At 39.6% G+C, this 127,501-nt stretch overlaps 1 protein-coding gene and 1 long non-coding RNA gene across 13 annotated transcripts; both read left to right on the top strand.

The window, feature by feature from the left end:
- Window positions 1-10,805: 10,805 nt before the first annotated feature.
- KCNC2 (potassium voltage-gated channel subfamily C member 2) lies at window positions 10,806-112,893 on the top strand. 12 transcript variants are annotated; one of them, XM_083823265.1, is made up of 6 exons: window positions 10,806-11,147; window positions 11,676-12,401; window positions 102,327-103,257; window positions 103,584-103,715; window positions 105,684-105,851; window positions 109,781-112,893. In XM_083823265.1, exons 2-6 carry the CDS (start codon window positions 11,745-11,747, stop codon window positions 109,915-109,917), a joined length of 2,025 nt encoding a protein of 674 aa, XP_083679391.1. In that variant the 5' UTR covers window positions 10,806-11,147; window positions 11,676-11,744; the 3' UTR covers window positions 109,918-112,893. The 12 variants fall into 12 exon arrangements, 11 of the variants coding, with proteins under 11 accessions (XP_083679391.1, XP_083679392.1, XP_083679396.1 ...); XR_014579344.1 differs by lacking the exon at window positions 103,584-103,715 and having other exon boundaries at window positions 10,811-11,147; window positions 109,781-110,725; window positions 111,768-111,821; XM_083823269.1 differs by lacking the exon at window positions 103,584-103,715 and having other exon boundaries at window positions 10,813-11,147; window positions 110,631-110,725; window positions 111,768-112,893.
- LOC310893877 lies at window positions 47,218-51,957 on the top strand. Its single transcript, XR_014579386.1, has 3 exons — window positions 47,218-50,619; window positions 51,186-51,337; window positions 51,406-51,957. It is a non-coding gene; the product is annotated as an uncharacterized lncRNA (long non-coding RNA).
- Window positions 112,894-127,501: the final 14,608 nt, after the last annotated feature.

Genomic DNA, 127,501 nt, shown 5'->3' with positions numbered 1-127,501 from the left:
TTAATACAACTAGGGGTCTTCATGACAGCCCTAATTTAAACTTATGCTAAGAAGTCTGAGCAATTTGCTGTAATTGAGGAAAGCAGAAGTGCATTATGCTGCCAATATTTTGCCCTGATAAATGAATGTACTCCCAGAAGACAAGTGGAAATGAATGAAGTGGTGCAACTCCTCATTTTTGAGGTCTATGGCCACTTCATCAAATGAACGTGCACTGGCAATGCTAGCTGGAATGTTTAAGAACGTTTTTGAGAAGCAAAACACAAGTACGGGTACAAACATTCAAAAGCTTCACTTTGTCACAATGGAAATATGACATCTGATGTCCTCACCTGGGACGGTTTTGGTGGCAAGAGGAGGTATTGCTACTGATTCAGATGCACAAATTCATTTTTCTTCCATAAAAGTCACTGCCACCTGCTCAAATTTTATGGGTCTTAAGGGACAGGAAAAAATAAATAATGTGTGCATAGAGAGGTGCTGTTTAGTTTTTGTTTGTTTTTAAGCATGCTATATCTAGTGTAAAAGAGAGAGCCTAGAGCTGATTTCTTGTGGGTTGGTCTAGTTAAGTCCATAGAAAAACAAGACAAGTATCCTTCTGTGGCAGAAAAAAGAAGGATAGTAGAAAATACTTTTTTCTGCATATTACTCTAGCACCTTATACTCTATCCTTCCTCTCCTGTATAGTAACGAATTTAGAGACTGAGACAGTTCTGTGCGTGCTTCTCATGTTGTTAATGTTCTTGTCTTTGAGTAGCTGAGTCGGGTTTGATTTTTTTCTACAGAAACCTTTTCAAAATATTACCTGACCTGCAAAGTACTTAGGAAGGAAATGTGGCAAGAAGGTGCCAGTTGATGACCCCAGTTGTTTTGTTGTGTGGCTCTTCTGTTACATACCTTTGTGACTGTGGAGAAGCAGAGGCTTAGAGAGGGATCTTAGAGGAAAAATACCCTTTGGGGGGCGGGAGGTGGGGCAGACAGGACACAAAAAAAGCCATCTTTTTATTACAGATTTCTTATTGTTATACTATCTGTTGTATTGGAATTTGCAGTATCTGGTACATGTTTTATGACCTCTTTTTCTCCTCACTCATGTTATAGTTGGATGGGATTAGTTGGATTCTCATGAAAGAGGTTTAGTATTTTTGAATCTTTTGTTGGCTCATGTTTTTTGACCTCTTGCTGTCATTCCCCTCCACCCCTGGTTTGGGGAGAAGAAAGGAACCTGGAAAAGAGTGTGTTTTATTTATTTATTTATTTATGTCTAGGTTCTCCTCTTGGACAGCTGAGGCCAGCAGGCAGAGCCTCCCTAGGGCTGGGAGAAGGGCTGACCTGGTGGCTGGGAGATGTGCAGTGCAGGGCAGTTGTCTGCCTACCTTTCTGCTCGGTTCCTTTCGTAAGGCTTGTCAGATGGGGATGACTTCCAGACAGTTAAATACCTACCAGTTTGCCTTGGCCAGGCTGGAACAGAAGGAATGACCATCTCAAGGCAAGGCTGCTCTTTGCTGTAATCTTTCAAAATATCAGCCACTTACTATGGTCTGGCTGCAGTCAGGTATAATGGAAAGGGTAGAAACTGGACAGAGATGAAAAAGAGAAGACAAAAAAAAAAAAGGTAAAGAACATATAATGTTAGCACTTTTAGGGACAATGGGGTAGATGAAACAGCAGGGAATTACAAAGAGCTCCTTGCAGGAAGGCAGCAGGGATGTGTAGGGCTTCTTCCCTTCGGTTGTAAGCTGGGAGTGAAACTCAGCAGGAACAGATTAATTTAGGTTCCAAATGTCTCTGTTCCAAGGATACCTCTTGCTGTTCTGGTGTCTTTTTTTTTTTTTTTAAATCAATCCAATTTTGATAATTCTGCTTATGCTCTTATTTTGAGCTTTGGCTAAGGCCCTCACAGGATTTGCTTTGGAAGCAGAATGCTGTGAGTGATACCCGTTTTACCCTGAGTTACACTTCACGTGGGGAAATCCCAGGCCATTATCGGAATGTGCAAGTTAAAATCAGGGGGAGCTAAAATAGCAGGTTTGGTGATCTATCTTAAGCAATACTCCCTTTTCTTACAACCTGTGTTAAGTAAGTGAACGTTTAATGACTCCTATGACTAATTCTGAGATCCTATGATTTGTCTTGGCATGAATTAGATCCTGTACTCACGCTGGTAAAATTACTCCCCCGAAGTCATTTCCTTTGACAATAGTATTTGCCTTGCAGATGTTAGTGATTAACCACGAGTTTCATTTGTGAGTATTGCCGTTGTTTTTGTGTAATAGATGTTCTTGAATTCTTCTCCTTTTTCAGTATTTCAAGACCAAAAGGAACAGTAGCAGAGGTCAAACCAATGCTACAATTTCACTCTTTTTTTTTTTAATTTTTTTAAATCAGCATTTTGGAAGTGTCTTATACAGCAGCATGGTTCAAACCAAGTTATAATATTCTGCTTTTTGTGGGTGTAATGTGCTTTTAAGAAATATGCTTCTAGATATTACTGTTGCATAGTTTCAGGTAACCATAGGGAAATTGGCTGTCTTAATTGCTAATTCTTAATATCCTGATACGAAATGTTGAGAAGCATCAAACAAAAATCATTATAAATTAACAAAAATGCAAGGGGAGGCTGGTGACATGCATCTGGAAGTGTGCTCTGTCAGTTCTGTACTGTGAAGCTGAATGTGCTTTTGATGAATCAGGGCACAATGATGCTCTTCCTTTAAGAAAGCCTATGACTGTAGACTTTTTCATGCGTCTGAGTTCTTGAACACATTTTGCATAGAGAAGGGGCTGGGTGGCTGTAGGATGGGAGCTGACACAGGAAACATCCTAAGCAATTTCCAAAATTAACATTAAAATTAATTAACGTTAAAAGTCAAAGAGTTATTAAAAATGTAAATGAGCCTGATAACTGGTGGCAATTTTTTTTTTTTTTTTTTCCCCCAGATGAGCATAATATTCACTTTTTCTGATTCTCCTAGCTTTTAAACTAGAGCTGCCCTTTCTGGAGCAGGGTTAGCAATCTTTCAGTCACAGCATTGGAGGAGCTTAAAGGTACACTCAGGATGTCAGCTCTGCTCTCAGAGCATCTCTTTGTATTTTGGCTTCCAACATACTTCTCCTTTTGATCAAGAAGCTTATTGAGCTGGGTTGTATGTCAGTTACTATTTCTTTAATTTTTTTTTTTTGTAGCTTTGAAGCCCCTAAAACCAAACTGAGCCACAAGCTGAGCTGGGCACTATGCAAACAATTACTTTGGGATACAATCCTTGCCTCAGAAAGTGTAACATCTGTATTGGAAAATGGGAGAAGGGGAAAAGAGAGGGAGAAAGATAGGAGACAGGGAATATTATCTTAATGATGTAAGCAGCTGAAGTGTAATGTAAGCACAAACATCTCATCTTGCCTCTTGCTTAACAAATACCAATGATAATTTGTAGAATGAAAAGATAATTTAAAAGTCAGAGCAAATCTTCTCTGCGTAGGTTAGCAGGAACTCTAAACTAAATAGCTAGGCAGCTAGGGTTTTAAAATACGATGATGATGATTTTCTTTGTTTAGGCAACTCCCAAAGAGATGATCTTTAGAATTTATATATATATATATATATATATTTAGTAGGGTACTTTTAATCTTCTTCCATGTGACATTTCTGACTTTTAAAAGGGGAATTATTACATGATATGTGAGCACTTCTTCCATTTTTGATAGTAAATATTTACTAATAAGTATAGTAGGGAAGATGCTGATTGTGTGTGTGTGTTTGTTTTTGTCAGCCTCCATCTTGAGGGAGAAGAAAGCAGATGAGAACATGAGCGGAACAAAGTGGCAGTAAGGGACTTCCTCATGCATGCCTTGCCATTAGCTGTCTTGCATACCTAAACAGCTTTCCTCGGTACTGCAATGGCAGACTGACTTCTGTCTCTTTGCCAGTGTTGCTGGCTGTCAAATTGCAAGCTAAGTCAAATGGTGCAGGTTGTAAACCTGACACCTTGGGTCTCAGCCGGAGACTGCCAGGGAGCCAGTGCCGATGCTGCAGTGGGCCTTGTGTCCTTGAAGGGAAATTATACTAACCAAGAGGGGTATAACACTCAGCTCAGTTTTGCTTGTATGTGTTAAAGGTTGGGGGTGGGGTGGGGTGGGGTGGGGGGGAAGAAGGCACTGCAGCAAAGGTATTCCTACCTTTGAAAGCACTGCTACCTGTACTTTGGCAGGTCACATCAGTCCAGGGCCCAGCAACTGTCTCTGTTCTTGGTTTGTACTGCAAGAGGTACTCGGGGCTTCAGGCAAGGATGCTGATGCCCCTGCTGCTCCCTTTCCTCTGGTTTGGAGATGTCTCATCTGTGCTCCACTCACACCACGTGTGCACAGGACAGGTTCATGGCAAGGGGCTGGTGTCCTGTTGACTTCGTTGTGACAGTTTTGCCCTACTCAGGTGTGGAGAGCCACTTTATGCCAATGTCTGCAGCAGCCCCTGGCCATACAACTTCCTCCTGTGGCTCCAGGTCAATCCCTTTTTCCTGTAAGGAAAGCACAGAGCAAAGAGAGCACTGCAGGTCAAAACAGATTGGGAAAAGCTGTCAAGGATATCAAATGTTGCCGTAACACTTGCAAGATTAGCACGGATGGGGCATGTTCTTTGGCAACCAGGTATAACAGCCAATGTACCGATCTGCCCTCCACTTAAGTATGTAAGGCAACTTCTTCAAAGACAGGCAGAGACCAAGAAAACCTGCAGCTTCACAACTTCCTCATACTGGGATGGGCTACTAACTGAGAGCTAGCTAGGCTCTTTCTGCCAGGACTTCTCTGCCCAAGCATGACCTCCTGCATGGCTCTTCAGGGCTCACTGGCACCTTGCCTCTGAGGAGGAAGCGCTGCTGATGCTGCCCATGATGGATGTGGCATTTCCCAACTGGTTCCCCCCTGCCAGGTAGGGTAATGGCCGAGCTTACAGGTTGCAGCAGAAATCTCTGTCGGCACCTCTAACTTTTGTGAGCATGGCTGAAGCACTAGAGGAGGAGATGCAGTGTTTATCTCTTGAGAATACTGTTCTGTTTCCATGGCAGTAGACAGCTCAGTCCAGATTTGGGCAATCCTGTCTGCAAAGTGGTATGGAGAAAAAAAATCAGAGAGAAAAACTTGACTGCAACTGAATGAAGGCAGTCATAATTAATCAAGCTTGCATACACTGAGGTTGTGTCTGCTCTATGAGACTGCAGACACTATGAAGAAACCTCTTTTCTTCCTGCATAGCTAAGGTTTATTAAATTTATTTATTTATTTAAAATCAGTCCCAGTGAGATTCTGCATAAGACTCCTGCCACTTGCACTCTAGGGGGTTGTCTTCTGACAGATAAACTATAACTACCTGCAATGAGAAGAAAAAAAACACGTTGCAAAACATAATTATTAATTCTTGAATCAACAGTAGAGAATGAGCTAGCTATTGTTACAAAATCTCTACAGTGACAGAATGGTCAATGAAATGGCTATTTCTTCAGGGATGCCTCAAAGATCATCAGTGCACACACCTTTGGAAGATAACTCGTCAAAGTGGATCACTTGCCTTGTTGGGGCAGATATACTATGATCTCTTACTACAAATTGATGAAAGTAATGGAGTTTGTTAGTCACAGAAAGGAGGAAAATGATATGAGGTAGGTTTCCAGTTGAGCTGTGATGGAACTCAAAAACCAGGTGAAGCAATACTGGCCTCATCTGAAAATGGTGGTAGTCCTTTAGTGTGTTTCCACTGATTTTGATGGCATCTGAAGGAGAGTTGTTTGACTTCCTCAGATAAATCATCATCATATGCAGTTTATATATTAGATTTGAACTAATTTTAGAAGATCCCTCAAAGCTAACTTCCAGTGAAACAAAACTGCTCCTAGAGAATTTTAGTAATTGTTTCTATTCTTTTAAAAATATAGAATAGCTGTTCTGTATTGGTAGATGGTAAGCAAGTGTGAGTGCTGGATGATAGATGTATGTTTATTTTTGTAAATTATGTTAAAGTGTTCAGGGTGTGTGTGTTCGAGTCAAATTATATTCAACTCAGACTTAAAAACGAAAGATTGCTCTAAGTTTCTTTATTAGGTTGCTTGATGGTCCTTCTGGATATCCCTGCAAATAGGCTATTTCTTCATACAGTCTTTGCCAATGAAACAAAAATGACAGATGTTTCACAGCAAACTATGTTATAGATTTTTTTTTCTTTTCCTTCCTGTGGAGGCTGTACTAAAATAGATAATAAGGTATCTCTTCTGTTTAGACAGATTTAGATCTTTCAGGCCATGCTTTTCTGTAGCTGAAGAAAGCTCTCTGGCCTGTATGTTCTAGGGGACTGTGATTTTATTATTTATATCATAGCACTGCTTAAAATGTGCAACAAGATGAGTCCATCATTATGCTGAATACAAGCGTAATAACAAAGTTTTATTAGTGATCTGTTCTTCAAAAGCTTCAGTCAAGAAGAATGAGATGGGTAAAGAACAGAAAATTGCAGAAATGCTTGCATTTCCCAAAATTTTCATGATGCTTGCATTCATGCCAGAAAACAAAAGTGAGACCCAGTGGAGGTCAGCATATTTCTGTTGGCTCATATAGCAATACTGCAGAAGAAGATGCATGGCTTGGGCATTTCCCTGTCTCTCTGGGCTTTCTGGTTACAGATGGAAAGATCATCAACCCCCTTTGAATGATGGAAGCTTGTATCCAAGAGCTGAAACTAGTTTGGAGATGCTGTATTCATTTCCCTGTCCCTCTGGACTCTACATGTTTGACTAGATCATTCTAAGACCTTTTTTTTTCCTGTCTCTGTGAATACATAGAGCATGTGGCAGAAGCTCAGTATGTGTATTTACATTCTACATGAAGTAAAGAGTAAATGCCTGTTGAGGAGCAACACTTGTGAAAGCACTGCTGTCATTGTTTAACTGGTCTTTAGAAAACCACTATTTTGTTGGCAGGTGACAGTCCCTCAGAAGTAGCACTGTGTTCTGACAGGTTATGGTTGAGAGAAATCACTGACCGTTAGCTAGAACTGAAGCAAAATTTCAGGATAGATCAAAAATTTATTCTTGCTATTTTGGCTTTTGGTCAACGAAAGATGTAAATATGGAGAGAGCCTCAGGCAATGCCTCCTTCATGAGCAGAATGTAATATCCCATGTTGCCAGAGAAAAACGTGCATCCCACAAATATGAATCAGCACTGACAAAGCTACTTGAGTTACAGCAGAAACAGGTGACTAATATTTCTTTTCCACCATCTTGCATTACTAATACCTCTGACATTTGTAATCAAGGGGAGCCAAAGGGCATGAATGAAAAAGCCAGTGGGTTGAAAAGGATTCTGGCACGAGTGACATTTGGGCAAAGGGCATGTGGGATCCACTTCTGCTTTGGAGGAATGGTGCCCACTCTGCCATCAAAAGTGAAGGGTCACGGTTTCTAAGGGTCAAAGAAATGGTGCAGCTTGTGGTATCACTTGCTTACAAAGAGGGATGTTGCTTTGAAATCCTTGGAACACCTGTGGAAGGACTGGAGAAGAGGATGAGGATGTGCAAGTTGGGGTGCTCCAGGGTCTCAATCTGCAGCAGAAGGGAAGAGGAGCACTTTTGAGGGACAGCACGTGAGGCTATGACTAACGTGTGGCTGGAGCTGCACAAGGCAGAATGGGCCACATCGCTTCCCAACACCCCTTTCTTCTGACAGGAGAAATCTGAAGCCTACCTTAACGTATGGAAAACTGCAGACTTTACTCCCCCACCTCCAGGGAGCATAGGCTGTGCATTGCCAATTAGGTGATGCAATTAGTGCCCACCTGTTTTTCCAATGTGTCGTGTGGCTTCTCAGCAGACCCCAATCCGGATCCTCTAGCTTTTTCTTTCCTTAATAAACATAATGCAAAAATGATGACAACTTCCTGTTGGCTTTGTTTCCTTGTGGACTTTAATTACCCCATGGCTTTCTAATTGTCGTTTCACAGACATTTACTTAACCTAAGCTTGTCCCCCTTACTCCCCCCTAAATTCTGAGCAGTGATTCTGACTTATCAGCAGTATATTTGAGTATAACGTGGCTGTCACATTCTGCAAGATCTGGAATGAATTAGTATGTGTAATTGTAAATAATAGGGATGATTATAAATAATAAGAGAAAATAGAAAAATAAGTAAAAGAAGCAAGGAGAAGCTTAATAAAAAGTTAATGATGGTGAATATTTAAAATAATTAGTTCATTTACTTAATCATCAACTAAACTGATATAAATTGATTGTATTTTGGCTGTGTTGCACTGTCTTCATTATAATTCTCAATTATAAAATTGATTTCTTTGTTTCTCAATTACAACATCATATGAAAAATAGGAAGTGGTGGCTTCTGCCTCATGTCCTCCTCCAGCAGGTAGCTGGGCAGGCTGACTTTCCTGGGCACCTCCTAGTCAACAGAGCTCCTCCAGAAGGTGGTTCAGAGCATGGCTGTCACTGGGGTACGCTCCATTTGCCCTCAAATCTATTTTTCTTTTCCATGTGTCTTTTTTTTTTTTTTTTCCCTGCCTTTGCCTTCCTTCCATTTACTCTTTTATTGTTAGACAGCTGGTAATTCAATGACTTTGCTTTGCAGCACTCAGGCTTGCATGAATGACGATCGCTACTAGTAACTAAAATGCTCATTTGGCTTGGGTTTCTGATAGCAGTCTTCACAGCTAATTTTATTGCTTTGTCAGTTAAAACAATAACATAGGACCTTTCCTTTCATAACACCTATCAAGCAGGGAAAATTGGTTGTATATTGCTCAGTGTCACTCTGTTCTTCAAATAAAGTTCCGAATTTGGAGCTACAGAAACGTTTCCACTAAACTTTTACATAAAAATGTTTGAGAGTTTGCTAATACATGCGCTTATTGTCCCTCCATTTGTAGATATATTTCATGGTAATCCTAACTGAGGAGGCACATTTCTTTCTTACATATGTTTCATACATTTCCACTTTTATTGGAAACTGAGGGGTGCCAAAATTCAGGTCAGTGTCTTGTGGGGTGTGAAATTAATTTGTAAATGTTACTGTTATTGCTGATGTAGAATATTATCTTCTTATTCCATTATATCACTCAAGAAAATTTTGGCTCTGAAAAGTCAATGTCTGACATAATTTCATCCTTCATTGAGAAATCTGCCACATGCTGAAAATACAAGGAAGAGCGACAAAGAGAAATTAATAGTGTTATGTTTAGAAACAGACATGTTGTAGAATATGGTGAACATTTTGACTTGACTGAAGGACTATTACATTACCAGAGAGACCACTCTTTTTCTTACCAATCAGAAAAATGATTTTTGTAGCTTTTCCTTCTCCATTGAATAACAATAATATAATAAAAACACTAAAACAAAAAATCAACAAAACCACCCTGTGTTTAAGAAGTCTGAAGCATAAACTACATACAGGGCTTTTCATGCCATATGCATTATGGGGTATGACTGTAAAGTTTTGATTATGAGATGCCATCCTTGCTAGTCTTTGGTTTGTGGTGGTTGGTTGTTTTTTTGTGGAGGGGAGTGCGTGTCCTATAACGTGACCGTGGATGTGGGATTTGGGCAGACAGTGGCAGTTCAGGGGGAAGTCCTGGCACTGTGATGATACAGTTTGCCTGGTGTTTTGGCAGCTACTGCCACCCCATGGTTTTCCATAATGGATGAATGCTGCAGAGCTGTAGTTGGTTGCATTTCTCCAGAAACCTCTTGTAGGTCAGAGAGACAATGATGCATATTCATTTTGCTTTGCTCTCTCCTTCTGCACGTCCCCTTTTCTCCAGAATCCTCTCTGCAAAGAAAAGCAAGTATGGCATGAGCAGTGCTACTTTGGCTCAGGGCGGGTGAGTCCTTTCCACTGGATTTACAGCTATGTAATTGAATATTAATTTTGGCTCCCAGGAGTTTTCACTAACTGATTATATTTGCCTTGGCAGGAAATATTCCAGCTTTTTTTTTTTTTTTTTTCCAAGGAACTTCAAAATGTACATCTGGAGCAAGCTTCTGAAACTCATCTCAGAAAGTTGCTGCTGCTTTGGGAGCCTGCATTTACATCATGGATGCCACAGACCGACAGATCTGGGTTAAAGGAAGCTGGTCGAAGCGTGGTGGTGTCCTCTGAGCATTGCTTCCAGCATGGCTCTGACATGGAAGGGGGTGTTTCCATACCATTATTCCCCTCGTTACCCTGCTTCATGCCAGGGAATACCCTTGGTATGGAGGAAAAATGTTGGTTTTGTTGCTGTTTTTTGAGGAAGGAGCAAGAGGAATCATGTCTCCTCTTGCATATCTTCTGGGGCTGGACACTTCTTTCCCCTTCTAACTCAGCTGAACCCAGACATCAATAAAATAGGCTGTAGAAAATAACTCAGATGGCTTAGAGTCAGAGATTTCGGCATGGGTGTTTACAGTACCTTGTACAGTATTGGGATCTCTCACCTTTAATCCAGTCTACGGTGGCCGGAGCCTACTGAGGGTGGAGAGCACCCGCTGTCTGTGCTTTCAGGCTGCCCTGCAAGCTGGATCCCCCCTCCTGGAGCCCCCTGCCCACCATCTGCCCATGGTGCCTGAGGACCCTGGTGGCTGCGAGGTGCCAGGACCCTCTGCGGGCATCTCCTCCCTGCCCTCACCTGTAGCTGGGCGCCGCTTTTCCTCACGAAAATAAAATAAAATCAATAAAACAAAATACCGCTCGCAGCCCCCATCCCTTCCCGGCTGATCCCCTCAAGCGAACCACAGTGTGCGGGAGGAGGGGGGGGGGGGGGGGGGCTGCCTATTTTTTGGGGCGGCCGAGATTTGTTAGCGCTGCCGCCTCCCCCCGCCCCGGGGAGGAGCCTGGGCCCCGCGTGGGGGCTGCGGGAGGGTTGCGGGGGGGGCTCCCGGGGCTCGCAGCTCCCGGGGAGGCGCCGCTCGCTGCCCGTGTCCCCGCCGGCCGCCCGCGATGCTCTGCCGGCCGTGCCGGGGCGGCGGCGCCCCGGGGAAGGGACGGAGGCGGGGGCTCGGGGGGGGCCGCTGGTATTCCCCTCGGAGTTGAGCCCGGAGGGAAGGCAGGAGGAAAACAACAAGTAGTTGGCGCCGCGGGAGGAGGAGGGGAGCCGCTTTCTGCCCCCTGGCTCAGGTACCGGGGGCGGCAGGGGCTGGGGGGGGGGGGGGTCGGGAAGGATGCCCTGCGTTCCCCGGCTCGTCCCCGAGATGCGTGGTTTCCCTGGGAAAGTGGCAGCCCCGGCTCCACACGAACGGCTTTTCCAAGGGTGTGCCTGCTGCCCGAGCTGCTTCATCCCACAAAGCAATCCCTCATTCCCTCCCAAAATAGATGGGGAGGGGGGAACAAGCCTCCCACCCCTCTTTATCTCCGTAGGAAGCTGCTCGGCTACCGCAAGGCAGGTGCCCGCTCTCTGTTCCCCCAGCCCCGCGTGGAGCCGGGGGTGGTGGTGGTGGTGGTGGGCTGGGCGGCTGATCCTGCTGGGGGGGCGCGCTGCCAGCTCGCAGCCCGCTTTAGGGGGGACCGGGGGGGCCGCCCGGAGCCGTGCCTGGGGCGGCGGGAGCCGGGCTGGGCGGGGAGCGGCGCGGTGCTGCCGGGGGGGCTTCTCCCTCATCCCTCTCCCTCACCTCTCTCCCTCATCTCTCTCCCCCGTCCGCGTTGAAGGCGCAGAAGCTCGCCCCCCCCCGGACCCGCCCGCTCTGCCCCCTCCCCAGTCATGTCCCACCCGGAGCGATGGGGAAGCTCGAGGACAACGAGAGGGTGATCCTCAACGTGGGGGGCACGCGGCACGAGACCTACCGCAGCACCCTGAAGACCCTGCCGGGGACCCGCCTGGCCCTGCTCGCCTGCGAGTCCCGCGGCGAGTCCCCCGGCGCCGAGGAGCCGTCGCCGCCGCCCCCGCCGCCCCCCAACCCGCCGCCCCTGGCCGGGGGCTGCCCGGAGCCCGGCAGCGGCTGCGGCCCCCGGGTCGGGGGCGGCGGCGGGGCCAGCGAGTTCTTCTTCGACCGCCACCCGGGGGTCTTCGCCTATGTGCTCAACTACTACCGCACCGGCAAGCTGCACTGCCCCGCCGACGTCTGCGGGCCGCTCTTCGAGGAGGAGCTGGCCTTCTGGGGCATCGACGAGACCGACGTGGAGCCCTGCTGCTGGATGACCTACCGCCAGCACCGCGACGCCGAGGAGGCGCTCGACATCTTCGAGGCGCCCGACCTGCTGACGGGCGAGCCGCCGCCCGACGGCGACGACGACGACCTGGCGGCCAAGAGGCTGGGCATCGAGGACGTGGGGGCTGCCGCCGGGGCCGCCGACGGCAAGGGGGGCCGCTGGAAGCGGCTGCAGCCCCGCGTCTGGGCGCTCTTCGAGGACCCCTACTCCTCGCGGGCCGCCAGGGTAAGCGCCCTCGGACGGCGCTGCCGACCCCGGGGGGCCCAGGGGAGACTCTGCCCCTGCCTCTGTCCATGCCTCGGGGTGCTGGGGTGGATGGTGGGGGCACAGGGTGTCGCGGGGAAACGTGGCCGGCTTGGGGTGGGCGTGTGGAGGTGAGGCTCGGGTGGGTCACCACCATGGGGTGATGCTGGTGGCCCCCTTTGCGTCTGCCGACAACAAGGTGCTCCTTTCCGAGGGACCCCAGGGTGGTGTGTGGGGTGTGTGAGAGCCATCAGCCCACCCCAGTGCTCAGGGTGGCCTTGGGTTTGGGGTGAGGTGCTGGCAGCTGTGCAAGGCCACCTTGGCCCTTCAGCATCCCTCTGTCAGCGCTGGGGGAGGGTCCGAGTTACATGGAGCGTGTGTGACGGAGGGTCACCCTGACTGCCTGTGCTGATTTCTCAGGGTCACCCTCACCGATCTGAGGCTGGCGGGTTGGGGAACAGAGGATCTTAGTAAGTTTTCATCATTTAGATAGGGATTTTAGCTTTTGACGCTACTTTCTGCTCTGGAGCACAATCTGGATTTTAGTTCTGCCTGGTAGCTGCTGCTATCAGTGGTGACGCGGGCTTGCTTTCTTAACCGTGGCTTCGGAGCAAACAAATAGTTGTAACTCCTTTGGGAGAAATACACAGCCGTGCCTTGAACGTAGCTGTGACAAAAGCAACCAGCAACAAATCCTCCCTGCGACACGTGAAGAGAACTTGTGATGGGAAACACGCTCAAATTAAGAATAGCAGTAAGTGTTTTGCAGGGTATTCACTGGGATTCCCTGTGAAGCCTTCAGACCTGAGCCTCATCCTGCAAAAAGTGCAGTCACAGCCGGAGCCATCCCCCGGTCAGCCATACCGATTTCATGGCAAGCCCACAGATGCGAGCGTAAGCGTGTGGCTCACCGACTTCTTGAGTTGCACCTCATGGCCTGATGCAGGCTCTGGGAAACTTGGCAGCCCCTGTGAACTTAGTGGGATATGCAAAACAGAAAGCAATGTCCTTGTAGTTATTACCGTCGTTTGCAGAGTGCCAGCACTGTTAATGTTTTCAAAGTGTCCAACAATTTGTTTTCCTTCGGCAGCTGGCTCCAGCTGATAGTTGAAGTACGTTTTTAATACGGGATTAGTTCTGTAGATGCTTCTGGGAGTTTTTTCTGGTTTTGCTCGTTAACACACGCACGCGTTGCTCACATCCTCGCTGCCGGAACTCCACAGCTCCTTTTGCTGTCAGTTACCTGACAAAACAGCAGCGTGCAGCGATCCTGCTGCAGCCTGTCTGTCACCACTGCTTCTGTCAAAGTTGCTGACGGCAGCGAGCCCGCAGCTGTTACGCTATGGAGCCTTCCCCGTGGACTTTGCTGGGGCACTGATGAGCCTGAAGTAAATGTTACGTGGAAGGTAGCAGGAGAAATACGAGGGTAGGGTGCTGGTTGCCATTACACCCCAAAATCAGAGCTGTCACTTGTGTTTGCAGCACGCTTCGGTCCACTCTGACAGAACCTGTAGGCAAGGTTTGCCCAATTTCCCCATCTGTGCTAGACCATCAGTGGGTCGGGTAAAGACATCTCAAATTTGGAAAATGAGCACTAATTAAGTTAATGTCATAGTGTAAGACTAGCAATACTGATCTCCTAAAAATCGTTTTTAAACGTTGTATTCTGGTTTCTACCATAGGCAGCGTCAGAGCTGTAGCAACAGCGTCTAAATTGGTGTTCTAATTTTCTTCTTCAGTGCTGCTACTCTGTACAGTGATCTTTCCAGTAGGAAGACAACTTGCAGAATCCTGGCAAGTTTTAAAGCATAATGCACCTTTGCACTTAAAGGACTGGCATACACCTGGTGCTCACACCCGAACACGTAGCAGTTGAGGTGATGGGAAGCTCAGCGTGGAACTGAGATGTTATTGTCAGGTCAACATTTTCCCACACCTGAGAGAGAGAGAAAGAGAGAGAGAGAGAGAGAGACACGTTGTTTTCTGAGCATTCTGGCAAATGCCAGCATATTGTTGTGTGTCAGCTGAAATGATGACTAACTCTAAAAATATTTGGGTGAAATCCTGGCCTTACTGAAAGCAAGAAAAACTCCGTGCACATCAATCTTGTCTCATAGTGTTAGCTACTGACTCATGCACTGCTGGGATTATGGTGAGACTGCTTAGTGGTAAACTTTCTTAGTAACTGTGGTAATTATTTATTTTTTTAAAAGCGTTGCTGCCTGATTTAACTTCCACGATATCCATTCTGGGAAATATTAAGTTGATTAAAAACTGGATATTTGTTATTAATGAAATGGTACTTAATTCTTCTGATTTTCTTTATCCTAAACTGTGATCTCTAAAAATAGAAATTTATAGAAATTCAAATATAAGTTGCCATGGTAACCTATTGGGGGATAGTGCACACACAAGATTATTCTAGCAAGACCATCCAATGGTGTTATATAAATAGAGAAACTAGTTTGTTGACAAAAAGGTTTGCTTCATTGGAGATTAAAAAAAAAATCAACTTTAATGTGTGCAGTTTGTTAATCAGTTAGTGACATCTACTAGCCATGTTTTTTGTAAATATAAAATGTATTACACATATATACAATTGCTGTGAAACCTGCAACTCTTTACTTTGTATCTCAAGTTCAGGAGTTATTTTTGAATATTATTTCTGTTTTCATTTTAGCGTTTTGGGTTTCATAGTCTGGGAAGTGTAATTAAAGGGTATAGTGGCACTCCTTTCACTCCAGGCTTAATAGAGCTATCATTCACAAACTTCTGTTTGACAGAATGCTGTTATGTAGGTGCAGAGGTGCTGGCGTAAGATACTGTCACGGAAGAAAATGAATTGGGCAAAGAAATCTTCCCGTGTGTTGGTTTAAGCAGATCTGAAGCAGATCCTTATCCGATTCTTACCTCAGTCGTGTGAACTGAGTGTGACTAGTTAACGCCTGTAAACTGTTTTGGTATCCTTTAGCATCTCCTGCTACATAAGTACAAAGTATTCATTATGCTTTAGTGCAAAGGAATGTCTAAATAGTTTGTAAGAAAGTACAAGAGGCATAATTAAGCACTGAGTTTGAAAGAGCGTCTGCAGATGCCCAGAGGGACCTAGAATGTCACTGCCAGTCTCAGATACCATATTTCAAATTAATTAAGCTTTTAAGGCCTTTTACTGTTGAATAATAGTTGAAATATGGCGCTGCTTAAAGAAATAATTATCATTTGTCATTGATTTTTCCTAAAGATTATGGATTATTCATGTACTTAGCGCAGGAACTCTCAGATGCTCCGGGGAATCTCAGTGCTCACAGTTGTCTGTCCGTCCCTCTGAGAAGCCTGTCTGTCTGTGTGTGGACGGGGAAGCCAGGGTGGGTAGGGTGGTGGTGGCCTCTGGCACACGGGCAGGTGCTTCCTGCTTGTCCTATGTCATGTTTGGTGGCTGAAGGGACCTGACATAACCCCTGCGCTGCACCTTTCTTATCTGTCAGAAAGATCATCATTATTTGTTTTACAAGGGAAGGATAAATGCTAATTAGCATTCATATTTGTAAAGTTATCTTGAGTATTCACAGAAATGCAAATAAAACCACGGAGAGCCTTGCAGTTTGGGAGTTATGCTCACACCTTGCAGGTGTTCTTAAAAACACCGATCCTACAGCACTTCGTCGTGGTACGGGGAGCGGGATGCGAGCAGTAAGCAGCATTGCTGACTGGAAATGCAAAGTTCCTGTATGCTGCTCTACGTGGTGCAGTCACATCAGCAGAGGCTTATTGTAATATCTCTGCTAGCCTCGAGCATTTGGTGATGAGGTTAGCTGTAGGAAGGGCCAGCTGAGATAAGGCAGGTGGGAGAGTGGGGAGAATATGATTTTATGGATCCCCTCAACAGCCTAAAGCCCCAGAAATCATATTGGAGAGCATTCTTAGTAAAGGTAACATATATTTATTTGGTGGCTTGTGCACATTTTTTTCCAGGAAACCAGATACCTGTCACGTACCAGGGTGGCCGAATTGTGTGGGTTATATTTAGGACTTCGGCTATTCATAATGCAAAACAGCTTTTATTTCTGGTGGAAGCAATGCTGCTGGGACAGTCTGATGGAGACACTGTAAATGGAGTGGGGAGAATATGCTTAGCTCAGAATGTACATTTGTAGGTTAATAGTGAAGAGCGGAGTTCATTTGCTTTCTTAAAAATAGAAAAGCCATTTAATTTGTAAGTGCAAGCCTTTACTCTCTATCTTTTATGCAAGAAGGAAAGCAAGTATGCTTTAGATCTTACTCTAGTAATTCTTTAATTATGAAGACTTTTTATATCTGAAAATGATTATAGAAGTGTACAAAGAAAATAGTGAAGAACGGCAAAGAAACTGAAAGAGGGATTTCCTCTTGCCATCTTGATAATCAAAGTGTTGAATTTATTTCTAAGGGGGAAAGGAGAGTCCATTATCTTAAATTGGCTAAAACCAGTGGTTCTGCTTAAAGCATTCAGCCTATGGGAGCTGTAGTTGCTTTTAAAGCCACAGCGAGATTTGTACCTAGTGACAAACATCGTGAGGAATCACTGTTATGGGTATTTGTATGCTCCACAGTGTGCACAGGATGACTAAATCGCATTATAAGTCATTTTTATTAATTTATTTCTGGAATGCTGGCTGTTGAAAGACTTAATTGTAAATTGTTGCTTAATGAGTTACCTGTTCAACATGGCCAAGTTTGATCTACATTAAATTTAGTTGGTGTCTGATGGCACTGATGTATCGGTGAGGTAAAATCAGAAAGATTTCTGCCTCCCTAACTTCTGCCTTTTTCCTCTACAGCTGTTCTGCCTGCTGCTGCTACTGTTTCCATGGAAACAAGCCAGCTCTTGGCTTCCTTTTTCCATTGAAAACAGCCTTCTCTCTGTCACTTATTAATCTCGGGGAAGCATTTTGTCATGGCTCTGACATGAACGCCACAGAGATGATCTGCCCTATCATTTCAGAAATAGATGCTGTCACAAATGTGCCCATGCACATAGCCAGATTCGTTTTCTGACTGAAATAATTTGGTTAATGGACTTATTCAGAATCTGCTTTGGTGTAACTGGAAGTGGAAATTAGCCTAACACACATAGCCCAAGATAATAACAGTGTGAGAATTATTCTTGGTTGAGAAATCTAGCAGACAGCATTCTTTTATGCAGTTAAGACATAACGCTCTGCTCTCTGTCATGTTTTGTTTACAGCAGTGAAATGCTAAAATGATTTATTTTGGGGGTGAGAATGTGTTTTCAAACCTACTAAGATGGTGGAGGAGGAGTAGCTCAACTTCTGGTGAATATAAAGTATCACACGGAATAATGCCATCATGTGATGCAGTCAGGGTAAGAAAAAAGTGGATTAAAAATGATATCTTCAGGGACCCTATATTCATAAAGTGTCTGGTACTTAGCCCATGATAGATGTATCAATGCTCTTTGAAGAAGCCAGCATTTTTTTCCTGTTTCTGTGAATTTGTGTTAAATAATAGTGAAAGAAATTCAGAACTCGGACTAATCTCAAATCCTTGATTAGTTTCCCCCATTGCAGAAACTTAAAGATGTTTTAAAGAAACTGTGTAGAACTTACTTTCCCTTTTTGTCTTCGTCAGTCATTGGCAGAAAGTGTCTGTTCTCTTCCTATGAAGTTACCTTGCAATCAGGGAAGAAGCATCAGAGAAGAGGAAAGGCATCTCTATACAATTTTAAAATATTTTTATATTCTAATTGCAAGTGGTGTTTCGGCGTTGTTCAACTCCACAGAGACTCCTGCTCTTGGCTGATCTTGGGGAAACATGGTTTCCTTCAGCCAGAACAGGAAAGAAAGGGTTTATACTCTCCGTATTTAGCACCTGATGGGATGGGATGTTCCCTTTTATTTCTCTTTGCTGAATTCTTCTTCAGAAATTTCTGCTGGCAGTGTGATTTACATAAGCTTACTGATCCCATGTAGGAGCTTGTGGAGATTTCTGCTGTTTACTTTTAACCATGAGTAAAGTATGTAGGCCAATAAAAATACAGATAGGGTAATATATGGAATATCAAGCTGTTGGTTATAATTCTGCTAAGGATATTTCTTATAGTAATACTTTCTTATGTTTGCAGTTGCTTCTAAAGAGCCTTCCTCCTGATGCAAGGGCTGAAGCATGAGGATATTTCTTGCACCAGAAATACTTTGAAGCGGTGAACGCAATATACAACTATGGAAATGTGTACAGACATACTAATATAAACTTAGCATTGGCAATTATCAAATTTAGCATTATCAACATGCTAAAAGGGATTTAAGTTGTTAGTGCTGACCTGGTATATTTACGTATACGTGTATATGTTTCTATAACTGAATGGTAATCTTGTCAAAAAGAGATCCAGAAACAGTTGTAGAGAAAGAACATGAAATCACTTTTTTTTTTAGTTCTACAAATGTGTTTAATTAAGATCATTGTTAGTACTTTATGATGACTAAAGCACTTTTGAAAGAAAAACTCCACTGCCATCTGTTAATCAGTAGTGTTAAAAATAGAATGCCATCTAATCACATAAAACACATTTTCTTGTGATTTGTGATTTGCTTTACAGAATTTTTGAAGTAGTGACATGAAGCTTAAAAACTGAATTATCCAATTATATATTAGAACTGTGTTTTTTTTCCCTGTCTGAAGATTTTGAGATGTTTCTTATACCAGTAGGTTAATTATTGCAGGGGTGTAATATTGTGTGTCTTATTACAGACAGCCTTTTACAGTTTCTTAGCATTTCTAGGTGAACCTTAGGTAGCAGGTCTTTGATATGCTCCTGAAAAAGCATTGTTAATAGAGGAGAACAGTCTTTTATCGTGGTGCTGAATAATATGGTAAAGTTTACTAATATGTGTTGAATAAAGAACATGCTATCATTTAGTCTTATTTCTGAGATAAGTATAGTTTCTTAAATATTTACATTGTCATTAGTATATAGCATACAAATCTGTTTTTTCTTTTTTTTTTTTTTTTTCTTTCAGTTTCTCTACACTCTGAACAAGGTGGAATATCTTGAAGGTTGTGTTTTTGGTTTTGATAATTTGTAGAGTATACAGCTGTATAGCAATAATCTTCTTAAATGTTTAATCCATATCCTAAGAGAAATAATTCTTCTTTAGGAATGACTTTCACAACACTAAAATGCTTTCTTTCATAAAAGCTTAGGGCTACTCTAATGCTAGGGGTCTAGCAGTATGTGGGATTTTGAAGTAACAGAAATCATACACTGAGACTCAGTTTTAATGGCTGAGAAAATTCTCTTTCAGGAAATTGCTTTAGAGAACATGAAGTTCAGTATAGTGACACAAATTGTGACACAGAATGGTGCTGTGAAATGCTGCTTACATGTGGTTGCAAAAATAAGGAGCACGAGATGAGATCTTGATGGTTTTGCCTGGGGGGCACCATTGCTGCCTGTCACGGTGCTGGTTTGGAGTGGTCAGCCTCCCAACAGGCACCCTGCTGCTCAGTGGGTCTTAACCAGGGGGAAGAGTAATGTCTCTAATCATATTTCTGTTGGCTTGCTTAATTTCTCAGAACATAAATGCTCACAAAATATATTACGCTTTTATATGCTGTCTACTGTGAGATCAAGGGTAATCAAGTATGTAGTAATTAGTATTTAATATAAAGACTGTGCAACCACAGAAAGATATATTTTTTAAAGTAGTGGTAAAAATTCTTAAGGAATAATGCAAAGGTTGTTTTTAAAGTACACAAACACATGGTTATAAAATTTCTTTAGTTCTTAGGCAATACCATAGGAGACATCTTCGTTAGTCCTTATTCTTGAACATGTATTCAAAAATTCTAGGTAATTTTAAAGTGAGGTGTCTGTTTTTATGTTATTCATTGGCACCTAGTAATCCTTTACCCATGTGAATGGCAATTATTCATAATAATTGGATTCAGGATTATATTAATTTTTACAGCATTACGTTGGTTAAGAGGTGGAAAAAGCTATATTAGATTTCTTTTTTTTTTCAATATCATCCCAAGAATTCTGCATTTTTTTTTTCAACAGGAACTTTGCAGCATTCTAAATTTAATCCAGTTATGGTTTGGAGAAGAACCTCAATTCTCTTTTTGGTTTTTGAGATTCTAGGTCTAGTATCTACCTTCACTTTTCCATTTTAATTTTAGGAAATGATTCATCTCCAAGCACATATGGGTTTCATCTTGAACATCCTTGCATTGGTCTGGGAAAACATTTAAACACATTAGATGCTCATTTGATTTCTTGTGTGCTTAAGTTTAATCTTGTGTCAAAATATTCTGTTGGACTGGAAACTGAGTTTGGGCCTCTTGCAGAGTTAAGTTCCGATATGCCAAGCCTCTTTTCCCTTACACTGAAAAATGAAGTCCATTTATGTAATAATTATTTTGTGATTCATATTTTCATAGTATAAAAAATAAAGTGTATATACAGTGACTGTTATAAATGACATCAAAAGTTTTTTTTTTTTTTGGTAGAAGTCAAGTGGGGTAGGATTTCAGCCCAAGTATTGAACATAAGCTCTAAAGTATATAACACATTGCCTGCTTGTTATCTGGTAATACCTGATGTTAAATTTATTTTAAAACCTTAGATGTCTCCATCCCTTGGTCAGTAAATCTCATTACTGGATATATGCTAGGCTAGGATAAACTTTTGACGGTAGGCTGGAGTTCTTTTCCAGCTTGCCCAGGATGTATTAATACCTGTGTAGCTTGGAGAAAGAAATGGTCGTGTTTGTCAATTGTCTCCAAAAAAGGCACATAAAGCTGATGTTTCAGTGACCCTTGAATGGTCAACAAAATTGGTTTGATGCATTGCAGCTACAGGGTCTCCTTGGTTAGTCATTGCATGTTCTAAATTGGTGTCTCAATAGCAGGACAAATGAACTGGGGAAATTAAAAAGCAGAGAATATTTGATAAAAAGAAGAAATTACATCTTGGTTGAAAATGAACCATTATAGACTGAAGCAAGGAATGTAGTTTCATTATTTTATTTCATCACAATACAGCCAGCCAAACCTTAAAACTGGGAAAGGCATTTTGTATTATGTCTATTTTTTATGAATGGCGTTCATTGTTTTAAGGATGGAAGATGTCAGTTGCCTTTAAACTGCAGGTTTATCTACCAGATTGATGCTGTTTATTGCAGTTGCCTCTTCCCTAATCTTAAAATGAGAAGGGAGCTTTGATCTTTTCAGAATGACTTCTCTAATGACTAGGTTTATTCAATTTTGGAAACATCCGTTGTAGTAGGTACACTTTTGATGCAGGTCTTCACCTTAATCCAGCTTCTGAGACAACTGCAAGTGTCTCCCCAAACCATCTTTGAAGGCCGTTGGTTCTTACTTATCTGCTTCCTCAATCTTGAGCCTCACCTTGCTGCATTCAATACCTTGCACTACCACCGAGCCAATGACTGACTATTCTAATACTTTTTAATCCGTGCTTTTCCAGTGTTTTTGTAATACAATTAACCATTCTGTTTGAGCTTGAGTTGCAATGATAGTTATATATGCTTCTCTACTCTCAATGCTACCTTTAGTAGCTGTGCTAGCAGCATTTGTTTGAGAGAGTGATGGCATTCATCATGTATTGAAATGAAAAGCCAGCAAGATTTCAGTGATTTTGTATTCTCAACAATTTAAAGACATTTAAATTCAGTATTTGGTAGAAGAAATGTACCCATTAGTCTTTAGAGAAGTGTAGATTTAGTTCATGTTGGGTTTGTATTTCATTACAGGAACCTATCTTGCACTGGAGTTATGACAGATTCATGAGATGAAGGCAATCCTCTTTGAAACAGTGTCTGGTTTTGTTAAAATATCAATACCTAACTTTCTAAAACAGAGTGAGGAAAATTATTGAACTCCTGTCTTCTAGTGCTACTGTTTGTGTACTCCTTGAAATTATAGATCAGGAGGTATGTATTAGTAATTATAATGAACAAACATTGCAAATCTTGTTTGTTTACTGGCAAAGCTTTTTTAAAAATGATGAGGTAATTGTTATGGTTTGTAATTATATGGTGACCATAACCCTTTCTTCATAAACCTAAACCTTGTTTCTGGGTGGGAATGTCTTGGCAATAGCGGGGCCTAAGGGAAAATGCTATATGCTGTAAAAATTTGTGCTATAATATTTTTCTTGCAATTCTGCTGCTCAGACAAGCACCGTGCCAGTGTGACAACCACATGCCCTGCAAGACCAGGTGTGAAGAGTAAGTCTGACACAGAACAATGTTTATGGTTCTCGTGCTTTCAAATTTCAGGTGGAGTTTTTATTCATATATACATAAATAGGGATGCAAATCATAGAATTACAGAAAGATTTGGGTTGGAAGGGACCTTAAAGATCATCTAAGTCCAACCCCCCTGCCATGGGCAAGGACACCTCCCACCAGACCAGGCTGCCGAAAGCCCCATCCAGCCTGGCCTTGAACACCTCCAGGGACGGGGCATCCACAGCTTCTCTGGGCAGCCTGTGCCAGGGCTTCACCACCCTCTAAGTGAAGAATTTCCTCCTAACATCTAATCTAAGTCTACACTCCTTGATTTTAAACCCATTACTCCTTGTCTTATTACTACACCCCCTGACAAAGAGTCCCTCCCCAGCTTTCCTGTAGGACCCCACTGGGTACTGGAAAGCTGCTACAAGGTCTCCCCAGAGCCTCCTCTTCTCCAGGCTGGACAACCTTAACTCCTTCAGCCAGTCTTTGTAAGAGAGGTGCTCCAGCCCTTTGATAATGTTTGTAGCTCTCCTCTGGACTTGCTCCAACAGGTCCACACCCTTCTTAAATAGGGTGCCCTAGAGCTGAAATCAGGGCTCCAGGTGGGGTCTGACGAGCAGAGCAGAGGGGGACAATCCCCTCCCTCGCCCTGCTGGCTACGCTGCTTTTGGTGCAGCCCAGGACACGGTTGGCTTTCTGGGCTGCAAGCTCATCTTGCCAGCTCATGTTGAGCTTCTCATCAACCAGCACCCCCAGGTCCTTCTCCTCAGGGCTGCTCTCAATCCATTCTCCATCCAGCCTGTATCTGTGCTTGGGAGTGCCCCAGCCCAAGTGCAGAACCTTGCACTTGGCCTTGTTGAACCTCATGAGGTTTGCACAGCCCCACCTCTCAGCCTGCCCAGGTCCCTCTGGATGCCATCCCTTCCTTCTTGCGTGTCGACTGCACCACACAGCTTGGTGGCATTGGCAGTTTTGGTATATATTTACACACACGTGCATTTCTAAACATGTACATAACAGTGTTCCTAACATGATTATGATAGACAAGAAGATTTTCTCTGTGCATATATATTTTTCCCCATCTATTTGTCCTTGAAGACTTTAATGAAGAAGGACATATCCCAGGTCTCACGACTTAATTCTTTTAATTGTTTAATGCAGATTCCACCTATTAGTTCAAATACTAATTGCAGCATGTCTGAACACCTTGCAGAAGACATCTTTTCTTAAGAAAGCATTTACATTTCCACTTGTTGCAGCATCAGGAAGTGTAACTCTGCTGCAGTACCTGGAGTGGGCTTGGCTGATGTAGGAAAACCCTTCTGAATTTGAGAGCTCTGCCTTTTGTTCAATAAATCATAAATCAAGTTGGAAATTGTTTTAGTGTTTCATACAGTCACTCCTGCATTATTGAATGTGTGACATTAAAAAAATCTTAATTATTCTGAAGCAAACCAATATTCTGTGGTGTTCATTGTTATGTAAAACATCTACAAACTATAAACAAGAAGACTATTCTTTCCACAGATTTGTTTCCAACATCCTTCAACAGTTAAGAGAATTATATTACTTTTATAGAGTTAAACTGAGTGGCTCAAAAGCCTATAGCAAGTTCTGGTAAATTATACAGTCTTGCATTAGAACTCTACTGATTTTTATATTGTAAAATTCTGTATATTCTTTATTATTAAAAGACATTTTAGGAAAATAATGTCTCCCAGGGATGTAGCTTTCCCTTTTGCAGCTGTTGGTAAAAGGGAAATGCTAAATAACATCAGATTTGGCAATCACCATCATGGGATGAGATTGATAAACACATACCATGATATTTCATCTTTGAAATAATCCAACCTGTTTTATTATTCATTTATCTTTACTTTTTTTTTTTTAGTTTAGTTATTTTTTGTAGAAAGAAGTTCAGCTCAAATCAGATTCACGCATCTCTGCTTCTTGTAAGGCAGAATGGGAATGCCAAATAAAGAGAAGCACAAAAATGCAAACGTAATATTTATGTGGAAGATGCAAAAAATCTTAGTAGAATGCATACTGTGAGTGTTGTAAGGATTGTGTTATGACAAACTTGTTTGGTCAGACTCGGTGGGAGATGGGGAGTAAAGAGGGCTTGGGGACTAATGCACTGGCAGGGAATTCTGGAGATCCAGTTTATGTCTGCTAGGCTGTAACATCTTCCATGGTTCACCACACCACTGTGATTCACCCAGTCTGCTAATTGGGAAGATGCAGCTGTCCTCATGCCCTAGAAGATCACAAGATAACTTTTAAAAAAATGCAGTACTAAAATAATACAGTAACATAAAGTATTTTAGTTGGTGACTGTCAAATGTAGTTCAAAGGAGAGCTTAGGAACTTTTTAAAGAAAGTTGGGGATAGTTTGCTGTTTTCTGTCCCCAAAGGTTTAAGCATATATAATCATCTCATGATCTTCTTCTATTTTTATTTTTTATTTTTGTGACCTCTGTCCCATTCATTTTACAACATGGGTATATTCTGGGAATAAACTGGGACTGTGTCATTGGGATATATGCAGTAATTAGTAGGAGAGGAAATCCCCTAAATATATTGATAATTTGGTTCGCACAACAGAGACAGAAGAGCATATTCAAATAAGAAGGCACATATCCCACACCTGAACAATCTAGAAAGAAGAAAAATTGGAATTCAGTAATAAACTTTATCCATTTTTTGAGCTGACTGAGGCAGGGTCTACATGGGAAGAAACTCTTCAGTCATGTTAATGAAGATTTCTTTGTAGCATATGAATGCAAGGATATCAAATTAAGGTGGGGTTTGGCTCAGATACACAGATTGTCAAAGTTTTTTCCTGGAACTGATGTTAGAACTTATGAAATAAAAGGTTCCTGGAATTTAATACACCAGAAAACAATGTAATTTTTCAATCTTTCTCACCAATTTCTGAATGTTTACAAAGACATTTGGCATTCAGCCTGTGCAGTTGAATTCAGGCACAACCGAGTTGGGAGTCTTAAGATGAGAAATATTGGCCAATCTATACAGTTGGCTCTGCTACCAATTCGATCTGCAGTATATTAGAACAACTGTTCAATATTTTCAATGATCTCGTGTTGATTCTTGGTTGTGTTCTGCTTTTGAAGCGTAGCTACCAGATATGGGGAGGAGTGGTTGAGATTGCAGGCTGTGCTCCTAGGCAATATGTTTTATTAGACTCTTCCTAATTAAAAAAAAAAAAGAAAGAAAAAAAAAGCCAGATCCCATAAGAGTGCCCAGTGTGAGCAATACTGATGGTACCATTTAATTTTGTACTTCAGGGGTGTTTGCATTGTTTAGTGAAAGCTAGTTCCTATCTTTAATGCTTTTAATATGTTAATTAGTTGTGTTCAACTGTTCGGATGTTCAGTATTGGCTAAGCACACTGTGCTGTTGTGACTGAATTACTATAAATATTGGTAAATGATTTTCCCAAAGGAGTAGGTCATACCTGCTCCTTAATTCAGAAGTAACACCCATCTTTCTGTCCTGTTTCACGTACAAGACTGATTTATACAAGAACTCTAGCTGTGAGTTCTTCTTATGAGGGAATTCTTCCTGTATAGGTAAATGTATTTTCATGAAGAAGATGTCATTTAATAGTTTATTGAGAATCGAAGTCAAGCATTTTGTTAACTCGATAGATCTGAATTGTTGTGTAAAAAGTGGAAGCCAAGGACAGCAAAAAAGTTGCCACAGAAAGGGTTGAAGTGTTTTGAAGATCTATCTTTGCCTGTGGTCACTGATGTTGTTGGTTTGATTTCTCCCTTATCCCCAGAAAAACCCTTTTCCATGTCAACAGAGGCATTTATATTACTTTTACATATTATGAAAGCCATACCAAATTACTACAGGAAATTCATTAATAGATTAGCTGCTGTGTTTCTGTGCTGGAAATGACATCTAACTTTATTTGGGCAAGATCTGGGGATATGTTTGAAGCACATGGCATCGTTGGCTGAATTCAGTCCAGAAGACGGCAGAGTGCAAGTATATTAAGTGTGCTCCCACTGCGGAAAGGCAAGCAATTTCTTCACCCTGTTAATAGCTGTGGGACAAGATGCAGGATAAATGAGTGAGCACTGTTCCTTTTTCTACCTGTAATGGTCACTGCCTATAGTCTTGACAGGAGAAAGCGGCATTTTTGGACTTTCTTCTGAGGCCTTTGAAGTTTGAAAAATTCCTCTCTGGAGTGTTGTTAATAGCTGCATAAAACAGGTCTGGGTTTCAGCATGGTTCCTTATGCAGAATAGTATCTGATCTTAAAACAATATCCAAGATTTTATATAGAATTGAATGCACATTTCCAAGCAATAAATCAACCGTAAAGTATTTAGCAACAGAAAATATATAGAGTTATAGCTTTATGAGTCTGCCACATATGCTTTCTCCTCTGTGCATGCGTTGTGCTGATTTTGTGCAAGGTTCTGAATTTGCCTAAGTGAATCAGGAGTACAGCACAGATTTGGTTTCGTATTCACAGTATAAGTTTGAAAAACAAATCTTTCATTACAGGAGTTTAACATGAAAACATGGTTCTATGTATTCCTAGTGGCAATGGCAAATTGTTGGCATGGGTCACTAGTTTGGCTCTAAAAAAGCTATGAGCTTGTAGCCATGCTAACAAGCTGCAGTGCTTTTCAAAGCAAATTTGGCACTAGAGGTTAAGGAGGTCTTCCCTCACTGCCACGATATTAATTAGAGTAAAAACCCGTTTTTTTTTTGTTGTTGTTTTGTTTTTTTTTTAAGATTGGAGTACACTGGACTGTTCTTTCAATTCCAGGACATTTGTATTTAAAAGAATGACACTGGGCTTCTCACATTAGCCTGGCAATCTCTAAATCAGGAAAGGGTCTCCTAGAATATGCAGGGAATCTTGGATAAACTGTGCATTGGCAAACTGATAAGCTAAGTATGCTAGAGGATTTGAGTGCTCCTATAAATACCCAGAAATAGGAAACCAATCAAAAAAAAAAGCACATTAAGATTTTGAGGAGACAGAATCTTAAAGGAAAAATCAAGAGGGAAATCAGGAGGTGCTGAAGAAAAACTATATGTTTGAAATGGCAATTAAGAAAAAAAGGCTAGGAGAGAGAAAAAAAAAAAGACCTGATGATGGGGGTGGGGAGATTTTTTTTTTTTTTTTTGAGGACCACAAAGTGAGCTAGGCTCAGAAAATTAGGGACTGGCATTGCCTTGAAATGGAGGTTGTGTTGGTCTTAGTTGCTTCCAGATTTGTTTTATTCTGCAGCCTAGGGAAGGAAAAATACATGTTAACAGTTTTGTAGGGTGAAAATATTTGCATTTATTACAGTCCTTGGGAATTCTTCAGCTGATTAGAATAAAGTATTGGTGGAGGGGAAGGGAAAAAAGATGGCCAGGGAGAAAGCTCTATGCCTATCTATGCTAAGCTGTGCATCACATCTTAGGTGTAATAATACACATGGTTCTTGAACTTCTGAAAACAATATTTAAATCTTTCAGTTTACTATGAATCTGTTTGAGTTGTATCTGAATGGCAAAAATTCAGTGTACCTCTGTAAGATTTGGAAAATGGTTCTGCCTGTGCACTTATGCTTTATTTTTCTAGTGAGAATCAGTAGCTCACAGTCTTGACACTGCTCATGCATAAACTCTATCAAAACTGGTGCTCATTCTGTAGTATTCGTAGTGGTTTAGATAAGAGATAATAAATAACTGGAAATATGTAACATATGGCATTGAGATGTAACTGTGTTAAACAAAACGCTTTCAGTTGTTAAACATATTTATGTACTAATATTATAAATATTACTATGTGTACTAATATTGTAAATATTATTATATGGTGATTTTTCAAGAAAACAACACTTTTTTAAGTTCATAGAAAAAAGAAAAATAGGTCATGATAAAGAGACAGAAGAGGCTAATAAGATAAATTTTTAATATTTGAAATTCACTAAGTAGCAGAAAGATTTTTTTTTCCTTCATAGAAACTAATGGGCTAGAAATAATAGGCTTGAATAAAATTATCCTAAGTCAGGCTATACTACATCATTCTGAATTGGCCTATTCAAGTCAAGGCTTTTTTTACATCTCAAAACCTTTTTTTTCGGGCTGTTGAAAGAACACTAGTACTGCAATTGTAAGAAAGAATACTAGCAAGGCTTTGAGGAACCTCAAATTCCAGGTGATTCTTCTACTTTTTTAAACAAAGAGCATTTCTGAAGTTATTGGGCACTAAGAAAGATGTGATCTGTAGTCCATCATGGGGTACTCTTCTGTAAATGTTGCATTTATATGGTATGAACTAGCAGCGGCTTTTATTCTTTTGGGAGAGAATCACCAAAGATAGTGTCAAGAATGGGTACTGTCTTGCTCTGAAGAGAAAATGTGAAACCAACTTTAAATGATAGGACAGAACTGTAAATGAGGATGGCAATTATTTTTTTCCTGCATTTTCCAGGACAGGGATCTCCCCCTCTTATTAATAAGGAAAATTATGAGTGAATTAGAAGCTTAATAAGCATGTTTCCTAAACCCCTAATTATTCTTTGATCTTGTCTCATGCTTTTCATTGATCAAAGGTGAAGTTTAGAAGAAACTGTTCAGCAAACATCTCTTTTTATTATTTATTTATTTATTTAATATTTTTACTTTTCTCTATGGAATGAAAAAGTACTAAATTTTCTCTCAGTCATTGTCTTGAATACAGAAATGTGATGGCCCTTGGAGTTCCAGGCTTAAGCTAATACAAAGTGTTTTTTTGTGTGTGTGTGTGTGTGTGTGTGTGTGTGTGTGTGTGTTTAGTGCCTTAAAAGCTATCTGAAGTTTGATGGAGAATATTTTTCCTTAGATTTTTTTTTCATGGTAAATTTATATTATGGCAATATATTTTTGTAGGTGGTGGTGATAGGTGGTGTTTTTGATTTGTAATGTACTTTTATGCTCACAACAATGAAGAATGGGTGATTTGCTTCGTCATTGATCAAAGGTTGGATCTAAGATTGATGGTTGGACCAGATGATCTTGGAGGTCTTTTCCAACCCTAATGATTCAATGATTCTAAGGTGCCTCTCTGTATCTGATACTGGTTAGACAAGTCATGCATGTGTGTAATCCAGAACTGGAAATCTTTTGTTTGGCTGTAGAGTCTTACCTTATTTTCAAGGGGAGTTTCATCATGTGCTGTTTCTGCTATGGGTTAATACCATAAAAAAATAGAATCATTGTCCTTGACTGTGTCATCAATTTTCTGTCTTTAAAGATAACACTGTTAATGCTATTAGCTAATGGTGGATTGATACGAGGAGAGACAACAATGAGCAGAAGACTGAATGACTTGCAATAACATAAAATGCTATGCTGTTTGACCTGTAGGATACATTTTTATTACTGGGTCTAGGAGACTTATTATGCACCTATTCAATTAAGATGAAGGCTCAGAAAAGGATAGAAAGAGCAGTAAAAATTGAAAATGAAGCCTGAATATTTGCAATACTGCTTTTCATGAATTATAAATGATGTAAATTAAAGTGTCAGACAGTATTGAAAAACTGCTTTGTCTGTGACTGTAATCAGACCATTTTATGAAAATTGGAATTATTTTGGAACAAACATGAAGAAATGGACCAAACCAACATATGAAAATCAGTATGCGTGAATGATGATTTTTTAACACCTTTTTTATCAGAGGTTTGATTTGGAATGCCTTACTGATAATGGTGTGGAAAGAATAACTCTTCGTAGATATGCACAACCAGAGATAATTCTAGTTCTGCATTAAACTTAGGTTTTTCTTCACCTTCTTTTATTCAAGTATGCAAATATTACATCATCCTCATTTCACAAATTAGTTAATGTTTGGAACAAATTAATTTTCTTTTGGCCATGTCCTATTTTTTTCTAATTCGCTTATTAGATATCTGATCCTGCTAACAAAATATGTGGGGTGAGTCCAAATGTTTATTTTCCCCTCTTAAAGGAGAAAAAATAAAATAAAATATATAAAAAAAACAAACTCTATAGGCTCACAGTTCAGTGCTGTGAAATATAATGAATAATGTTCTCTTTTCAAAAATAGTTAGACTTGCAATCTTAAAACAACAAGGAAAACTACCTCTTTTTTTTTTTTTAATCTTATCTGCAGACCCATTTTATTTCTATTACAGAATCTTGTACATAATTTTTGTCTGAAAAGTTCTCAAATGTTGTGGTATGTATTTTTTCAGCTGGGTGTTTAGAAGGTGCAATTCAGAACACCTAAAATTAAGTGTCTAAGTTCTCTGGCTTCTTTATAGTTAGAGATACAGGCCTAGATGATCAAAAATAGCCAAGAGAGATGCATATATTCAGAGAACATAAAAACCCTTTTGAGTGTTTTCAATACAATTCTGCTAATATTTAACCAAACCAGGCATTTATGCTCAGTGTATTTTATTGGGATATGCTCGTTTGCACACAAGTTGTACTGTTGAGAAATAGGCATGTGAAAAGTGGAAAAATAGGAAAATTGTTGTCTTTGTGCTCTAAATATAGAATTGGCACTGGCATAACTAAGTTGCTTGCTAAAGCTGATTTACCTAAATCAATATAGTAAGCTTGTATGGCCATGGTTCAATCAAGTTAAGAGTGTCTTGTACTCATTTAGCTTAGTTTGGGTCCAAACTAATTTTCCCACACTTTCTGTAATGCACCAGAGGGTTGCTCTGATGTAAATAAGACAACTTCCAAAGCAGTTTAACTAAATTAGTGCAATTTCTGTGTATACTACTTCATTTATTACGATATTTATACCCTCATCAGGTATTTTAGGAAATCACTAGATTTCAATATGTCGTACCTATCCTGAAATTAAAGTATTTGAGTAAAATCAGATTGAACTGACTCAGCTATTCAAAGACTTACTTCAGAGCCGCTCACTGCCTGCCCTTGTGTAGTACTTTTCTGTTCCTGTTCTTTGCCTTGGTTTCTCTCAGCTCTAAATTCCATGTAAGCACAGGCTTATTTCTATATGTGCATACATATCTGACTTGTGCACATTTTGGATTGTGCATCAGGAGCCCTGGTATCATCTAGGAGCTACCTTGGTGAATGGAGAGAGTGTGATGGGTTCTCAATGCAATTTGCTGTGAAGTTTGTGGTCTCAGAGACAAGTGTAGTTTTAGAGAGCTTGGATTTATATATATATATATGTATATATATATATATATATGTTTAGGAAGTCAGTAAAATCATCTTGATTCCATTCTAGCATGTCTTATTGGTGTTAATGGGAAGGGACTGTGACAGCTGCTAACATAGCTTATTGCAATTTATGACATCACATAACCACCAAAATGTGTGGTCTTTACATTTGTGCTGAATTTTCTCCTTGTTTGTAATGCCTCCCAAGTGTACAACAGGGCTGTTGCCTGCTCTTTCGACATGCTGTGACTTCACGAGCCCTGCTGGGGCACGAGGTCCACCTCTAAAGCTCTTATTTCTATGGTAGTGATTTCTATTGTGTCTCTCTCCTCTTCCCTCCTGAAAAAAGAATAATAAAAGAAAAATCTGCCCTTCCAAGCAAGGTAGCAGATGCTCAGATGGCTGCACCACACAGGAGGACTGACGTGCATCTGGGCTGTGTTCAGAATCAGCAGAGAAATTCTCGTGGTAAATTGTGCCTTGTGTTTTTGTGGTGGGTCACGTGCAGGAGGATCGATCAAAGGATGAGAACTGTTTGTCCTCTGCCATGCGAGGCAATGAGAACAATACTGAAGTGGAGAGCTGCCTGGATGGACCCTTGGAGGTCCATGCAGGTGCAGCCTTGTTTTTCTTCCAGGCATTTTTGGGGAATAGGATAAGAGATGCGTCAGAGCATCATTAACTTTCAAAGCTGTTTTTCTACAGAAAACAATAGACAGCAATCAAAATCAAAACAGAAGCCAACCCTAACCCAGGCACGCTTTCATTTTAAAAGGTATGTAAATAGTAAATACTCCATGTTCAAAGGGAAAGCAAAGCAAGGGCTCAGCAGGAAACCTCATGCTAGACTGCAGTAGGCACACACCTGCTCAGCAGTGGTGTTCAAGTGGAAGGCACTGTGTGCCTGTGCAGCAGCATGGTAGCACTGTTTGGTTTCTTTTTACCTTATGAAGCAGTGCGAACTCCTATTTTGCTATTTTAATTTCTGATAGAAGATATTTGTATTGAATTCTTGTAACTTCGAAAGTTGTTGGGAAGGGTATTATTTTTCATAGTGTGTGTTTTAGAGAAACAGATTCAGAGGTTAAACAAGGTATAATGTGGCAATGCTGTAAAGACCTTCCTGTTTTCATCACTGCATACTAAGCTACCTTCTCAACACTGCTGTAGGCATCACTGGGATTTGCATCTATCCAAGCTGAATTTTGGTTGTGGATGACATACGTGCACTGGTTTGAATGGAGAGTTTACTGCAGTGTGGTGTTCAGTGATGGCAAAGAGGCCAGAAAACAAATACAGACTTTCTGTCAAAGACCATGAACTCTCCTCCAAATATTACCAGAAATAAAGCATTAGGAAAAGCTGTTCTGAAGGGTGGCTGACCATTGCTATTTTGTTTTTTCCAGAAGATTTTCTTTGGAGCTGGAATCTGACTCCATTTGCTTGTCTGAAATTAATGGCTTTACCCATTTCAGAGGAAACTGTCTAGTCATGATCAGAGGGGGATTGATTTATTGACTGAGTGTCACTAGAAATGTCATAAACATGAAAACAACTTGCTTTAAATTTCAAGCAACAGGTCTTGCCAGTGGGAATCCAACCCAGTCATGCAGTAGGTGGCTGCTGGATATCACTCCAACGTGTTGTGTTTCGTACTTGTAGTTTCCAGCAAATGGGAAAGGTTGTGAGAAACAAGTTTCTCTGCTGTAGTGGCTGGTGGATACTCTTATAGGGTGCGTCGCCTTGTGCTGATAGATTTCTTTAATTAAGTCTGTTCCGGAATGTAGTAGGATTTATAACATTTTCAAATATTCATAACCACTGTAGGATCTGACTTAGCAGAGAAATTAATGTTTCATGGTTTTGACCTCAGAGGATGTACAGACTTCACAGGTTGGCTATTGCAGAGCTTAAGTTTGATTCTGGATCCAAAATAAAATTTTGGCTAGTCTGCAGCCAAGCACGGAAAACAATTTGAGCTCCATTAACTTGGAAAACCCATGGCTTAAAGAACAAAACTAAAACTAAATCTTCAAAGACACATATTACAGATGCTGTTTTCATTAATTAGAACTGTGAGATGTTTGGCAACGTTATGAATACAACATTTCTGAGCTTTCTTGATTTCTTTGTTGTGGTTTTTAGGGTTTTGTGGATTTTCTGTGAAACATGGTTTTATTCTTGGGCACAAAAGCTGTATGCCCAACTGCAGTTGAACAGCTGTGTAAATATTTCTAAATGACTCCCTTTCCACCATATCTGGCACATACACAGGAAACACTACGAATGAAAAATACCTGTTCATAACAGTCTGGGTCCTAAACACATCACAGCATCCCTCCCTCCTCAGCTTGCCCAAGCTTCTGCCCCTTCAGCTTTACCTGTGCAGGCTGCCCTCCTCCTCCTCCTCCTGGTGCACCCCTCTGCAGAGGCTCTTCCTCCGGGGCCATCACCCTCAGGAGGAGCTGGTGGCTGTAATCCAGGAATAGTAATAGGGGATGCTGCTTTTCTTCCCAGCGTGACTGTGGGAAAGGGTGGGCCAGGCTCATTGCATCTTCCATTTGCTGCATAAATTCCTACTGAGTGCTATCTCTTCATTGGCTGTATGTGGGTCAAATCCTCGAGTGCTGCTAAACTGCTCTGAACTGATGACTGATAACTATGTGTCTGGGAGATGAGTAAAAACAGGAGGAAAGGTAGGGCTAGGATTTACCGAGATAGAATCTACTGGCTTCAAAGGTGTACCTTTTTTTGTCATAACCCCTTTTCCTGTAAGTGGAAGTTTCTGTTTTCGTTTATTAAAATGCTTATGGAACAACGATAGAAAGATGTGTACTAATGGGAGACAGCCCAGACCACCAAAGTAATCAAAGATTTAGAAATCGTGGCGCACAGGAAAGGATAAGGGACCTAATGTTTGTGCTACGGATTAGGATGCTGTAGAAAGACACAGGGGAGTTCCAATAGGCTGCTGCAAAGAAAAAAAGTGAGCTTTTCCAGTGTCTGTACCAAAGAGACCAAAATGTAATAGGATTAAATTGGAGATGGAGAGATTTAATATAGATTTACACTTCAGTTCAGTGCTTTCGTATGACTAGAATAGATTCTGATGAGGCTGAGTTGAAGCCATAAACAAGAAACATCGAGCCTTAATTTGCTCGTCTCCTTACATTTTTCCAAATTCTGTCATATCGCAAACAGTCTTTAGGATTTAAGTTCAAATTGTACTTGTGTAGCTGAAGAGTTATAAATTAACAAACAATTGCCTTGGATGAAATCATCCATACTTTATTCTCATGCATGCTTATTTTATGTTTTGTTCTTAATTGCAGTGCTACTTTTAAAGTTTTTATAAGTGGAGAAATGGTTAATATTTAGGAGATAATATAGTCACAGAAATTTAGAGAATGTGTATTTACCCATAGATTGTGATCATAGCCTTGTAGAACAAGAGATTGGCCTCAGATTATAGTTTAAAATTTGGTGTACTCCTTATATTTATTATTTATTTATTTTCAGATATTTTTACTTTCTTACTCCACATTGTCATTGTGTGTAGCTGTTAAAAGCACCAAGTAACAAAACGAGTCCCCTATGACAGAAGCGTTGGGAGCTAAGAGAAATGTGCAGTGAGGCAATGTAGATTGAAGCTATTTTGCATTTGTATTACAATTGCTTTGTAGCAATAGTGGGATGGGCACAATTCAGATGGTAAAGAGAGCAGTGGTCCACCAAGAAGAGCTGACTGGGTAGCTGGAACATTTTTAGTGTGCAGCCTTGATTTACAGTCATGAATTTCTGCTCCGCAATCTCTAGTCGGAGTCATGAAGCAAGCTTTACTTTTCTTACAAGTAGACTCTGAAAGGTGATCAAGGGGGTGCCAGATCCTACTGTCCAAATTCAGGGTCATCACTTCCAATTTCTGTGACACAAATCAAGATTTACAAGCCTCTCCTACATAACAGAAGATGCCAGCCAATTTCTACCTCAATATCTACACTCCAAATAAATTTACACTTGTTCATAAATAATCCAGTGATAACCCAATGACGTATTTAAAGAAGTGCAGGGAAAATTTATAGTGTGTGCTTGAGCCAGAAATACTTCATTGTTATTAAGAGGCCTATCTTTTTCTCACGAGAAATGGTAGCAAAATTTTTACCTGAAACAAGATCTGAAAGCAGGTTTAGAAAGACTTGAAAATAATAACAAAAAACATCTGGAATACCATCCAAAACATTGAATTCGACCAGATTTTATTTTCCATATATTTTTATTCATTCAACAGTTTCTTCTTCCAGCTTTGTCAAGCCTTTGATGTTTTGCCTCTTCATGTTTGTGCTTATGCAGATAAGTGCCTGTTTAATGTGCTTACATGCGTTCCTGAATCAGAGCTGTAATTGTATTTCCTGTCGTGTGTGTTTCATACGTGGAAGTGCATTCAAATCTATGAAAAGTAGCTGAAAAGCTTGGCAGTATTTATTTCTGACCAAGTCCTTGGTCAATAATGAATTTGTCCAACTGAAGCTTAAAGGAGACAAACTATTTTTATTTATTTATTTATTTATTTTGATAACGTAGGTATGGAGAAAGAGTAATAGTAGGAAGGGGCAGTATTTTTAAAATGATGAACTATTTTTATCAGTTTTTAATTCTGGAACATCATTTTCAGTAGCAATCTCATTATAAGTTAGAAAGAAAGATAAAAAAGATTTAAATATTTCAATGTCGAACAGAAAATAATATATATTTTTTTTCCCCTGAAAAACAGAAGTATGTCTATTATGGACTCATCCATGTTAACTTCTAGTATTTCTTTGTGTTCCTCAAACTGAGAAGTCCATTATTTTTATTGCTCAAGTGACTGCCCATGGTTAGGCAGCATTAAATGGCAAACGGTGGCAGAGCACCCTGGGCATCAAACACCTGAAGCAAAATTGACAGATAGCTCCAGTCTGAATTGTGTGCCGGTATGTCAAGGCCATGTGCACTTTGCCAGCAGTTTTCTGGTGAAAGTTCACTAATTTTGGAGAAATTGTTGTCCTGTCAGAGGGAAAATGGAGTCTGCAGCTTAGCGTTTCAGCAGAAGTAAGAGGCATGCAAGGGGTTGAAAACAAACACACAAAAAGTAACCTTGGTACATTTGATGGTCACGATAAGTTTACTAAATCTCAGACTCAAGTATAGATAAGTTAAAAAAATGTTTTTAGAGATTTGATATGTAAACTTGAATATCGTTCAGCAAAAGCATGTGTAATTGGAGGTGGTGAGTCTTTATGAACTGTTATTGGCTTTTTAGCAAAGTTCATTATGCAGAAATATGTCTGTTCTGCTCATTTTAAAGTTTGGTCATTAAGCTTACTGATTCATAAGAAGGTGACGTGGGTAATAGGCTGTTATTAATGTGCATAACTACTGAGGTGAGCTTTGTTCTGCTGCGTTAATAAGTGAATTGTAACAGAGATGACCCAATTACCAGCAGAAATGGAATAGAATTTCTTTATAGACAAGGTAAAAATAAATATCATTTTTGATTACTTTTACATTTTATTAAAACAAACAAAAAGAGCAAGTGGAGAAGAGTAATTGAAGTTTCAATGTGGGAAATCACCATGGTTAACTTCTCCATAACAGCAGTAGTGCTGAGCTAATGGAGTATGACTGCATGCTGGCTAGGGAAGGGCTTCTCTCTGAAAGGGTGAAAAAAGTAGCATCCTTTGACACACCCCTGGAAAAAAAAGCAAAAAGCGTTTTAAAAGGTATTTCTGGAAGGGAAATGAGTTGCTTTTACTCACGTATTTAGAATGCCTTCTTAAAATCTCTTCTTATACACTTCTGTAATTTGTGTATGCATGGAAATATTGTTGTCCAGGTGTTTCTGAGCTGTTGTACAAGTGCTTAGGCTTGTCACCGGCACTGTGAATGGAGGCCATGTATCTGCATTGGAACAGGTTGCCCAGGGAGGTGGTGGTGTCACCGTCCCTGGGGGTGTTCAAGGAAAGGTTGGACGTGGTGCTTAGGGACTTGGTTTAATGGGTGACATTGGTGGCAGGGGGATGGTTGGACCAGATGATCTTGAAGGTCTCTTCCAACCTTAATGATTGTATGGTTCTATGATTCTATGTTGAGTCGCACCTTTCTGCAGCATCAGCTTGTGGACTTGCAGGAATATTTCTCCTCTTGTATAGAATATAGCAGAGCTGCTTACCTGCAGAGAGGGGCTTTACTTTCCAGTGCAAGGGAGAGTTGGGCACTGTCTTACATGCTCTCTCTCTGCATGTAATACAAAGCCTTTTACGCAGCACCTGGTTTTGACTTAGTTCAGTTGATGAAGCTAATGAGTTCCATGCCTGTTTTCAAGATTTAAATGACTTTGAAAACTCAAAGCAGTTGAAATGCTATTTCAATGAAATGGAAATTTCTCATCAAGATTGAAAAGTTAGAAACTTGTCAGAAAGTTTGACCGGAACTGTTCTTTGCAAGATTAGTTACTGATCACTGGTTGCAGAAATATACACACACACACATATATATATATATATACTTTTTTTTTTTTTGAGTGAGGGGAAAAAGTTCTGTAAATCTTGTTTTCTTGTTGGTTGCCTTATATATAGTATTGGATTGTTACTGCTGCTGTATGAGTTCCCTGCAGACGTATGAGATTTTGTGTAATTAGGACACAAAGGGTGTGTTGTGTGAAGGAATACCCATCAAACAATCCTTAATTGTCTTGAAATTTTATTCTAGTATTAACAGAAAAAGAATTTGCAGTCTTGTGAGCACTATGCTCAGTGCTGTTTCCCATTCAGTCACCATTGCATAAGTTGAAATATGAGTTAACTCGGTTCAGCAATCTGTTTGATGTTGTAATGAAGACGGAAAGAGTCTGAGGTGAAGGCCTTTTAGACAGGAGCGCCAGCAGACACATATGCCCACAGCACAGGCTGGTTTTGTTAATATTTCTGCTCACAGGACTGTCAAGGTTAACCATGTCTAGCAGATGTTTTACCAGGAGTGCTATGTTCCTGATGCTGCTGGAAGATTTTCATCTGAGAGATGCAGCAGTGTGTTTTTCTGGCACTCACAATGTGAGAGAACAATTTCCTTTTACAGCGATGTTGCTGAAGGGAGAAATACGTGCTAAGTTAATGAAAACACGTATCTTGAATATTTGAGGTTAAAAAGTTCTTTGAATGATTGAAGCAGCAACTAAAACAGTCAAAACAGAGAAAAAAAACACACAACAAAAACAAAACCAAACCCAACCCACACCTGGGAACTCCAGACACTGCCTAGTAACTGGATGTTCTCATTTCTCAAATTGGTCCAGAGCTTGAATAGTGGTCTGCACAGGGACTTAGGGTGCTCCTGAACTGCATTTCCAGAATATGCAGTGTGAGGGGCTTCTCATGGCAACACAAACCTTATGGTTGTGCTCTCTATGTCAAGAAGACCTTTTTTTCAGTGAAATATGGTGAAGAAAGAGGCATGAAAGGTAATTAGAAAATGCATGTATGTGTCTGGAAGGGCAAGAAGGAGCACCTCTACTGTCTCTTCTGTCCCTTGGGAGAAAGAAGCAGTAGTGAACAGGTTTGTTAGGACTGATATACCAACTCTAATTCACAACACTTCTAGTACAGTGAACTAGCTCTGTTTTTGGAAGAGTCTGATTTTGCATCATTGAATAACTGCTGTGGGTACAACCAGTAGCTTTTAGACAATAGACTTTCTGCAGCAGAGCTGGTGTCTTGCTTTCTGTGTAATTTCAACATTTAGCCAACAAGGCCATTATTGTTTGTAACCTTATGGCATTACAACGTTTTTAAAAATACTAAGTAGTAGTCTAATGGGCAAAGGGGAGAAGTGCCCGGGATAACCATGGGAAATGATGGGAAGTGATTTGGAGAAGCCTGCGAAGGTAAAGGTGCCTCCAGCTTCTCTAACTATTTGTGATAGAAAACAGAACTTTAAACTGTATTTTTATGTCCATCTCTCCTACATATAAAATTTGCTCATCATAAAAAACTGGAGACTGAAACAACCTTTTCGTTTTTCTTAATTTACTATCATATCTGGGACAGATAGAGCAAGGTGACAAAAAAATGAGAGACTTAAAATGTATTTTTTGAATTCACAATGTGTTTATATATATTTGGCTTTCTATCAATAAAATGTGTCTATTGATAACAGTTTTCTTACCCAGCTTTTCAACGACTTCAAAACAAATTGGCTACTAATAATGGGAACAGAATTTGGCAAATGACTACCCCAGCTAGGCAGTAACATTTGTTAAATCTGTCTTTTTTATTTTTGCTGTAATATAATAAAGCTAGTAATCTGAATATATTTGCTATTCAATGGAGAGTGATAACTACTATAATTATTAATGCAATGCCAGTCATTTAAACATGTGGTATTCAGTATGAATAATAGTCTTTCTTTTAAAACAATTTTCACTCCTACGGTAATAATTTCATTACTTACTTCATGTCTTGTTATTATTACATGGAGTATACCTAAATGCACTTCAAAAAAGATATTGCTGACACTTTCAATTTGGTTTCAGGTCTAATTAAACTTCTACCATAACAGATCAGGCATTCCGGGCTTTCCATTTTTTTATTTTTATTTTTTAATAGCAGGTGAAATGCCACTGGAACAGATAGAAATAGGAAAGCAAGTTGTTGTGGCATGATTTGATCGGTAATGCTGAGCTTTCCCTCCTTGTGGAAATGCTGAAGGCAGAGGTCCAAGGGTCTCAGGGCACAACTGGACGTCAGAGCTGTGACATTGGAACATGTTGCTGCTCAGATGGGATGCCGCAGATCTTCATGAGGCGAAGTAGGAACATCTGGCATGTTGAAGCCTATGGGAGTATTGGAATCTGCAAAAGAGTAGGAGAAACTCTAACTTGTAATATTAATCACCGTCTTCAAGCCTGTTAAGTTTCTATTAGCAAGCAAGTAGCGAGATTAGATCCAAACACAGGAGTACCAAATGCATCCTGCTGATGGAAAGGCGGATGGTCTGATCCTCCTGATAAGCATTTTAAAAATAGTCTCAAGCCCAAGAAACATGCCAAAGGGGATACCATCCCAGGGAAATTGCAGGAGGGGTCACTTTGATTTGTGTTTTGTTTGCTTGTGTTCTGAATGCAGCATGACTTCCTGATTTGTGGTAGTCGTATTTTTTAGCTCTGGATCAGAACTATATACTGGAGAGAAATTTGCTTTTTTTAACACTAAAATGTTTGTGGAGAACATTTGAGGAGTGAAATTATGCATCTGGCTGCATCACAGCTTTGGAGTTAACAGAAGTATCAACTGATTGTCTTTATCGTACAAGCAATGAATAAAACTGATATCATGTGAGACTTCCTTTATTCCAAATGAAGAACTAAATGGTACTTTGGCTCCCTGTTGCTGAAGTTCTCCATGGCTCATAGCTGCCATTTTCAAAGGAGAAAATCTATGTGCCAATTTGAATTGCATACCAATGTTTCAATGCCTAACTCATTAAAACTGCTTTGCAAATCCCTGCTGACAGATGTCAATAGTCAGATATATCACCCATTGTGCAAACTGCTGTAAAACTGGATTTAAAGCATGCTGGTATAGTTCAGGCAAACAACCCTGGTTTATATCACAATAGAAGCTAACTTTTTTTCTTTAATGGATGCACGAGAAAACTATTACTGATATTTCTTGGTTTATTTCAGGATATATATATATATTTTAATCAATAACACTGTCCTTTATTAAGTAGGAAAAAAGTCTCAGTTTTGTATGTAAAATTTCCATGGCTTTGCTTTTGGTAAGTATTCACTTCCTTAGCTTTCTGCTGTCAGATCAGAAGCTACATTAAAAAAGTAGTTGATTTCTTCAGCTATTCAATGAAAAATTAACCTGGGAGAACAGCTTAATTCTGTGAGGGAAAAGGAAAATATGATTTTATACTAAAATAGGGTGCATAAGAGGCAATTTCTTGACAGTTTGGCATGAGGTACTGATGGGCATATCTGCAAAGCTTTGGAAATTAATTTAATATGGGATGGAAGCCAAAATGCAATATTGTTTTTGGGCCTGTGAACAATTCTAGGTTTACTATCAGCTTACTGCTAAAAATCATTGTCACAGCTGATGGAAGTATTTCCTAGACCTTATTAAGATACTGATTTCATGCTCTTTCTTTTTAGCTTGATATTTCATTGTATAATCTGGTGATACAATATATCTTTTGTTGCCATACTATTAATTTATTTTTCTCCTAATTTTTACTTAGAAGTGCAAGCCACATATCTCCCATGTGACACAGCCCTATTTACAATTCTGGCCCAGTTGAAAACATGAAGGTACTTCTAAGTTAGAGTCAAGCCAAAAGGCTTGCCTCTTTATTAGCTCCATTATTTAGGCTAGAAAAGAGCTGAGCTGATGACACACATACAGAAGATAATAACATGGTATATTAGATCATTAGTGCTCCCAAGAAGTTGTGGAAGATTCAGAGAGTAACTGAGGTAGGAAAGGGCCCCTGAAGATCATCTAGTCCAACTGCCTGCTCAGAATAGGTCACCCAGAGTAGGTTGCTCAGGGTTTTGAATATCTCCAAGGATGGAAGGTCCTCAGCCTCTCTGGGCAGACTGTGCCAACATTTGACCATCCTCACAGTAAATTATGTTTTTCTTATGTTTAAAGTTCATTTCTTGCGTCTGTTCCTCTTGCTTGTCTCTGGGCTCATCTGAGAAGAGTCTGGCTCTGCCTTCTCTGAGAAGAGTCATGTTAGGAGGTTCTTTCATTTCCACTGACGCACAGCTGAGCTGGGTCAGGCCTAAACTTGAATCACCATGATGTACCCGCACCGCGTTGTTTGCATGGAGAGACTCAAAGCCTCTCCATACAGATCTTATAGATTTTTCTAAGGCCATATGAGAAAACAGTATTCTTAGTACTCTATTCAATATCATTTATTAGTGTTACATTTTGATGTGGTTTTGGTGTTTAAAATAAATGATCACTCATTTGATTAAAAGGAAGCTTTGATTTTACTGGAAGAGTAATTCTGCTTAAAATTTGTTTCTGAGAAAACAGCACCTTCTTATTGCACATTCTTTTCTGCTGCCTATTAGAAGTCTTTAAAGCAGTGAATAAAATGAATATTAATTTTTAAAACAATGTACTTTTACAGTGTCACTTCTGCTGGCAGAAAAATTGATAAAAGAGAATGACCCCTTAGTAATGAGGGTCTAAATGATTGTACTGTCATTCATATGAAAATTTACTGGAAATTTAAAATTTTCAAGGCAAGCATCTGTTTTTAATTTTCAGGCAGTGGGGAAGCTTTTGTTTGGGAGAATGGAGTATCTTGCTTTTCAGTAAGGCAGAAATACAGCATGGAAAACATCCAGATACTTGCTTCACAACATGAGGAAGAATCCTATTAACTTAGCCTTCCATGCCAAAGGGCAAGATAGTTTTTCTCAGTTAAAAGTTGTGTAGTCTTCCTGGGTTTATAATTGCGTAGTCTCTGAGAAGCGCATGTGAAATCTCTTGTTTAACAGCAGCAAACATTTCAGTAAACTTCCATGAACAATGGACACAGCACACTAGCAATAGAAACCTGACTTGGATTAACGAGAAGTATCTGTATTTCTTCAGTGTTGAGACATTTCTTTAGTATATAGAAAATTTAAGCAAGGTTCTGGCGGGTAGCATACTCAGAGACTGCACGTGGTTGTTGCCAAAGCTCATGTCAAGGAATCAAAGAATGGTTTGGTTTGGAAGGGACATTAAAGACCATTGTTTGGTCTAACTAAGTCTAATTAAAGACTCTTGTTTGGTGTAGTCTGTCACCTTCAGAAAATAGTGTTGTCTGGCTAGCTCTTTCTGTATATCATTATTAGCTCATAATCACCACTCTTCATGATCATTCCTAAACTACTAAAATGTGCTTGCAAGCATGCTTCTTAAGTATCACAGTATTGTCCCTCAATTTAGAACGCACTTCTAAGTCATGTTTTTCAGAATTTAACTACACTATTTTTTTTCTGCTCTGAAATATGATAGAAGAGGGGTGTTAGCAACAACATTTGACTGTAATTAATTAATTTTAGTGGAAAGCTCTTGAGAGTCAGGGAAATTGTCTTTGGCTTGGGTACCAAACATGCGTGCTTCCCATGGGCTGCTGCGTTGCCTTGCCCCAGCCTTCCCAGCATGGTCTCTTGTGGAAGGCTCTGTATTGTGGTGGAAGGATAAAAGGTTGCCATCAGGCCTTTTCTCCTCTGGATGCTATGGGTAAGAGCAACAGCTTTAGTCTCATCCTTGCTAAATGTCAAATTTGAATCCAGTTTTGTGGAAAATAAACAGATCTGTCATTAAGACAGGTAAACACAAGGTTTGCTGATTTGGCTAATTTATGTTCTCTGTTAAAATAAAAATATTTACTCAGGAAATGGCTCTTCTATACCTCCAACAGCATTATGAATAAAATTCTTGTATTTATGTTTTTATTTTTAAATAAGTAAAAAGCATGGCTTGATTTTTATTTAAAGAGGAAAAAGGAAGACTAGATAGATCAGTTTCCAGTATCATTATTTGCTCATTTGAAGCCTACAGGTTTGTGTAGGGGCATCAGGCTTCGTATAAATAATTTTTTGCTGCTGTAATGAGACATACATGCCTTGAAATGATTACTGCTTGAGATGAATACATATACTCAGACTGTCTAAGACTGACTTTGGCAGTTGTTGGCCTACAAGAAGTCTGCAGACTTTGCCTATGGAGGATAATTACAGTTCTCTTGGGAAGTAAAAATCCCCTCTTTTCAGCAGCCACAGAATATGTGCTTAGACATCATGGAGCATTGCCTTGGATTATAAGCAGCCTGATTGCTGAGCCTGAAAATCTGCCTGCCATTTGATTATACATCTCTATCAGGACTTCATATTCCAGCAAATAAAGGCAGAAGGACCAGAAAGAAATTGAAAGGTACCCTGGGACTTCAAAATATACTTGCCTGTGGCTGGTCAGGACTGTATTTGCATGTCGGTATGCGTATGAAGGGAGAACAAAAATCTTCTCTTTACAAAGAAATGTGAAAAAACTACGCACTCCTTGAGCATCTACACATCTGGGAGTAGCTGGGGATATTCCGTGAAGAGGACAACCATGGGCATGAGTGCTCAGGAAGTGTGGGTGCAAGGCAAAAATGTATCTCACAGCCTTCTTTCATTTGACCAGTGTTTTTATGCACTTCAGCTTTTTTTGTGGGCTCTACTGGCAAATCAAATGTTGATGTAGAACAATTTAGGCTTTCCTGGAACTAGGAAAACTCATGCCATCTAACAACAAAGAGGAAAAACTCATTTCATGTAGAGCTTGGTAAATTCATGGATGAAACTGGGTGACAAGGGTTTTAGAAATTGAAACAACAGTCCATGGTGTGTCCAGCTTGCTAGTATCCTCAAGGTATGACTGGTGTTGACAGCATCCATTTGTACCATTTTTTGTATTAATCCCAGCCGTCAGGTCTTCTGCTGTTTGCTTACTGGGATTATTCCTGACCTTCCATTGTACATCCTCTCTTCTCAGGAGTTTCTCGTTTTTATTTGTAGCAATACAAGAGAGGCTGCAAGTAGGTAGCCAGGAGAAACCGGTGGGATCTGCTGATGCTATGAGAAGTACCAGAGTGTCTTCAGTCCCTGGGGTGGTTTGTCATGCTGACATGCTTAGATCTGTTACCAGGTTTGTGGCTGCAGCAGGATTTCCCACCCAGGTTTGAAAAGCAGGGTCTGGTTGGGTCATTGGTTATCATTTTAATTCCATTGCAGAATGGGGTCTGGTCCACTTTCTCCGAGATTTAGGTCTTTTGTATGACAGAAATGTAAGATGTATTGTGGTTTTGTTTGTTTGTTTGTTTAATGGGTTTGTTTAATGGGTGTAGTAAAGTGCTTGTTGCTTGCAATGTGGGGGCACTTCTTTAAAAAAAAAGAAAAAGCTATTCCCTAGTTGCCTTCAGTTACTAGAGATTAGGGTTCATGACGCTGGCAACATGTTCTGTTCCTGTGAATGAGGGCTGAATGAGTGAGCCTGGCATTTCCAGCTTCTGAGTGTTTGAATTTTATGACCTAATTAACATTTTTAATGTAATTCCTTATGAGTGGAGTGTGTAGTACAGAATATTGCTTTACGCAAATTGGTTTCTGAAAAATACTGAAGAGAAAATGAAAATATTCTTTTCAGAACGACAAAAAAACAAAACAAAACAAAAAAACAAAAAAAAACAAACCAAAAAACACAACAACCTTCTCATGTAGGAAATATCTACAAACATGATATAAAAGGTACTTTTTCCTATCACCGGGAAAGATTTGTATTTTTCCTCTTGCAGTTTTACTTTTTTATTCAACAGGCAGTAATAATTTTGAAAGACAAAGCATTTACAGGTCCTACATTTAAATACAACAAAACAGAAAAGCAACAGGTGCCTGCTTTCGGTAGTTGTTCCATTAGAGTTCCAGTGAGTTGTGAAATTTACCCTTCCCGCAAATATTTTTAGTTTTGAGGTGGATGAATCTCTCTCAAAAAAACTAAATCTCTATAAACTAAATCGATTTAATGTTCAGTCCTTTTTAAACATTTGCAAATTTGCTTTGTGCCAAGATAGTGCACAAATATTTCACCTTATCACGCAATAGGTCTCCTTCAAACAACAGATTTCTGTGTTTATTAAGAAATTTTGAACTTCTGTTTTCACTGAATAGCCTGCAGCTGTTATGAAACATTGACTAATGATTGCGCTTTCATGTACATCAGCGAAAGAATTGCTGACCTGAATGGTATTATCAATTATTTGTGAGCTATGGGAGTGTTTAGCATTAAAAACTGCTTCAAAATCTTCTGAATGGAGCATCGGTCCAGGCTTTGTCATAAGAAATAAAACTGCTGTGTTTGCTTGGACTATTATCTAATTGTTCGGAATGTTATCTAATTATCTAGCACACTCTCTAATTTTTAGCTATAAAACTCCTGGATACCAACATTTTTGAAACTGTCAGATATATAGGAGGCAGCATCGCGTAGCTCTGGGGCTGAAAAAGAAGCGCGCTGTGATCTGACCTGAATTCACATGGGCTGTAGATGTGAATACCTTGAGAATGGTCTAGAGGCTGGTCCTTCCCTGGGGCAGAGATTGGTCTGGACAGTGCTAGGATGACCAGTTTATTAAAAATACGTACCATGTTATTTTTATATGGGTAGATACAGATGGTAAAGTGAGAATTACAGTTTTCTCCTATATATTACTTGTACAATTTAAATTCTCATCAGAGGTGAAATGAAGATATTTAATTCTGCAAGTTTTGCAATCTAAAGAGTTGCTAAACTACTTCTCAGCTAAAATTTCTAAATGACTTTTTTTTTTCTTTAAAATATTTATTCTCTTTTAAAGAGATGCTTTCTTTAGTTGCATTTTTCTCTGCAGTCTGACACAATTTCTACCTTTTTAGTACTGTTCCTGGCTGAATGGAAAAAAAAAAATCTCCAACCTTCTTTGCCAGTTTTCCATGTGATATAATGCCTTTTGTGAGAGGCACTAGCAAGGAACTTAGGTGCATAAAGCTGTGAAATACATGAAAATCCTAAAAGCATCATATAAAAAATTGAATGTCTAAATGTATAAAGCTCACACAGCATATCATCCTACTACATATTTAACAGTTTTTCCTGAGCAGTAGGCAGCTAGTGTTGGAAAGTTCATGAATATTTTATTCTGTGAGATGAAAAATAACCATGTAGCAAACGTGCAAGACCTGCATTTTTTATTTTGTTTATTCCTTTTGGGGAGCTTTGTTTTCAAATTTGTGAATCAGCCTTTCATCTCCCACAAACCTAAAATTATTCCCATTGATTTTGTAGTTCTCATTGCTGAGGGCAGACCTCATCTGCTGGAGGTTCCCTTAGTGAAAAACTGAGCTAAGCAGCAGATCATGAGAGTTTCTTTAGTCTTGGGGCAGTTTATGGAAAAAAAAAAAAAAAGGAAAGAAAAAAAAGAAAAAAAAAGAAAAAAAAAGAAGAAAAAAGGAAGTTCTGAAATGATAATGCTGGATATCAGAATTAAGATACAGTTTGAGCCCTTTTTGGTGCTGTGAACAATAATGTTCTGTAGCCTTCTAAATTGAGGGTACAAGCAGAAACCTGGGATGTTGACAAATGGTTGTGTTTTGTTGTTGTTGTTGTTTATTTTTTATTTTTATTTATTTATTTTTTGACAGAGCAACTAGCTGAAGAGAAACTGGCCATCCTCTGTGGAGATGCTCAGCCTAGTTCTCAAAGTCATGTTGTTGTAGTTCTGCTATACTAAAGATGGAAGGTAAATATGAGTTACAGGTAGAAATAATACCTTTTCTTGGATTAAAAGGCATAAATGGAGGAAATAAACAAGGCTTTGGCTGCGTAAGCCTTTGTTCACCGAAGAAACAAAGAAAGCAGAGCTTATAGATTTAGAAGACAGTCCCTTTGAATTTAAATTAATTATGTAGATCATCTAGGCAATTGAGAGAAAAGGGTTCCTGCCTGTGGAGCAGAGAGAGCTGTTGTGATGGATCATATTTTTTGATCAGGAGGTGGCCAGCCTTAGGCTGGTGAGATTTGCTGGCATCCAGATTTTCCTTCAAGGCTACAGATATGTTAGGGGAACGCATGATCTTTTTTGTCTGGGCAATTATTTTGTTACCACACTGGAATTTCTTTTACTACCTGTTGACAGGCGTCTGTTCAAATTATCCTAATGCAATTTTAAAATACTGTTTTATGACTTTCATTTTTTTTTTCCTGGGGACTCTTGAGAGCTTCTTTTACCCTCTGCCCTAGTTCTTGTTCTTTTTCTAAAGAATGTTTTCTTTTTTCCTATTATAAATCTGCTTAGTTTACATGTTACTGTTATTTTTTATGTTAATCAGAGAGTTCTCTTTTCTGTGGCAAGATGTCAGGAGAGTTAACTGAACATGCCAGCACAAGTTCCCCAGATGTCATGTCACATGCATGGTATCTAGAACAGAAGTAAAGGAGTGATGTGTATGTATTGTAGTTGGAGGCAGTGGACAGGAAAGCCTTCAGCAGCTGCCAACATTTATTTATTACAGATGCTGAAACCAGGCAATCACTCTGCAGCTGTAGTTCAGAGGTGGCCAGGAGATCTTCTGAAGAAGAGCCAGCAGCTGAATAATTGTCTTTTTTTTTTTTTTTAATGGAAATATCAGTAATTGGTAATCAAATTCCAAAATGGACCCTCGAAGCAGAGCATAGATGCACTCAGACAGCAAGAGCACCTGAGCAGCTCATGGGTAGGGGAAGGGGGCAGAAATCCATGGAAAATAGACAGTTCAGATCTTCAGATGAAAATCTGCCATAAATCTTTGTTTTATATCTATAAATCCTAAAATGGACGATAATATTCTAAGTATGTTTACCCTGTAAATCAGAAGAAGGGATAAGCCAAAATCCATACAAAACATGTATGGCATCCATAGCTCCTCTTTTGAAACTGAGGATTGAAAAACACTGTTGTGTACCTGAAAAGAAAACCAGGATAATTTGCGAATTGTTTAATGAAATGTGCACATCTGCGTATACAGCAGTTGGAGGAGGGAACAGAAGGTTTTGTCACAACCTGATGAAGGGATAATGTGTTGTTGAACCTCACGAGAAGCAGAAAAAGCACTGGGCATGCTGCTTTTCTTCCAATTCACACAGCCTAAAGAGAAGACTGTATAAATGGGTCTGGGCTTGTCTCCCATTTAGGGACTTTTGCTTGGCAGATCTATCAACAAAAATGAAGATAGAACTTCTAAGCAGTAAAAAATACTATGTATTCCCATTTGCACCGTTTTTGTTTTGTTTTGTTTTTTTGCATACCTTTCTTGAAAGGGTGGACAGGTGGATGTGAGGATTAACTGCTGGGGTGTTGGAATTCCCTGAATCCTTCAGGTTTTCAAGTCCTGATCACTTTTCTTTTTGCATGTGAGATTGAAAATACTGCAAGTCTTTGAAGTCTTTAGGCTTTCTCTCTCCATTTATTTATACCAGTAGAGTACCGCTCCTTCAATACATTCATGCCCCCTAATCAGCACTGACTCTGAAGGTAAAACAGATGGAATTTGTTTGCTTATGAATTATGCAAAATTATAGTTTATTAAGTTTCTGCATTTTAATGGACAAATGAGCTAATGGCTATGTGGGTGGGCTGGGTACTCTACAGTGTGTATCTGCGTAGATGGACTCCAATTGCTTCAATTCACTAACTGTGCTTTCAAGTACACCTGTTCTCCATTGTGATTTTCAGCTGGAAAATCTGCCATCTGGATTCAGATAACTCTTTGAACAAAGAAAGAAAGGCTATAAATTTAGGTCAAAATGTTTTTTTTTTTTTTTCCAGCTAAAAAGAATGCACTTTTTCATTGAATTTGATAACAGAAACAACTATTTGTTGAGAAATATAAAGATAATTAGTAAAGATTTTCATATTGGATGCTAATGAGTGATGAAAGCTGAAGATGAGGGGAACATGTGAAGTGTATTGGCACCACTTTCAATTTTGCAGATTGCATTTAATCAGAAACTGATTTGGCTTGAAATGAACGTTTGTTGAAATTCCTTTTTTTTTCTGTGTTCTGAGAGATGGGATATAAAGCTCCACTGACTCCCTTTTGATTTAAAGGGAATGAACTGGAAAATATAAGCAGCAGTAGATGACGGGTATGTTATTTGGCCATTGCCTAACTTTATTCACGTTATTCACAGACAGGAGATGGGATGCTCATCTTACTTCATTTTATAGCTGGACAAAGTTTGATGGAACATTTAAAAAAAATCAAGTTCCCATTTTGGTTTTGAAAGACACTATGGCAACCCAATTTCATAATAGTAGCCCCAAAACACACAAAAAATATATTACAAGATATCTGGTAGTATAAAAAAATGAAATAATTAAGGTAGGAAAATTAATATTTTATATTACTTTGAGTATTCTTGTAAGCATGGAGAGTTCATGGCTATATAGTTGACATTAAAATGAATCGATATCTAAAGAAAAATAGGAATTGTAATTATTAGCAAATTAATGTTTAGTGGTTAATTAAGTTTATAACTTCTCTTTTTATTGGCATGGGAGAGTCAGAATCTAAAAAGATGAACTGTAGGATGCCTTTACGTACCCTGGTGCCAGTGCATTGACCTATGCATGATTGCACAGCTGTAACCAATGCTGAAATGTGGCCATTAAATGGAAGCCTGAATGACAAACAATTTCCTCCTCTGCTAAGGGCAAAGACAGATTCCCCTTTACTGCAGACGTCAAAGATGTTGCTACAGCTACCTGTGGGTTATCACCAGGATGGAGGTTATGATGACCAAAAGATGAAGAAAGAATTATTTTTCCATTTGTCATTTGGGTCTTTCAAAATGCTTTAGGAAGGTATGTTTTCACTGAGATGAAAAGCTTTGCTTTGAAATGAAGTGTGCTTACACATTTATTTTCCTCAGGGACTGGTAAGCTGTAGGAGAGGACAACGAACAAGCAGCTTGGGAAAGACTGGTACCACCGAGTCACTCTAGTATCTTCCAAAATAGTCAAGGATATCTTTTTGCTACCTCTCCAGTCAGTACTTTGTGGTGATTATTGCTTCCCCTTGCTATTTTTATGCCATGGAGAGGGATTTTAGGTGTTGATGTCGGTGGTTTGAAAACACTCTTTCCCCTCCAGAAGGGAAGCGCCAGGCTGCCAATACCGCACGATGCACCCACGACGAGCGCTGCTGACAGCTGCTCACTCACATTTGTCATCGTTATGTAAATCGTCATCTGTCAGAGACGGGCACTGTCTGACCAAGAAGCAAGGGGGTTCGCTGAGCACACGGACCACTGGGACAAACTCTGGGGTTGGGGCTGAAGGGAGGATCTGCTGCTGGACTCAGCGCCTTCCTGCTGAGTTGTTAGGGTGATTGGCTTTGGACTGGTCACTGTGCCTTCACTGGGTGATGTGCAGTCCCTGTTTCTGGTAACTGCAATCCTAAATAAATATTCAGCAGTAAAGAACTAAGCTAATGATGTAAATTTATTTCAGTATTGCCACTGACTGGGGTAGCTTTTGTATCACGCACACAGTGAACTGCAGTGCTGTGTCTGGGAGAAAGGTCAGGCTACCTAGCTATTGCCTTCCTGAGAAAACAGCTCTAAAACTAAAACAGCTGACAGGCTTGGAAAGAAGTAGTGGAAGACTACTGTAGGCAGAATAAAGGGAAAGAATAATTACTAATCTGAAATGGGACAATAGAACAGTTTTCATCTTTACAATATAGAATACTTTGGAAAAGCCTTTCCGAAGACTGTATTTTGGTCCAATTAGTTTGAGATGATGTTTGAGACAGTTCTAGCTGAATATATTTAAAAACTAGTGTTAATAGCAAATTGCCCTACAACCTCCTTGCTGTTCAGGTACTTCTTTTGCAAGTTTATCTCCTTGTTTTTATGTTATAGGTAAGACAGCACTAGTTTTAGTCCAGCAGAGTAATATTCCACGTTGGCCAGTATACACTAGTATTTTAGTGATCTCTAGCTGTGACAGCTCCTACATCACAAGGGACTTCTTGTTCACAGGCCTTATGTTGTTGTAATGCTCAAAATTTTCAGTCAGAGTTCTTGATAGACTGATTAAAAATAATTAAAAATCCTACTTTTTTAATCAAAAGAGATGAGAGCACTTCTGTGATTCTGTTAGAGGTAATATATATACTTGTATAAATATTTACTTTTAGGTGAAGATAATACGACAAGCAACCACAAAACATGCAATAAAAACTGAAAACTTTTTGAAGGTAGTTAAGCTGGCCTTTAAGGTGGACCTTCCTCCTCAGTACTGTGTTTCTCGGCTGCTGTGAGGTTGTGGATCCTATGGCTGGGATCTCCTGCACCGGTGGGCAGGATGGCAAGGGGCAGTGGCACAGAGAAAAAAGAAAAATCAGGAGGCAGGAAGAGGTGGGCGACTGAGCTGCGTGGTGACTTCTGAAACACGACGCAGGGGGTGCTTGTTTGTTGGTCCGTGGAGGCTGCAGCTCCACCAGTCCTTGCGTGCTGCACATCAGAGCCATGCAGCACGATGGTGCCTGCCTGACCCTGCTGCAGTGCCCTGCACGAACAGGGCAGGAGACGAGCGGGGACTGAGCCCCGTGTGCTCCGGAGGTTCACTTCTCCATGATGGCAGCGACACAATATGATGCAGACTGCTCTTGGTCACGGGCCATTTACAATGTAATGAGTGCATTTAGCCAAAGTTTAAATAGAAAATAACCATCCATACAAAAGTATTTGTTGTGTATGAATTTTTCCCCTGGAGTAATAAATTAGCTAGTAAGAGATTTCATGTGACTTTCTGATGTTTATTAGCTGTTGTGCCACACCATACTTTAGGAAAAAAAATAACTCTCTGCAATTTTATGTAGCTGTGGAAAAACTTTAAATGAACAGTTCGTAGCCAGATATCCCAAATGACAGGTCCAGGAAACAGTAATCTTAGTTTTTGAAGTGTTTTTTAGCTTTACTTCATCAACCACTCAACTCACTGGAACAAAACTTTTTTTTTTTTTTTTTTTTAATTGCAGCTTACCTTTGGTCTCAGTTACCATGTTCTGCATTAAGGAGTTTGGAAGTTAGAGGACAGGAGTGCGCTGAGCACGCTTGTCCTTATGGTGCCCCCACTCAAGCCATTCCCTCTTCTGCATATTTCCATTTTGCATATTTCCAGTGGCTGTAGTCCTCTTATATTGGCTGTAGTCCTCTTATATTGGCAGAAAAAGGGGGGGGGATTAAAAAAAAAACCTCCTTTTTTTTTTTTTTTTCTTGGCTGGCACTTTGCTTCATGGAAAACTATCTACAAGCACGATGATTCAGACTGTATAAGATCTTCATAAAGTATCCATAGACTTTCTGTCCCATTCTATCCCCTTATCACTTGCTTTTTGCAAGGGATTTAGGACAAAAAGGTGGAAGAAACAGCTGAAATAGACGTGTGAACAACTTGTGAACTGCTCAGGCAGTTATCTGTCCTTTTGTGCCAAATATGCAAGTACCTTCACTCCAAGTGATTTTGTCACATTCATAGTTAGAAAGAAATGATATTTCTGGTACTCTTCCAGTATTTAAAATAGGGTAAGAATATATATATATTTACAACACTCACAGCAGAACAGCTTCTTCTCTTCTGACGATTTCACGTGTTCTGTATTTATTCTTTTCCCCCTTAATTTTCACCTGCAAACTGATTCATAGGATTTGTTAAATCTTTCTGTAATGTCACGTTTGGTCTGATTCTAAGAAATGTTTAATCTTGCACTCATGGCTGAGATAAAATAAGTAAGGGGAAAAATAAAAAACTGCTTTGAGGAAATGAACCTTATTGCAACTTTGAGAAAATGGCAATTTAATAAAAGCTGAGACATTTTATTCAAATCCCTTCTCTTCAGCTCTTCATAGCATATTGAAAATAATGTGATGATTTATCATATTTTACTTAATGGACAGTTTGTGGAGATAATTTGTACTTAATTCTGAGAGAGAAAAGGGAGTATTATTTTTAGATAGGAAAAGTAACAAATACTATTTTGAGTGTCCTTTAAGGTCAGGGTTCCCACCCGTGGAAAGCACATAGCTAGTGGTATGAAAACATTTTTAAATAAGATTGTAAAAGCTACCTGAGCAGCCAAATGATACTTGACATTATGTTTGAAAACCTGTGATAAAAGCCATGTAGGCTGAACTCAAATCCAGTCAAGAGAGAAAGGTCTTTCCACCCTGACTTCTGAATCCATACAGTCTAACTAAGCTTTTGACTGTGAATTTTTCTGGTATTTGTGGCAAATAGTATAGGTAAAATAAGGAAATTATGTTTTTTCTCGTGGCAAACTTTTATTTATTTATTTATTTATTTATTTATTTATTTATTTATTTTGTCGACAGCAGCAGGAAAAAAGGCTAAACAATTACTACAAAATACCATATAACTAAAATATCAACTAGGGGGAACAGTTTCCTTATAAATCTGCCCTCTGCTTCAGCTTTATGCTCCTCTTGCAAAAATATTTTCATAGATGTTTTTCAAAGAGAACTTTCGCAGTCTGGGTGCTAAGCTGGAAAGCATGTCTGACAGCAAACCTGCCTGTCAGCTCTTGATATTCCTTATTATTATCACTCACGTTAGTGAAAGGGTGAACTCCTATTATCGTCTTGATTGGTATAATTAAATTCACTGGAACTCAACAAGTAGTTCTAAAAAAGTCTGTGCGTAGCAGTAGATAACTTATTTTTAATTCTCTGTGCTGGAGATGCGCTGAGATTTCTGAGATTGTTCTGAGATAACTATTAATAGTACCATGCACAAAGAAGGTCTGTAATGCTTCAAAGGGCCACGCAAATCCTCTGGGGATGCTCAGGCTTACTGCTGTGTGAGACTGCAGAAAAAAGTCATGAGACTTGCACACTTCAGAAGTCAGGATATGGAAAAGTTCAAACACTGCATGCAACTTCACCTCCCCTCTTCTGCTTGTGCAGTACAGTGTATGCAACTGCTCAATCATATTTTCAGAGTATTTTCATTCATCAATTAAGAGATTTGATGATAAAAGTATGAATGAAGTTCTTAAATAGTGTTTACTGCTATTGAGCTTTTGAGCTAAATAGAAATCAAGCATTTTGCTCTATTGCTGCTTCTTTGCCTTAACAATCCATTTCTTTTTTGACCATGACCTTGTCTATTAAATATCTCTTTCCTGTCTAAACAAGACTGTTCTCGAATGCCTATATGGTACATAATTCACCAGTGTTTTGGTCTGTGGTTAGCATCTTTATGTGCTGCTGGAGTTGAAAGAAAGATTACACGTGAACAGTACTGTCTGCCAATATTTGAATATAATATATTAAATGTATTAGATTTCCATACAGAAAAAAAATAAGTAATTCTTTATACATATAGGGCTGTACTGTGTGTGTTGAATCTTAGCTCCATGTGTCATGGAGCTCCAGTGCAACAAAATGACTCTGGGGTGTTGCAGAGACACATGGATTTAAACCCTCCTAGGAGAATAGGAGATGGTAAAAACAAACAAACAAAAAAAACTATTAATGTAAAGGTAAAAAAAAGTATTAATATAAAGGATTTTTATGATCAGATTAAATAGTCTAAACAAATTTATGGTGTCTGAGTAGCTTTTAGGCATAAGTGGTAGGTGATATCTGATAGATTGGATGTGTACTAACTGCCTCCAGCATTAGCATTGCTGACTAGTTAGTAAAGACATACAGTAATGTCAAATCTGTGAATAGAAGCTATACTAAAATACTTGTATTTATGTTTGTGAACTGTTCTTTTCCCCTGCATACTGAGCCAATTTACTTCCAATTCCTTTACTGCTGAATTGTCACGTTTTGAAGAAACTACTGCACTTTAAGGCTGATTTTTTTTGATTGCATAGTTCAGTCTTTTTTCTTCCCTGTCTCCCAAAACAGAGGAGTTCTAAAGCTAGTGGCAAACTGGAATGTTAGCAGGGAATGACAGTTAAGGCAGGACTTCTGTAGATGATATTTATGAAAAAGTATTTTAGAGGAAAAAGGAAATGGCTCATAATTACAGCAAAGAAATACGTCAGACATGGTCTTTATTTCCAGCCCTGGCAGAAACTTTAGGAAGCTGTTTAATCTTTTTGCATATCTTTGTTTTCGTGTCTGTAAAATGACACAGTAAAGGTATATGGGAAGCCTAAGCTAATGCAGCGCTGCAAATTATGTGGAGTCCTGTGGATGTGTTAGACGGGAATAGCTGCAACTTATTTCAGTATGAAAATTTACCTTATTTAAATTAACTTGATTACCACACTAATTATTTTTTAATCTAGAGCATAAAGCACACTATTGAATAGCTCATGTATCAGAGTAATAACTTATGGAAAATTGTGGAAGAGCTAGAAATAAATTTCATTTTTGGGTCACACAAGAAAGTCCAAATTGATAGTTGGTTTATTCCAATTGAGATAATTTTTAATGTATACGCAGCAAGAAAACCCCTTGAACAAACAAGAAAATGGGAAAAACCCTGAGTTAACTAACTTGCACAGGATTTTGGATGGTCTGCTCTGTTGCTTTATGCCCATCCTGATTATTTGATTTTGGAATTGCTGGTAGAGTTCCCCAGAGGTCCTGTCATCTGGGGGAGCACAGAACAAAAATTCTTTGGAGGCATCCTGATTGAACAAAGTGTTTGTTTTTGACATTTGAATTGGTTTTAATTTCACATCAGTGTGTGAAGTGTTTTTCTACTGCCAAACAGCTTCATGTTTTAAAATATCCCTCCCATTAAGACTGAGCATACTACTGTTTTTGATTTACTCTGAATTAGAGCGTTTATTGTCCTGTGGTGAAATACTTAAGAGCCAGTCTGTGCAAATGAAACAAACAGCTAAAAATAAGTGAGTAATAAATTAATGAGATGCATATTACTTGCTAAAGTGTCTCTAAGGGTTTATTGCCTTAGTGAAAAGAAAATGAAATATTCTGTATATATTCCTGGTGATGATGTGGAAAGTCAGCCAGTCGGAAGGTACTGTCTTCGCCATGACTAACCTCACAGGGAGCAAATACAAAAGGAGAAAAATCTGAAGCCAGAACTGTTCATCTAGAAAAAAACACTGAAAGTACTATAATAAACTTTATTCTAAATGATAAGATTTTATTGAGCTAGGCAAGTATTATCTAATATTAGGCAAAAATATTTGAATGTTTTATCCCTAACGTGGTTTATCATAGCAAGTGAAAAATAGGAAGCAGGTAAAAGGAAGAAGTCATTCAGGATCCACAAGGAAGCTCTTTTAATATATATATATATATATATATATATTTCATGTCTGCAAGCATCCAAAGTACTTGATTGCAAGGTAATAAATAAAAAAGAGAAATTGGCAACCTTTTGAAAATGCAGGCCTTCTGAATGCGAAATCCAGGTGTTGAATTCAAAAAGAGGTAGTAACCTGTATAAGTGGTTATACCTTTTGATAATCTGCCTTTGTATGAAAATGGAAGCCTCTACCATGCCTGGCATGAATTTTAAATGAGTCTTAGGTTATATGATCCTATTCTGTACATTGTGAGGAATCTGTACAGTGAGTTATCCCAGTCCCTAATCTGCTGATAAGCGGGACGAAGTGTGCCAACCTTTTTCTTTTTATATTAGATGTGGTTTTGAATGTCACATACAGGATTTTGAGCCAGTAATATCAGTTCTTCACAGGGCATTCCTACACGTGTATGGTTTACTGTGTTGTCAGTACAGTGTAAGTGGTAGACTAAAAATGATGGTTTGTGTACTCTCTAGCTCAAGAAATGTACAACATTTCATCACCTCTGTTTCTCCAGCTCAGTGTAGACATTTGTTTTGGTTATGTAAAGAAGTTACTACTAACTGGGCTAGATGTTTTACTCTGTTCTTTTTCTTACATCTTTAAAGCTAACTGTGCACAAAAGAGAAATGAGTTAAAAAATTGCACTTGATGAATTTTAACTGTGTAAACCCTAGCTTTAAAAATATTTCTGTCCTGTTTAGCACTGAATTGAAAATCATGGGTATTTAATTTGGAGCAGAATCCAAACAAATGAATTTCAAGTGGGCTTTTCAAAATGAATTTGAAAAGCTGTAGTTCCTTAAAGAATAATAGTATTATTTGCAGATGAACGTCTTTATCTGACTATGACAGTTTCTATCAGCTAGGAATATATGGTTTCTTATACTGACCTTCTTTTGAAAGCAATGACTTAAGGGGAAAAATATGAAAGTTGAAAGGCTTTGCAAAAGCCCTGTCTTTAAAAATCTGAACTGTAGGTGAAACCACAGTGATTTTATACTGTGCAGCATCAAGCTGTAGAAGGCTCTCCAGACAGGAAGATTTTAAACATCACGTGCGCCGTCTGCTATGAATATGCACTGAAAGTTTGCTGAATAGATAATCTGAACTCATAGGCAGTTGCCTATAGCCACATTTTTGGGTGGATCTCTAGAGAAATTCAGAAGAAATCCATCAAGAGAAGATTATCAGCCTTCTTAGAAAGTGTTCCCATCCTCCCCATTTAAACATAAAAGTTAAAAGAGGCAGATATCTGTGTAACAGCTGTTGGACCTGGATTTATTTTATTTATTTTTTTTCCTAATGAATAGGGGTAGAATTATTCTTAGCAATTTATGTCAGGCTTGTAAAACATCTTTTGGCTACTTATCCAGACTATAATAATAGATTCACACTGAGCCTGAAAGACAGCTGGACTTTAAATTATCTTTCTTCCTTTTTGTTCCTAATGGATTGAACAACACCTTCTCCCTAACTCAATAAACAAGGTAATTGCCTGTGTAGTAGAACCCAGTGATTTGGCCATATTCCTATTAACTTCATGGGAAAAACATGATTTGTTCTAGTTTTTAAAGTTCCAGCAACCTGGCCTCTAGCAGGAATTACCATCTGCCCTGGCTTCTCTGGGGTGAAGAGAGATTCATCTTGGCAAATAAAGTGAAATACATACTCAGTTTTTTATGGTAACAATGCATCTGTCAATGATTGGAGCTTGCAAACAGGACTTCATGAAACCTTTCAGTGTGAACTTGCCTGAGAAAGCCTTCTGCTTACATTGAATAAGGGGGTCCCAGTGAGGTCCCATAAAGGACCTGATTTAGTTCTGCCTAACCAATAGGCCAAGAAAGAACAGGCTTGGTATTAGGGTCTATTTCTGTTATTTTTCACTGCCAGAGCAGGTATGTCTTGATTTGTTGTTGTTGTTTTTTTGTTTTATTATTATTCATTTATTTTAGTTTTTTAATTGAAAATAAGCTTTTCACCACTTCCCCCTGCAAAACAACAACAGAAACCTATTGATTTCAGTTTCAGCTAGCTCTTTATGTATATGCCAACACAGAGTATTAAGCATAGGAAGTCTTTTCAGGAGTTCATAATCAGGTAGATGAAAGTCTGAAGTACTTTACTGATTTTAATCTACTTGCCCCAAAACATGTAAGCTGACTTTTGTCCTTAAGACCTGTTAGTAGTTCACATTTACCCTCATCACAGCTTCCAACAACAATCCCTGAAATTTTAAATGTTTATTTGGCAGAGCTAGGTATGTTCATTGGAATATTATATACATAAACCTCTTGTAAATCTCTTTGGGATAGTAGTAGTTTGTTCTAATTGTGATGATTGGATGCCAGAATGTTTTCTGCAAAGCTCTGGTGTTCCTTTGTTACCTGCAATTCATCAGTCTAGATATTCACAAAACCTCTGATAGGACTTTCTAGCTCCACTTTATACTTAGTGAAGAAAATGTAAGGGTAACAATCATCTCTTCCCCAGAAGATGATTTAACTCTATTGATAAACAGCTCTCTAAGAAGCCCTGTGACTCAACACAGTATTTCTGGCCGTGAAGCAATTGTTTTTTATCCCTTCTCCTACTGGAGACATACCTTTCCATTGTCCCATTGAGAACAGGCCCAGACAGAGGATGTTAGTGTAGTCAAATGTTTCTATAGTATAAACAGAAAGACCCACTCCTTGTTTCTTTGAGATGCGTTTTTTTTTTTAGTAAGTTGTGTTTGTCCCAGTCACCCATGTTACAACTTTTCTAGAGGAAAGAACTCAATGTTTTCCTAAAGCCTATCCCTGAGTGACTGCATGATGCACAAAATATGTATGGACAGTGAGCAGTTGCTAACCCTAGTTAGCCACAGGTTATTATGCTTTTATAATTCCCAGGCAATATATGCATAGATTAGAATCATAATTAAGAAAAGACAAAATTTTTGTGGTAGACTTTCAACTTCTAATTTCTTGCTTTATATGGCTTGTGGTTGGGGACCATGTTTCCTATAGTGCTGTAAATTGTCTGACATTCTGCATTCAGGTCACTGCTATATATAACTGCATGTAACAACATTTGTACTTAGCCTGGCGAAATGCTGATCCCAGCCAACAATGTGTGGGAAAGAGGGGACAGTACAGATTTAGAATAACTAGAGGTAGAAACAGTCAATTAGTATATGATTCTTTTTGTCTAATCTATTTAAATATATGTCTACATCTAGCTAGTGTCTGCACTCTCACTGTAATCAGTGAGGAGTTACCACAGGGTAAGATGGATCGCTCTCCTGAGATATCCATCTCTCTCCATAGAAGAGTAATTCTGTTCTTGGTTCCTCATCTAGCATATTGCTTTCCTGAAGGCACCTGTGGTTAAGAATGATGCTTGGCAAAAGTATTTTTGTTTGTCTCAACTTACAGATTTCTTTTTGCTATACTGTGTGCAACTTTTTGCTGTATTGTGTGCAACCAGATCTATATTCAAACAGCCAAGGGGATATATTATCCCTACCTGGATTTACACTATGAAAAAATATAAAACCTACTATATTTCCTTTCCTACTTTTGTTGCGAATTGATCTTGGTTGTTACGGCACTTCAGGCTCTTCTACCTAAATCCATCCCGTCCCCCAGCATGCCCCTACCTGCGGGCACAGGTTAGAAGGTCAGTCATTGGCTTTTCTGAGCTTACTATCTTTGCTTTGATTTCCATCTTCTCCAGACTTCTCAGAAGGATTTTGCAGATCTCCCAGAGTCTCCAGGAGCCTGTAAACCACAAGCTCAAAACTAATACCTCTGGGTTGGTGGGAGATGCAAACGCTTCTGGGGAGGTTCTTCCACCATAGGCAGGCCGGACCAGGGTTACCTCTCCTTTTCCATTGCCTGTACAGAAAATTGAGAAACCTTTGTTCCTTAACTAAGTACTTAAATGAAGATGTTCAGTGGCACTGAAGTGAAGCTAAGCTGCCTGCAGCTACCTGCCTCTGTGGTATACAGACACTTCCATTGTCATCTGCACTATTATTCCCCATTGATATGTTTTTCCAGTTGCTTCTCAGCTGCCTGTTCTCCACACTAGGCAATGCTTAGTTGTCTGCTAGTCAGCTCAGCCTCTGCTAACCTCCTCTTCAGACATTTCTGTTTATGTAACTGTCTCTTCTCCTCTTAGTAACCCCTTTGTTCACATAACATATGATATTATAAACATTTCACGGCTCATGTATACTCCTAAGGTAACTACTGCTATTGCATTTCTGCTGTTTGGTATTGCAAAAATTTACCACAATCCTCAGTTTTCTTCCCGTTTGCTTTTAGTGTCCTTTCTTATTGCAAGCCTTTCAGCAGGTTTACTTTTTTTTTTTCTTGTTAGCTATGAGAGCAAAAAACTCTTTTAAAATATATGTACATTAGGAACGTGGAAGAGCTGAAATTATTGCTCCAGAGGAAAAAGTTTCAGCATGCTGGGAGTGTGATAATTACAGCTATGGGCAATATTTAAATCATTCTTCCTGGGGAGCTGGGTGGCTGCCTCAGGTTGTATGAAGGCTGAACATTTTTATGCCTGAATTGATCTGGGATCTGCCAGATCCTCCCAGGACTCCCAGCTTTGCATGCCTCACTTTTCTTGCTGGGGAAAACTTCTGGAGGAGGGGAGAGAGGGAACTGTTCCAGAGGGACCTGGGTCTTGACCACAGCACAGTGTCAGGGTGAGTCAAAACAAATTTCTGGACCCATGAGCTCAGAAAAACTCCCATGTCCAAGTTCAGCCACAGCTTGGATATACAGAAGACTTGTAATCAGATGGAAAATTCTTCTTTAATACACCATTGTTATCAAACAATTATTTTTTAATTCTGATAAAGTTTTAATTAGGATTTACTTTTATGAAACTTCTCTTAGAGCTGATATTTATCTGAACTGCAGTTGGCTGAGAAAGGGGACAACTGAATGCTCTCTCGAAGTCCCTTAAGCAAATGTTAATTGTCTGCTGTTGATAAGGACAATAAGTGCTGGAGGGGAGATGCTGCCTGCAACCCTTGTGGCTACAAACCTAAGACTGACTAGAACATAAGGAAAGTAACCCTTGGCTAAAGTTAGACTCAGTGAGATGTTGCCTGTGAAAATCTGAGCTTAAAGCAAAAACACATGATGGCTGGGGATTTCTGCTAGCTAGAAAATATTCCTAATAAGAAAACAAGGACTGGCAGGATAGTGCTACATTTAGCAGGGATTCTGCTCCAAGGCTCATGCTTGGGCTAAACGTGGAAGCTGTGACTTTCACTGTCTTCTGTAGGTTTTATTTAATTTAACTGCAGATGTTATGTGTGAATAACCAGTTTAATGCTTCTGAGGCTGTCTGCCATTCCAGTGTTTAGTTCACCCTCAGATAATCCTACAGAATGTGTAAGTTCCAGGACACAGATCTCTTGCATCTCAATATCTAAACATTGCCACTGAATTGAGAGTACCTGTTAAAAATGTATGAATCCAGGCTTTATAATTTGCAATTCAGCTGCTTTTGTTCCTAAGAAAGCACTTTAAAGTTGGAGATATTTTTTCTAGGAATTATATTGCTGAGGATTTATTAGAATCTGTGCTCTTCTCTTCAGGCTCATCCAGTCTCAGGCCGTTTGACTAATAGGTGTTTTGGAGTGAAGTGCCAATGCAAAACCAAATACTAGTCAGCCTGAAGAAAATGTAGAAGTTGATGCAATAAATATATACAAGCAATTTGGGAAAATACTTTAACAATAGTTTGACTCCCAGGCCATGCTCACCTGCTTAGGTTGTGTTGATGTTCCTAGTCAGAAGAGCATTAAAAAGATGAGATTTCCACAGGTCCAACTATTCTTTGGCCAGGGAGAAAAAGCGTGAAGAAAATGCACAGGATGTGACTGGTTGATTTAGTGAGACTTTTCCCACCCTCTAGACAAAATCCTGCAGGAATTGGCAAAGAATTTCCTCCCTTTGCCCCAGGCTAGAACATACAGTCAGGAAAAGACAGGGCCACGAGCACTTCCATGTGTTAACAAATATTTTCTGTTTCTTTTGAAACAGACATGCAGTATACCCACTGAGAAAGTAACTGGGTCTTTGAGCTCCCATGTGTACTTCCCTTCTTCAGCAAGACATGAGAAAAAAATAAATAGTCTTCAGTTACTTATTTGTAAACTAAATGAATAAATGCATGTGGAAACCATACCATGATTACTTCCTGATTTTGAGTATTTCACTCTGAATTGTAATGTGCAATATCTGCACATAATCTTCTCTGCATGGGTCACATTAAATGAACAAAGAAGCTTCGGTAAATTCTTAAAACTGCTGTAGTTATGAAATTCATATATATTATATATATATATATATATTTTTTTTTCTTTTAAGTTGCATGAAACAGAAGAGCTTCCAGACAAAGGCTGGTAACATCATGGGCTTTGGAGAAGTTCAGGGTCAGCACTGAACTTTCTGATATGGGCCCCAAGACAAGTAAGAACTTGAAGAAAATTCATATGATGGAAGAAAAGGTGATAACCTTAGAGTAAAAGTTGCACATAGACATCTCTTAGCAACATGGTCCATGAAAGTAAGGAAGCTGATGTTAATATCAACACCACAAATGCCTATCACTCAGATGTCACGACTATATAGAGTGGTCTCAAGGCTGAACTAAAAGACAAAATAGTTCCTGTCTTTATTACTTGGTGGCAGGAGAGTTGTGGAATTACCTCCTTGTTGTGCTTGTCTGATCCTGTCTGGAACACAGCAAGCCCCAGAAGGTCCATCTGCTAGAAAATGAAAGGAAATGCTAATGTGTTCATTTTCTTTATCATTTGTATAATCCTTGGTTGCTTCTAGCTGTTGTCTGGTGGTTGTGAGTATTTGTATCGCATTTTCCTTTGAGAAGACAGAGAACAGCCTCTGCCACTGATAAAGTCAAACCACCCTGGACCTTGATCGTGCTTTGCCCTTTCCAGCGTTTCTGTGCGTATGAGTCTATCTGTGAGCTTTTACACTGGGGCCACTTTGGTTTCTTCCCTCATGTCTGCTTCTTTTTGTTCTTGTCTTTGTGTACCTTTCACTCCCAGAGGAGGATGTCTCCAGCAAAACTTCCCACTTCTCCCAGCTTTTTCTCCGTAGAGCTGATTATGTCAAACTGTTTACTTGTCCCATGACCATTGTCTCATCATCCATCTGGGCTCCAATGGCAGGAGAAAATCTTCATCTTGGGCTATGGCGCAATACCTATTAAAACTGCCTATTTCTCTGCACTGTCTGTGATGGAAACCTGGATTTAGGTATGTATGGCACAGGCATCTACATTTGGTTATTAGTGCCTGCATAATGTTACATGTGATGTCTGTTTTTTTTTTGTTTTGTTTTTTGATTTCCATATAAAATAACCCAGAGATCTGGAGAAACTGGGGAATCAGCCACAAGGAGAGCGTAGTTTATCCAGATTCACTATTGTAACACTATGTGGTGAGGTCTAAGGATGAAAAGGAAGTAAGTGGTTGACAGGACCTGTTGCTGAACTGTTGTGCTCGAGCACTGCGCCAAGTCTTGCTTTATCTGACCACAGAGAAAGCTGTCTTTAAGGAGCTGGGAGGAAGGCAGATGTCTGTAGTGCCAGCTACAGTGCAGACAGACTGTAGGCATGTGCTTTCAGAATAAGCATGGAGAACCCAAATTCTTATTTTGAGAATCAGCGTGTTAACTGATTGAAACTGAGGCACATTGTCCTTATGCTTGTGTATGCGTATATGTATGCTCTATATAATTCTTATATTCATATTTAAAACACATGAATTATAATGTATATACACTTATATTAAAATTATATATACATATATATGTATCTTAGAGAAAGAGTGAGCTCCTGTGTAAATGTTTTATTTTTACATAATCCATGCACTCTACTTCAATTCCGCATGAGTAATAAATATTATGTACCTTTTAAGCATACAGCTACAGGGCTTAACAGATTAGCTGCTGTAATGTAAAATGACTCCACAGTCCCTGAAGATCATACTCTGTCAAAATTGCAACTAATTAAGGCTCATTGGTTATCCAAGTTGATACAATTGGAAATAACTATACACACTGCTATATTTTATGATGAAGTAATCAAATAGAATTTGCAATAATCTTACTCAAAAATTTCATTCTTGCTTTCATCAAACAGATAGTTATATTCATCCTCAAAAAAATGTGAAGCAATTAAGCCGTTACTGATTTCATAAATTCAAATTATGCTCAAAACTCTCTGGGGCAGAGGGTTGTCACTTAGTGTTTGCAAAGTTCTGTTCTAATTGCAATTGAAGGTTCTGGTACTACCACAGTTGAATTAATAGCAGAAGATAGGAATCTTGTAATGTCATATATTTGGGAGGTACGTACATTAAATAATTTATTCAGGGCTCTACTTTGCTTCTTCTGAATCTGACAAACGTTATCAGCACTTTCTTAAAAATTGGACATGTTTTTCTTTTTTATTTCCATATGCGCTTCACTAACTTGCCTTGTTAATGTGCATTTTCCTTTATGATAGAAAGGATTGTAAAAATGTAAAATTCATAAACTGGCTCATTTCTGAATGCATGCCACTTTCACGTAGGCTTACTGCTTTTCCCTATATTATATACTTCATAATTCTCTAGGAAATAAAAAACAACAAAAACAAATGAAAAAACTTTTAAATGCAAGGACAATTTTTAAAAAAAGAAAAAGAAAAGTTAAAGACTAGAAATCATTTAGGTTACAATCTAGCTTTACACATCTTTATATTTGAATTAGTCCTGGTAATTATGGAGAGAAAGAACTTGATGTTTAGGTGGTTGAATAGTCAGTTCTGAACTTTTTCAAATTTACTTGATGGCAATTCATAGCTGTATTTGAAGGAACTGACAACTGCAGTATTTACGAGTATCTACAAGCTCTTATTGTCTGCTTAGCAGCAGTCAAATAACAAAATGAACAGATGTCTCTCCTAAGCTTTTTAAAAAGAGCTCAAGAAGAGGGGGAAATGACTTATTAAGCATAACTAATGCTGCAGAAACTACTTTTCTCTTTGACATAGATTCGTATTTGCATGGTGAGGTGATGTGGTTCCTGTTATGAATAAAGCAAACCTGTTCCTGATTACATCCTGACTGCGGTACATTTATAGCGCTAGTCTTTGCTCTAATCTGTGGTGTATGCACTTTGAGAGCTGCATGTATCTCTTTCATTTTCAAGCTTCCAGGTAACCTTTTCAGGTTGTTTGGGAATACAAAGAAGGGTGGTAAACCAGCTCCAGGCCAATTGTTGTGGGGCTGCAGAACATCAGGAAACCTGCAGAAATTAATTGCTGCTGGCCTTAGCAAAAAGCACGTTTTTAAGGGTCTCAGTCTCAGGGAAGTTTTTCCCACTCTCAGCCTCTGCGGTCCAGGAGGCAAGGTGACTTTGGGGGACCAAGTCTCCTGACACATACCCCCGTCATTTTCATCAGCTGAGTGACTTTCCTACTTGCTGATGCAGGTCTGTGATTAAAAGGCATTAGCTCAGGACGTATAGTTTGTTCTAGAGGTTTGTCTAATGCAATTTGTGTAATGCATAATCATCCCTGCTTCGCTTATCTAATAGGGGTGGAAAATAACTCAGGTTATGAAATTTGCAAGAGAGACTTGTGGTCACAACATTTTAGAAGTAAAAAAAATCTTGATGATTGTTTATGTTTTTGTTCTCCTTTATGCAAATTGGCTGATGATAAATGAATGCAGTGTTTTTTTTTCTGTAAGCAAACTGAAAACATATAAGACACAAAATCCTCTACCCTGCATAACTCTAGCTGATCAGGAAACCTGACTGAATGTTTGTCTTTGGTTTCTTTTCTGCAGATTAGCATGGAGAATAGCAGTAATTGTTACTGCTGAAATAAATCTGTCACTACTTAATCACACTGTGTCAAATATACTGTTGAAGTGATTTTAGAAGTTCTTTGGATGTGGGTGCTTATGTAGAAATTCCCACCTCTATTTTTCAGCACGTTTCACATCCAAAGGGCTCTGTCTCTGTGCTCCCTCTCTGAATAATGCTGTGACAGTGTCTTCCTTTGTTTGTCGAGTTTCTTCTGCATTTATTTATTTATTTATTTATCTGGTGCATCATACCCTCCTCCCTAGCTGAACAAATCTTTAAATTTTGTACAGGGAATTGGGAAATTCTCTAGCTTACACGTGATCAAGTTCACAGAATCACAGAATCGTCTAGGTTGGAAGAGACCTCCAAGATCACCGAGTCCAACCTCCGACCTAACACTAACAAGTCCTCCACTAAACCATATCACTAAGCTCTACATCTAAACGTCTCTTAAAGACCTCCAGGGATGGTGACTCAACCACTTCCCTGGACAGCCCATTCCAATGCCTAACAACCCTTTTTGTAAATAAGTTTTTCCTAATATCCAACCTAAACCTCCCCTGGCGCAACTTTAGCCCATTCCCCCTCGTCCTGTCAGCAGTCATGTGGGAGAACAGAGCAACCCCCACCTCTCTACAGCCTCCTTTAAGGTACCTACAGAGAGCGATGAGGTTGCCCCTGAGCCTCCTCTTCTCCAGGCTGAACAATCCCAGCTCCCTCAGCCGCTCCTCGTAAGACTTGTTCTCCAGACCCCTCACCAGCTTCGTTGCCCTTCTCTGGACTCTCTCGAGCACCTCCATGTCCTTCTTGTAGTGAGGGGCCCAAAACAGAACACAGTACTCAAGGTGCGGCCTCACCAGAGCCGAGTACAGGGGCACAATCACTTCCCTAGACCTGCTGGCCACACTGTTACTTATACAAGCCAGGATGCTGTTGGCCTTCTTGGCTACCTGAGCACACTGCTGGCTCATATTCAGCCGACTATCAACCAATACTCCCAGGTCCTTCTCTGCCAGGCAGCTTTCCAACCACTCACCTCACAGCCTGTAGCTATGTTTGGGGTTGTGCCCCAGGTGCAGGACCCGGCACTTGGCCTTGTTGAACTTTATACAGTTGGCCTCAGCCCATCGCTCCAGCCTATCCAGATCCTCCTGCAGAGCCTTCCTACCCTCGAGCAGATCGACACACGCACCTAACTTGGTGTCATCTGCAAACTTACTGAGGGTGCACTCGATCCCCTCATCCAGATCATTGATAAAGATACTAAAGAGACGTTACACTCTGTGCTGCGGCACTTACCTTCGGCACTCTGTGAGCAGCACCTGGACTATAGCTTCTCATCTGTCTACCTACCTCACTTCATAAAGAGGCACTACTGCTCCTTTCCTTTGATTCAGACACACACTTAACACATGCAGCTTCTTTCACCAGATTTGCTGTTATGTGTTGATTAGGGACTCCTTTTATGACAGTTTTTGATGCTGCCAAGTAAACAACAGCAACAGTTTGCTGGTGTATCTGGCACAATGCAGGGGGATCATCAATAGGAATCCTAAATGCATCCTGTTTAAAAATGCTGTGTGGTATCAAGTATTGAACATTTCTATTCATCTAGATTAATGCCTAGGTCAAAATGTAGTCAATGCCGTGTCATTTTCTGTGTCTGTATATAATCTATCATCCTTTCCCTTGACAGTAATAAGAAGATCAGTAAAAACAAAGCTGTTTAATACATTCATCATCTATGCCATTCAGTGATACTTATAGATGTGTTTCATACAGACCTACCTTATCTGAGTATGGTAAGATCTAATATATCTTCTGAACTATTCTCTGCATCTGGTTGCCGTAATGACATCCCTTCCCTTTTCAACTCATATTCTTTCGGTGGATAGGTAGACTTGCTTCATAGTGTTTTTGTTAATTTTTCTGAAAGCTTACCAGGCCATAGTTGAAGCTTATTGAAGCTCTTCTGTTCGCTCATTGAAGCACTTCCAAAGTCATCTGGGAACCTTGTAAAAAGTTATGCTTTTTCAAATTTTCAGTAAGTACAGAAATATCATGAGAGACAAGATTGTGTCATTACGGGTTCTGGAGGGGAGGTGAAAGAAGATACTAAGTAGTAAGAAGAGAGTAGTCTTGTGAGGAGAAGAGGACAGTATCTTTGTGATTTACATAAATGGGTAGATTACTCATCTAACTATTTTGAAATAATATCTTGGTTATACAGAAGTAAAACAATCACGCTGCAAACTTGGACACTACTGAGACAGAAGGTTGTATCAGAAAACATCTACAGAAAGTGACAAGAAAAGATATCAATCATTTTTTGAGTTTGCAATGTGTTTTTGAAATCAAAATACTGATATTTGCAGTAAATTTTAAACATTTTATCTGCTTGTGTGTGTTAATGTAAATTAGAAGCAAAGTATTTGTAAACAGCTTCCTCCAATTTTTCAACCACTGAGAAAAATCCCGCATTTCTTTTAAGAGGACTACCTAATTTGTTTTCAAATGACATGAGATAAGGTGAGCGAAAGAAGCTATGGATGTTTTTTCCACCAACATTTTGGTGATTCCATTGAAGAAATCAGGCAGTGACACATGGAAAGAGAGCACTGTATACAAATAAATCATTCTTGACATATCCCTTGGGCAGTTGGCTTTCTCATGCTATGCACTGCACTGGGATGTACTATTATTATTTCCCATGTGATTATATGTGTGCATATGCTGTCACTTTCCATTGCTGGAATAAGCTACTTGAGCTGGATTGTTCCTGTGTTTAAATATTGCCTCTTTATTCATCAATGAAAAGTTGTTTTGATGCAAATTAAGAGCTCGCTGAATTTGATCAGCAAGAAAAAATATAGTCCTTTCCTCTGTCCAGCTAAGGGATAACAACAGTGGTTGATACCTTAGATGCTTGAAGTGGCGTGAAGGGAACAAGGTGCAACTTTATCTGTCTACTTCCAATTTGAAAGCCTCCAATTTGAATGTGTTGAGTGTTGGCAGCTAGCACAGAAGCCCAAAGGAGCTATGTGAGTGTTCATTATCTCCCCACATCTAGACCTAAAGAAAGACATATGAAGCAGTGGGAAAGATAATTGTCTTTTATAAATCACCATGTGATGCCCTGTGTGGCTTTCAAAGCAATTTTGTTGTGACTTTCTGTCCCTTCCATCTCTCCTGCTTAGAACCTGACAAGATGATGATGCTTTCACTGTATTAAATCAGGACTAAGACCTCTCTGACTCCTGATCACAATCACATTTGGTTTGTCCTGGAGGGAAGAAGAGTCTTGTTATGTTTGTTTGTTCATGTGCCCTCCTCCCTCCTATTACTTTTGACAGTTATTATTTCTCACTGTCTGTAGCTGCTAGTTGGAGGGGTAAACACTGTGTTTAGCATTTCTGTCAGTATAAGGAATGTAACGTGCTCAGTATTTTGCACAAGAAGTACTAATCATTTTGTGGCAGATTGATTATTCCAGTAAATATCACTGAAATATGACTGTTCAGTTTTTTGTTGTTTGCTGGGTGTGCACGTGTGTCTCTGTGGAAAGTCACAGGGTTTGTATGGGGTAGGTTCCTAATACAGCAATTCCTGTTTGACCTTACACTTTCTGTGTTTGCCACCCTTTAGCACTGAAGGGTGGCGTGAGAGAAGACAGGAGATTTCATTACCCAAATTCAGGCATTTCCTTAGCTAACTGCAGTCAAGGTTCTGTAAGATAAAGACGATATTGTAGGGGCAACATTGGCCTGTGGTATTCCTGCTTTGTCACCAGCGAGTATTTCCCTTCCTGCTTCACCATGCATTGCTCCCTTTGCTGTTTTGCCACAAAGCTTTGTGCAGCTGTGCTGTGAATTGGATTCAGAAGTGGATGACATAAAAAGCATATGAGCTGGGAAAATTTAAGTCAGAACAGTGATGCTTCTTGTGAAACCACAGCCAAATTCAGCGGACAGTCTACTGAGGAGCCTTATGTAGTAAGTGAAGAGAGCGTGATTTCTAGACAGTGCTGCCTTCACTACGGAGGGAACTGGCTGGAAGTTGGCTAGTGTGAATTTTTTTATTGTACTATTATTACTCTTTGTAAAGCCTTCTTATGCTCACAGAATATGTAGTGTCATGTATTTTGTACAAACCAAGTTGCTATCAGGAGCTTCCCAGGCCTGAAACTTCCGAGAATTTCCTCTTTCCCTGTTTTTTTCCAGCCACAAGTACCAGTCACCGTGCTTTGGCTGCAGCTCCTTCAGCACCCGCTTGCAGCTGGTGGTTTGGGCAGGGGAGCAGTGAGAAGCCACAGCCCGAGGGGGCTGCCTTCAAAGCGCACCTGGCGCTTGGCTCTCGTACTTCAATCATGTTCACTTCAGAGCATCTCTGACTGGTAGGAGCTGCACAGGCAGAGTTAGCTCTCAGGCTGTCAGATGTGCACACTGGATCCATCTCACATAAAGCTCAGGAGGTTATTTCAGCCTTCTATTATTAAAGCATTTAAAAATAAACTGTGGCTTTGAGCTGCTTTCCAAGGTTAGGGGATTGTGAATATGCCCTTCCTGGCTGGGAGCACAGCGGAGAGTCCACAGATTCAGCTCCTCCAAGGTTGTCAGAGGCAGGTGAAGAAAACTGCTGTTTCATATCTTTCTTCCCCATAATCGATTTTCAGACTTCTTTGATGTGTTTTGACATCAGTTGCTAGGAAGGAAAACAGCTTCCAACTCTATGCATTGCAGAGGGTGTGCAGGATCTCTCTCGTTTGTGAAATTATGGGTCCATCCTATTCAGTGTTCTTCAATGACTTCAGATCAGCCAGCAACATTTCTTTTGCTTTGCTTTGCTTTCCCTCCTTTCAAACATGGTATCTGTCCTAATACAGTAGAGTCAGAGAGACAAGATTGTTTCATGTAGGAAGGGAAACTTGTTTAGGATTTCAAATATTGTTATACCAGAAAGCATATAACAACTTTTCTTAGAACTGTGAAATAATGCAAGTATATGTGCCTATATACATATAGTAATATGAAACCATTTATTATATTATGGTATACATGCTGTCACTTAAAATACATGTAGAATTTTCTGCAGAGAGGATATGGGGAAAGAACAGAGACATACCAGTACTTCTAAATGTTTACAGTGGTATGCCTTATTCCCATTTTAACCCTTGTGGTTCTGTGTGTATCAGTGCACTAACAAACAATGCATTCATATTTTTAGAAGAAATTATTCAACTTGAAATATAATTCTGCCAAAATCTTCTAAACAGAAAGATGCTTTTTATTTTATTTTTAGCCCCAAGCATGTGTCTTAAGAAAGGTTGCAGAAATGTATGTTTTGTATAACTCGTTACTTCACAGTTTTATAATTTGATTATTTTATATTTCAGAATGAGTTTCATAATGAGTCAACCAATGCATGAAATTATAAAAAAAAAGCCAACCATTTCAATACCAAACAGAGAATGCTCAGTCAAAGCAAGTATCTAAACTTCTTCCTTTATTCTTTGTATATATGGCAAATGGAGCAATAGATAAGCAATATATCCATAAAAGAGTCAAGTAGGATTGAAATCATGTAAACACCATCTGTTGTCATTTGAAGCTCTCTCTAAATGGTATCTTGTATGTAACCTTCATAGTCAATGGCAGAAACGTTTCCCTGTCTCCTCTTAAAACATGATTTTGTGTAGTCTGCTCCTGGCCAGCTCTGGCAGTGATCAGCTCAAAAGGATTTCATAGAGTCATAGAATGGTTTGGGTTGGAAAGGACCTTAAAGAGCATCTAATTGTCCTTGGATTATGTATGCAAAGCATTTGATTAATACTATTTACTGAAAAAACTTTCTTCAACTGTGAGACACCAAATGGAAATGTATTTGATTATTGCGGTTCTTGAATCATGTGACGATATGTTTTTCACCTATGTCACTTAGGAGATAAAATGGTTATAAAATAGTTCAGCTAATCAGAAACAAAGTACACACACATTTGAAATGGGGGCAGTGCAACAAAACAGCAGGATCTTTTTGCTGTTCATTATAATTTTTCTTTCATTTATGTTGTACTTCCAAATTCTGCAGTTTCAGCCTCTTACTGAAGTTTAAGTTTCCAGAAAGGTGGCCTCCCTGCTTGCACGGTCTCCTCTGCAAGGGATTACAGTTGTTGTCATGATATCACACCTGTGTCATGTCTATTCTGTGAAGCACCTACTGTGGAGTATAAACCTTCCTGCAGAATTATTTTATTCACCTGTAGTAATGTACTTTGAATGCCATACGGTAGCATGTCATGGGCATTCATGCAGGCATTTCACGGGCTGAAGCGTGCCCCACACCCTGCGTACTTGCTTCGTGAGACGTGCTTTTCACTCTCTTTGCCTCCAGACTGCTCATCACTAGCACTTTCTACATAAGAGTCATTCATGAATGGCTTGTACTGTCTTCTAAACCCTGCTGCTCCATGACAGTGCCCCCTTTCGTTACAGTTTTCCTGGCTCCTCTGGCCATTGCAGCACCCTGACTTACCAATCTTGACTGCTTCACTGAGAAGATCTGCAGTAAGAGTGTGGTTCTGGAGAGAATTGCATAGAAAGCATAGAGTTGCTGAATGTCAGGGAAACAGTTGCTTAGCTGCTTTTTCCTTCCCCCACCCCTCATATTTTAAGAAGAAGGTGCCTTAAGGTGAGGAGAAGTAAATGGTCTGACGACAAATGAATTTGCTGTCTGCCTTGTGGAGGACTGAGAATGTTTAGATAAGACTTTCTCTTGATCATCTTCTTAACTTTGAACAATACAGAGACTCTTCAGCCATCTTATTGAGTGGTGGCAGATGAAACAAGGGGAGGAATGCTGTTTTACCATTATGTGATGAGTGGAAGAGCCTTCATGGAATCTTTCCTTTCCATTGGCTATTTACTAGTTTCATTGGTCAGTCAAAAATGCCACCTTCAACCCCACAAGCCCCTGAGAAGGGTGAGAGTACAATAATAAAGTGAGTTGCAAATGCAATAGCTCTTCATGGGGAATTTTAGAGTTGAACGTGCCCGACTTTCTTAGTTCATTTAGCATGATCAAAAAGCCTTCTTGGAGTATAGTGTCTCAAAGGGCAAGAACATGTTTTGCATACTTTCTGTTCTGCAGATAGAAAGGCAGTCAGTTTCTACTGTCTGTTGATTACTGTTACATATTTGTAAGCACATGAGGACACTATGCGAGAGAGGTAAAGAAAAACCTGCCTGGAAAGAGAAAGAAAATTCACAGAATTGTGATGTGATTATTGGAATATTGCTTCACAGGTAAAATGAAAATGAGTACCACTGAATGTAAGATATTTTCAATATTTGAAAGCAAATTAAAAAATTAAACCAAACTGTTGCACCACTGCAAAAATCTGTTCCCAAAATAAAGTCCCTTCTAGGTCACTACAGCAAGCATTTTTATGTGCAAAAGAAAAAACACGGAATAGCAGAATTCTAGCTGTTATCTTCTGTCTGATTTTTTCAGATATCATTTTTAAGCACAACATTAAAGGCATGGAGAATTAATATTAATTTGCCATGAGAAAAGCAATAAATGAAAGTCATAGCAGTTTAACTCACACATAAACCTGCCTGTCAAGACTCAGGTTGTTTTTTAACATTATTATGTGAAGCTCAGGGATGAAGGATAAGGAGAGTAAAGCAACTAAATACTTCAGGAATTTTGAGAGCTCCTGAGGTGGTAGTTTGTAAGTCAGGCATTGTTTTCCCTTGGGAGGCTTACTGACTGAATTAAATCAGAAAACAAAGTGCTTTCTTCATGGTGTACTCTTACTTTTGAAACAATAGAGAGGGGATTTCATCAGGAACTGAATTTTGCTTTGATTTTCCTCTTTCAAGGCAAGCAGTATTTATTGTGTTTTTCATTTTGCTTTGCTTTGCTTTGGCTTGGATTGATAAGTCCATGGGAAGATGCAGTCTGTGCATGTGTAGAGCAAGGATGTAAAACTGAATGGGAAAGTGTCTCATGTCCCTTTAAATTGTATGAATAATACATTTAAATCTTAGAGAAGGAAATTGTATAATGTCTTCAAAGACCGTCAAAAATATATGATTTCTACATGTATTTTATTATTTAAATCATACTGTGTTGATTTCTAATTGCTAATAATTTCTTAGCCTTGAAGATTTAAGAGCTATCTGGAATGCCATCTTTTCTTCTCTTGAACTTTCTTTATTATTATTGTCTTTTATTTATTCCAGGAAAAAAAACAAAACCACAAAACAATAAGAGAATATAGAGTCTGAAGTTGTATGTGAAAGGCAGCAAGTCAAAATACTCTTTGATATGCTGCAAACCTAGAGGTATAAATAGGTGTAGTTACCAACAAATCTGTAGGTCAGCAATTTGAAAAAATTTTTTACTCCATAGGGACAGTATTTCACATAATGCCTACACTCAGTGGTTATAAATCTGTTCATGTTAGTTTATACTGGTCTGCTATTTCTTTCACAGGAAGAGTTTACCAAGCAACACAGTAAGCATCCATCTGTTGTGTGTGTATTAAAAAGGTTACAATCTTCCACCCATGATTTTTTTTTCTGCTATTATTCGATCCATTTAAAGACCTACCTAACTGAAAGAAGAAATGCAAAATACATCACAGTAAAATATATGTAGCTTAAAAAAAATGTAGCAGTGGTAGCACATCAAAGAAATATGATGTTGATTGTGAATATTATTGACTTGTTTATCAAATATTATGAAATGGAGTAGTAATGTACTGCTTTAGTTGCCCTCTGTTTATCACAGTTATATGTATGTAGTTTGTGAAACTCGTTCATAAAAACATTCAAGAGTGTTCTTGTGTTTTTTATATGACTAGAGTATTGTGCTTTAGTTTTTTTTTTTTTTTTTCCTCCTGAATGAGTATTTCTATGAAAACCCAGGTAACACTTTTGTTTAGATACAGTACTTGTAATAGCAACTATTTAGCACTGTATATTTCCAAGGCATTGATATGATAGAGAATGATTGATATGATTTTTTTTTTCTTTCACATAAAATAAATTGCAGGGTCTATAGTTCTTTTCCTTATATTGGAATGCAGTTGTGTTTTACCTGCAAGCACACAGGTAGATTAGACTTTCATGGAATCATAGAATGGCTTGGGTTGGAAGGGACCTTAAAGACCACCCAGTCCCAACACCCTGCCATGGGCAGGAATGCCACCCACTGGATCAGTTTGCACAGGACCTCATCCAGCCTGGCCTTGAACACCTCCAGGGAGGGGGCATCCACAACTTCTCTGGGCAACCTGTTCCAGTGCCTCACCACCCTCTGAGTGAAGAATTTCCTCCTAACCTCTAATCTAAATCTCCCTGCTTTCAGTTTAAAACTATTCCCCCTTGTCCTGTCATTGTCTGCCCGAGCAAAAAGTTGCTCTCCATCTTTTTTATAAGCCCCCATTAAGTACTGATAAGCTGCAATGACATCACTCTTGAGCCTTCTCTTCTTCAGGTTGAGCATCCACCTCTCTCTCAGCCTTTCTTCATAGGAGAGGTGCTCCAGCCTTTGGATAATCTTCATGGCCCTTCTTGGGACCTGCTCTAACAGGTTTACATTCTTCTTGCGCTGGGGACCCCAGTCCTAGACGCTATTGGTAGCTCAAATAGTCAGCCAAATTGGAAAGTAGCAAGATTAAACTCGTTTGGGGTAAATTAGAAAATGTGACAGCAATATCAGCAATTTAGTGACATTCTTTGTATAAATGATGTTAACAGCTAGTGAGGATACTACACCTAGTTGTGGAGCTACAGCATAGGAAGGGGCTAAAAATACTACTCTGACTCATTGAGGCTCAGTTTCTTGATTCTTAAAACATGTAAAAATGAAGAGGTGTTAATATTTGTCAAAAATGCATTGCGCTCCAGGAGGAAAGTTTGTTATGGTGCTGTCGTGTTCGCACTCAGCAGCTCTTGTCCCTGTGAAAAACCTAGTCTGAGGCCTGAAGTCTTCTGAAAGGATCCACAAATGAATGTGTACATTAGGACACCTTCCAAGTTGGAGGAAGGGATTATTCCCTGGAAAAACAGTCTTGTTGTAAGTCTTTGGGGAGACCTTCAAAACTCACGTTCTCTGAATCACGATGTCTAGCTTGAACAGCAGCAAGCAAATCCAGTTTTGCTTCCATTAAATAAAAATGTGCCAGTGTAAAAGGAAATATCACTTGTCCCTGTGGTAATAAGTGCTCTTTAAATCAAACTATGGAAAAGATGTTTTTCCTCTCAAACTTTTCTGTGCACTGTTTCTTTAGAACATAATATTTCTTAGTTTGTATTCAAAATAAGAAGCTTTGTTTATTAACAATACTTTGTCACTCACATAGAAGTTCATTTATAGGCTTTTTTTTTTTTTTTCCCTCTGGTTGTTTTTTTTTTCTACCCCAGGTTGTATATACGTGTTTTAAATAGAAAGGAGTAAATGGCCAGTCATTCAACCAATAGAATGTATTTGAAGGTCAAATTAAGACTGCACATTTGTTTCATGGCCTGATAAAATTGCAGTGTTATTCTTTTGATAGAAATATATTCTGATCTGGCTTTTAAAATACACTGGAAAAAAATCTTTTAAAACCTGCCCTTATATTACAGTTCCTTTTACTGCCTCACTTAGCAGAAATCTGTCTTTGGGCATAATTTTACAGATACAAATAGCCTGTGATGCAACAAGCAGAAATTCTGTTCTATTGTGTTTTGGGGTCTAAGACAGACATTTTGATTTGAAAGTAAAAAAAAACAACAAACCAACAACAACAAAAAAACATTAAAGGATATTCAGGAGTATCTAAAGAATTTAATGCAGTCTAGCCCTAATGAAATGTTTTTCTGGGGGGGAAATAATTCTGTCAATTTGATATTTTAAGGTGAAATTTTTAGAATTCCATAAACATTGAAGAATTTTGAATTTTCTCTGCAAAGTAGAATCTCATATTCAATATATCAGACTTTCCTGATATGGTCTGAGTTTTACATATGCACCTCTTTCTCTCTCCTCAAAGTTAGTGTAACTCAAGTCTAACAGCTCTAATGAGACTTGCTGTCATTATCAAACTCATTGTCATAAGACTCTACTCTCTCTGTGTAGGAAGTTTCTACAAGTCGTCCCATGGTATTAGTATTCCAAGTGCATTAGCTATGAAGGTAAGAGTCATCTGGGAGATGAGTGGCTGGAAAGCTGCCTGGCCGAGAAGGACCTGGGAGTATTGGTGGATAGTCGGCTGAATATGAGCCAGCAGTGTGCTCAGGTGGCCAAGAAGGCCAACGGCATCCTGGCCTGTATAAGAAGCAGTGTGGCCAGCAGGTCGAGGGAAGTGATTGTGCCCCTGTACTCGGCTCTGGTGAGGCCGCACCTCGAGTACTGTGTTCAGTTTTGGGCCCCTCGCTACAGGAAGGACATGGACGTGCTCGAGCGAGTCCAGAGAAGGGCGACCAAGCTGGTGAGGGGTCTGGAGAACAAGTCTTACGAGGAGCGGCTGAGGGAGCTGGGCTTGTTCAGCCTGGAGAAGAGGAGGCTCAGGGGCGACCTCATCGCTCTCTACAGGTACATTAAAGGAGGCTGTAGAGAGGTGGGGGTTGGTCTATTCTCCCACGTGCCTAGTGACAGGACGAGGGGGAATGGGCTAAAGTTGCGACAGGGGAGTTTTAGGTTGGATGTTAGGAAGTACTTCTTTACCGAAAGGGTTATTAAGCATTGGAACGGGCTGCCCAGGGAGGTGGTGGAGTCACCATCCCTGGAGGTCTTTAAAAGACGTTTAGATGTAGAGCTTAGGGATATGGTTTAGTGGAGTACTTAGTGTTAGGTCGGAGGTTGGACTCGATGATCTTGAGGTCTCTTCCAACCTAGAGAAATCTGTGAATCTGTGAATCTGCTGAAAGTTGGTCTCCGCATGGTAGTTCAGACACACTGGGCTCCTTTCATGATCAGCGGAGGCAAGTGCACACTTTTGTGTCCTGTGGTTCAGTTCTACAGGAGGTATCTTTACGGTTCAGATAAGTTGTACCTTAAAATTGCCCGATTCTCTCCACTGACTGTAAAAAGAGGCTAGAAGGCCGGAATTTTGTGAGGAGGTGCTATAAATGTGAGAGAACATCTACTGTCTGGAGTCTCAATCAGCTTAAACTTAACAGAGCCCTTGAAATCTACAGTGAAATTCTCCAAATGGTGATGTTGTGGGTAAGGAGGATATGCAGATCTCCTGACGCTCAGAAAATTATAAGAACACAACAGGGAGCTGGTAATTCAGGGCACCTCCATATGAGGAGGCTACTTTAGACACTAGTGTTGGTGTTTGGGGGGACTGTAAGTCATATGCAGTGTCTAAGACTTCTGGATCTGACCTCATGAACCTGGGGACCCAAGAACATTTTCCTTTATTAGCTAAGGAGAAATAGAAAATGTAGGTATCAATTCAGGAAAAGGAGAGCAAGTGCTAGACTTTCAGCCTAGGCTTATTTTCCGCTAACTTGAATGAGATTTATTAGTCCTACAATAACACGAACTTACAAGATGTAAGAAAACATCCTTTAGTAAGACCTCTTTGAGATAACTTCCAGCCTGGTCAAGGATTCTCTAACACTTTCCATTCAAATAAATTGTGTGCATGACATTTACATTAAAGGGTACATTTTCATAGTATTATATGTGGTTTCAACTGCCGTATCTCAGCACTTAAGAAACATACATCAAAGAGCTTTAAATCCTACCAATCTTACCAGCTCTGTTTCTCCCTTCCAACATAATTAACTTAATATTTCAAGGCAAGTTGACACAAATATCCAATTGGTTACAGGGATTTTAAAAATCATATTTAAAATTCTTCCAACAGGCTAGTAACTGAGGTGAAATCTAACTTGGGATATTTTCTACCTGTGCTGACAGTTCTTTATTACTAAATTCAACGTGCATATATGCTGGTTGATTTCTGATCAAATCCTTTTCTTCTGGAATGCTCCCACTGAATTATCTAGATAGTTTCTTTTGCAGTGAAGTATTATGAGGGAATAATTCCCTGTGTTATGTGCAATTATTTGCAATAATATTGATTTGATCACTAATATTTCCAGGATTCCAGATACTGGCAACATAAATTGCAATAAAAAGCTATTATAGTTCAGTTTGTTGTAATTTTCCTCACATTTAGCTGCTCTCAGTGCATTATTAGTTGAACTGTGAAATTTAAAGTCAGCTTGAGAAACTAACAGCTACCTAGTATGGAGCGTGAAGCCTACTCGTAGTGACTGCTGTCATCTTGACCAATATGCTATTATGCTAAAGAAGGGGTATATAAACTGTTTACTGATGAAGAGAGAATCTTTAATTGGGACTTCCATCAAGGCCAACTAGATATTAAGAAGAAGGTCATTGTGCAGAAAATTGGTTCGCTGATAAATGGCATGATCATCTGCAGAATGAAATCATGTCTTTGCATGACTAATTGTCACAAGGGTGACTGCAGTAGGGTCTACAAGATCGTGATTTATACCAGCGCGGTGAGATGGTGGTGTGTCAGGTGCTGCTCTTGACATGCTGCTTTGAATCTGGACAAACTTCTGAAATTGCTGAACCAGCTTGGGTTTCTGTTTCCTCTGTTTTCCCTGTTGCAGAGCTATTTCTGCATGCTGTCTGGAGAGCATAGAGCTATCTGTGTGTTTAATGACACTTGTTCCTGCATCCCTGTAGGAGAAGCATCCAAGGGAAATGTGCCAGAGGAGGTGGGAGGGATTGTGACTAGGATTGTTTGCTGACCCTTGGCTCACAGAACCACCACAAACGAGCCTTTCCAGCTGGCACCAAGGGGACATCTAGGATGAAGGACAGATGTAGAACTGTTATGTTTGGTGGAATTAGTCCAGGCTCAGAGTAACTCAAGTGGCCCACTGTTGACGATGGCACGGCTGTTGTTGCTATGAGAAACCAACCACATATGAGCAAGAGGGAATTAGTGCAGATTAAATATTTATGTCATGTTTGTTTACCTTTTCATTTGGAAAGCAAACAAATTAATTGCTTATGGCATGGTCAGGTTAAAGATAAGATTTTATTTTTTGATTTTTTTTTTGTTTCCTAGTTAAAATATGTCTCTCTTCAGGTGTACTCTAAAACCATCCTAAGCAGAGGAACTAGCACACTGTAGAAGTTGCAGAGGAACCAGCAGCAAGGACTTATTTTCAGCAATGTGCATTTACCAGAGAGGGATCCTACTTGCTAAACAGTAGCATTTTCTCTCCATCCTGTGCTGCTGAGAGTGCAAGAGCAATTCCTAAAGCTGTTGCACTGAGAGAAGGAAACATTTGCTTCATTTCATGTTTTCCAGTTATTGTAATGGTAAGCTGTGGTAATTGTGCTAAGCTCCTTCCTCACAAATTTTCAGTATCGACTCATCACTTGTGGACACACGTGCACTGGAAGAAGCCTCTGATCTGATATATGTATGGTTAGTTGTCTGAGTCAAAGCTACACGTCACCACGTTTTTTTGTTTGTTTGTTTGTTTTTTTCCTGTGGGAAATGGTAGAAATTCATGGAAAACTTTTTTTTGACTTGTTTTTGACTGTGGCACATGTGACTACCAAGAAGCCTGTGAATGGCTGTTATGTTAAATTGGTACTAATGAGCAAAGCAAAATTCAGCCCAACCAGGCTGCCTACTTGAGGAATCAGGATGCTCCTCCCAGGGGAAACACCATAAATAACTCTCTGACTGAAGATCATCTCTAAGAAAATAAATTACATTTACTTGTGTTACATTTCTGCACTGCAGTGCTAAGAGAAGTTCAGTGTGACTTGAGGGCTGGAGCTCATGGACTGCTTGTAACACCTGAGCTAGCCCATTTAACGGTGGACTGCACTTGTATGTGAGCTTTCCTCTTCCTCCTTTCTAACATGGGAATTCCTCCTGTCTCTTCTGTGAGCTCCATCAAATAAGCAGCTCTCAGGTCTAGCCTGAGGTTTAAAGTAAGTTCATGCTAAAGACCAAAATAAAGCTTCTGATCAGATGAATGCAATTAATTCAAACCATTTCTTCTGGCATTTCATCATTGCATCTGAGATAAGAATAGTACCAAGATAGTGAATAAGGCAATGTTTACTTTTTTCTCTTGTACTCAGCTACATTATTTGGCATAATTAGTAGTACTATTCTTAGAAATTAGGAATCCATTTATAAGACTAGTTTGAAAATAGAAACAATGGCTTACTGTTTCCTGTAACTCATTCTAGCTGATAATCTTGAAAATGGCAGTATCATGGCTGTCTTAGGACTGCCTTAAGGAGAACTGGGTAAGTTTATTTTAGTGACCTTCTCCATTACCCCAGCCTATCCACACATGCCTAGTTTGCAGTGACAGCTGAGTACTTTCAGTTTGGCTGGTGTGGCATATGAAGAATTTCCAATAACTCAATGTGTATATACCAGCCAGACTTAGTTTAATGAACATGTTTATCATGCCAATAGCATCAAGAGAAATTTAGCATGGTTGTGGGAAAAGTAGAGCTTTCCGTTGTATATTCTCACTGCTTTGAACTCTAGTTGAAGCTTACTTCTGAGGTAAGCCTGTAAGAGAATTTTAATTGATGATTCAAGACCACCACCTCACTGCACATTTGCATATCTTACAAGCCTGCACTGAATTCTTTTGTTGGGCACTTCCAAATTGCATTCGCTTCTCCAGATTTACTTTAAATAAAAGAGAGATCTTAAGGTCCCTAGCATAAGCTGAATCTTGGACCATGTAACAATGGATTTCAGAGTTTATTTTACTGTCTGTCTATAAATTTGTTACACCTACTAGCTGTTGAGCAGTACGGCAGAAGCTGTGCACATTGAGTGAGCTTACATACACGCACGAGGCACAGAGTCAGCATCACATTACCAAAATCGATGTGTTTATTCCTGGGTCAGCAAAATTCTTAAACATGTGCCCTATTCAAACCTCTGTGTCCTCACATTGACGTCAAGAGAACCGCACAGTCACTGTCTTTGCTAGTCTGACATTGCCAGGCATTGTCTAGGTTACTTTTTTTTGGCTTATTTTCCCATTTCTCCAGTCCTTTGATACTGGGTGTGTTTTTCATCTCAGTTCTAACAGCATGAAACTCCACAGAGTCATACTAAATTATTCTGTTATTATACCACTGCAGCTGCATTCATAATCAGGTCTTGTATGGTGATGATCAGCCACTGGAGGAATTCAAGCCTGAATCAGCTTATATTTTTTGAAGAATGTCATTGATACCAGCTAGCAGTGCAGGCAGTCTAGATCTGAATGAAGTGAGGAAAAGAAGCCTTTGCTTGTGCAGGCCTTTGCTGATCTATCACATAGTTGGGTATATGTCTACCACTCCAAGTCTTACCTAATGGCCCACTGTCTCCCTAGTATGCTCTATAAATACACATCTGACTGATGGACATTCTTCTTTTGCTCTTGAATGTTGCTTGCCTTATGCCTTCTATTATCTTTCGTGGGCCCAAGTGTTCATTTGGGCTGCCTCTGATCTCCATGTGTATCCATTTATATATGTAAATTTTATATTACCATATCTTGCATGAGACAAATTTATGCATTACCATTTCTGCAGCCAAAAACCACCCAATTTTAATACCGAGCTCCATTTTCACATAATTTTATCTCATTTTGTTTTTATAAGGGAAGCTTTTCACCTAACCTGTATTCTTTCCTTGGAAAGTGCAAGAATCTCATGTTCCAGACCAGTTACGGCAATGTCACATTGTGGCCTTTCAGCCTCTTGCAATGTGGATATCTCAATAACACAGAACTTCAGAAAACAAATGTAGTAACATTTTCACATATTACTATTATGACTAGATGGTCTTTGAGGTCTTTTCCAACATGAATGATTCTGTGATTCTGTGATTATCAGATAAGTAAAACAAAATAAAGAAAGCACTTTAGCTTATGTAGTACAGGTAGTGGCTTTTTAATTTGCTGTTCCGGTTATCTGATATGGTCATGGATTTATGGCAGTAAGCAATGTTGTAATATAACAGCAGTCTGTCCTTGTGGGGTGGGCACAGGTCTATTAATAAACATATCAAAACCTTCTCAGACCAGCTTTCTTCACCCCGTTTCTAACATCAGAGCACTTGGATCATTAGCCATCAGTAGATAAAAAGGGATTTAATAACAGTCTTTTGTGTCATTTTTCTGGTCATAAACAGCATAATTTTTCATACATTTGAAATAAACTGATAATGAATGTGAAGCTGTGAAACAGATTTTTTACAGTGTTGCTCATCACTTCATATCTAAAGCATTATATCAGTTGATAGCCTGCTAATGGTCATAATGTTTAATGAAATCCCTACAAGCAACATGCAGAATACAGCTTTTTTATCTTTTAAACATTGGCCTCTACCCGGTAAGCAAAACTCCATCTCAGCTGGCCTGAAAAAATATTTCAGCTGGGGATAAAAACCTGTAACCCATTTTTTTACAGAAGTATTTTCAAAAGCTATAGGATATAAGTAGTGTTTAAGAGAAACAATAACTGGCTGTACAGAACAACTTCTTGTTGCCCATATTTTCAGAAGCTAGCTTTTAGAATATATTCTCAAACTATAATATGTATCTATAGCCCAGGATGCCTGTTGAGATTCAGCTGAACTGAAAAAAAGTAATACATAAATAATGATTGTTTATTTTAGAAAACCTTTCATCCTGGTACTGCAGTTATCTGTGCATAAAGGTTTATCTATTTCGTACTCATTTACCTTATGAATAACCTACTGTGAACTTACAAACAAGAAAGGCCTCAGGGTAAGGATTCTTACATAATGGCAACTGTTCCAATAGCCTGCTTAATCTTCGTACTAATTTAACCCGATATGACATAGAGAATTTTCTGATTCCTGTGTAATTTATAAGGTCGGACCAAGAAAATAAAGTTAGAACTGGTAGTGTAGGTAATTTTAAGAACTGCACTAAGACATTATGTACTTTAAGAGACAGTTGATGAAACATTAACAAAGTGGAAAAAAAATCCAGAAAGCTGACAGCAAGACATAGATTCTGGAAGCACTATCATAAAGTTTACTATAAATGCTATACAGAAATTGAGATAAAAGCTCAAGAGAGTCAGATGAAACAGTGTGTACAAACTGAGAGTTCTACTGTTTTTATTTTCCATAAAGCTAAAATGCTTTGTCAGATTCTCACATTCATATGTTTCCTATAGGGAGCCTGGGCAAACAGCCCTCACCAGACTATTCCTATGTTCTGCTCATCTCTCCCTGTATCAAGTGTCCTCAGATTTCTCTGCAGGAGAGGCTCACTATTTCACAGGTCTGAGCCTTAAAAGCTCTATATATTTGGCTCTGGTTGAGCTCCAACTACTCCTTATATTATTTTTTATTTTATTTTATTTTATTTTATTTTATTTTATTTTATTTTATTTTATTTTATTTTATTTTATTTTATTTTATATTATTTTATTTTATTTTGTTTTATTTTATTTTATTTTCTGATAGTATTGGTGCCAGCCTTGCAAAATGGAAATAATCTTTGCTTTGTCTCATTCTGTGTCTGATTTCTTCTGAGGAGAAGCTCTTTTATTCAGTGAGTGCATGGCCAGGCCATTTGTCTGAAGGCCAGGTTTTGTTCTGGGTTGGCAGTGTAGTATTTTTGTAAGCTTCCCCCCTGCTATCACTGCAGCTGCACCTGGCAAGAGGAAGCAACCCACAATCTAAAAAGCTCATCAGAACAATAATGTCTGCTTCTCTCTTGACAGGTTAATTAATTGCATGCCATTATATTTTGTGTGTTTTTTTGGATGGTTTTGATACTTTTCTTTCAAGTGTGTTTCCCAGTAGAGTTTGAAAAGGCATATGCATTGTCTGCCTGTCTGTTACTTCAGATGGTGCTTGATGCAGAAAGAAGAAATGGAGAGGAAAAGCAAGAGGCAGAGTGTGTTTGGGGTGCTGCAGCTGGAAAATCTTGCCCACTAGGAACTGGCATAAAATCATGATTACAGATGACTGGAAAACAAGAATTTTGTTTCATGAAACTGCTGTTTTGAAGTCTGTTGTAATTCTGCATAGAAAAATTGGAAGGCAAAGGAAGGTGGACTCCACACCAGTCCAAGGCTGGAGTTTGGGGTGTGCTTTGATTCAGCAGGGGCTTGGATGGGGTCTTTCACCTCCCACTTAAGCATTGCAACCCCTAGGTACTGACTATTTTGCTGGGAAACAACTTTTGTGGAAGGGAGGAAGGGGAGCTCAGAAATTGAATTCTGCCCTGTAGAAACTGGAATTCCAAATGAAACCCTTGTCAACAATTTTTCTGTGAATAGCTGGAGCTTTTCATATCTTGGATCACATTATTTTAGGAATTAAAGTAGCAGCATGTACATACTAAGAGAGTTGACCAGACATTTTGATTTTTCAAACTGGAACATTTCCAGAAGTTGTATAACACCTCTATGTCTTCCCACCTAAAAATATATTAACACTTACGGGCTGAAGAAGCTTGGCAGTTTTCAGCGTGCTTGGAAGATGCACTGCCACAGGAAGTTTTAAAAGGCAGAAGTGTCATGTTCATGTATTAAGACTATCACTATTAAGACAAACAGAGTGATATATCAGTGCCCACATACAGCATAAAAGAATTATTAGAAATGAGCTATTCGTATGCAAGTGTGCAGGTTTGAAGAGCGTATGTCTATGGCCTGAGAGCTTTGTCTCCACACGACAGTTTGCCATTGAATGACCCTGTATGCCATGCTCTATGCAGTCCTTCGTAATACGTTCATCATGTGCAGATGTGTAGGAAATGCTGACCGCTGTTACCAGTTGCTGTTTTTGTGTACTGCTGCATGTGGTACCAGTGCAGAAAGCATGCTCTGGCATCCAGGGTTCAACTTCACATGAATGAAACAGAAGCATGTGGGCATATTTTTATCTAGAGAAAACACAAACCAAAGCAGAATCCTACCTTATAACTGGATGTCATTTGCTATATAGGAATTTTTCATTGTACTTAGCTATGACATAAATGGGGTTGTTTGCTTCCCAGATCTTCAGGTTCCTGAGAGATATGGGAGCCGGAGATATGTGGGAGAGAGGTTAATTCTATCCAAAGTTCAATGATTGTCATCTCCATTGTATATGAGGAAACTAGAAGCAGCCTTTTATGACACTCAGGCACCCAGAACAACGCTGGGCCTGGGAAATGCCTGCCCTTGCCATAGTAAGAAGGAACTGAGCTCAGGGTCAGGAAGCACTGGAGTCACCTGGGGCCCAGAATCCCAGTCCACACAGAACAGTTGGTATCACAGATCATTCTGAAGGACTTGAACTGAGAATACAAAAAAATATTCTGAACAGGTCGGTTTCTTTGTTGTTAATTTTTATTTAGCAAGTAAAGCCTTTTTTCATTGTTTTCCTCTGGAGAATAGGGGAAGTGGGTTTCCAGTCACTAGTTACTACAGCTGCTATGAAATAAGACCACCAGAGTTTCTTGCAATGCTAAAAATCCCTTCTGTAGGAAGATTCTTCCACTTGTTGAGTGGACGTGCTGCTCTGGACTTTGGCTCCTCCTGTGAGTCTTGCAGCACACTCATCTGACACCAGCCACTCCTTGTCTTTCCCTAGGGACCAAACTCCTAGTTGCACTGAGACGTGCACCAAAGGTTCCTGTAACAAATCTGGAAGTCAAACACAATGGAGTATAAGCAGTATGTATTTGAACATGAACTTGCAAAAGTAAATATGACATAACATACATTATTGACATAACGCATATGGTAAACAGGGCATACATGGTAAACCCTGCTCATGAGTGGTATTTCTGAGCTGTTCATGTGTTGAGGCCAGGGGAAGTACCTAACCAGCTGACATAATATTTACATTATACCATATCCTTTAGTAAAGGAAGGAGCAGTCTTTTATTCCTAAAAGGGAGAGGAAGGACATCTCCCTGTTGTGTGCTGCAAACCATAAAGAATTCCTAGGTGCATTTAAGTCAGCTTCTGTTTTCCCCTAGTCTTCCAGAGCTGTCGCACAATGTGTCTCTGCTTGGCAAGTTCATCCTGCACACTGCAAGTGGTAACTTTATATTGGACTGTTTTAGTGACATCATGTTTTATAGGTGCTTCAGTCACACACACCCCAAAAAACAAGCAAACAAACAAACAACATACAAACAAATAAACCCACCAAAAATATATATATAAATAAAGGGTGATGTTTTAATGCTCTTATCATATTTAACATATTAGGATACAGAAAGTCTTAATATTTAAGAATCCTCTGTGAATAATACTGCTTTTGTTAGAAATTAAGCTGCAAAGAATGAGGTTGCCACTAGCATCCTGCCAATGTTTTGATTTTGTTTTCAGTTTCCCCAAGAGTTACCAGGGCAAATCTCATTAGACACAAGGGAAATAGTCTCTCATTCAAATCCTGAGGAAGCAAATCATCTGGAAAATTCGTAATGAAGTGGCTTATCTTTATTTTCTACATCTTGAACAGTAGAATGGTAAGAGAAGAGTGAGTAGGTGAACTGATGAGAAAGAGCTGAAGAAATAAGATGAACATGAAGGCTGAACCTGCCAGTAGACTTCTCTGCTTGTATGCTGCTAAATAAAGTTGTTTTTCTTGGCATGTATCATTTTGCCAAGATGTTGCATGACTGCTAGGGATATGTAAACAAAGAGAACTTATTACCCTTCAAATCAGAGCTGCAGAGCCCTACACAGCATTCCCCAAACCCCAGTTTGCTTCTCCATAAACACCACCAGTGACCAGCCTCTGCTGGTGTCTCATATGCATATTTTAACAGCAACAACACTTGTAAATCCATGTACAAGCAACCTGTTCCTTATTTAAGAATATACAGACATATGTAACTGCTCCTGAAAGGAATGTGCCAGCAGTAAGTATCCCACGTAGACCTTAAACTGCAAAGCGTGCCTCTGTGCAGCAGTGTGCCACTCCTTCTGCAGATTACATTTGCAAACAGCTCCTAATGAGCACAGTCTGCCTGGTAGTGGCAGCAGTGGCACTTCTTCTCCCAGAGTTCCCACTATGTACATGATCAGTGAAAGACCTCAAGTCATGTCAAGGAACCTGTTCGCTGAGTGACTGCGTGGCTCTGGTCTTTGCCACAGAAACTCTCTCTAGAGAAATACATTCCCTCAGTGCAGAGTTTACATTACGTGCTGCAAGCATTGCTGTTCATTGCTGTGAGGATCATTTTAAAGATACCAGCGCAAACTGTAAGCAGTGCAGAGGTATTATCCTTCAGGTAGCCTGAAATGCGAGTTACACGGAGCAAGAACTGCCCCAGCTGACTCAATGGCATATTGACTCTGACACATGAATGATAAGTATTCACATTGCTGGCTGCTTTGCTGCAGATGAATTTTAGTCATCTAAGGCATCCAAATGTTTATACTAATTTTATATTTCTCCCCACACTCCTTTGTGTGAAGAATTTAATAAAAAAAAAGATCCTGGAATGGATGCGCTACTACTGTTTTTTCTATAAGTAAGCTATTAATGTAAGTTAGAAAAAAAATAAGCGGGGTTTAGAATCACAAGAAAATCACTCTTGGATAAAGAAATCTTCAGCAGGATGATGGCCTGTGCACATCACTGGTATTTGTCGTTGCGCTAATTAGTCCAACCCTGAGCATAAGGATTAGTGTCAGCCCTAGGGCAAACTGGTGATAAAGCTCTAAGAGAATGTTTAAGCTAAATAATGTTGGCAATGCAAATGCCTTTTAATAACAGGAATACATTTGAAATGGTGCTGCATGCAGCTTCAGTGCTAATGCTTGCAAAGGAAATGGCTTAGAAGATAATCTATGTATCAAATAAATGTGTAAATTGGATTTGGACATATTCATGTGGACAGAGCGCTAGAGGAGCCTCTTGGGTCATTCAGTCCAATTCTCCGTTATCACAGACCCAATGTCATGAAATCTGTCTTACAGACTTCTATAATCTTCTTCATACACTTAAGCATGCTTGTCCCAGGATCAAGAGGAAAGACTTGAACTATTGTTCATCTGAGTTCAAGTGTCTCCTTTGAACAGGGCTTTGAATGTCACAGTTGTCTGAGTATCCTAATAACTGTTGTACTGGTGGCTTGGCTCTTTCTTGTTCCCTTCCTCAGTTCAGTTGAACTGTCACTTCTGCATTCTTGGAGATAGGGGTAAATGGAATTTTAATATATTGAAAACTGCAAATAAACCAACTATAGTTTTTAACTTATCTTTAGGAAAACCTTCAACAAGATGCTGGGTGACTTATTGACCAACATATTTTTTTTGCACCATAAAATCAAAAGTTAAATCTGAAAAAGAATGTATATGTATGAACTAACATTGTCTGGGATGATGGGCTGAGTTCTTGAGAGTCTGGATAAGCCTAGCTGACTACTGTTACAGTGAATAATTTACTATCTCTAAATTTAGCTTGGGTCTATGTGATTGTGTTGTGAGCTTGGAACATATTCACATTCCTCATGCACAGGAGCTTTAACAGCCTTGCCCTTCCCCCTCTCAGAAAAACGCCCTTCTGACCTCAAACTGTTCTCCAAGTGCATCACTCTTTTTATCTGTACCAGTGTTAGGGCACAGTTCATTAATTTAGGCATCTCAAAGATTTTTTTTCAAAACCTTGAAAGACTTTTTAGAGGGTTCTGTGAGATTGAAGAGGAGGTCCAAAGACACTGGCCTAGTCTGGCCTAGTAAAACGTTAAAGCTGAGATACAGTTTTTAATTTATAGACTATCCAGTAACTTGACTATAGAAAGGCATAAATCTTCATCTGTAAAGGAACTGTTTTAATTTTATTAGATGGTAGATTTGTTTAATTAAGGTCAGCATTTATCCTGTGCTCCCTTCCGTTTTCCTGGCATCTCGCTGATGTGGGGGAGGAAGCCTTCAGGCTCAAAATGAGGCCACATTTGTAGGAAGAAATGATACCTTTTGTTAGACCAGTAATACTGCTGGAAAAAGCAGTTGAGTTTGCAGGCATGTGTCCCCTGCAGCTTCAAATACAAAAGTCACAGAAACCATATAGGGAGACTACACTGCCACAAAAAAACAACCAGGGACAAAGAGGGCAGCAAATGGAGTAAGGGCTGAGGCTGGAGGCTGGAGGGAGACCCAGGAAGAGGAGAGACACATCAGCTCTTGAGTGAGGGTGGCATATGAAAATACAGTGGTTAGAGATCCAGGGAATGGATATAGAAATAAAGGTAAGAACAAGTTACTCAGAAAGGAGGAAAGTCTGGGCTATAACTGTAAACCTGAGCAGTAGAGCTGGGGTTGAGACAAGAAGTGAAGGACAGGGTAATGGCACACTGAAATGTAGAAGGCGGAAGGAGGAAGCTATGGACAAGTGGGGGAAGAACAAAAACAAAAAACAAACAAAAAAACCCAAACAAACAAACAAAAAAACACCACCGTCTGTGCTCCCTGGAGGTTTTTTCATGTCAGAAACAGGGAACTTGATCTTCCCAAGTATCAACACTGTGCACTCTACCATGATTCAGTCCAAACAACTCCTGCTAGTGCAAATGGCAGAGTGGTTTTTTCTACTGGGTTGCAACTGTGACAGTTCCCTTAAGAGGCCATACAGTAAATCATCTGGGCTCATCATTTGCTTTTATCAAACCAAGGTTATACCATGAAATCTGCTACACTGGAAGCTCATTTTTAACACTGCCATACCAATCAGTTAAGATTTAGGCAATGCCATAGTCTAGGCATAAGTAGTTTATTCACTGTGCTTATGTTTTTGTGTAACTAGTTCGACTCATGAAATAAGGATGGTGTCCTAAATCGTACACCCTGGGGAGCTGAGTAAAGGTTGCTCATGTAACCCTGCTTTTAGCATTTCCTCACTTTAAGGTGTTTGACTGCAATTTTTGTAACATTCTTCTAATGAAACCTTGCTGTATATATTTAATTAAATATAGATTGCATTAATCTCTATTAAAAGAAAACTCTTTAGTCCCTTGATGTTTTGACATGGGACTCTTAAGGATCTCACTTTTCTGACTCCAGACTGGTCTTTGGCAGAGTAGAGAGTTGGATTTTAACCTCCATGTCCGTTCAGTCTTTTATTCTCTTTTACCTGTAAACAAGGGTACCAGTTAATATCAACTGAATTGCATTTACTGTGGTGGAGGTATGAAGAATTAAACCAATTAGTATAAGGAACAGCTTCCAGTCAAATGAAACCTAATAATCAGGTGTTTGAAGTCTCTATGTAAACTTTTGAACATCTTGGCAACGATTCCATCCCTTCAATTTTTAGAAGGTTGTTTGGTAATTTCTATTCCAATGCTTGACATAGAAGTCAAAAGACACAGGCCTAGAAAACTTGTAAATAGTCCTAATATATTTTGATTGGAGTGGGGTTGTCAAAAAGGAGCTAAATGGCTTGGTTATATGGCTTCTGTGGTAAAAGCTAAGACAGTCTTAGCTAGTAAGTAGCTGTAATAGAAAAATATTAATGGATGTCAAGCCTTAAAATCTTAAAGTTTTCTAAATTTGCTTGAGTGTAATTTTAAACTAGACTGTCAAAATTGTTTTGAGTGAGAGAAGAAGTAGACATAAGTGAGCCTGTGTGCTTAAATGAGACAGAGATGATGAGGCTCAAAATGTTTCTGTAATTTTAATGGACATGAGATTTATGTTGTAGGCAAACTACAGCATAATAGAAATTTCATCAATTTGTCTTAAGAATTTCTCTCTTTTCTCCATTTGTCTTCATGGGTGTGAAAGTCTATTAATAATAAATAAGATAATATTGAGGAATTTTTCTAGTTTTGACCCATTGAGCCAAATAAAACCTTTTCATAATAAATCACACGGGAAAGAAAGATACTGTTTGTGTAGTATTTCAAGTTGCCAGGTCCCAGAGCCTAATCTATGCTGTAATGGTGCAGACTGTGGGTAGTCTAGGGAAGGAAAACAAAGCATGCAGAGAGGTTAATTTGACTCAGCACGTAAATTTGGGATTGGCTGAAACAGGTTGTTCAAAATCTGCCTTCGTCAGCCATCAGCGAATTTTAGATTCTTTTTGTAAGATGCTCTCTTAACTAAAAGAAACCTCTGATACCAGATACAGAATATGGACTGAGAATTCTTTTTGTCGCTTTTCTCTTGACCCCAGGAAGAACATCCATTGCATTTTTGTAGCTGCTGGAATATTCTTCCTGTTTTAGTGCGCAGATCTATAGCGATGTTTAATGAATGAGTGGCAGTAGTTGGCTTATCAGTCCATGTAACCACGTAGACCGACCTTTTCAATAAAAGCAAGGTCAAAGTGAGCCTTGATGGTGCTTTTCTTTCTTTCTTTCTTTCTTTCTTTCTTTCTTTCTTTCTTTCTTTCTTTCTTTCTTTCTTTCTTTCTTTTTTTCTTTCTTTCTTTCTTTCTTTTTCTTTCTTTTTCTTTCTTTTCTTTCTTTCTTTCTTTCTTTCTTTCTTTCTTTCTTTCTTTCTTTCTTTCTTTCTTTCTTTCTTTCTTTCTTTCTTTCTTTCTTTTTTAAATATGATTGCTAGATTATAAATGCTAAGTGTAGTTTAAAAAGTAAGCACAGCTGCCTGTAAGACCTAGTGTATTGCTGGGGTAGTCACAGCTCAGAAAAAAAAGTAAGTGAAACAAGCCTGATAAATTCAAGTGGATGGGGAAGGGAAGATTCTGGAGGCAGTATAATTGCTTTTTGATGAGTTCTGCTGAATCTTCAGGAGCAAAAAACAGGTGGTGGGTTGTTTGCTGTTTGTTGGTGTGAAATGTTTGACTTAGCTGCTCAACGTAACAACAAAATCAGATCATTTTTGATTTACATAGTGCAAAACTGCTCTAGTCTTTTAAGAAACCGGTAATTCTCTGGATCATAAGCTGACTAGGAATGTCCTGTCCCGGGACTCCCACCACACAAAGCGTGGCCCAACCACTGAAATGTACTGTCATATCTCCTTTCCAGTTGCTCAGCAGAGGCAAAATATTCTGTGCTGAGCGGGAGAACATGTGTATATATCAGGGTAGGTTTGTAAATCAGTTTTGAATCCTTTGGATGATATATGTCACTTAAAATGCAATTAAAACGAAGAATAATTTGTAACTCTGGTTTTCTTTGTGATCTGCTTTAAAATGTAGATGTGTCTAAGGTTTGTTGAGTCAGATATGTATCTGAGTGTCAAACTGCTGATTTACCTGACAGCTGAGTTAGAGTGACTTAATTGTGGAACTGGGTTTCTGAATAGGAAAACAGGCATTCATAACCTTTCTGTTTGTGCTCCGGCTGGTAATGAAAGACAGCTGCTTTGTAAGACTATAACAAATGGGGAAAGAATGAGCAAGCAAGAGCACGTTTGTGTTTCCACTACTACATACAGATGGTAGCCAGTCTGAACGGTAAATATTCCTGTACTATAAATCTACTCATAGCATATTACTGTCTATCTTACTCTCTGTTCTTAAACAGTATATCAATAAAAGTGCATTGATATATAGAATTTTTCATTTAAATATGTCCGTATGTAGAATTGTAGCAGCAGAGCGTTAACTGTTAAACTGAATGCCAAACAACGTTAGCAGTAGAGTACAAATGAGGAAGAACTGCAGCAGGGATTTGAAAACAGGAGACTCAGCTTTCCCAGAATGAAAACTATAATATTGGCAAGGACTCTAGCAACTGTGGCTTGATGTTGGTTGAGAAATTATTCTCAATGAGGAGTTTCCCAATGAGGTTTGGACTGTTAAATCTTTATGTATATATTCAAAAATATTTTAGTGCTGATATTCCACCCTATCACCCCAAAGGAGGATGAGTTGCAGATTTTTAGAGACATTAAATTAGTCTTTTCTTAGTGCCTGACACTTCATGCATTGAGTTTTTGTTTTTCCCTTGAAGATTTATTTAACATGCTGTGCCTGTATCCATTCTGTAATCTTTGGAGAGTGATAATGTGAGAGATTATGATTTATGAGTGATAATACAAAATGATAGTATATTTGCCTTGAGTTTATATTTTAAATGCCAGTAGCTTGATAAGTAGCTGCAGATGGTATTTGGTTTCTTACTCAGTATACCCAGATGTAATGCACTGAAAATGCATCACACCATAAAAAAATCTGTGACTTTTTTTTTTTTTAATTTTGAATGGAATAGTAATTTTCCAACGGAAGCTTGTAGTAAAGGAAGAATAACAACTTTGAGGAACAGAGTTGTGAAGAGACTGATGAACTCTTTCATGAGATGTTGGAATAGCTGCTATCTTTGATTGGTGTTAGTGTGAACTGAACTTCAATATTTAAATTTCACTCCACAGGACATTAAACCAAACAAGGAGGTAAGGTCATCACAAGAGCTCATTCTGAAATCACATTATGATTTTAGCAGTATCCTGATACCAAAATGAATTTAAACAGAGGAAAAAAATCTATTGTGTTAAAAACAGAAATGAGAACAATCTGTAAAATTTAAATCCAGAGTCAACTCTCTTTAAAGCTGGAAGTGATATCTAATTCTGTGATTTCTTTCCAGCATTAATTACTACTCATTAGAGTGAAGCATGTCATATACTTTACAAATACAGTTTCTTTTTCTGCTTCTCTATTATCCATAGTTGAGTCATAGTTTCCTTGAGCATCCAAATTACTCAAAATTACTGGAATTTTTATGGGATTTTTTTTCAAGGCTGGTTTTATATGACTAAGCAGCTATAAAACTGGATTAAAAAGTCAGCAGTGCAAATTAGTTGTAACTGATTGGAAATAATTTGCGGCTTTGTTCACTGTTTGAATGGGTCCTGCTCCTATAGCACTAGGAGGATTCCAAAAAGGAATTGGAGGTTTGAGTTCCTGGAAGAATAAAAGAGGCTGATTGAGAATATTACATGACAAATATATAGAAGATTTACAGGAACAAAGACTTTTCTGTCCTGGACCTTGAGAGAAAAAAAAAGTCAATATCTGATTATAAAGTTTATGATGGGAATAAATAACTTTGATATAACCACTTATAAATGTCTTATTCTAAGTTTCTTTTAATCAAGACATAGCATTGATCAATTAGCGTTGGAGTACATATAAAAAAAATGTAAAATACGGTTTCATATATATATATCTGACCGATATATCTGACCGACTTGTTGCAGTTAGTGACGTTGGATGCATTTAATGTGTAGATTACCTTCTGTGGTCAGACAGTTAGTGGGAGGAAGAAGCTAGACAAGCTATTTTCTCCAAATAACTTGCATTATTTTCTGAAATATAAAAAGATGAGGTTTAAAGTAACAGAAGTTATCAGACATCACTGGAAATAATTATTGTATCTCCCAAGTATGGGAATTTATTTGTGATTTTTCAAAATGAATAAGATATTAAGAAAAAAATATATATACTGCTTTCCTTTTAGGTATCTTCTTACCCAATGGAAAAGTTGCTTTGTTTTGAGGGTTCTGTTTAATATGAAAGCTCTGGAAGCAAAGTGAAGAACTCCTAACTGTGGAAACTCCTCCATTCTTGTTTTGCTCAGGAAAAGTTAAGACTCATTTAGTGAACTCTTATCATTTGTAAAGAAAGCATAATTTGGGTTTCAACAGCAAGCAAGTATTCAAAGCTGGCTTCTTTAAATAAAATACAAACACTTGTCCTTGCCTGTCTCCCTGTGGTTGTATTTTTAGCTTAATTGTGAAAGGGAGGATTATGGGGTTTTATTTATTTGTTTGTTTGTTTGTTTTTTAGCAAAATGTATATATCAAGTCTCATAATATGATATTTAGCAAGAAGATACTTAACACAACTTTTTTTTTTTTACTTATTTTTATTTTCTTTAAGACAGTTCTGTACCTGCATTAGAGAATATTAAATGTTGTATTTCCAAGGGCTTATTAAATATTCAGTATTTTTCTTTTTCTGTAGTCAAGTGTGTCAAGGGCAACCCTTGTAAGTCCTGGAATGAAATTCAAATAAACTAACCAAACCTTAAAAGCTGCTATTGAATACTCATACTAGAACATACACATTGCACAGTGATGGGAGTTGAAGGAGGAGGTGTTGAGATCCAGCCCCAGTACAGTTTGGATCCAGATAGCATAGACTCTTTCTGGGAAAATACTGAAATGTTGTGAAAGATTTTATTCAAAACTTACAAAACAGGAAGTAAGGGCAACTGTGACTACGAACAATTACCTATGCATTAACCTCATCACTGACTGTGACCCATCCATTGTGGAATACTTAAACAATGTGTAGAAACAGCTTGTTTTATGGGTTGAAGGGGATGGACAAAGTGTATCTTGAATATGGAGTAGTGAATATGTGTCAGATTTTATGAATATGAATAACATACCTGAGTACAAGGACCAATTTCTACATCTGCCGATAGTTTATTTAGGCATTGTCTAAGCTGATAAACCTTAGAATGACTGATACCAGGTGCTGACTCCATCACAGGGTGGTACTGAGTTGTGCAACTGAGGTGGTACTGAGGTGTGCCTACTTCTAGATTCAGTGTACTGCTAAATGCACATTTACTATTTATTATATCTGATTTGTTAATAAATTTGAATTTGGCTAGGCTGAATGCAATTTTCTGTTCTTTCTAGACAAAAAACATAGCTTCCTGAAGTCACCAAAGTGTTGCTGCTACAAGAGGTTGCCCAGTATTTTATCTATTGAAACTCCCCACCCAAACTGCAAACTGCAACACTGACTTAGCTTCAGTGACCCCCAAACTCCACAAGTTCATTTGCTTTGTATCCTGCTGCTGGGTAGAAAGATGCTGGAGGATGCTGAAGTAGCATCCCAAGGGAATAACCCTGTGGATCTTAGCTCTCCACTGGCTTAGAGTCTGATAAATTCTCTGTCCCTGTTATGGAGAGGTTTTGCAAATAACTGCTGAGATTAATTCACTTAAGTTACTTGGTTGTATTAAGTCACTTGGTTGTATTTGCTGACTTTAGCTGTCTCACACAAGACGCTTGCGTGTGTGTGTGTGCGTGTCAAGTGCCAGGAAGAAATGAGCTATGAATGTGCAGAAATTTTGTAGTTCAGGCAAAGGCAGAAATGTCTGCTTGGCAAAAACCAGCCAGACAGTGTAAGATTGTTTGCTTAGTTTGTGACTAGAAGTTGAGACCTAGAAGTTGATAAGTGTTCAGTTCAGTCCCTGAGTCAGACCTTTTTGAGAGAGAACAGATTTAGAGTGTTTGTAATTGAGGGGCTTGGTATAATAATTTTGTTTCATTGATTGAGGAAGGGAAGCCATAAACAAGCTGCAAATCTCTGATGTAGATGCATTAAGTCTGTGGGGCTGGGGTAGATATATCTTGTCACTCTGAATATAATAAATTTACCAGGCCTGCATTGCAAATTTGAACTTGTTTCTCAGAATCAAAGCAATTCTATCTACCTGTTGTAGAGACATTTTGATGTCTAACTAGTATTCTGTGTTAGAAAAATGTAGCCATTCAGTGTTGTACCAGCCTAAAGGAATTCCTCTAGCACACAGTGAAAAATGTGTGTGCTAAGGCTAAATTCAATAATTGATACCCAAACACACAAAAGCAGTTTTACCGCAATGTTGTGGACTGGATTAAAGTGCCAGAATGGAGACACTCTTGCTTGTGGCTGTTGTTCTGACTCCACCATAACAATTTATTTATTTATTAAATGGGATTAATGATATAGGTGTGGTAACATACCAGCATCCTGCTGCCACAGTTTCTTTTGCCACCACAATTGAACTCAGGCTCTAAGCTGCTCTTTCCTGTAGGCTGATAGTAGAGAGCATGATATTTGTTTCTACTTGCTGGACTATTCTTCGGTACTCAGTATCAGGTTGGGGATTAACATTAAAAAAGTGATACCCTGAGTGATTGTAAGTAGTGTTAAAGGAAACATAAAATACATTACATTTAAGCTCATAGGGACTAGATATTTTCAAAAACCTGTTTAGGCATCATTTTGTCTCTGAAAATATTGAAATCTTCAATACTTTTTTCAATACTTTTTTTTTTTTTTTTTTTTTTTCCTGGCTATAGACTATCTGTTAAGTGGAAAATCCAGAATAGCAAGCATTTTGACAACAGAGAGGAGACATTTAAACACATTGCCTATTCAAGTACCATGCCACTGCTGCTGGAGTACAAACACGGTGGTAAAGTGTTGTTACTTAAAAGAACATAGCTATTGTAGCAGAGGAGCAACCTCTCTAGAAACACATTTTCATTCAGCACATTTTACTGTGTAAAAGAAAGTTTATCTCACCTTCCAGCTGTTTTCCTATGAAATCCTGTCCTGGAAATAGTTTTCTTCAATGCCTGACTGTGATGATTGGGTAGTACCTGTTTTTTTAAGTCCTTAACAATCCTATGTGAGAGCAGTCTTCAGGTTATTTATCTGCATTTTATGTTCATGTGCTGCTACTAAAACTGAATTTCTGTTTCCCTATTTGTTCAGCTTGTCCTGGATTTGTAATTTAGACATCAGGATTTAGGTAGAGGACTGATAATACACTGCCATAGCAATGAGAGATGCTCTGCTTATTTCTGAAACAGCTGTGCATGCTGTGCTCACCAAGCGCCCATTGAGGCAATGCAGCAAGACCCCATCCAGACTGCTTTAGTCTTTGTGTTCCCCAAAGCTTTGCTTCTGATAAACCAGGCAGTGGGTGAAAGTTGGTTGGGGCACTGGACTTGATTTCACAGAATTTGTTAAAAGTAGATATATTGTTGTTTTGCTAAGAAAGTTTTGTTGGAAGTGGAGACAGCTATGTTAGGCTTACTCTTAGTCCTGCCTGAGAGAAGGTGATGGATGACTGTGAACTAAACCGGCTGTGAAACCTGCTCTACCTGTAGTGCAGGAGGCATCTTCTATCAGTATCAGTTATTTTTCAAAGGTCTTGGGAATCTGGAGGTCCCAGTTAAATGGAAGCCGGCAAATGTTGTCCCAGATTTTAAGAAAAGGAAGAAAGAAGATCTTAGTAATTACAGGTCTGTCAGTCTCACTTCATAGCTTGATAAAATTATGGAGAAGATTATTCTGGGAGTTACTGAAAAATACCTGAACGACAACACAGTCATTAGTCACAGCCAACACAGGTTCATGAAGGAAAAGTCCTGTTTAACAAACTTAATTTACTTTTATGACAAGGTCACCCACCTAGTCGACCAAGGGAAACCAGTTGATGTAATCTTTTTGGATATCAGCAAAACTTTTGATATTGTTTCTTACAGTATCCTTCTGGACAAAATGTCCAGCATATAGCTAGATAAATGCATAATACAATGGGTGAACAGTTGGCTGATGGGTAAAGTTCAAAGGTTTAGAGTAAGTGGGGTCACATCAGGAATTAGTGGCAATCCCCAAGGCTCCGTTTTGGGGCCAGTTCTCTTCAATGTTTTCATCAATGACTTGGATATAAGACTTGAATACCCTACGTAAGTTTGCAGATGACACTAAACTGGGAGGAGCTGTTGACTCCCTCGAGGGCAGAGGGGCCTTGCAGAGAGATCCTGACAAATTAGATGACTGCGCAATCACCAATGATATGAAGTCTAACAAGAGCAAGTGCTGGATTCTGTACCTGGGATGGCACAACCCTAGCTTGGGGTACAGACTGGGGTGTGAGAGGCTGGAGGGCAGCCCCACAGAAAGGGATCTGGGTGGGTTCTGGTTGACAGCAAGCTGAACACGAGCCAGCAGCGTGCCCTGGCAGCCAGGAGGGCCACCCGCACCCTGGGGTGCATCAGGCCCAGCACTGCCAGCCGGGCGAGGGAAGGGATGGTCCCGCTCTGCTCTGCGCTGGGCGGCCTCACCTACAGCACTGTGTGCAGTTTGGGTGCCACAACATGAGAAGGACATAAAACTGTTGGAGAGTGTCCAAAGGAGGGCTACAAAGATGGTGAAGGGTCTAGAGGGGAAGATGTATGAGGAGCAGCTGAGGTCCCTTGGTTTGTTCAGCCCAGAGCAGAGCAGGCTGAGGGGAGGCCTCATGGCGGCCTGCAGCTCCCTCACGAGGGGAGCGGAGGGGCAGGCGCTGAGCTCTGCTCTCTGGGGACAGCGACAGGACCCGAGGGAATGGCATGGAGCTGGGACAGGGGAGGGTCAGGCTGGGTGTTAGGGAAAAGTTCTGCACCCAGAGGGTGGTCGGGCACTGGGACAGGCTCCCCAGGGAAGTGGTCAGAAGAGACGTGAATTCCTGAACCATAATAACCATAATCTCAAGACTATTAGGGTTGGCCCAGTTTTCCCCTCTTATCCTTGTGAGAGGTGGACAACCTTAAATATTGCTGCAGTTGGTCTGTCTGAGGGCTGTTCATAAGGTGCCATGACTACTGGTAGAATTCAGATGATTTAGCATTTTTTGCCACTTTTTGGAAGAGTTTCACCCTGGCATATTGTCCATAACCAAGACTTTCCTTGCTCCCAGACTCCTGAGCTGCATGTGAGAGCTGTCCTGGATGCAAAGTTTTATGCCTATGAATTTGTGAATCATTTGGGGATGAATCAGTAAAAGATTTATAATGACCATTGATCTATTGATATTATTAATGTGAAGCGCTGTGTGGCTCTAACGTCGCTTTTTTTCTCTTTTTCTTTCAGTTCATCGCCTTTGCCTCTTTGTTCTTCATCCTAGTTTCAATCACAACCTTTTGCCTGGAAACACATGAGGCTTTCAATACTATTATAAATAAAACTGAGCAAGTTGTCAATGGAACAGAAACTGTACTACAGTATGAAATTGAGACAGATCCTGCCCTGACATATGTGGAAGGAGTCTGCGTGGTATGGTTTACATTTGAATTTTTAGTGCGTGTTGTTTTTTCCCCCAACAAACTTGAATTCATCAAAAACCTCTTGAATATCATTGACTTTGTGGCCATCCTGCCCTTTTACCTAGAAGTGGGCCTGAGTGGGCTCTCCTCCAAAGCTGCTAAGGATGTACTTGGTTTCCTCAGGGTGGTAAGGTTTGTGAGGATCTTGCGAATCTTCAAGCTCACACGGCACTTTGTGGGCCTCAGGGTACTGGGCCACACTCTGCGAGCCAGCACCAATGAATTTTTGCTGCTGATAATATTCTTGGCACTTGGTGTTTTGATATTTGCCACCATGATCTACTACGCAGAGCGGGTGGGAGCTCAGCCCAATGACCCATCAGCAAGTGAGCACACACAGTTCAAAAATATCCCTATTGGCTTCTGGTGGGCTGTAGTTACCATGACCACCCTGGGGTATGGGGACATGTATCCACGGACTTGGTCAGGCATGCTGGTGGGAGCCCTATGTGCGTTGGCAGGGGTGCTTACCATAGCCATGCCTGTGCCCGTGATTGTTAACAATTTTGGGATGTACTACTCCCTGGCCATGGCAAAGCAGAAACTGCCGAGGAAGAGGAAGAAGCACATCCCTCCAGCTCCTCAAGCTAGCTCTCCTACCTTCTGCAAGACGGACTTGAACATGGCCTGTAATAGCACACAAGGGGACATCTGCCTTGGCAAGGACAACCAGTTGATGGAGCACAACAGATCATCAGGTAGGACCCCACTGGAGATGCATGTTCTCTGAAAACACTTTATAGACCAGTATGTTTGGTAGGGGTCAGAAAGCTGCCAGCCTTTCTGCCAGGAGAAAACATAGCCCCCACCCTTCTCCCCTCCAGTGTTTGCGTGTGTCAGTCTCATAGTAGACAAAATAGTTAGAGCAACATTCCCAAACCTCTATGTAGCTGGTCTATACAGTTTTGCTTGCTCTGTTGAGAATGCTTTCCTGCTGATGATATCAACCTTTTCTTTTGCCTGTTGTTTGTTGCGTTGTATGGATGTTTCTTGTTTTTCTGCATGACTGTGACTATTTGAGCAGCCACCGTGTCCCACCCTGTTGGACTCCATGGTGTTTTGCCTCAGTGTCTGTCTCTTGTGTCAGCTTTGCCTGTGCCACATCGTGGCCTGTTAAGCAAGATCCTACAAAGAAGCAGTCATTTAAAAGGAGCAGGTGCTTTACATCAAAAGCCCAGCACTCAAAGGAAATAAGGAGAAATTCTCTTTCTAGCTTTCTTTCCATTTGGCATTCTGCTTTCCTGGCTAGAAGAAACTCCTTCATCTGAGTTAGATGAGATATTGCATGATATTTACTATTAATTGGATGATAATTGTAAAGCTGATGTAGAGTTTGTTTGGAAAAATGAAAATGGCAGCCCCTCACAACATCAATATTATTAGTATTGATTTTTATGATCTATATTACCTTATCTCTCAGAGTTCCAAATGCTGGATGAGGAGTATTTTTTGCTAATTGCTGTGAAAACACATATCAAAAGGCAGCCTCTGCCCCTCTAAGCTACTGCCCCACATTCCATCTTTCTTCAAACTAAAGAGGAAACTTTATCTCTCAGTATAATTAAAAGTCTTTTTTTTTTTCTTTTTTCTTTTCAGTAGCAGGGATTTTTGTTTGTTTATTTCTTGAGTGTATTTATTCTTAAGCAAAACATAATCTGATTATAAAACTCACATACCAGTCATTAAGCTCCTGTTGGAAAGTTGCTAAATGTTAATAAGAGAGAAGAAAAGAAAAAACACACAAAACTATGACTGGTGTCATTCAGTAACTGAAATTTATTTTTTAGAAAGAAGAGCCTGGAAAATCGGTCTCTGAACAATATCCTTCTTTGTTCTGTTGCTCTGTTACTGAATAGCATTTATCTTGAAAGAAGCTCGGTTTCAGTCTCCGAGTGAGTGTTCACAAAGTTAACGTGCCTTTTAAATGTCCTAAATATATTTAGGAGGTTGGAAACCCTTGAAAGGTCTCACATCGAGGGTGGAATGTAGTTAGTTTTACAGTGCTTTGACTGATACACACTTTCAGACAACATCTTTAAAGTGATAATGGTAACAGCTTTTTCATGCCATCAGGTCCTGCCAAAGGTATGGAAGGAGAATGGAGAATGGAGGAGGCTCAGTGTGATCAGAGCAAAGAGACACTTTTGTGTGTCTGCAGCTTTATTTACAAGGTGTTATAATCCTTAAAGTTAGACAGAAAGCAGATATGCAAAAAAGGAGCAATTTTAAAGTGTTAACTTTTTCCTTGGTAGTGCCAGCACTCACACTAGATGCTCTAACTTTGTTTCTGGTAGAGAATGCTATTAGAATTATCAGCAATTTTGTACAAAACTTCAAGGCTGAATGGCATCACCCTTGGCATTGCCAGTTCAGAAAAGCACATGCTCAGGTTTAAATGCAAAGGTAAAGCTGAAGTAAAAAACATGCCATTACAAGTTTTTTTTTTTTTCTTGAAGTGTGGCCTGAATCTGAAATAGTAGATAATTTTTGAAAATAGTCCTTTGGGAATCTCAAATCAGAAGAGGTAAGAGTTTCAGTGTTTGACAAAATAAACAGACCAAAACCAGCATTTAATGTTGGGTACAAATGATGACAAGCTGTGCAAGTATGATAGCAAGTGCAGAAATGAAAGCTAAGTGTGTGTGATTAAACAGGTTTTAGCGTAAAATGTGGATAATTTAACCCTTCTGGGGGAGGGGTTGTCTTTAAAATATGCTAAACAACATATTCTAAGCAAAAATGACTAGCATGACCTCTAATTTAATAAAAAGGGTAGCCAAAATAGTAAAACCATTTAAAAATATCCAAGACTGACTGTACTTACAGTCTTTATCAGGCAACTAATTGAGCCTTGTGTTGCTTATTTCTTATTTCATGGTTTAGTAAAATCTTATATGAGACTTAAAAGAACAGGAAAGTCAAAAGATCACTTGCTCTTGAATAAAAAAAAATATTTTTTGCCATTTTGTACTGATGAATGATGAACTGCAATCTCGTTTTCTAATGATTTACCTTATAACTACTTTTTGAGTGATGGGAATATCTGGCATTCAACATAAGCTCTTTGTGATGTCTCATTTCCTCATTCATTATTGTCTGTAAATGGGCATGGTGCTTTAACCAGTGTTATCAGGTGAAGACAGTGCAGGAAGTGAGCAGCCACTCTCACCTGGTGAAAGGCTCCCTCCCATCAGACGCTCTAGTACCAGAGACAAAAACAGAAGAGGGGGAACATGTTTCCTACTGACAACAGGTGATTACACGTGTGCTACTGATGGAGGGATCAGGAAAGGTATGGACTTCTTTCATTAGATCTTAAAGATCACTCAGCAATGTGCTTGTGAAAAGCAAGCTTAGAATAAAATGATGTGCACAATGCTCTTAGAGGAAAGATTGTACCACAATGTATTTTTTTTTCTTTACCCTTAGCCATTCTTTCCTTGCTTTCCTTTTAAAAACACTAATTTCCTTTAGTCTTCACAAAAAGTGCCTGATGTTGGATCCTCATTTCACTTATGTCTTCATTTGTCTGTTACCTTTTATAGAAAAGCCTGCAATTCAGACTTTGCTCATTCAACCATTCATCACTTGATACCATTTCTCATTCTAAAAGACAAAATAATTATTTTAATAACTTTGGTCCACACTTAATAACCTAGTAAAAATTACAGCTGAACAAATTACATTTAAAAGATTAAGATAATAGAAGTAAACAACGTTCTTGTTCTGAACACAACAAAGCGTATCAATGAGATGCTATTTAGATTTCTATCAAAGAAGAGTTAGCACCACTAATGCTAAACTAAAGAAGAGTTAGCACCACTAAAGAAGAGTTGGCACCACTAATGCTAAAACGTGACTGTCTACCCCAACCAGAATTCAACTACAGTAAACAAGTCTTGACCTTGCAAGGTGATATAAACGTCTTACAAGTTATTCAGCCTCCTCAGCCCTATTCTGGGGTTGGGTTCCCCTGGTGGAGACTGCAAAACCTTCCAGAATTATGTATCGCCATGTGACCAGTGGCATGGCCATCTGATCAGGACATAACTGTCTGTGGCTGGAAAGCTAACCTCAGGGTATAACCCCCAAATCAGCAATGCTAGTGCTGTTTTTGCTTTTCTTTGGTGAAGAATTGCTTTGTTTTCTTGGCAAACTGTAATATTCTAACAGTTCTCTCATTCTCGATCCTTGGTGTGCGATCATTCATGTCAGAGCTCACCATCTGCAGTAGCCATGTTGCACTGAAGAAACATCTTTGGCTGAGACTTTTTTTTTTTAATTAGCTTTGTCTATAGCAATTGTAGTTGTTCCAGCCAGCCGGATCGAAGACCCTAAAGCAATTCCCTTGGTTATTCTGCAAATGCTCTTTTTATGTTTCAAAAGCATGAGCTCAGTAGGTTAAACTTGTGCAGGCAGATATGCAGCTAGAATGTGATATGTGTAGAATTTGTAAAGAGAATGATTGTCTCTATGCTCCTACATTTTACAAATTCCTGTAAATAGCATTCAGATTAAATAGGACTTGGTAGCAAAAATTTTTTTGCACACAGATTTAGGACTTTGCACGGTCTTCTTCACAACTAGGATTATTTACAATATCTCTAACAGTAAGGGTCCTGTCTTTTGGGGAGGTCAGAAAAACCCTTATAATGCAGAATGCCATGGCATCTTGCAAGATAAGGTTCTTGACTTCTTTTAGAAATGTTAGTATAAGCATTGGAGTGCTGTTAACTTGGCTTTAACTGTACTTAGAATGGAACAGAAGTAATGGAAGAAATTGCCTGTTAGTACTAATGACATATCTGTATAACAATAAAACATATTTTATATGGGGAATACATGAATATTTTCATTGCAAAATCTAGATTCAAGAGAAAATTAATTGTTTCAGAGTTTCTACCAGAAAAACAGGGCTCGAGTTCAGAAATGACATATTCTCAATGAGAAATGTGCTCTTTGACTGGCTCTAATGATAACTACCGAGTAGGGAAGCTAGCTTATAAGTAGCATCTTTGAATTTTTGAATTCTTGAATTTAATCACACATTAAGTCTACTAGTTTTTCAGTTTGTTTTATTTTTTGCTTTCTTTCTTTTTGTATATCCTTCTTGTTTGGTTTGTTCCTTAGCTGGTTCTTGGTTGTGTTCAATGATCATTTATTCTGAGCTTTTCTGCATTGGCGCTTATCTCCATCTCTAAGATGATACTGATTCAGAGCTGATCCAAACCCCCCTGATCTACCTGGAAGTCACTGATTTTGGATTATGCCTCTATGTCTATTCATCTTGTATTTCTGGTTTTCATTTTTTAGGAGTTCCTGTTTTCTTTGTCATCTTTACCACCTTCCTCTATCAGTTCATTTCTATTATCATTAGAGAAGTATCCAGAACAATATATACATATATAAAATTAATCCTAGTTTCTGTGTAAAAAAGCTACCTTATTCTTTTGAATTGTTTTGTAAGCATTAAATTTACATGGGAGGTTACATATATATATTAGCATTGTGTGTTCCTTCTGTTCCGCTTTCAAACATGATTCTTTCTAATCTGTGTAAATACTCAGAAACAGGAGGCTAGATTTGAAATGTATCAGAAGTCTGTCAAGCAGCACAGTTCAGCCTGCCCTTGCAATCTGGAGATAACACTGCATAATGTTTTAGCAGACATGAGGTTATACATATATTTTAAGTTCAGTTTTACAGTATGCAATTTTCAGTAGGTAAGAAATATTTTTATTATTATTATTATTATTGCTACATTTTTTTTTTACCATGGCTCTCAATAGCTTGGGACCTGTACAAACAAAAATAGAGGTACAATGCTTCCGTAAAGAGTATCTATTCTGGGGAGAACCTAAGATATGATTTTTCCTGAAGGTATTAATTGCTTGTGGTCTGTTATATGGAGATTTGGAATTTGAACTAGTAACTGTTTAAATTAGAAAAAAAAATCTGTTGACATCCCATGTAATGCTTAGATGCACTGTTACTGACATTGTATAATTTCTGTGGGAAAGGTCTCAATATTTCACAGCAGTTCACAGCAGAAAATTACACTTGAATGTTTTAACCTGGCAAATGCTTAGGTGCATACTAATTTTTAAGGAAATCAGTTGTGCCACTGAAATCAATGGGACTTCTCCTGCTTGCAGTGAAACTGTATGCGTACTTTAGGAGCAACATTCCATCCAGCTTGATCTTCATTTTATTCTTCTTTCTGGTGTCTCTTTCCAGACCAATGGGCTGATCCTTTTCTTCATAAGCAGAATTATTCAGGCACTGTTGAAAATATTTGAGTATGAAGATAGTGAGACAGAGCAAAGCAATGCTTTCACAGTATTTTGCATAGACTCTATAAGGTGAGAACAATATATATGTAGCAAGAACTAGGTAGCTACAGCTCACAGTGTATGTTAACAGAAATGTCTGCAAGTGCAATGTTCTCTCCAAATTGTGAAGCATCATGTTGTTGCCTTATTTAAAGATTAATTCTTCACTAGTTGCTTATGTGGATTAACACCATTTATTTTATATCAGTTGGCTGGAGAAGGAACACAAATATGGTAACTTAAATTTACCAATCAGAAAGCATTTGCAAATATGTCAAACTCTGCTATCTTATAGTTTAATTGTAGACAAAAAGTCTTAGGGCTAACATTTATGAATATGGAGCTTCTTTCCCATCATATCATTCAATGCTCTGCAGAAATGACTTACAATTAATTTATGCATTTTTTCTTTTTTAAAATATTTTATTTTTAGAGAAAAATCTTCCTTTATTAGGAATTGGATTTAACAGAGGTTATATCATTCTAACAGTTTTTACAGTCTGTCTTAACAGGTTTTTGATTATGCTTAGTCAGATAGCTCACCCAAAAACTCTGTTGGGATCTTTTATCTTACGCTCTGTGCAACCCTGATGACGCCAATAGAGTGGCACAAAGTGCACATGGGGATGGGAAAGAAAAGGCCAGACCTCTTATGTGGTGTTCTGTTTAATTTCCTGGGAAAGAATAGCTGCATTAATTCATAAATTATTTTATTTGTTAATATCCTTTGGCAGTACTGTTTCTCTGCATTGAGTTCTTTTGCAGGCAGATTCCCTCTGAGTCCCAGATAGCTCCTTGGATTACACTACATTGTATTGTTTGTCTTTGTCTATTTATTTTTTTTTTTTTGGCTGAATTCAACTGATGTCTGTGCATTTTCTCATACAAGGCTACGAAAAATCTCGAAGCTTAAACAACATAGCTGGCTTGACAGGCAATGCTCTGCGACTGTCTCCAGTAACATCACCCTACAGCTCACCTTGTCCTCTAAGGCGCTCTCGGTCTCCCATCCCTTCTATCTTGTAAACCAGATGGCATCAATCGGCTATATAGTATTAATTCAAATACTGTTTACCACATATTGGAAATAAATGTAGCATTAACCATAGGCTCCACAAATATGGTATAACTCCTGCATGATATAACTGTCAGTAGTAAGAAATGCCACTTGGGTAGCTGAAGATTTTTATCTTGGCTTTTAAAGATTATCTAAAGTAGCGCTTCTTCTTTCGTCTACTATATTGTCCTACTTTCCTGTGGCAATAAAAGGACAGTTAGTGGATGCCTTTGGCCAGTATATTCAATAAATAAGCAGTTTTTCAGGGAAATTTACTTAAAATAATGTGCTTCCAACTAATTATCTGTCACTCCATTGAACCTCCATTTCTTGTGACTCTAATCCATTCTGAAGATGTCTGGAATCGTGTCTTGGTTGCACACAATGTGACTTGGGTCTGCTCATTTGCATGGACCATCCTGTCTCCATTACCTGACAAGCAGTGTTGCCAATCGCGGAGACCACAGAGGGCTCTGGATGTGTGTACTCTCCATGTACCATCCTGCTGAAATGAAAGCACTGATAAACTGGTCTGCATGTGGGATTGTTTTTCTTTGTTTAACCTTCTCTTTTATTTTTTAATGATCTACTTGTTTATAAATGGTCTTATTTTGTGATTAACTTACTTTGGTACTGGATTACTGTATCAGAGTTCTGAATGTCTCCGGTTGTTTGCACACAGATAACTGCAAAGAGGTTGTCATTACTGGTTACACGCAAGCAGAAGCCAGATCTCTTTCTTAATGGCTTGGGGAAGGCACAAAACATGCAAGAAAGGTAAACGCCATCCAGACTTGCAATTTTAAGCTAGCAAGTGCTGCTTGGTACTATAGTCATTGCTCTACTACAGGGTTCTTCAACATTTTCAGAGGCTGAGTACCAAGTAAAATTGAGAAGATAACTGGGGGCTTTTTTGTTCCACTGTGAGAGTAGCTCTCAAGTGGGGTTTTTGACCAGACTTATACCTCTGGCTCATGAGCATTTAAAAATTCTTCAGTCAATGTTTTTTGAGGTGCTTTGTCCTATGTGTTGTTTGTCTGTCTGTTTTGCAACTTGTCTACTGTATTCTCCATCTGTCTCCATAAAGCACAGATACTGTTAAAATGCCCCCTCTCTTAAGGCTAAGGACACTTTTCTCCTTTTCTCTATTTTATTTTTTATTTATTTATTTTTCATATCAACTATATGTATGTGTATAAAGACATAAATATATTTTTCAAGTGCAAGTTAGTATTATATAGACTAACTAACTCAGAGCGAGCACTCTGAAGATTTTTTGAGTGGGATTTAGTAACGATTTTACAATGCTGACCGGTTGCCTATTGCATCAATCCTCCTCCTAGCAACCAGCATCCGTTACAGTTCTGAAACTGTATCTTCTCTAGTGGCTTTTTCATTCAATATAAACCTGTATTTATGCAATGGAACAAATGCAATAGCAGATTTGATTTTCTGGGCTGGTGAGGAACAATTACCCTAAAATACAGAATTTTAGAATTACATAGGGAAGTCTGTAACTACTGAGATCTTAAGAGATCCTTGAGATTGTTGAATAATCCCTGATTGTCATGTTTTATTTTTTGTTAGGACGAGAATTGTTGACCATGTAACATGTTCTTCTGTATATAGCCTAGCCCAATAGCATGACTTGCATGTCAGAATTCTTGTACAATAATGTATTTATCAAAGTATACATTTCTGATATTTAGAGATGTACATTGATTTAGTTTTGGTAAAATATTGTCAATAGAGAGATAATTGAAAAAAGCGTTTAGCAAAGGAATTAATATATTTGGTGCTGCTGTTATATTAACTACAGTGTTGTACAGAATTTATCATGGATTTTTGACTGCTGAAAAAGGGACAATGGAATTTAGCCATACCAAGGACTGTACTGGAAAGAGACTGCTGCTGCTGAATGGGCCCTGATAAACAGCTCACACCCTGAGGAGGTCACTGAGACTTTACTTTGGAAGTAGAGTTTGTTAAAGAAGATTAACGACTGCTCATAATTACTGCTGCCAGAGGAAGGGGTGACTAGTCACTGTTGATGAGTCAGCTGTAAATAAAACGTGTGCATGGAATATCAGTTTTTATCTATATCAAAGAAAGCTGAATTCAAGTCATCATTGCTAAGACTCCATGCAAAGACCCACACCCTGATGCATATTATTGCTGGTTCCTGCAGTAACTTGTGCTGTGGATCATACAAAGACACACACTTAATAATGATAGTGATGTAAACTACATCTGTCTTGACTTCTGTCATAACAATGGTATATTTTGCAAAGGTCACAAAAATGAACAGAGTAGGTTTGCATAAGTCCTTGCTTTCTCGGTTTGCCATGATCTATATTTGTATGAATTCTAGTGTACATGCCAAATCCTAAGTTTACTTTTCACTTTGATAAGAGAAATGTGACTGCAGACAAACATCACTGACTTTGTTCACAGCACACAGTCTTCTTTCATTGTTACCTCAGACTATAAGTATTATGAGAAATAAAATTCTGGCAGCAAGACTATTTTTTTTTCTTTTTTTTTAATTCAAAGTGTTGCAAACCCAACATCAATAAATATAAAAGATGTATTAAAATTATATCTTAAAAGTGTATATTTTACATAAAAGAGATATTCATTGATCAGCTACTTTCTGTGATTTTTGTGGTAAATGGATCTAGTCTATTCTATGTTTATGAGGCATTGTAGTGGTATGATGTGGTAATTATGTTCTCTCCATCTTATTCAGTGAGAAATTCTCCAAAATCTGTTTTGTCACCCTGGTGTCCCAATTGTAGGGACCTGTCCCAGTTGTGAAACTCTGTACTGTGGAACTTCTGTGAACATGTCAAGGTGCATGCACAATCCTGGTGGAAACCAGTGGCAATGTAATACCTGAATTGGAGAATAAAAGGCAAAAGACCTGGGGAGGAACTTGGAACATATCATCTGAAGTGGCTCATGCGCTTTCTTTAGCAGTATCGGTCCCTTGCCTGCCACTGGCCATCCCAATTCTCAAACCAATTTCCGGGGGCACATAAGGAGCTAATTCAATGACTAGCATGAGCTGGCTTCTAAACCAATATAAAATCTTCCTTCTTTTTAATGAGCCCACGCCTTCTGCGGAAGTTGTAATCGGTCTAGATATTATTGGTCTCAAAACAGTTCTATTGCATTCTGGTATGAAGTGAACCTAAAAAAAGTGACAAATGATTGCTTAAAACTTCTAATCAAAGGGCATCAAAGGGTATTTGGGGCAATCAGTGAAATCCATGAATACACAAGCAGAATATCAGAGAGGGTGAGGGTACTCGTACATCTGCATGCATGATCTGAGAGGCTGTTACTACAAAGGTGTTGGAACATAAGGAAGATTCCAGAAAGCAAGCCCCAAAAGCGTTCAAGTTTTGGAAAATGTGTTAAGTGACATGATATCAAAGCTCAATGTTCTGAGATTGCCTAAAAGGTTAAAAATTGCCTGGACTGTGCCCTGTAAGCATTACATACATGAAGAAGAGGTATAGCAGTCAACCAGGACAGGGCTTACAGCCAGCTCCAGTCGTGCATGTCTGATGCCTGCCCCAAGCACAGAGAGAGAGATGTCTGCCTTTCCTCAGTGCTACCCAGGGACAGTGAGAAGCCCTAAAGAGGATGCAGACCAGGTCGTGCATTGTTTTGGGCAAGACAGTAGAAAACACTAATGACTACCAATACAGGACCTTGTGACCAGAACATCCTGATTGCAGCTATTTATCCCCTCCTCTTCCCCCCCCAAGAACTAAGCCTATGTGCAGATGTTTTCTTTCAAAACTGACCGGGAGGCCAAGGGAATGGTGAGTTCATTAACAGTTCCTGTGTCTTGGGACTATAACCCAAATCTGATTTTTCTAAGAGGGAGAGTTTGCTTAACCACTACCACTCAAACACCAGCCCCCTTCTGGCTTCAGGGCCCCAGAAGGGGAGGCAGGGCATTGTTACGGGCAGTCGACCAGCAAGGTTTACCTTGCTCAGACTGAGGAAGGCTATGAACCTAGGTTTTCCACTTCAGGGTAATGCACTTATGTCTCAGATACTACGTAAAGGATGGGCAGCACATTTGCATCCATTTCCTCTCTTGGCCATCCTTTAAAATAAGTAAGTAAAATGATCTTTTGTAAAAGGGGGTTTGTTCACCCAGCCACTGTGATGTGCTTACACAGAGCAGATCTACACGAGTCCCCAGGGACCTTCAGCCCTGCAGCAGAACTGCGCTTGGAGAAAAGAGCTTTGGGTCACGGAGGAAGAGGCTGTATGAATGTAGGTATCCTGTAGATCAAATAGTCATCAAGCGGTGGTGATGGGAGCTTATGGACCTGCTTGAAGGGCCCAAAGATCATTTAAGCCTTTAATAAGTAAGACTTAAGGATTAGAAGTCAGAAGTGGATAAATTTAAACTGGAAATAAGGTTAAAAACAATGCATCCACTAAAGCAACTTACCAAAGGGTGATGATGGTTGGCTTTTGAAACTGTAACCTAATGTCAAAAATTAGCATCTTTTTGAAAGATAAACTTGTGCAATAGCAGGAGTGATGCAGAGATCAAAATCTGTGACATATTGTGGAGATGAGCAGCTTACGGTACCTTCGGACCTTGAACATAGTTACTGTTCTTATGAGGTTCTATTCAGCACTGAGAAAACTTTGCTGGCCTGCCTAACTTTGAGACACTGTATTAAGTCTTATAGGTATCTACTACAAACTGCCACAAGAACTGCTAAGAAGCATGCAGCTTACGATAATTAAGATCACACTGTGTGTTGGAGGCTTTTTCAAGTGTGAAAAAAATTATTGTTCCTAAACATTCTCTTACAAAAGGTTTGGATTAAATTAAAACTGATAAAAGAGAAGGAATTGTAAAGAAGCCTCTGTTCAGACTGGTTCCTGAAAACCAGAGGGGGAAGGGACCAATGTGACATGAGCAAACTTGCCAGCATATTTAATATGAATATATGAATTTTAAAAGTCATAAATGAATTAGACTATATGAAAGAGGAGGGCATTTTATCATCAGAATAAATCATGCAGGAGTAGGATTAAGGAAATTGGAATGGAAAACTGCTACTAGAAAGAGAAAATGAATACATTAATATGCTGTATTACAAGCAGTGGCTTGAACGATTCTATAATAGAGCCTTTGAATACTGAGTGAGAAGAAATTACAAAAAAAGCAAAGGTTTCTATCAAGTTAAAGTTATCAGAAATATTAATATTTTTATGATACATTATTTCTCCTTTGTTATTTAATTAATAAAGAGACAAGTTATTTTAAAAATGATGGTTTCTACAGCAGAGAAATGGCTCGAGCAAATACTGAGATCTTGGTATACATGCGTTGGGGACCTAACCGGTGTGCCAACACCAGCATTTCCCTCCTCCTTAACTGGCTATCCCTGGGACACTGAAATTGCGGAGGTATCTGATTCCTGGTCCCAGAGATGCAGGTCTGGCACACTCCATCTCTGTGCGAAGGAAATCTGTGCCTGGTGGCTACTTAGCACTGGGGTGTGCTCCAGCTCCCGATGTGGAAGCACCCCAATGCAGGAGCACCGAAGTCACTCCCTGTGGCTTCTCGTTGCTTGCTAGCAACAAGTGCATACTTCCCCCTGCCCAGCAACCTCCTCCCCAAAAGCCAGCTTTCTGGTGCTTGCATTTTTTTCTCACCAGCATCTTGTTGAACAGCTGACAGATTTCAGATTCCTGTTTTTCCATCTTCACACTCAGAGATGGCAAAAATCTAGCAGATTTAAAACAAAACAAAAAAAGGTACGAGATGGACACTTTTTGAAAATTTGACACCAACACTTAAACATTTCATTTAATATCTCCTGTATTATCTGCAGGTGGAAATATTGAGGTCAGTTTAAAACAAGGACAACAGCCAGGCTATCCTGAAACTTCCAGGCTGAGTTCATTTTATCCTCTGCTCCTGGTTAGAGCATTGCTGCATGGTGCTATTATATGAAGCTCTCAGGCTTTCTTCTAAAACAGGATTTGGGGATAAACTGCTAGGGCAAGTCAGATAGTACTGTTTGAAGGTGAGTGTTCTCACTACAGCATGGCTGTGACCTCTATAGGACTAAAAACATTACACCCTTTAAAGCACAGAAAGTAGAGAATCCCCTATCAGCCTTCTCAGAGCAGCATTAGACCTGCATAAGGTAATGAATTACTAAAAGATGAAAGTGGAAGCTATTTTCCTTGACCTTAAGACAGCTTATTTGCAAAAGCAGCAAGATCAGACTTATTTAAGAATCTTAGCCTTTGCAGGGAAACAATGCAAAACTCCATCAACCTGAAGAATAGTAAACCATAGCCACATTATCCTATCAGGCTGATTCTAAATATAGAACAGATTTTCAGTTTCTTACAGGGATTTCCTTGCTTTGTGACTAAATTCAGCACCAGGGTTTTATGAAAATCTAATTTTCTTCATGGCTATAAATATTGTCGGTACAATGCAGTATTTGGCACTCTGAAAGCCTTAGAACTATCCCATTGTTTGCCAGTGCTTTTTCATGTTTTGCCAGCATGAAAAATCAGGTTTCTTCTGAACTGGAACACTGGAGAGGAGAGGAAAGGGAGCACTGAAGGACATGGTATTCTTGATTTGTTGTGAAACCTGCTGCATGTAACTGAAACTACACGTAAGTAAAAATACACAGCTTTCCTTATGTCAGTGCCTTGACATTGACTGTAACTTTTCCAGTTCTGGAACTCTGTGTTGGTTGGAAATCATGACAACAAGATTTATTTAGCTACTGCTGTTTATAACCTCAATTTAACCCTTGGTAATTTTGCTTTAAATCTGTGAAGAGAACAATAGAGCGCTTAACAACACTAAGTCTGAGCTCATAAAAGAACTTACACACAAACTTAATAGGTCCATCTGTAATTATTTAAGGGTGTTCTCAGCAAAGGACATTATCTAGGTAAGTTTCCAGGGTGAAACAACCTCACTGAAATGAATGGCAAAACTCTCCTTGGCTTACTTAAGAGAAACTAGGTTTTGGTAAGCAACTTGCCTATATCACGGGCATTTCCAGAATATTTATCACCAACAATTTAGTATTGAAACGTATTTCAACTGGAATGATAATGATAAATATTGCCTGTGAATTATCACAGAGGTCACCATTTCTGCTTTGAGTACAATAGCCATGAGGATATGCAGCCCCAGCTTTCATCTGTGCCCTGTTCCCCTTTCTCCATCCTCCACTGTTTACTGTGGTTAAAGCACAATGGCTTGGGCAAGTGCTGCATTTGGGGTGCTGAACTTGGCCATAGTGCAGGAGTCGGGAGGAGAAGGGCATTGTCACCTTCGCACCCAAGTTACCCGAAGAGTGTGCTGCAGCACCTCTGTCTTGTGTGTGCCTGGTGCCCACTCCAGTCAAGCCACCTGGCCTTCCCTAGATCTAAGCAAGAAAGAAGAAAGGTCAAGATCGTCCAGAAAGTGATTTTACCCACGGCTTAGATATCTGTTTCAGTATGGGACAAACTGATCTCTGTGAATACCTATTAACAAACAAACAAACAAACAAACAAACAAAAAAGGAATCAAAGAATCACAGAATATCCTGAGCTGGAAGGGTCCTACAAGGATCATCGAGTCCAACTCCTGGCCCCACACTGGACCACCCGAAAAATCAGACCCTGTGTCTGAGAGCATTGTCCAAATGCTGCTTGGACTCCACCAGGCTCCGTGCTGTGACCACTGCCCTGGGCAGCCTGTCCCAGTGCCTGACCACGCTCTGGGTGCAGACCCTTTCCCTAACACCCAGCCTGACCCTCCCCTGTCCCAGCTCCATGCCGTTCCCTCGGGTCCTGTCGCTGTCCCCAGAGAGCAGAGCTCAGCGCCTGCCCCTCCGCTCCCCTCGTGAGGGAGCTGCAGGCCGCCATGAGGCCTCCCCTCAGCCTGCTCTGCTCTGGGCTGAACAAACCAAGGGACCTCAGCTGCTCCTCATACATCTTCCCCTCTAGACCCTTCACCATCTTTGTAGCCCTCCTTTGGACGCTCTCCAACAGTTTTATGTCCTTCTCATGTTGTGGCACCCAAACCGCCCACAGTGCTGGAGGTGAGGCCGCCCAGCGCAGAGCAGAGCGGGACCATCCCTTCCCTCGCCCGGCTGGCAGTGCTGGGCCTGATGCACCCCAGGGTGCGGGTGGCCCTCCTGGCTGCCAGGGCACGCTGCTGGCTCGTGTTCAGCTTGCTGTCGACCAGAACCCCCAGACCCCTTTCTGTGGGGCTGCCCTTCAGCTTCTCACCCCCCAAGTCTGTATATACAGCCAGGGTTGTTGATTGCAATATACTTGTTGATTGCCCAGTCCTCTAATTTGTCAAGATCTCTCTGCAAGGCCTCTCTACCCTCGAGGGAGTCAACAGCTTCTCTCAGTTTAGTGTCATCAGCAAGCTTACATAGTATATTCATGTCCAACATCCAAGTCATTGATGAAAACATTGAAGAGAATTGGCCCCAAAATGGAGCCCAGGGGAATGCCACTAGTGACTGGCTACCAGCCTGATGTAACCTCAGTAGCTGGGCTGTTAACTGGAAGATGGCAAATCATAATGTGTTGAATTGCAGTTCCAGAATTTTCCTAAATGATAGTATCAAGGAAATTGAAATCACGTCAATTAAAACTGCTGGAGAAAATCCTAATGCAAAGATACAAAATGAAGTGGCTGTCTGGGTGACCTAGCTCCTGAAAAACAAACAAACACACAATCAAACAAACAAGAGTTAAACGTATTTCCGTGAATTTATTTCCTACTCTCCTCTTTTTAGGAGTACTGAAAAAGGTGTCCTTGCTTCCTCTGTTTAATATTTTGCTGGTAACTTTTAAGTTCTAGTGGTGAAGCATTGGGCAGGATTCTCTCAGGCCCTGTGGGAGGGGCAGCACCTCCCTGCCTGACTCCATCCTCGTGGGGGCACAGAGGCTCAGCACATAGACATCGTGCCCCTACTCCACCACCTGCCCTTCCCTGTGCTTTACCCCTGTGGCACCAAGACTGCTTCATAATCATTTCCCTCCCTTCTCCTCAGAAATAGCCTCTTTTTCATCTCCTGTATTCTTCTCAGAAGGGGAAGGCCATGTGCAATCTCAGCCTGCTCAGGAAGCAGCTCATGCAGGGTGTGTGTGGGATTGACACGTCTCCTCTAACTCCCAAGCTTTCTTCTCTTTAATCAATGTAAGAAATAAATCCCTGACTGGAACCGGCCTACCAGAAACACTTTCTGGAAGATCATTTATCTATCCACGAAGCTTTAAGCAGACTTCATGTCCATTGCTTGCTTTTTTTCCTTTTCCAGTCTCCTGAGACCACGATGTAGACCTGGACATTATTTATTTATTTATTGCATGTATCATTACTGCTCTCCACCTTCTGCAGCTTCCCTAGCTTCAATCAGTCCACCCTGTATTCAGGATTTATCCCCATGCCTCCTTTCCCTCCCTACTCACTGCAGTGCAGCTGTGGTCTGCATGGGAGCTGCTGGAAGGGGATGTTGATGAAAAAGGTAAGTAAATTCGAGCCATAAGCGCAAGCATAGAGGAATGCAGGACTGAGTCTCCTGTAAAGCTGACTAAAACTTGCTGTACATGTCACCCTTGCCTAGCTGGCTCCAACCCAGCTTGGAATGCATTTGCATTTCTCTGCATCTCCTTTTGAATGGCTGCCACAGTTGGAAACATTAAATTTTGGAACCACAAAGTGTCGTCTAAAAGCAGCACAGCTGTCAATGAAGAGAAGTTTGCAACTGGAATATGGCCAGTGCCAGGGACACTGCTGAGGTCCATGCCAAAAAATGATAGAAAAGATTGCTTAGAAACCAAATGCATAAATTAGATTTTCCAACCACATATTCACTGAACTATTGATTAGCCAATCAATATGATAGTACTGAGCAGACTGATTGGAGTACTGAATGTATCATAATTTATCAAAAATAATGGCAAATACTGACATGATTCTTTCTACATTTGTTTAAAGCTTACTGTAATACTGAATTTCATTTAGACCAGAAAATAAACACAATGAAAATAAGTGCTTCAACTAAATAAATATCAGGTAATAGACATCCCCCAAGAGTAACTACTAGAATTTACTTTAAGAAATGTTTCCATATGCTAGTCCTAGATGTAAGCAATTCTTAGACGGAAGCAAGTTTTATTCATGGTCCTCACTACCCTTCAAATAGGGCCTGATTTTAGACTTCTACTGCCCATTGTACTGGGGAGCATTTCACTTATCTATATTTGAATCTTTAGGCTGTTAAAGGTCAGTTTTTGATTCAGTCATTCCTGCATTGCCTGTGTCCATTGGGAAAAAAAACAACAAAACAAATCAAGTTTGGAAAGAGGCATGACTTCTGTTTGCGCATCCTTAGGCACCTGGAACAGGCTTCCTACTCTTGCATTATGTGCTTTCAGGTGAGCCTGAAAACACTCCTGGTGATGTGTTGTACATGACTGCTAGGCAGGCAGAGCAGGGACGTGTGCTCTAGTACCAGGTTAATGGTCTGTATCTTGCAGCTGGTCCCAGGGGTGGTCTGTGGGGCTGGCTGGTTCCTCGGTGGAACAATGCCATGGGGAAAGGTCTGGGACTGCAGCCATCTGCCTCCCCATAAAGGTTTCAGCACATAGAGCTGAGAGATGCCAGCATCAGTACAGCCAGTACTGGGATTTAACACCCTGACTCCCTAAAAAAGCCCTTCCCAGCCCACCATGCAGAGTGGACAACCTCCAGGGCACAGCTCTGGTGTTACACCTGCATTTCCAGCACCCTTTTGCGACCTGGATCTGATCTCCCATCTGCAGCCAGACACCTGGTTTGGGACCCAGTGGAGGCGTGCATGGTAAGTGCAAGAGAACCCAAACTTGAATGCTACTCTGCAATCCCTAACAGAAGTTTTAGCAAGCCAGCTAAAACGTGCTGTCTGTCCAAGAAGCAGGCACCAAAGCTACCATAGCAGGGGTCTGTTTCCTCATATCTGGAGACATTAATGAGCATGTTTTCTTCTGCACAGTGGGCTTCACTCATGGAGCTCCTTGCAGGGCAGCAGAGCTTTGCTGCAAGCACCGAATGCATTGGAACCCTATTATCCTTCCCCTTCACCTCTGCAAGAAAGTTGCATCATCATGAAAAGATTTGAATAACACAACATCTTGGTGCTTTATGCTGCTTGGCATAAACTGCAAGTTGGATGGCATGGCACAAAGCAGTGAGGGGTGGGGAGTCTTCAAATTTCTTGGCAGGAGTGTGCCTCTGGGAGCTCAGCTGTAAGAGATAACAGATTTTTTGTCTGTTGGGCATGTGGGTGGATTTGGACTGTCAGGCTAGAGAGGGGCCTGAGATGAGAGACAAATGTGCACTGTATGGCCCCTGTGTCCATCTGCTGGCCCGCTGGCACCAAGACCTGAGGAACCTGCCAGTTGCAGACAACAGTGCGAGGGGCCCTCTCCCAGACCTCATGCAGCCACCAGCTCCTCTCCTTCCTGCCCCATCCTGCACCCTGTGCAACCTCAGCGGCTGCAAAATGAGAAGCCAGTGTGTGTTTCTGATTCTGGTGAGATTTCTTCTTCTCTCTCTGACACTCCATATAATGCAGTGTCACTGTAAAAGTTGGAAACATGCATTTTGTCATCACAACCAGCCCAAAACAATGTGGTCAAGCATAAGGCTTATTATCAGTGAGTGGCTCTGTGCACTGGATGTGGGCTCCAGGTCCCTATAAATATGGTTGCTCGTGTGCATTTTGAATACAGGATGAACATATTCTCCTAGAGCCTGCTTCAGGTTGTGTTTGAAGTGACAACAGGGCTTGTTTGCTTGCTTGGATATTTCTTCTTTCAGTCATTCAAACTTAAATTTCCAATTAAGCTTTAACATAGGAAATTCCTTCTTTTCCTTTATGCAACACCATTTTCTCTTTCAAGATCAACTTGTGGCACTTTCAAGGAGACATCAAAAGCACAGCAGCTGAAGTTGAAATGCCAGTGCTGGCTCACAGTTTCATAGCCGCATGCGGTCTTTAGCCTCACCGGGATTACAAGTCCACCAGTGTTTAGTTTTACATACTTCAAATGAATACGTGTTTCTGTTAAAAAGCATACCAAAACGCTACAACTGACCTCCTCGTACCTTTTAAAGATTCAATCAAAACACAAACAAGGGGGAAATTCTGTCTTTTCATTCACACCACGTATTTCAGGTAATGGGTTTTAGAGAGAGCATACTTACTGCTAAACATTCAAGGAAGGATCCCAGGAACCCTCTCTCTTAGCAGTGTTTGACTTCAGGTTTCTCCTGCTTCAGAAGCCCCAGGGAAGGCATGGCATGGCTCAGAGAGTGGTTTCCATCATGGGCACTCCAGTCCTACAAGCTTCTACCCTGCTACTGGCCCACACCAGCTCACCTGGGTGAAAATGCCAGGCTACTTTGCTCTTTAGCCAGGGAAAAAGCAACAGCAGGGACCAATGCATAAAGTTAACAGCCTAGCATTTGGGACCCAGGGATTCACTGAAATCTATGAGGTTTAAGATCCTAAATGCTTATGGGTCTGGCAGACAGAGTAGATCTGCTCTAGATGTGGAAACCAGAGTCCTGTTATTCCAGCTTCGCCTGTTAAATTGTGCTGTCTTGGCTTAAATACCAAGGGTCTGGGCCTCTTTTTCCTTCATTTTAAAAACAAAACAAAACAGAACAGAGAAAAACAAACAAAAGAATCCTTAAAGCACAACGTTACTCATCCACTCCTGAAAGGTGTTCTGTGTACAGTGTACTTTGCAGGGGGAGGCTGCGACTCGGGTAAATGGTACCTTTGGCCTTGCACTGGTAAAAGAGGATAAGATGCAGTCCCTTCCCTGTATGCATGCCAAACACAGCTGCTGTAAGGGAGCTGGTGGTGTGTTTGGTCACTGGTGGCTTGGGAAACACTGAGACCCTGGCAGGACTGGGGACCTCAGGAGACCACTAATTCCTCAGCCCTGCTGCACCAGCATGTGATAAAATAAAACTCTGCTCCCCTCAAAAGGGAATTTGATCCTTACTATCAGACAAGCACTTGCTGACATTGTAAGTTCTGCTTGTGGGTATGAATGCAGCAACACTGCATACGTAAATGAACTGCACGTTTCAGACCTTAGCACTGCATTTTTTGAGCAATCTGGGATAGTGTGGCATGCCAGGTGTTTCTATCACATCACACACAGCTGCTGGAAATTTTGGGGAAACCATCACCCTGCTGGGCTGCTGGCACCACTAAATTTGTCTTCCAGGTGCCCCAAACCAGTGACGCAGTGTCAGGAGCCATCTCTCCTGAAGAAAGGAGTCTGCAGTTCAGCTCATGAGTGCTTGGGCAGCTTCCTGCATCCTCCTGGGGGACACCTCGAGGGTATTCCCTGAGTGTATGGGCACTTCACAACCTGCCACCAGCTTTAATTTGGACAAAATCACTCTTCCTTTGGAAGTCCTCCTCTGGCTTACAAATAAACTAACCAGCACCATTTTTTTTTCTCCTGGAGAAAAAGGAACAAGAAAAGAAACCTATACTTGCAAAGCTCTGAAGCTTTAGAACATTTTTAATGTGATCATTGTCTAAAAATTATATTGAACAAAAAAACTCCCCCCTAAATAATTTAAGGATTTCATGTCATCAAATGGATGCCCATTAGTACACTTACTTAATTTTCATCTCCTGAGTCTTTCAAAAGACTCCTACTTACTCCAATTTCCTGTGTATAAACAATCAAACTACAATAATAACAAAAATCACTCCTTTCAATAATTATCTCGAATGTATGGTTTTTTTTTTTTTCATCTTGATCAAACTGAGCTATATTTTTTCCATCTGCGTAAAAAGTAGGAGAATTCAGTTTTACTTTCTCTTAACACTTGACAGTACTGAAATATATTGCTTTGTCTTGTGATATAGATTTCACCAACATTACTTTTATTCCTTAGCACTTAAAGAAGTGATGTTGCATATTACCCTGAGATATTGGAACAGGCTATGGGAGCACCTGTGTTATGCGGACTATGTCCAGCATTAAGGTTCTCAACCTTTTTGATTTCCTCCCTCATATAACAAACAGTGAAAGGGTGATGTTATTATGAACTATTTTTAAAAATTACAATTGAAAGCTGAAAATAATACACCATGAAACTTCCATTTCAACTGAGTTATTTTCAGCCATATCTATTAGCCCTTTCCATTGAGATTGCGTTCAGTTTTCATTAATATTGCTAAACATTCGCTGAATCTGCTTTAGCTTCTGGGTAAGCTGTTTCTGATGTGGTAGCTTTGACTCATCAGCTGGGAGATACGTGCCCTTCTGGAGAGGAACAGAGAGGTCCTGCTTTAATCGTGCAGGGTTTACCACGCTCCTGCTTGTCACACCGACTCTGCACAGGCTGAGGCTGAATAGACAATGAGCACTGCAGAGAGATGAGCTCTTCTGATGCAAGTGTATGGAACACACAAACGTGTTCCCCAAAAAAATAAAACCAGAAGTCATTAAAATATTCAAACATTTGTAATTGGTGTAAACACTATTCAAACACTCCTAATTGACACAAATATTGAATGTCTCATATGTTCCTCTGTTCACAGCACAGCCAACTTTCTTTCAGGGAAGACATTTCCTCCTGCCATTTAAGATTAGGAGCACAATTTCAAAATGAGGAATCAAAATTACTAATGAAAGCAGGATGAACACTATCGGAGCACACAGTGTTTGCCCACTGCACACTGATGGGAGGGATGAAAACACAAGGAGGGGTGTTCAGAAGAGCAGGACAAAGAGCCCAGGTCAGCCATATGTGGGGCTGCTCCACAGTCACAACACTGTCAACAAACCTCTGCATGTACTCTGGGGGAAAAAAGGGAAAAAATATATAGAACAGCCCTCCACCTATGAAGAGTATGAGAAGGATTTGCTTTTCCTATCAACCTTGCCCAAACCTCAGTACGGCTTGTTCTCAGAACTTTATAAACACTATCTCATGCATATTGGCCATGTGAAAAATTCTTTTACAGTTTGATGAAAAGAAACCCTGATGGATTGTGACCAGCATAGTGGGTTTACACTGGTTGACCGATTGCAAAGCTTGGGGACCAATATAAATAACATACATTGCACATGAGAACATCCAGATTTTTGCCACCATACTCATGGCCAGACAAAAGTTGAACTGAGGAACAACCATGAAGTAAGAAGGGGAAGTACAAGGACAATAGCCCTTCTTCAGTATACTCATTCTTATTTCTTGCTCTGTCTCACAGCATGAGCAAGACTTATACAACTGTAGCTCCTTTGGCCACCACAAGACAAGTGTGAGTGGCTTTGACAGAATCAGTCAGACTGAGGGGCTGTGAATGCTGCTGTTGCTTTATACACAGTCTCTGATTTTCTTCCCACATTTCATGTATTCCTCACCGGTAACAAGGTAAGTTTAGAAATGTAATTTTTCCAGAAAACTCACATAAAAGTCCACACTGGCTTGCAGGTTGGCCTCAAGCACAATTTTTGCTCTTTTCTTTAAAACAACATCAAAATGGCATCTGCTTTCTCATTTTCAAACCAAAGTGGCATGGTGAAATTTTCTTTTGAAATTGCAGAGACATGAGGAGCACTAATGCATGCTGAAGTATATATCTGTTGCTTATAATAGAAGATAGAAGCTGAAGATTACGAAAAATAGAATTGCAGGAAAAAGTACTAGTGAATGTTGTCATGTTCAGACATCAGAAGCCACCAGTTAAAATACAGAGTGCCAAGAGCAGGCATCTTTGAACTATAAATAAGTTTTCATGCAGAGTGGGGAAAAAACAGCAAAGATGCAACAGAAAAATAACCTGCTGAGTCACAAAGTTTTACAGTAACCCACTCATCCAAAATCTGCTCCTGAAAAGATTAATGTTCAAAAAAAGTTACTATAAAAGGAAATCTAGATCACCTGTAAACAAAAAGATAATAATTTAGGACTAATAACTCTACTTGAAAGTTTAGCTTTTCTTACTGCTTTTGAGTATACAGACAGATATAGAAAATGATTGTCTTGAATGGATCTGGGGGAAAAATTATATACATATATAAATATAAATGCTACGGATGAAATTTTAGGCATATATTCTGGGCCAAATTCTTATTTCTGTAAGGTTGTTCCTGTTCCAAAAATGGTCATAATGATATCAGTTGGGAATACTACCTAATATAAGAAAACAGATCTGAATATCAGTAACTGTGAGTGTAGAGTCCACAGGGTCCGTGAGTGACCCATGTTTCAGCTGTCTGTGGCTGTCTGTGACTGATATAACAATTTCATGCTAGAGTATTTTTCCTTTCATTGGACCATGTTCTCAGCCAATTATAATTTCTGGAATAAACATTACTATGTGTCAGCTAAAAGTTTGTTTTTCTACAGTCGTGTGCATCCACAACTTGGCATTTTCTTCAAAGGCCATCACAGTAAGTATTCACTATCCTAAAATTTGCTTGTTCTTATTATAATGATTGAAGAAGTGCATTGAATAGAAGTCATAGTCTGCACAAAGGTGGATCTCACCCAAATTAAACTGAGGTACTGATAAGATTCAATCACAGAAGCATTTTTTTAAAAATGAAACCAAAAAATTCTTCTGGGTATGGCTCAGATGAATACATTAAAAAATAAGTGATGATTCATGTAAAGTGTTTGACAGCTTACATCCAGATTTAGAAAGGAGATTCTGCTAGTTTTTTAGAATAAGTCTAAACAAGAAGAATATTTATTTATTTATTTATTTGTTTATTTATTTTGTTACCAGGTTAAACAAACTGATGCCTACTTTGCTTCAGACAGCAAGATTTTCCCTTTTCCTTAACACCAGTATGGGCTGATGGGCTGTTTAATTTGACTTTGTCTCTTTTTTTGGCATATGTGACAAACCTTAAGACTTTCCATAATGCCACGGTTCATCTATGGTCAATCTAAAATGTCTCTGGTTCCTCTTTAAAATTTTTGAGTCCCTAAATAACTCTCGTGTGGTCCTTAAATACATTTTTCCGTAGGCACTCAGGAACGATGCACTATCCTCCTTCTATAAAAGAACTCCAAATAAAATAAATTATTGAGAGCTCTCCCTCCCACTGACATAAGGGGCTGAGAAAATGCCCAAGGTAGTGTATCACGCAAGTGCTAATTATTTTGATTGCCTCCTGCCAGGTGTCATCCTTAGTTGCACTACGGTAGCCCCAGCTCACTTTATGTCTGAACTCAGGCAAGATTCTCATCAGACAGTGCAGAGAGAGCCCTGCACTGCTCCTTGTTTGCTGTGCTGGAAGTACAGGTGTCAGTGACCACCCAGCCCCTCCCAGACCTCCAACTCACCCCTCTCTGGAGGTGCATGAGGTGGTCCTACCCTTAGGAAGTGGCAGTGCTTTGGTCACTTACTGGTAATACTGGTGTCCTAGAAAGTGCCTTGGCATTTTTAATGTGATCTCCAGTTATACTCACAGCATTATGAAAGTTGCCCA

This window comes from Anser anser (assembly GCF_964211835.1).
Source record: "Anser anser genome assembly, chromosome: 1".
Lineage (NCBI taxonomy): Eukaryota > Metazoa > Chordata > Aves > Anseriformes > Anatidae > Anser > Anser anser.
The sequence above is the reverse complement of the archived record's forward strand: the minus strand, read 5'-3'. Positions and strand labels throughout refer to the sequence as shown.

Excerpts from the sequence above, each read along its gene's own strand:
- KCNC2 (XM_083823265.1), top strand. The coding sequence starts at position 11,745 with ATGGGGAAGCTCGAGGACAACGAGAGGGTGATCCTCAACGTGGGGGGC. Across the intron at positions 103,716-105,683 it reads CAGTCATTTAAAAGGAGCAG|TGTTATCAGGTGAAGACAGT; the intron begins GTGCTTTACATC and ends TGCTTTAACCAG. Across the intron at positions 105,852-109,780 it reads TGATGGAGGGATCAGGAAAG|GCTACGAAAAATCTCGAAGC; the intron begins GTATGGACTTCT and ends TTCTCATACAAG.